Source organism: Lipophrys pholis (assembly GCF_963383615.2).
Source record: "Lipophrys pholis genome assembly, chromosome: 19".
NCBI lineage: Eukaryota > Metazoa > Chordata > Actinopteri > Blenniiformes > Blenniidae > Lipophrys > Lipophrys pholis.
Window position 1 is genome coordinate 25,822,972 of NC_137647.1, and position 144,179 is coordinate 25,967,150.

The 144,179-nt window shown below is 44.8% G+C and overlaps 4 protein-coding genes across 5 annotated transcripts in view; 2 read left to right on the forward strand and 2 right to left on the reverse strand.

Annotated features, from left to right (window-relative positions):
• Positions 1 to 2,336: 2,336 nt before the first annotated feature.
• Positions 2,337 to 7,246, reverse strand: rpl23 (ribosomal protein L23). The gene is made up of 5 exons (XM_080487124.1): positions 7,189 to 7,246; positions 6,035 to 6,118; positions 5,441 to 5,569; positions 3,521 to 3,634; positions 2,337 to 2,457 (listed from the first exon to the last, which is right to left on the reverse strand). Exons 1-5 carry the CDS (start codon positions 7,199 to 7,201, stop codon positions 2,375 to 2,377), a joined length of 423 nt encoding a protein of 140 aa, XP_080343250.1. The 5' UTR covers positions 7,202 to 7,246; the 3' UTR covers positions 2,337 to 2,374.
• Positions 7,247 to 24,952: 17,706 nt separating this feature from the next.
• On the forward strand, positions 24,953 to 65,121 carry cog1 (component of oligomeric golgi complex 1). The gene is made up of 15 exons (XM_080488177.1): positions 24,953 to 25,442; positions 27,053 to 27,300; positions 27,384 to 27,565; positions 31,700 to 31,876; positions 36,551 to 36,707; positions 39,543 to 39,753; positions 39,838 to 40,201; positions 44,080 to 44,504; positions 46,979 to 47,125; positions 47,212 to 47,373; positions 47,870 to 47,994; positions 51,305 to 51,413; positions 51,527 to 51,636; positions 55,448 to 55,529; positions 64,896 to 65,121. Exons 1-15 carry the CDS (start codon positions 25,125 to 25,127, stop codon positions 65,031 to 65,033), a joined length of 2,955 nt encoding a protein of 984 aa, XP_080344303.1. The 5' UTR covers positions 24,953 to 25,124; the 3' UTR covers positions 65,034 to 65,121.
• A 2,174-nt stretch (positions 65,122 to 67,295) lies between these two features.
• On the reverse strand, positions 67,296 to 105,685 carry rgs9a (regulator of G protein signaling 9a). 2 transcript variants are annotated; one of them, XM_080486907.1, is made up of 17 exons: positions 105,512 to 105,685; positions 98,977 to 99,073; positions 84,968 to 85,018; positions 84,781 to 84,887; positions 84,195 to 84,246; positions 82,614 to 82,672; positions 82,214 to 82,290; positions 76,776 to 76,857; positions 76,629 to 76,688; positions 76,140 to 76,169; positions 75,983 to 76,044; positions 74,130 to 74,243; positions 73,815 to 73,930; positions 73,529 to 73,616; positions 70,215 to 70,353; positions 69,939 to 70,021; positions 67,296 to 68,913 (listed from the first exon to the last, which is right to left on the reverse strand). In XM_080486907.1, the coding sequence occupies exons 1-17, from the start codon at positions 105,578 to 105,580 to the stop codon at positions 68,757 to 68,759; spliced, it is 1,443 nt and encodes a 480-aa protein (XP_080343033.1). In that variant the 5' UTR covers positions 105,581 to 105,685; the 3' UTR covers positions 67,296 to 68,756. The 2 variants fall into 2 exon arrangements, with proteins under 2 accessions (XP_080343033.1, XP_080343034.1); XM_080486908.1 differs by lacking the exon at positions 76,629 to 76,688 and having other exon boundaries at positions 67,467 to 68,913; positions 105,512 to 105,665.
• Positions 105,686 to 120,454: 14,769 nt separating this feature from the next.
• gna13b (guanine nucleotide binding protein (G protein), alpha 13b) overlaps positions 120,455 to 144,179 on the forward strand; it is a 39,756-nt gene continuing 16,031 nt past the window's right edge. The window contains exons 1-3 of the mRNA XM_080487653.1: positions 120,455 to 120,756; positions 139,235 to 139,464; positions 140,330 to 140,380. Of these exons, the coding sequence (XP_080343779.1) occupies positions 120,474 to 120,756; positions 139,235 to 139,464; positions 140,330 to 140,380 (564 nt within the window). The 5' untranslated portion in view covers positions 120,455 to 120,473. The remainder of the gene's footprint in view (positions 120,757 to 139,234; positions 139,465 to 140,329; positions 140,381 to 144,179) is intronic.

Below are 144,179 nucleotides of genomic sequence, written 5' to 3' on the forward strand. Positions count from 1 at the left end.
AGGTCCACCTGAACCCACCTCTCTATGCGAAGTACGCAGGATTATCATATGAGCCGAATTACTGACCTTACAGGCTGAACCGCTTTTCTGAAAACTCCAGCGAACACGGAGCCCCAGAGTGGTTATAGAGAAAAAAATTAAAAAATATGCGTGGGAATGATATAATAAATCGTTCCCTGAAGTTAATGAGGGAACGGGATTATTTAATCCGCGTTCGCGGAGCCGCGGCTCTGGATTCTGCAGAGCTCCACCTGTCAGTCAGCTACGTCGGATATAATTTAGAAGCAGTTTCCCATTGTGGTTTATTATTCACACTTTTCATGGTGACATTATTATAACTAATGCAGTGACGTGCAGTCAGGGGAGGCAAGTGAGGCAGTGCCTCACCTGCCATCATGGAAAGAAAAAAAATTTATTAAATTGTTATATGTATCCAGTGATTATACTATAAAGTTATTTTCCATTTAACTTCACCAGTTTTAGATTATTTTTATTCAAAATCACTGAATTTTCACATTTACCGTTCAAATACTGAGAAGAGACTTGCGGTGAGGCAGCAGCCAGCTGAGCCTCACCATGGATTGTGTAATGACTGGGCTAACTGCCGGCCTGCTGTGCAGTGAGACCGTATTGCTATCTCTCTGGATGTCGCTGTTAAAATGTTCAAACACTTTTGCTATATGAATTATATTATAAATTTCCATAGTTTAGTTAACTGAGGTATATAATGTACAGTGTGTTTTGTCAACAACTGTATGTGTGTAATGTGTTTCTTGTGCTGAGCGGCTGGGTGAGGCACGCAGTTCTCCTGCCTCATGGTAGAGGGCGCTAGTGATCCCAGGGATCCTTCTTGCGACTCCTCGGCTGCAGAATAAGTGACAACAAGCGACAGTTAGCAAGTCAAGTGCAGCGGCAGCGATCGTTTATTTTTTCCTCTCGCCTGGACTTCCTGTTAACATGGAGGATTACAGATCTAAAATAAACTGGATTTACTGTTAACATGGAGGATTACATAACTAAAATAAAACAGTTTTATAAACTTTTGTTCAGAAGGAGCGGCGCATGGACTTCATTTCTAAGTAAAGGTAAGACCATAACGGTTTTTTTATTTTTATTAAATGTGCTTTTTTGTGTGCTCCAGTTTGTATATGTAAAGAATGCTGGTATGAGCTTTTAAACAGAACCCGTTAACTGCTGCCAATCAAATGGTGAATAAGATCCTCTTTAGGGTTCATATGTTAGTAAATCTGACTGTGATGAAGTCAGTGCCTCACCAGCCATGAACCTCACCACACCGCACGTCACTGAACTAATGTCACGTCCAGGTCTTGTTTGGCGTTCTGACCGCAGACTGAGGTCCTCATGAGGCAGCAGGGGGCGCTCCGCTATGAGACGCTCTACAGAACTTCTTTCTAATGAAGCCAGACTTCTGGTTCCTCAGGAACTACTAAACAAACTACAAACTACTGGAAATGAAACTTGGAGTTTTTAGAGCTAAAATGAGCCTTTTAATGGCTTCATGTGAAAGAGAACTTTAATCAGAGTGGTTACCTAGGTTACCATGGAAACGGCTGTAGAGCAGTTCTATCATTCTACACCTCCATTCCTCCATGTTGAAGCTTTTGATTCAGACACGTCCAGAAATAAAGTGAAAGGAGCAGAAAGTCCCTATGGAATGTTGGAATGGTGGAAAATAAGAGCCAAACTCATTTGTTATTTGTCCCTCTATGTCCACTCTGGAGCTCTGGACTAAAACAAGACGGACATTAAAACCCAGCAATAGAGCGACGAGGAGGCTCAATGTTTTCATCCGAGGTTCAGGTCAGACTAGATGGAGCGATCCGGACCAAACCACTGGTACAGTCCGTCTCCTGGTTCCAGGATCCTGCCGGCGCTACATTGGTGGAACCAGTGACGTACCACGTTCTGGAGTGACTCTACTGGCTCCATGACGATGGAGCTGCTCATTAAGACACAACTAGAACCTGGTTCTTTTTGGTGGAAAAGCCCTCTGACCGGGAACAAGTGACATTTAAAGTGACCAATCAGAAAGGAGGGGGACAACAAGGCAACTATGCAAAGTGCCAAAACCCAACCTCACCCTGCAGAGATGACAGAATTCACTGTGAGCGTACGGTCCGAGACAGCGAGAGCAGAAAGTGGTCAAACTGCACCATTAGTTCTTAGGCACTAAAATGACACCATGTATCACAGCAGCATGAAGCCATGTTGAAGTGTGAAACTGCTGCTTGTGGATATTAAAGAGTATCTAGAAGCTGTGACTCACGTCTTTGGTTCCTCAGTTCCACCCTGCCAATGAAAACACACAGGCCTGCAACTGGATAAACAGTTTTATTGAAAACAAAGGTGGAGCTCAGGCGATGCTGCCGGCGTTGGAAGCAATCCTAGGCCACAGGTCAGCACACTCTTTAGCCACGGGTCCTGTGATGGCTGAGCCTGCACACACACACACACACAGAACAGTCAGGTTAGTTGAGAGGACACACTCGTCTCCAGTGTCTCATCCCTGATTGAGATCAGTCAGCCACGGTGTTCAGGCTGCCGTCTCACCCACAGAGATGAACTTTCTGTTCCCTTCGCTGACGGCTCACAGAGTCACTGAGTGGACACAGCGAGTGCTTTAGGAAGGGGGTGGAGCTAAACAGATAACACTTTAGAAAGGGGCGGGGCTAAACAGAGCGTGGGCGGCTTGATCTAGCAATATAAATACCTACATTATCGATAGCTATTAGTGAACTGAGGTCAATATCTAATTTTAGTTTCTCTGCTGCGCTGCATGCTGAGCCTGTCACTTCAAATGACAAGTGCATTGTGGGAAGTGTAGTCTTTGTTGTCCTGCTGTGCCATGGTGTCACACTGCAGGTGTGTGGAATGTCTGGTGAGTGTGAAGAGGAATAAACAGCCACAATTCTACAACCTCCTCCACCTCCCACCCTCCATATGAGAATGGACAGAGCTTTAGTCCCCAGCAGACAGGAGCCACCAGTGAGTGGAGCCACATGGTTCTGATGATCACCTGGATCGCCTGCTGCTCTATCTTGAACTCTACCTGAAATAATATTTTTAGATTTTGTTCTAGAGTGATTGTTTTGTACAATTTCTTTAAGAAAAGGAATCCAGACATGATAATGTATGGAAGAACATTTGTCTGAACATAATTATGATAAATATTTTCTGTTTACCAATAAACATTTCCCAAATTCTGTTCTAGGTTCAACTAATGGAAAAATTAAAACACTTAATGTCATGGAAATTCTTCCAGATTCAGCACTTTGATGCCTTATCCTCAAGTAATAAGAAGTATCAGTGACACTGGCTCTGCATCGACTTGGATAAATACCAAACATGGCACACCACCACACCCAGTGGTAGGAAGGAGGCGTGACTATAACACGTGGTTGGACTGAGGATGGCGGCGCGACTTCAGGATGGTGGTTTATAGAAACAATGAAAACATCTGGACGACCTCCAGACATCCTGCTTCCTAAAGCAGACCCACCTTTCATTTCTCCTTTGTTGTTGACGATGACGCCAGCGTTGTCTTCAAAGTAAAGAAATACGCCGTCTTTTCGCCGATACGACTTCCGCTGCCGTATCACCACCGCAGGATGAACTGCAGAGGACAGAGGGACACTGAATCACTCCGGCTTCTTTACACCACCACAGTTCAAGAGAAAACATGGTTTAAAAAATAATGGCCGTTCCCATGGAAACTGCAGAAACACTGAAAACCATGCAGTTCTCATGTTGAGCCACTAGTTGGTCTGTTTTTGGAATGAACACACGAACACACCAGAACAATGAGCTCTAAACATGAACACTGGGAGAACAGACGTAGTAGTAGACAGACCGCCAAGTTGGATCGGTATTACGGTGACTGTCAAAATAAAACTACCAAGTTGGATCATTATTACAGTGACTGTCAAAATAAAACTACCAAGTCTTTCAGTAGCAGACGGCTGCAGCCACCATCCAGAAGGAGCTACCAGGTCATTCATACCTTCTGCTGTGAGTTTGTTCAACAGCACAAACTGAACGTGTAAATCCCACCACCCCGGTACCTTATATAATTCTGACCCCATGATAAAGTGACCCCCGGGTCACTTTTCTATATAGAATTGTGAACGGCGGGTCACTGTTCAAGTTTGGAAAAAATTGTCCACCCCATAGAATTTTGACCCTGAATATACATTTTTACATTTTGCTCTTAACAATGTTCTAATGTAGATATTTAATATAAATATGAGAGGTACATTTTTATGCATTAAGGTGTTGAGACATAGGTCACGTTGTCCGTGACTTAATGGGAGTGGGTCACTTTATCGGACATCGGCACAGTTTAACACTGAATACTGTAAATATTGTATATATTACTGCTACTGCGTTTATTTTCCCATATTGATATTTACACAGTCTGTCTGTGTATCTACCCTGTGCAGTGAAACTGCTGCTGTGACGACCGGACTCCCCCATGTGGGATTATTAAAGTCTGCTCTAAAGTCCCAGGAGAATCTGGACTGGGAGTCATGGCATGATGGAGGAAACTTGGTTCTGATTGGCTTTACTGAGCATGTGTGGAACGACTAGTTACCAAAGACGTAGTGACGAAAGACTAGCGTTTCTCGTTTCCATGGAGACGGAGTGTTTTATAAGTTCCACCTTAGTAGCTGTTCCAGACAAGTTGTGTTTTCAGCATCTCCGAGCTTCCAGACAGACTTCACTTAAATACAGTAAAACAAACACGGAGGTGCTGTTGTGTCCTAGAGTTCTAATACAGATGGTTTTGATCATTATAGGGCCCCATCACATCTGGATGGTCCGGACTCAGTTCACTGACCAGAGAGGGAAACACGGCTCATTGATTGGCCGGGACTGAAAGAGGAAATCCTGCCGATGGTGGCTCGGTTAATCAGGCTAGAGGGTAGCCACAAACTACTATGATATATAGTCTTCAGACCACATATCAAAGAGTCTTCCTCACTAGTTCACGTCTGCCCACAAGATATTTTTAAACTTTTTCTTTCTGCGTCTGCTTTAGACGGCCAAAAGAAGCAGATTTTCCCAGAGAGTGCTGTAAGAGAATCTGGTCGGGATCAAACCAGGAAATGTGAACGTGACCCTAAAAGACATTGAGCTCGCTGGTTTTCCTTTACATTTGTAAAGTGAGTGTCAAGTTACTGACATCAGCCCAACTGTGAATTATGGAGACTATTACTAATACCCTTTAACCGTTTATAGCAACATGGCTAAAAAGGAAAACCAGGTTTCCCGTTTGCTCTGCGGCAGGAGCAGCTGTGACAGAACCTACTACAGTGATGGATTGAGGAATAAAACCTTGAAATGGCACCAATAGTGAAATTGAGCCTGCTCAGAGGAAACATTTCAGCCGAGACGTTTGGTTTTGTCCAGTTTCTCTCACCCTTCTTCCTGAGCTCCGGCTTGCCTTTCTTCACCGTGGCCATCACCATGTCACCCACTCCTGCAGCAGGCAGACGGTTCAGACGACCCTTGATGCCTTTCACAGAGATGATGTACAAATTCTTGGCACCTGGAGGAAAGCAGAGCGAACGGTCAGGGAGGAGAGGCGTACTTGATGGGTCTGTCTCATCCCTGATTGAGATCAGTCAGCCATGGTGTTCAGGCTGCCGTCTCACCCACAGAGATGAACTTTCTGTTCCCTTCGCTGACGGCTCACAGAGTCACTGAGTGGACACAGCGAGTGCTTTAGGAAGGGGGCGGGGCTACACGGAAAGTGCTTTAGGAAGAAGCAGGACAGAGGACACGGTTCACACAGCTCAGCTACATCTTTAGCTCCTTAAAGTTTCAGAAAACTTAAGTATGCAGACACCAACACTTCCACCACACATAGAAATAACATGCTCCTAGTCAATACTCTGCATGAGAAGAACACGAGCTGAAATGTCCCCCTGCAGCCACAGGACAGCGTAGTCTCAGTCCCTTCTGCCCTGGAAGTTGATTGGTTCATGATACTGGAGGCTGCGACGGCGTGTACCTGTGTTATCGGCACAGTTGATGACCGCTCCCACCGGGAGACCCAGCGAGATGCGGAACTTGGCTCCAGATGAACCACCACGTCCTGCCAGAAGAGACACACATCATCATGGTTCACAGATCACACCTTCAAATGTACAAACGTGCCCATTCATTTCACCACACATCCACTTCCTGAACGTTGTTCTAAGCCACTGCCTGTAAAATAAATTCCCTTACCCCGAGGGACTGCACATGGCTCTGATCAATAACTTTATATAGACAGATTCCATGTGTGCAGTAACTTCTGAATCCAAACTGTTTTTAACGATTCAACAAGCAGTTTTAGATCATGAGGCAGAGCAAACCCCTCTGCATCCACAGCCCCTTCAATATTCAAAACAGTTCTCAATAAAAGTAGATTGGTCGGTGCCGTTGATCAGATTCAGTCACAATTAAAGCCAAATCCGCCTTCAGTTGAAGCTCATTTCACCTTCAGACTCTACATTTTAGACACAAACCAAAACTGCAGGATCACTGAACTATGAGCTTCAATGAACTGGTTTCTTATTATCTCCTCTAAACGCGACTTTAGCTCACGATTGTTTGTGTGTTGCTGCCTTTTGTCCAGCAAGTCATTAGAATCCCTCTCAATCTACATACCTGGTGAACCATAATGTAAAAATGACTCGTGAACACGGACAAGGGATTAAGTGGAGTCGTGCGGCCGGCTACAGGACGACATGAAGACTTTAATGTCTTCAGCTCTTCCACGGTTCCTTCAGGCTTCACGCGCTTCCGTCCACACGTTAGCCCCGCGGCTAGCTCACCACGAACCGGCTCGGTTCACCGCTCCGCCTCGGAGTTCCAGCACCGCCTAGGTAAACGCGCATCCTCTAACACACCGGGATTCGGCTCTGGTCTCGGTACCGGCCTCCGAACTCGGCTCCGGCCTCCGAACCCGGCTCACTCCGTGGATGCAAACATGGCTAACAATTTAGCAACAACGAGCTCGCTACAACATTAACATCCCAAATCACCGTCATCCTTTCGTAAAACTTCAAACTCTTCCACACAACATGCGGATTAAGTCCGATTCTAACGCCCAGGCCGGGTCGTGGCCCGCAGAGAGCCGCTAAACGTGTGGATGGAGCAGGATTGTGGGAGAGTTCGTACCTCTCTTCGACATGGCTGCAGGAGGAAAGAGGACGTCGCACCGAGGGATGCTGGGATATCAGGGCCCTACGTCATCACGTGCTGCGTTCAAGAGCCGCCGGAAATGTCGGACATAATTTAGCTTAGTCCTTTACACTTTTTCTTGGTTGTTTACACACATTTCCTGAAAGAACGCCTCATAATCTCAGAGCTCTACAAACAATTCACAAACATACACACACAATAAGCAAGCAATGATAGGCTTCAACTGCGCTGTTCACTTTCCCACTACAGGCTGCACTAAAATTCCACTATAAGAGAGAGGATTGGATTATATGGAGGCCGGAATCGGAATCGTACCGCATTTGCAAACAAAAGTATGCGTCCCGTCCCGTGAGAATCAAAAATAGTCTGTAGACTGTCAATGGAATTTATGACCAGCAGGGCGCTTTATATCAAAACTTACGGGAAACTTATTCCACCGCCTCTCCTGCTCTGTTAACAATGAGCTGACAGCATACTCACACACGAGTACGTCAATACAGAATCCTGCTTATCCCAACGGTTGAGGTACAGTTGCTCGCGAACAAGATACCAGAAGACAACAGACGAGCCTACAAAGCAGCATGGTGACAGATTTGGATATTACACCTTCGACCAGCAATGCTCCTCCGGTCAAACATCAAAAAGGCTGCAGGAATACAGGCGGAATGAGAAGAAGTCAACATCTGGAGGAAAAAGTGCCTGATAACCCTTATATAGCCACAGCACTCGGTACCGGAGGACAGTGTTGCCAGATCAGATTGACAGTTTCCAGCCCAATCACATCTTAGAACCCGCCCATTCCAATAAGAACCAGCCCAAACCACGAAGTTGTCAGACACCCGTGCAAACCCGCAAAATCAAAACACATGCAAAAGAAAACACAGCCAGAGCTTCATATCTGCATCAAATAACCACATAGAAATGATAAAAAGGTTTTTCCAAATTGCAACCAACCAGAGTGCAGTAAATCAACCATAAGCTACACAAACTGCAAAATGAGCCTCTGGCATCTTCGCGCCCTGGTTAGTAATAAAAATGTGGACTTTTAATCCGTGGAGGCCTAATATATTTCATTATTTACATCCCAAATGACCGGTATGAGGACGACATGCAAAACAATTTAAAACTAAACTAAATTACACCCCCCCCCCCCCCCCCCCCTCCCTCCCTCCCGCCCTTCTCTTTAACCCCTTGCTGTTTTCCTGAGAGACGACCTGGCCGCACAGCAGCTGATGAGTTTTTAATTCAATGAGTAAATGCTGTAGAATAAGTGGACTCCAGTTACCAAAATCAATCCCAGCGCAAATAAGATAACGTGACCTAAAAATCATCAGAATCAGCGTCTTTCATTAACTTCAACAATGTTGAGAACTTGAACTATTTCCAGCCACTGGAAGCCAGAACAGCTGGATAAAACATGGAGGAATCAAACCTGGTCGAAAGTGACGGACGTCAGTCGGCTTCTGCTCAGGCCAGAGGGCACATCCAGGAGGCTGGAAAAGAGCCGTAATCCCAGGAGATTACTGGTGTCATCCTTCAGCAGGGCTTTTATTTAAGGCTAATTATTTATTAGAGAGAGGGAGAGAGAGAGAGAGAGAGAGAGAGAGAGAGAGAGAGAGAGAGAGAGAGAGAGAGAGAGAGAGAGAGAGAGAGAGAGAGAGAGAGAGACAGACAGACAGACAGACAGACAGACAGACAGACAGACAGACAGACAGACAGACAGACAGACAGACAGACCTTGACCTTTAAAACCACTTTTATCTACATTCCATATTCCGTCACTATGTTAACAGAAACATTGACACGTTGGATTTGAGGTGGACTAAAGACCAGTTCTATATTCTCACATGTTCTATTGGGTTCTACCAACAATCCGTCCTGCTGTTCAGCTCAGTCTGGTTCAGACCTCCATGCTGCTTCAGTACAGTGTCTTCCTCCAGTGGACACAGTCCAAAAGACCCTGACTCCACCGGGTCAGGACCAGTCCAGAACAGTCCTCCACCCGGGTCAGGACCAGTCCAGAACAGTCTTCCAGACCTTGGCAGATCATTAGAACCAGGAAAGAGTCCTCTGGATCTGGGGTTTCCTCCCCCACACTGCACCTACTCCACAGTTTGGTCCTCACACAGTCTCTCCATCCATTTCCCCAATAAAGACGTTCTGCGTGGTGGACGAGGTGGTCCAGGAGGATCAGGTGGTCCAGGAAGACCGGGAGGACCAGGAGGACCCCCCTCGGTCTGAGGAGATCAGCAGCAGCACCACAGTCTTTTAAAGCCCTCCAACTGTGTGGATCAGGATTCTTGATGTGAACCAGGGTCTCAGGTGTAACGGTACTGGTGGTGACCGTGTGAGGTGGAGTCCTGGTGTCAACAGTCTGGGAGGTCCAGACCCGCCCCCCCAACAGGAGGTCCAGACCCGCCCCCCAACAGGAGGTCCAGACCCGCCCCCCCAACAGGAGGTCCAGACCCGCCCCCCAACAGGAGGTTCCACCAGCAGCAGGATCAATAAAACCATTTAAAACATTGAATTTAAAAGAGTGTGATAAAACAGGACCAGGTCTTTCAGGTTAAGACGTTCCAATATGTCCATTTTAAAGACACAATCACAGTGGCTCCTTCTGGTCCCGGAGGTCTTGTTTGGCTTTCACCATAAACTGTTTCTGTCTGAAGACTTCCTGGTCAGTAAGCCCCGCCCCTCCTTTCACCTTCATGTTGACCGTGGCCATGTTGTACCTCACTGCAGTACCTCACTACAGTACCTCACTACAGTACCTCACTGCAGAACCTCACTACAGAACCTCACTACAGTACCTCACTACAGTACCTCACTGCAGAACCTCACTACAGTACCTCACTACAGTACCTCACTACAGTACCTCACTGCAGAACCTCACTGCAGAACCTCACTACAGTACCTCACTACAGTACCTCACTACAGAACCCTCACTGCAGAACCCTCACTGCAGAAGCTCACTACAGAAGCTCACTCCAGAACCTCACTACAGTACCTCAATGCAGTACCTCACTACAGAACATCACTACAGTACCTCACTGCAGTACCTCATTCCAGAACATCACTGCAGAACCTCACTACAGAACCTCATTCCAGAACCTCACTGCAGAACCTCACTACAGAACCTCACTACAGAACCCTCACTACAGTAGCTCACTGCAGTACATCACTAAAGTACCTCACTGTAGAACCTCACTACAGAACCTCACTACAAAACCTCCCTACAGTACCTCACTAAAGTACCTCACTGCAGAACCTCACTACAGTACCTCACTAGAGAACCTCACTACAGTACCTAACCTCACTACAATATCTCGCTGCAGAAGCTCACTACAGAAGCTCACTACAGAAGCTCACTACAGTATCTCACAACAGAACCTCACTACAGAACCTCACTACAGTCCCTAACCTCACTATAGTACCTCACTACAGAATCTCACTGCAGAACCTCACTACAGTACCTCACTGCAGAACCTCACTACAGTACCTCACTAGAGAACCTCACTACAGTACCTCATTGCAGAACCTCACTACAGAATCTCCCTGCAGAAGCTCACTACAGTACCTCACTTCAGTACCTCATTGCAGAACCTCCCTGCAGTAGCTCACTAAAGAACCTCAGGAGAAGGAAACATGGCAGTCCAAAGCCGCGGTTCCACTGCTCAATACGTGCAGGAGTGGGAGGTTACGGTACGGCAAAGTGCAGCCAGGTCCAACTCTGTCTCGCGGTCCCACCACAGAAAGTACGGATAAAATGTAGGCGGGGTTGTGAACGACTCAGGGACGCGTCGAGTGAAGAACACGGAAGCGGCCGGCAGCGGCCACAATTGTGCGGCTATCCGAGTTCTCTGTGTTCTATGTGGCACAGCACAAACTTATTGTGAACAGCAGCGTCCAGCTCCTGCTGAAGCTCCTCCTCCTGTTCCTGGGAGGAGGAGCTTCTGCTGAAGCTCCTCCTCCTCGTTAAAAGACGCTATGTTGTGTCGTTCCGATGTTTCAATGAACCAGTTAACAAATCAACCAGTGAGCACACAAAGCAGCGTATGGAAACAACAACGGAGGTTGAACATATAAATATTGTGGGGAAGTAGAGAGTAACCATCTTCACTACCAATCAGCAGACGGCTGCGTTGTCGCTCCTCCTCACAGACCCGTTCCTCGGTGCTAGGTACCTCAATGGAGGGGTAGCCGGCTGTTGCGGGTTCTTTCCGTACCATCCACAACTTTTTCAGTCAGACCACACGAGAACCCGTCCCGCCCCGCGACGCTCCGGCACAGAAAGTGTGATGGAACCGCGGCTCAAGAGAACAGCAGAGAGGTTCCAGTTCCTCCTCCATCCAGGCCCTCAGAGAGGATTCCTTCTTCCATGAAGAAGAAGTGGACTGATGTGAGGAACAAACGTTCTGCTGAACTAGTTAGAAATGAGCTTGTTGTCAGTCTAAATGATGAAATGTCTTGATCAGATTTACTCTGGAACACTGAAAGACAAACACGTCCTCACTGCAGTAATACCTCAACAGAAATACCAACGGAACAATATTCTGTCTTTCCATGATGGAGCGTTGAGCTTTAGAGTTCAGGAGTTTAATCTTTGTTTCTTTTTTACTTCATCTGCAGCCGGCTGTCGTTCACCTGGAGGAACAAATATTCTATGTTTAGAACTTTTCCACAGACTTTCTGTTGGAACTGTTCTTATTGACTAAATGTGCATTATTACAGGAATGTTCTGCTTTCTGTTGTTTTCTAGTCATTTATGCAATTTTAAGTACATTTTTATTTATTCTGTTGTCATTTAAGCCAGACAAAGTTCTGTGAAAGAAACATATATTTTTATTCTATGAAGGTTTCTATTTAAGAAAAATACAGATTTCATTCTGTTAATGTTGGTATTTTGCACTAAAAAGAAATTGCTAAATAATTTGCTTTCAATGTGTTCATATCACAAATAATATTCATCTACTAAAATTCAGGTTCAAGTCAGACAGTAAAAAAATAGTTTCACACAGAAAAAAAAGGAATATTCTCTGTGGCGTGATGACGTCTCACCCGTACCCGGGCCGCCCCGAGGTCATCTAGCTGCAAGAACGCAACCCAGTCAAAGCGTATAAAATTTAATACCTGACAGAATCACGATTAAGACTTTTTTAATACTTTTAAGGGCCTTAATTCTCCCACAATTGATTTATCAACTTTTAATACTTTATAAGACCCCGCGGACACCCTGAAAGAAGGTCTAGGAATGAGTGTAGGGTACAGTAAAGCAGAAATAAAGAGCATTGTAAAGATAGAAATGGAAAAGAAGTGGCAACAAGCTGAAAAACAACAATGGAGGTCCGTCCAAATTGTCCCTCTGATCCCCTGAACTATCGACTTCTCCTGAACCCCGGAAGGGTTCTGTGTGGCGGCCATGATGAGGACTGTCTGAATTCTCAATAAGCAAAGGAAAGAAGGCTTATTGCTTCCTTTAGAACCTCCTTTAGCCTAGGAACCACTGATGCTTCCTTTAGAACCTCCTTTAGCCTAGGAACCACTGATGCTTCCTTTAGAACCTCCTTTAGCCTAGGAACCACTGATGCGTCCTTTAGAACCTCCTTTAGCCTAGGAACCAGTGATGCTTCCTTTAGAACATCCTTTAGCCTAGGAACCACTGATGTGTCCTTTAGAACCTCCTTTAGCCTAGGAACCACTGATGCTTCCTTTAGAACCTCCTTTAGCCTAGGAACCACTGATACTTCCTTTAGAACCTCCTTTAGCCTAGGAACCACTGATACTTCTTTTAGAACCTCCTTTAGCCTAGGAACCACTGATGCATCCTTTAGAACCTCCTTTAGCCTAGGAACCACTGATGCTTCCTTTAGAACCTCCTTTAGCCTAGGAACCACTGATGCTTCCTTTAGAACCTCCTTTAGTCTAGGAACCACTGATGCTTCCTTTAGAACCTCCTTTAGCCTAGGAACCACTGATGCTTCCTTTAGAACCTCCTTTAGCCTAGGAACCACTGATGCTTCATTTAGAACCTCCTTTAGTCTAGGAACCACTGATGCTTCCTTTAGAACCTCCTTTAGCCTAGGAACCACTGATGCTTCCTTTAGAACCTCCTTTAGCCTAGGAACTACTGATGCGTCCTTTAGAACCTCCTTTAGCCTAGGAACCACTGATGGTTCCTTTACCAAAGGAGACCAGCTCATGTTCCCCCACAATTCCTTGCGGCGACAACATTTAAAGGAACCCGCTCATCGGAGCGTTCAGGGAAACTCAGGATGACTGAAAAAGGAGCAGATCATGTAAGTTACCAAAGCAATAATCTGCCTAGAACAACTTGAAATCATCTAGAACCCAGAGGAACTTTTTCTAGTCCATTTTCAGAAACTTGTAGTTCTTTCCCCACTGTGGCAGACGTCACTAACTAGAGCCGCCGTCGCATTATTATGACGTCACTAAGTGAAAGTCTGACTGCCTCACCACCGTGATCTCCTTTACTAACTCCTTTAGGAAGCCTCCTAACTCATTTCACTAACTCCTTTAGGAGGCCTCCTAACACCTTTACTAACTCCTTTAGGAAGCCTCCTGACACCTTTCCTTAATTCCTTTAGGAAGCCTCCTAACACCTTTACTAACTCCTTTAGGAGGCCTCCTAACACCTTTCCTTAACTCCTTTAGGAAGCCTCCTAACACCTTTACTAACTCCTTTAGGAGGCCTCCTAACACCTTTACTAACTCCTTTAGGAAGCCTCCTAACACCTTTCCTTAACTCCTTTAGGAAGCCTCCTAACACCTTTACTAACTCCTTTAGGAAGCCTCCTAACACCTTTCCTTAACTCCTTTAGGAAGCCTCCTAACACCTTTACTAACTCCTTTAGGAAGCCTCCTAACACCTTTCCTTAACTCCTTTAGGAAGCCTCCTAACACCTTTCCTTAATTCCTTTAGGAAGCCTCCTAACACCTTTACTAACTCCTTTAGGAAGCCTCCTAACACCTTTCCTTAATTCCTTTAGGAAGCCTCCTAACACCTTTACTAACTCCTTTAGGAAGCCTCCTAACACCTTTCCTTAACTCCTTTAGGAAGCCTCCTAACACCTTTCCTTATCTCCTATAGGAAGCCTCCCAACACCTTTCACTAACTCCTTTAGGAAGCCTCCTAACATCTTTCACTAACTCCTTCAGGAAGCTTCCTAACACCTTTCACTAACTCCTTTAGGAAGCCTCCTAAAACTTTCCTTAACTCCTTTAGGAAGCCTCCTAACACCTTTCACTAACTCCTTTAGGAAGCCTCCTAACACCTTTCCTTAACCCTGTGACGTCATCCAGGAGCCGGTTGTTCAAAACTCGGTTATCGTTTAACCAGATGTTAAATACATGTAACCGAGGCGTTATCTTGATGTTAAAGTTACCGCAAGTTATCTTTCTTTACTCGACAGTGTAAGCCATGTGTGTATTTATGTATTTACTCTTTAATTGATGCTATCTAGGGCACACCTTTGGTCACAATACTTTTTTGAGTGATTCCATTTATATCAAAAGAGTGATTCCATTTATATTCAAATTTAAAGAGAATCTTTTTTGTAATTGAAGTGGGAGGAGAAGGGATTCGTTGGGGGTTTTCTCTGTTAAAAGCACCCAGAAATGACTGTGTTGTATTTGGTACTATATAAATAAAGTTGAATTGAATTGAATTGAATTAATTAAGCCATTTCCTCTTTATGGCTTTATGATGTCATGTTTGGTGAACAAAGAATATGATGTCCCAATTGTATATCAAAGGCAACCTTTGATCTTTAGTTCCTTTAAATGCTCAGTTCACCTGCCAGCGGTTGTGAGACTCGTCTGACCCATCGAGAGAGAGAGCATTTGACCGAGAGAGAGAGCATTTGACCGAGAGACAGAGCATTTGACCGAGAGAGAGAGCATTCGACCGAGAGAGAGAGCATTTGACCGAGAGAGAGAGCATTTGACCGAGAGACAGATCTTTTCACAGAGACTGTATCCACCATCAGATTGCTTCCAGAGAACTTTATTTAGTCACATCAATACTGTGAGTAGAATGAAAAACAATACATTTGGTGAAATTACATGACTCATGAAAGGCAGTGCTTATTCATTTAGTTTTTTAAAGAAGATTAATCAATGTTTATTTTTTCAAATGTAGAGTTTGGTGTAATATTGAAGTTTACAAATACTAACATTTCCTTCTCAAGCAAAGTTTCCATTGAACTGCAGTTTAAGGTTGAACATTTTTCCTATAAATGTAGTATTTAGTTTCAAAGTGACAAACGTCCCGTTCAGAGCGTCTGGGAGAGGAACCTCATGGAGGTGTTTTGCTCTTTTCCACTTCTTTCATGAGCTTTTAGGACTTCACTATAACATCCCCAAACAGAGTTAGCAGATCCAACCACTTGGGCCTTTCAGTTAGAATCAGCCAGGTTCAGCTGTGACAGTCACATCTACATTTCCTCCTGGATGCAAACCTCTAGTTTGACTTTATTTCAGATTGACAGTCAGTTCACCTGCCAGCGGTGGTGAGAGACTCCATCCCCGCTGAGATTGTTCTCAAGGGATTACTCCCAAGCTCCATTGATTCACCTCAACAATGTGAGTAGAATGAAAAGAAAGTACATTTGGTCAACTTGATGACTCGTGAAAAGCATTTTTTTGGGGATAAAAAAAGATCATTATCAGTGCAGAATTACTATGAGTGTGTTGGTGATTTTCTGTGAAAGGTTGACAAAATATTATTAAAAATATTTGCTGCAGATTGTAGTGACCAAATGGAAAACCTGCCATTTCTTCCGTTACTTCCGGAAATGGACACTGACGAGGGTCAACTCCTCCATGACGTGCTCCAGATTCTGAATGTAAGTTGTTGTTAAATACATTCTATAAGTCAGAAGTACTTCCAGAAGAACCATGTCATTTTGGATGTGAAAGAAATGAGAGGGAGATTGAAGACCACAGTAACATTTACTAAGGTACTGTACAAATCAAACTGAGATTGTCTTTGCTTGGGTTTTACAGTATATTTGTGCTGCTCCAACATTGGACCGACAAATTGTGGCGACCCAAGTCATGGGAGTCGCCACCAAGACTTTGAATCATCTAAAGAACAACAAGGAGAAAATCACAGCTCTAGAAAAGGAGCTGAAAGCCTTAAATGAAGGAGAAGAAAATGTCAAACTCAACTCTTCTGACAAAAACATGGAGGTGGTGTGCACCTCTGATAAAGAGCAGGAGGAGGAGCAGCTGGAGGAGCAGCTTGAGGAGGAGCAGCTGGAGGAGCAGCTGGAGGAGCAGCTGGAGAAGCAGCTGGAGGAGCACCTTGAGGAGGAGCACCTGGAGGAGGAGCAGCTGGAGGAGGAGCAGCTTGAAGAGGAGCAGCTGGAGGAGCAGCTGGAGAGGGAGCTGGAGGAGCACCTTGAGGAGGAGCAGTTGGAGGAGCAGCTGGAGGAGCATCTTGAAGAGGAGGAGCTGGAGGAGGAGCTGGAGGAGCAGCTGGAGGAGCAGCTGGAGAAGCAGCTGGAGGAGGAGCTGGAGGAGGAGGAGCAGCTGGAGAAGCAGCTGGAGGAGGAGCAGCTGGAGAAGCAGCTGGAGGAGGAGCTGGTGGAGAAGCTGCTGGAGGAGCAGCTGGAGGAGACGCTGGAGGAGGAGCAGCTGGAGGAGGAGCTTTTGGCACAGCCGCAGGAGGAGCAGCTGGAGGAGCACCTGGAGGAGGAGCAGCTGCAGGAGAAGCAGCTGGAGGAGCAGCTGGAGGAGGAGCTGCAGGAGAAGGAGCAGCTGGAGGAGGAGCTGGTGGAGCAGCTGAAGGAGGAGCAGCTGGAGGAGGAGCAGCTGCAGGAGAAGCAGCTGGAGGAGGAGCAGCTCGACAAGAAGCAGCTGGAGGAGGAGCTGATGGAGCAGCTGAAGAAGGAGCAGCTGGAGGAAGAGCTGGAGGAGGAGCAACTGGAGGAGAAGCAGCTGGAGGAGGTGCAGCTGGAGAAAAAGCAGCTGGAGGAGGAGCTGATGGAGCAGCTGAAGAAGGAGCAGCTGGAGGAGGAGCTGGAGGAGGAGCAGCTGGAGAAAAAGCAGCTGGAGGAGCAGCTGGAGGAGAGGCAGCTGGAGGAGGAGCAGTTGGAGGAGAGGCAGCTGGAGGAGGAGCAGCTGGAGGAGAGGCAGCTGCAGGAGGAGCAGGAGAAGAGAGAGCAGAATGGAGGAGAAGCAGGAGATAGAGCAGTAAGGGGAGGAGCAGGAGAAGAGATAGCAGAAAGGAGAAGGAGCAGAGGAAGGAGCAGGAAGAGGAGGGGGAGGAGTGTGATAAGAGAGAGCAGAAAGGAGGAGGAGCAAGAGGAGAGAGAGATAGCAGGAAGGAGGGGAAGGAGGGGAAGGAGCAGCAGAAGAGAGAGTAGAAAGGAGGAGGAGCAGGAGGAGAGAGAGCAGAAAGAAGTAGCAGGAGAAGGAGATAGAGCAGGAAGAGAAGGAGCAGAGGGAGGAGCAGAAGAAGAGAGAGCTGAAAGGAGGAAGAGGGTGAGGAGAAGAAAAAAGAAGACAACAGAGAAAAGATCTTGTCAAGAACCTGAGACCACACCCCCAGCCCTCCCCCACCAGAGCAACGGAGTGTGTTGTTAAGAAAATAAAAGCTGTTAACAACAGTCAATACTGCTGCATGATGAGTCTTGTTAGAGTCCAGGATGGAACAAGCAGCCAACATGTGACAACCACCCCAATTCTTCTCAAATCTACTGTTAGAACAATTCAGCTGGTTTTTTCATTCTGGCTCCTCCTAACATATTGGGCTCTAATACGCCCGGCTGACACCCCCACTCACCCAAACCACCAAAATACAAATGAAATCAAAAACATGTCCACATCTAAAGACTGTGGCACTGCTTTTCTACATTATTCAATAGGAAAAACCTTCATTCTGTTCAACCAATTTCACAAGAAATGTAAACACATCTGAAGTCATTTCCAATGGAATGCTGTAAAAGTCCATTCTTTACAGAACTAAACTGAATTGTGCAAGCGGTTCACCTGTCAACACCTCATACACACTAGAAACACACCTTCACATTGAAATTCAGTGCTATCAACTTTGTAAGTATGTCTTTGGATGGGAGGAAAAAGCCACAATACACAGAATAAAGAAAGGTCACACAGAAACATCTGCTTGATTCAACAAGGAAGGTTACAGTGAGACAACAGTGCTGCCCAACACTCACAAACACATCCCAATGGGTAATATGCTAATATGAGATCATAGTGACATGTGAAGTTTCTCTATAGTTTGATGACCATGAGTAGTACTAGTAGGGTGTGTTTTATCTTACTAGTACTACTAGTGAGTGCCAAAATGTCCACTAGTAGTACTAGTAGGTTATGTTTCATCTTACTAGTACTACTAGTAACTAAAAGTGTGCCCACTAGCCCTACTAGTGAGGCCCAAAATGTCCACTAGTAGCACTAGTAAGGCATTTTTTAAAATCTCACTAGTACTACAAGTGAGTGCCAAAATGTCCATGAGTAGATCTAGTAGGGTGTGTTTTATCTTACTAGTACTACTAGTGAGTGCCAAAATGTCCATGAGTAGTACTAGTAGGGTGTGTTTTATCTCACTAGTACTACAAGTGAGTGCCAAAATGTCCATGAGTAGTACTAGTAGGGTGTGTTTTATCTTACTAGTAACTACAAGTGTGCCCACTAGCCCTACTAGTGAGGTGCAAAATGTCCACTAGTAGCACTAGTGAGGTCCGAAGCACCTTATTAGTGCTACTAGTGAGGCCCAAAATGTCTACTCGAGCTACTAGTGGATATTTTGTGCCTCACTAGTAGTACTAGTGCGCATCCTTGATGTTACTAGTAATACTAGTAAGATTAAACATACCCTACTAGTAGCAGTAGTGGAACATTTTTGCACACACTAGTAGTACTAGTGAGGGTAAAAGAGGGTAAAAATGCCTTACTACTACTACTAGTGGGCATTTTGGCCGTACTAGTAGTGCTAGTAAGGGTCCAAGTATTCACGAGTAGAACTACTGGAATTAAAAGCTAATGAGGAGGTGTGGACAGCATGTGCATGAAGGCTTCCTATTGGTTGTCCACAAATAATTCATCCCAGCCAAAATGTAACCCTATAAAGCTTTCATTGTTGTTTACATCAATAATCGTAAAACAAGTCAGATAGATGATAGATAGAATGGATGAATGATAGGATTGATTTCTGGAAACAGAATAAGAAATATACAAATAAGTAGCAGATAATAATCATCAATAAAGCAGGATCAAATCCTCTGGCGTCATACATATAGCAACACTGCTAACCAATTAGCATTAGCTTCATTTCCAACTGAACTGAATAAACACAGCAACAAAGGGAGGGCTGCTCACAAATCCCCCATGGTTCCTAACATATAAATAAATGTATGCAACACATATCCCCCTTTAGACACCGGCCAACATGCTTGGTGAACTATTCATATTTTACTTCTTTACTAAAGCATTCTCTGTGAAACAGCGGTCTATTATCGTCTATTACTAATGACAATAACTCAATCACACACAGATGTGTTACTAGGACCCCAAGGCTTCACTGGGCTGTTCAACAAAGATGCCTGACTGGAAATATGGTAAGCGCCATTTGAGCATTTATTTGATATCCTTAATATCAAAGTTAAAGTCCATGTACAAGTAAGCTCTTTGTCCTCACTAGTAAGACAATTAGTAGTCAAAGTGCCACAAGTGCTACTACTACTACTAGTACTGCTACTGCGACTCGTGCCACTAGTGTTACTAGTAGCAGTACTACTACTACTACCACTAGTAGCACTACTACCACTACTGCTACTTGTGCCACTAGTAGCACCAACGACTACTACAATGACAACATGACATGCTAATGAGGAGGTGTGGCCAGCATGTACATGAAGGCTTCCTATTGGTTGTCCACAAAGAAGTTTGATTTGCCGGAAAACCAGGAAGTCGACCCTCTTCTGGGAGATTAAACCATAAACATAATGAAGAGTAGTCGCTTCATGGACTGGGGAGCTACATGTCAAGAGCGCCGCCATCTTGGACCGGTGGTGGTGGAGGCAGGGGTGAATGAACATCGAAGATGGAAAGAGGTACTCCTCAATCTATAAGTAGAAATATAAGTGGAATTTTGAACCGATTTCCAAACTGTTTGATTTTTTTAAAAACGTCATACATGTATCTGCTTTGTTTACTGTGTTAATGTGCAGTATACACCTTGTTTACTGTGTTAATGTGCAGTATACACCTTGTTTACTGTGTTAATGTGCAGTATACACTTTGTTTAGTGTGTTAATGTGTTTTACTGGACAGTCATTCATGTGAAGTTGATTGACAGTCTTTCTAATTCCTGTGAAATGGGTACAATCAAATTCTGAATTTCTTCAGCGAAACAGATACCATAGCATATCGAGGAAGAAATTTCCAGCGTTATACCTAGCAGAATATCTCTTTCTCGTAATAAACAAACTTGTGAAAATTGCTTGAGAATTGTGTGATTCATGACAACTTTAATAGTGTAAGCACATCATTCCTCTATAGAAGTAATGCACTGCAGGATCGCCACCGGACTAAGATGGCCGCCCTGTAAAGACACCGCTCTGGTGGGCGGCAGCAATGGTGTCACGTTCTAATTCTTCCTCCTGCTGGGGCCGTTAGTGGTGTCACGTTCTAATACTTCCTCCTGCTGGGGCCGTTGGTGGTGTCACGTTCTAATACTTCCTCCTGCAGAGCCACCACACATCAATAAGCCCCATATATTACAGACTGGTTTTTAACCACAGGTAGATGCAGGGAAGATTCTACCTTGCTGACATGTTTCAGCTTCATCTGTAGTCTTCCTCAGAGCCTCATCTGGCCGGTCACCTGATAAAGACCGACATGTCATCACACACCAGATGAAGCTCTGAGGAAGACTACAGATGAAGCTGAAACATGTCAGCAAGGTAGAATCTTCCCTGCATCTACCTGTGGTTAAAAACCAGTCTGTAATATATGAGGTTTATTGATGTGTACATTGACAACTGGGGATCTGTGCAGGATGCTCTTGTCCTGCGCAGATCGTCCATGTACCAGCAAGTACTAGTACCAGCTGAGTACCTGCTTTATCTCAATAATCACAATCATGAACACTAAGGAAACAATAAATTCTGATTCATGATTACATCAAAATATAATAAATGTTTCCATGTGAATTTTAACTGACAGGCAGGATGAAACCCAACAGACTCCAGGACAAAACCAGGACAGAGACGGAGAGAGAGAGAGAGAGAGAGAGAGAGAGAGAGAGAGAGGGGGGGGGGGGGGGCAGAGAGAGAGAGAGAGAGAGAGAGAGAGGGAGAGAGAGAGAGAGAGGGGGGACAGAGAGAGAGACAGAGAGAGAGAGAGAGAGGGGGGGGGGACAGAGAGAGAGACAGAGAGAGAGAGAGAGAGAGAGAGAGAGGGGGGGGACAGAGAGAGAGACAGAGAGAGAGAGAGAGAGAGGGGGGGACAGAGAGAGAGACAGAGAGAGAGAGAGAGAGAGGGGGGGGACAGAGAGAGAGACAGAGAGAGAGAGAGAGAGCATCCAGATTGATTGTGGTGCTTCAATAAGGAGGACCGGTGGTCTTGGAGGACCAGGAGGAGGACCAGGAGGAGGACCTGGACCAGGAGGAGGACCAGGAGGAGGACCAGGAGGACGACCTGGAGGACGACCTGGACCAGGAGGAGGACCTGGACCAGGAGGTGTTCAGCAGACTGAAGGAGGAAGACCTTGGACCTCCAGTGTCCATCTGGTCCACACTGTCTTCCTCCATCCTGTCCCCTGTTCACGTCCTCCAGCAGGACTAGAGATCTCATGTTCTAACCAAAGTGACGGTGTGTCCTCCAGGTGTGCAGCGGCTGACGGAGGAGGAGATTCAGGCGGGGAAGGTGGATGTGAGCAGCGACGGCTCTCCTCCACCTCACGTCCTACAACATCGTCAACAACAAGCAGAGGCTCGTCCAGGTCCTCCGCAGAGCTCTCCAGGACAGAGACAAATAGCAGGACACGTCTTACGGCTTGTCCTGAGAGCCCCTGAAACGTCTCCAGTTCCTTCTCAACATGTCCTCTTGTCCGTCTCATGTAAACCTCATGGACACATCAGTAATGTCTGTCCGCAGACGTTACTGATAACACCTTTCACTAACTCCTTTAGGAAGCCTCCTAACACCTTTCACTAACTCCTTTAGGAAGCCTCCAAACACCTTTCACTAACTCCTTTAGGAAGCCTCCTAACACCTTTACTAACTCCTTTAAGAAGCCTCCTAACACCTTTCCTTAACTCCTTTAGGAAGCCTCCTAACACCTTTCACTAACTCCTTTAGGAAGCCTCCTAACTCCTTTCCTTACTCCTTTAGGAAGCCTCCTAACACCTTTCACTAACTCCTTTAGGAAGCCTCCTAACACCTTTACTAACTCCTTTAAGAAGCCTCCTAACACCTTTCCTTAACTCCTTTAGGAAGCCTCCTAACACCTTTCACTAACTCCTTTAGGAAGCCTCCTAACTCCTTTCCTTACTCCTTTAGGAAGCCTCCTAACACCTTTCACTAACTCCTTTAGGAAGCCTCCTAACATCTTTCCTTAACTCCTTTAGGAAGCCTCCTAACACCTTTCACTAACTCCTTTAGGAAGCCTCCTAACACCTTTACTAACTCCTTTAAGAAGCCTCCTAACACCTTTCCTTAACTCCTTTAGGAAGCCTCCTAACACCTTTCACTAACTCCTTTAGGAAGCCTCCTAACTCCTTTCCTTACTCCTTTAGGAAGCCTCCTAACACCTTTCACTAACTCCTTTAGGAAGTCCCTAACACCTTTACTAACTCCTTTAGGAAGCCTCCTAACACCTTCCACTAACTCCTTTAGGAAGCCTCCTAACACCTTTACTAACTCCTTTAAGAAGCCTCCTAACACCTTTCACTAACTCCTTTAGGAAGCCTCCTAACACCTTTCCTTAACTCCTTCAGGAAGCCTCCTAACACCTTTCCTTAACTCCTGTAGGAAGCCTCCTAACACCTTTCCAAACTCCTTTAAGAAGCCTCCTAACACCTTTCCTTAACTCCTTTAGGAAGCCTCCTAACACCTTTCACTAACTCCTTTGGGAAGCCTCCTAACACCTTCACTAACTCCTTTAGGAAGCCTCCTAACACCTTTACTAACTCCTTTAAGAAGCCTCCTAACACCTTTCCTTAACTCCTTTAGGAAGCCTCCTAACACCTTTCACTAACTCCTTTAGGAAGCCTCCTAACACCTTTCCTTAACTCCTTTAGGAAGCCTCCTAACACCTTTCACTAACTCCTTTAGGAAGCCATCTAACACCTTTCACTAACTCCTTTAGGAAGCCTCCTAACATCTTTCCTTAACTCCTTTAGGAAGCCTCCTAACACCTTTACTAACTCCTTTAAGAAGCCTCCTAACACCTTTCACTAACTCCTTTAGGAAGCCTCCTAACACCTTTCACCCACTCCTTTGGGAAGCCTCCTAACACCTTTACTAACTCCTTTAGGAAGCCTCCTAACACCTTCACTAACTCCTTTAGGAAGCCTCCTAACACCTTTACTAACTCCTTTAGGAAGCCTCCTAACACCTTTCACCAACTCCTTTGGGAAGCCTCCTAACACCTTTACTAACTCCTTTAAGAAGCCTCCTAACACCTTTCACTAACTCCTTTGGGAAGCCTCCTAACACCTTCACTAACTCCTTTAGGAAGCCTCCTAACACCTTTCCTTAACTCCTTTAGGAAGCCTCCTAACACCTTTCACTAACTCCTTTGGGAAGCCTCCTAACACCTTTCACTAACTCCTTTAGGAAGCCTCCTAACTCCTTTCCTTAACTCCTTTAGGAAGCCTCCTAACACCTTTCCTTAACTCCTTTAGGAAGCCTCCTAACACCTTTCCTTAACTCCTTTAGGAAGCCTCCTAACACCTTTCCTTAACTCCTTTAGGAAGCCTCCTAACACCTTTCCTTAACTCCTTTAGGAAGCCTCCTAACACCTTTCACTAACTCCTTTGGGAAGCCTCCTAACACCTTTCACTAACTCCTTTGGGAAGCCTCCTAACACCTTTCACTAACTCCTTTGGGAAGCCTCCTAACACCTTTCCTAACTCCTTTAGGAAGCTTCCTAACACCTTTCACTAACTCCTTTAGGAAGCCTCCTAACACCTTTCACTAACTCCTTTGGGAAGCCTCCTAACACCTTTACTAACTCCTTTAGGAAGCCTCCTAACACCTTCACTAACTCCTTTAGGAAGTCTCCTAACACCTTTCACTAACTCCTTTAGGAAGCCTCCTAACACCTTTCCTTAACTCCTTTAGGAAGCCTCCTAACACCTTTACTAACTCCTTTAGGAAGCCTCCTAACACCTTTCACTAACTCCTTTATGAAGCCTCCTAACACCTTTCCTTAACTCCTTTAGGAAGCCTCCTAACACCTTTACTAACTCCTTTAGGAAGCCTCCTAACACCTTTCCTTAACTCCTTTAGGAAGCCTCCTAACACCTTCACTAACTCCTTTAGGAAGTCTCCTAACACCTTTCACTAACTCCTTTGGGAAGCCTCCTAACACCTTTCCTTAACCCCGTGACGTCATCCACGGGGTTAAGGTAAAGTCGATAGTTAAGGAGTGAGCGAGGACAATTCGGGCGTACCTTTAGACTAAAAGACATTCTGCTCCACATTCAGTAGGTGGCGGTAATGCGCAAAACCTTGTATGCCAACTGCCATAAAACAACAGAAGAAGAAGCGAATGAAGACGAAGCTCTAGAAGAAGAAGAAGAAGAAGAAGAAGCAGAAGCGTTACGTGACGTTACGTTGTCGCTGACGTGGAAGTAGGAAGAGTCTTTCCCAGTCTCCCTGGTTTGACGTCGGAGGCAGTGTAGTTTGCAGGGAAGATGGGGGATGACCCGGCGCTGTCCCTCCGGGTGGCGGAGATCAGGGACCCGGTGGCTCTCTTCGAGCGCTACAATACCGAGGAGATCCGCCGCATCGAGCGCAGAGTCCGCGGGGAGATCGAGCAGAAGAAAGAGGAGTTACGGCAGATGGTGGGAGAGCGGTACCGGGACCTCATCGACGCCGCAGACACCATCGGAGAGATGAGACAGAGCTCGGAGAGTGTGGTCTGCTCCATCCAGGACATGCAGCAGTACTGTCAGCGGCTGAAGCAGGAGGGCCGGGCCGGGGGCGGCGGCGGCGGCGGCGGCAGGCCGGAGGTGAGTCTTCGAGCTCCACACTGACCGCTTCATCCAGCTGCACCAAATTCCACCTAAAGATCCAGTCATTTATCTCTAAACCAAATCAAAATACGAAGAATCCGCTGAGACCAATGGCTGCACAATTAAAGCTTTCAGTTTCGCTGAATGAAGCTGCAGCTCGAAGTCAACTGAAATCTTCTTTTCTGAGCTGTTCCACATGAAAAACACAACAAAACTAAAGAGTCACAGGATAGACTTACTGGGACACTTAAACCATTAAAACATTTATTTAACATGTATTGAACAGTCCTAAGATAGTATGGAAAAACAGTTCAAGTTCTAATTAAGAGTTAATTATTATTATTATTGTTATTATTGTTATTATTATTGTTGCTGTGCATTGTACAGTGAAATTGTGTAATAAACTCAATAAAAACACATAAATAGATATTTGCACACAGAATGCCCTGCTGAGCTTTACTCTCTGCAACTTTCACGTTTTTTTTCCACTTTCCATAAATTTAAATTGAAATACATTCACAAAACAATTTTAGAACCTGAAATATATTGTTTTACATCCCAAGACATTACCTTATGTTACATTTCTGAAGTTTGATGAGTCCAGTTCAGAATTATAGATATTTTATTGAAGAGTTTGGGAGGTAATGGAATTGTGGTTATTCATGATTTTTATTTATTTCATATAAACAAAGCACATTAAGATGTACATCAACACCTGTTTCAATTGTTAGTCAATTAGGTTCAAATCCCATAATCCTACATACATGCCTTACTCCCTATCCATAAAAATATTAATCATAAGTCAGAATCAAGCATAATATACACTGATACTTTAAACAGTCACTGAATTCTGACTTCTGTCACATCGTCTAATAGTAAAGATGGACGTAGTTACAAAACTAAAACAGGTGTTGGTGGAAAAAAATACATTCAAATAAACATTAGATTTTTTAAAAAGAAAGAAACGGGGTGGTGTTTATATCTATTGGTCTCCACCTTCTCTCACATGTCTGGAGTTCCAGTTGTAGTCTTGCTGTAGCTTTCTTCCATAATGAAAACCTTTTCCATTGGATTATGTTCGGGTGGATTCAGCAAGTTGATTGTGAGAGTCACAATTTTCAAAACATTTATTTTAACAACTGTTTAGAACCCCTTGGGGCATGTTTGGCCAAATGACCCATCGGTAGCAGCCACACAGGGCAGCACTCAGGGAGGAGCTGGGGAGGGCCAGGGGTCCTGCTCAGGGACCCACATGAATGTTTTTGGGACTGGGGGGGGGGTCTGCTCTGCCCGGGGCCAATATGGTCACACCCATGATTGCTGCCCTTTCCTTCTGAAGCACCACAGCGCCACCATGGTGAGGGGGTGACCATAGCAATGTGCCGTACTACCACAGAATGTGTTGTTGTATTGAAAAGATTGCATTGGTTTTCTCAGAGCTGTCTCCTTTGCTCCAGTCCACGACATGGTGTCTTCTTAATGAAAGCATCAATCTGTTCCATATTCACCCGGCTTATGAACCTTCAAACATTCAGGAATGTCACCCACTGCATGTGACAGCAGAATGCTGCTACCGTTTGTGTCATGGTCTGTGTGTTTTGTTGCAGACCTCCAGGCAGTGGCAGGAGAAGTTCTACGTCATGGCCTCTCAGATTAAACTTCTTCTGGACATCCCAGAGCGTATCTGGAGCGCCATGGAGGCATCGCAGTATCTCCAAGCCACGCAGCTCTACCTGCTCTGCTGCCACCTGCACAGCCTGCTCCAGCTGGAGGCAGCCACAGGGGGGCACTTCGGCCCTGTCCTCACCCGCTTCCCCATCCTAGTGCGGCAGGTCGCGACCACTGGACACTTTAAGTACAGGACGGTTTCTATCCTGGTTCCTGCTTTGATGGAGTGGTGAGGGGAAGATGAGTGATAAGCCGGTTTTCTGTCTGCAGGTCGGCCATCCTGCTGGACAGCAGGTTTCTGCTGCGAGGCCGAGCTGTGTCAGACCAGGCCATCGCTGAGGCTCTGGTGTCCACCATGCTGCTGGAGGACAGCTCGCCACGACAGGCCCTCGCTGATTTTCTGTTAGCTCGCAAATCCTCCATCCATCAGCTGCTGAACCAGCCGCAGCACGGTATGACGGCACATCAGAAGTCCAACCAGAACGTAATGGACGTCCTATACAAAATCAGATTGATCCTTTAAAATGTTCTCGTTTTAAGAGGAAATGTATGGGGGTATTATTGGAGCAACACCATTGGTCAAAGCGTATGGAGAGGGTGTGTCTGTCTTTCACTCCGTCTGTCCAAAGTCAGAGTTGTCAATGTGTTAAACAATTAGTCCAGATGAACCTGAATCTGCAGAAGTCGTCTTGTAGTTTGTCTGTAATTAGGTATTTAAGTGTGTAAAAGAATCTGCTCATCTGTATTAGAATTTGTACATGTAATAAGATTTGTCAATCTTACAAAGACATTTATAATAGAAAAGTCTGTTTCCAGCTTCAAATCCTGAAAATACAGACGACTCACCAGTTAGGAGTCCAGCAGTTTCTTGTTGGGTTTTTTGACACATGACTTTTGCCATGACAGGATTCAAAGCTGTAAAGCCTGGGTTTTGCTGCCCTGAGCTCAGGCTCACAGGATCCTTCATTCTGGCAGTGCTCCATCACTGATGGGGCTTTTCCACCTGAAAGAACCAGGAGTGGGTTCAGGGCCGGTGCTATTCTATACCAGTTCTTAAATGAGCACCGCCAAACAACCGGTTGTTTTTCCATTGTCAATGGAGCCAAGTGAGATCCACATCATTGCGTCACTCCAAAACGTGATACGTCTCTGATTTCACCAAGGCAGTGCTGGCAGCGGGCATACAGGTACAAGGAAACAGACTGTATACATCGGTTTAGTCTGGGTCACTTCATCTAGTTTGACCTGAACCTCGGATTGTTGTTTTTTAATGTCGTCCTTGCTTCAGTATGGAACCACGGAAATGGGAAAAAATAAGGTGTGAATGAGTTTGGCTCTTATTTTCAACATTTTGGCATTATATTGTCAATTTCTGCTCCTTTCACTTTATTTCTGGACGTGTCTGAATCAAAAGCTTCAACATGGAGGAATGGAGGTGTAGAATGATAGAACTGCTCTACAGCCGTTTCCATGGTAACCTAGGTAACCACTCTGATTAAAGTTCTCTTTCACATGAAGCCATTAAAAGGCTCATTTTAGCTCTAAAAACTCCCAAGTTTCATTTCCAGTAGTTTGTAGTTTGTTTAGTAGTTCCTGAGGAACCAGAAGTCTGGCTTCATTAGAAAGAAGTTCTGTGGAGCGTCTCCTAGCGGAGCGCCCCCTGCTGCCTCATGAGGACCTCAGCCTGCCGTCAGAACGCCAAACAAGACCTGGAGGGGAAGTTAGTTACGATGATGTGGTGAAAACAAATGGCGGAAAACGTCTAAATTATATATCCGACGTAGCTGACTTTGTGTGACAGCACAGGAGCACAACAGAGAGCCATGGCTCCGCGATCGTGGATTAAATCCTCTCGTTCCCTTGTATTATTCACTTCAGGGAGTGACTGATCTTGTTCCCACGTGTTCTTTATTTCTCTATAACCGCTCCATGTTCGCTGTAGATTTCAGAATGCTGGTTCAGAATCTCTTCCGCCTCGTAGATAGTGATAACTCTGCCCCCAGCTGATGATGTGTCAGGCCCCGCTCTGGCCCAGCAACCAAGTGGGGTCAGCTTAGCACCTGTTTAGCCCCTGGTAGGCCGGGGCTTTGGCAGTGGAAAGACAAAGAACTGGTGCTGAATCTGGCCCTGGCTCTGAATGGGCACCTGGTTCTTTCAGGTGGAAAAGCCTCTTGGGAAGGTTCCAATGAAAGTCACAGTATGCATACATTCATGGCAACGTACTTCAGCTATGAGGCGACAGCATTCCTATGATTGCAGCAAGGTAATAAAAATAAAAATCCAGTGGGCTGTAATACCAAGGGACAGGTTTACCCAAAGACCTGTTACCACTGCATTGGGGCGAGAATGATTATTTGTGAATGTGGTATCATTTTGAAGAGGACGTGTTACTTATCACTCATGACACACATTGACATACTGTCACTGGTTCTGTGTCAAACAAAGTTTATTTTAAGATATGTGCTGATTGTTTCTGTGGGCTCAGCTTGTCTACACCCTGCTCCACAATGTGGCGTCTGCTCAATAACTCTGAGGCGTTGCACCACCTGCCCTGTACCACCTCCCTGCACCTACTGAGGTACAGGGCAGCAGAGCGGTGTGCCGCCAGAGTGACGGAGCCTGTGAGCCTGAGCTCAGGGCAGCAAAACCCAGGCTTTACAGCTTTGAATCCTGTCATGGCAAAAGTCATGTGTCAAAAAACCCAACAAGAAACTGCTGGACTCCTAACTGGTGAGTCGTCTGTATTTTCAGGATTTGAAGCTGGAAACAGACGTTTCTATTATAAATGTCTTTGTAAGATTGACAAATCTTATTACATGTACAAACACAGATGAGCAGATTGTTTTACACACTTAAATACCTAATTACAGACAAACTACAAGACGACTTCTGCAGATTCAGGTTCATCTGGACTAATTGTTTAACACATTGACAACTCTGACTTTGGACAGACGGAGTGAAAGACAGACACACCCTCTCCATACGCTTTGACCAATGGTGTTGCTCCAATAATACCCCCATAGAAATGGTGATAAAATGTGATCTGCTCCCATCTATGTAGATAAACCGCTGTATTCAATGGTCTCCCCTTGTTAGATATGTAGAGATCTTTTGTGAGACCAGAATCACTCCTTTGTATAAAAAAAAAAGCTAAACAAGGTGAAGTTTTTCATTACTCTATCTGATTTCGTTGATTGAACTTTAAATTAGCCAGTCAATAAATTGATAAGCTCTTTTTCTCAGGATGTCTGCCTGATGGTCTCTCTGAGCTCGTTCCACAGCATTTCAGTGGGATTCAGGTCTGAACCCGGCTATTCTAAAATACCTGGATTTTCTGTGTTTAAAGTTCTTCAGTTGATTATTTCCATCCTATTTAGAGTCCTTGTGCCACACTGACATGATCTTGTCGGACACACTGGAACCCTGAGGCAGCAGAGGCTTCCTCCACTGTCCTCTGTGGAGAAGATGTTGCAGAGAATTTTGTATAAAACCGTCTTAAGTTGCATTTTTAACTAAAAGTAATTTGAGTCCAGCCCAGTTTCAGTGATTTGGACTTCAGGTCAGATGTCACTGAACTTCTTTTTCCAGCAATTCCTTCTATTGGCTGTGTTCAACAGAGACATACCAGGTTACAATCTATTGGCTGGATCAGGTATGTTTGTGTATAATTGTGACCAAGATGCAGATAAAGTCACATTTTAGGACCAATTCAGGCTGAGAAAGACATGGACTGACTTTTTTATTTTATCGTCACTGTATAAGTGATTTTGTTCAGACTCACATTACTTCTATAGAAACACTTCTTACAATGAGCAGTTAACAACCTAAACCATAGTGAAAGTATTTCTAAGAGCTGTGAATTAAAGAGAGAGACGTCTTTCCATCATTCTGTCGACAAACCAACCGTTTTCCCTTGACAACATGTCTGTTCTAGTGTTGTCATTCGATTAAAAGAATCAACTAATTAATTGCACAATTTTCTGTAATTAATTGTGATAATCACATTTTTTCTATATTAGATTGACGCTTGTAATGGATATTTATTTATTGAAAATCAAGTTATTAATGTAGACTCAACACAAGTATATTTAAATCAAACTGAGTGAACACTTTACTACATAGTTTAGCAAAAAGAAAAAGAAATATTTTTCTTAAATTCACTAACAGAGATACTATGACAAAATCCAGACTTGCATGTTGAAGTGCAGGTCCACTACTTTGAGAATACGTTGAATATTTCTAGAAACAAAGTTGTGAACGTATTTCAACAGCAAAGTTGGAATAATATACTGTAATACACACACAGTATTTTGCTGTGCAGAATTACTTCTGTGGTGTGTGTGCTGATGTCTTTGGCTTTCTCCAAAGCGCCGCCGGGCAACTTTTTATAGTGAAACGTTCCGTCTAATATTCCCTCCCCATCGTTTTGCTCTGCAGCCAGGGTGGCTCGGTGCGGCAGGACTAAAACAAACAGGAAGTAAACAAAACTGTGTTAAGTGCATTATTTTATAACAAGTTAGACGTTTTAAATTGATCGCCTAATGAACATGTTAATTTTGACAGCACTACTGTTTTCATGTTTGCAGGAGCAGGGATCAAGGCCCAGGTCTGCAGCTTAGTGGAGCTGCTGGTCACCACTCTGTTTCAGGCCTATGCCGTTTTCTACCTGCCCCCGGAGGGTGGCTCCAGGACCGGGGAAGGGGCTCTAAGCTGCGGCATGCTCTTCTCCATCCTGGAGAACGTCACCTCCACCGTGCCTGCAGGTAAACTGCTGCATTCTGCTGAAATCACTATTGTCATAGGTACCTGTGTGGTCCAGGTATATATAACAGTATCCTATTGTCTGTACTACACACACTTTGTAATACTATTATGTTATTAGGGTACGAGCGAACCTTATTGAAATGCAAGGAAGAATTATTGTTATTATTACTAGTGACCGAGCGCAAAAGTCCTGCTGGCCAGGGCCCTGTTGTATTCCGTCTTTCTTTGGATTGTTTTTCCTTTCACCCCTGAAGCCGCAGCTTTGATGCCAAATTTGACCCATTAAACATTAAACACGCAAAAATGTTGAATCAAATTTGGCTCATCAGGACTGGCCAAAGAATTAAGGAAATGTAAGGATTAACCCCAGAGTGCTAAAATGTCTCTCTAGCGCCACCTAGAAAAACCAAAACGGCGACCACAGCCCGTAGGAATGTCGTAGCGAGATCAAACCAAAACTCAATTGTTCGTCTCATTGAGACCTAAAAATCACATGCTGGTACCCCAGACCTAAATCAGACAGGAAGTCCACAGTTTGCCTTTCAAAGTACGATTTTCTACCAAAAAACAGCCCTCAACCTCTGAAGGAGAATACATTTGACCCCCTAAACATGCTAAAGGACTCATCAGATTTGACATGCTCATTAACACTGGATTACATCATAAGAAAATGTACAAATGAACACCCAGAGAGCCAAAATGTGCTCTCTAGCGCCACCTACAAACACTACATGCCCACCAAAAACACTTAAACGGCGACCACGGCCTGTAGGAATGTCGTAGTGAGATCAAACCAAAACTGAATTGTTGGTCTCATGGAGCCCTACAAACCACATGCTGGGACCCCTGACCTAAATCAGACAGGAAGTCCACAGTTTGCCTTTCAAAATAAGATTTGCAAACGCGAGCTACTCTGTGCGTGAATATCTATCGACTTCAGAAACCTATTAAATGACAGAGGAGACTCTCCTCCTCAATAATCCAGAATATCATTTTCAGTCGTAGAGCGGTTCTGTTTTTATTTGCCGTCAGAGTTTTGAACAGTGAATCCGCCTCCTCGCCCAGTTTAAAGCTCCTCTGAGGGCGAGGGTCGTATCGCCTCCAAAATACTACGACATGATGCTGCTCAATATTTGTTCTGACTTTCCAGCTTTTTTTTAAATTAACCATTAAAGTTCTGAACGCTGGATGGCGTCGTCTCCTCCATTCTGCACGCGCTCCTTCAAGGCTGATTTCTGCCTGACGCACGGCGTGACGTGCAGAATCACCATGAGAGAACGTGTGTGATATACGACACGCGGCTCCCGCGCTCAAACTGCAGGCTACTTTTCTCTCTGTTCAACACGCACGCACGCACGCACGCAGACATGTGTTGGAATACTGCCCTCTTGTGACGAGTTGGAAAACATGCAACTGTGACAAAGGAGAGAGGTGTGTTCATGGAAGAAACTTTAGTGTGTAGCTCTATGAAGTAGTTCTGTGTCTATAGCTCTATGTCTATAGTTCTGTGTGTTGTTTTAGCCACCCTGTCAGAGCTCGCCCGCTCAAAGTGATTCGTACCTCGCAATTGTAGTGCAATAGTGAAAATAATGCCGAGTTCAGCTTTGGAAGCTTCTGCCTTGTTGTCAAGTCCTTGGGCGTGTTAACCTGGACCACTCGAAGCAAGTTACCTGCTACGAGCGGAAGTCATTAGCTCGCTCCAGCTATGCTTCGAGGCTGGACAGCTGTAAAGGCAACACTTGTCTCGGACTCCTTGTTATTTGACTCAGACTTGTCTTAGACTGGCCATTGGACTTGCAACATATTCTAATTGTCTCGACCGAGTCCAAATCTGTTTTTAAACCTGGGTGAAAGCTTGAATCTTTTTTTAATAATATTTTAATTGACACAAATCCACCACCAGACGTCATTTGGACAGTCAATCTTCTAAAAAGACGGCTGAAAAAACAGCGCACAACTTGCTGAAAGCCGTCTAACTTATGTGTACAGTAGAACCTTGGACCAGAGACCCTGTAAGAGTAGATAAATAGTTGACCACAGAGGTTTTTAACCCTTAACGCACCCTGTTTCGGGCTTTTCCACCAACAAGAACTAGGAGCGAGTTCAGGGCCGGTTCTTAAATGAGCACCGCCAAAGAACCGGTTCTTTGTCCACCGTTAACGGAGCTAAGTGAGAGCCACGTCATTGTGTCACTCCAGAACGCAATACGTCACTGATTTCACCAATTTTGCACTGACAGCGCTCGTAGAAGAACGAGGACATGGACTATATTCATCGGGTTGGTCCGAGTCGCTCCATCTAGTCCGACCTGAACCTCAGATGCAGGCCAAAGAGCCAGAAAACATTGAGTCTCCTCGTATCTCTATTGTTGTTTTTTCACGTCCGTCTTGTTGTAGTCCGGAGCCTCGGAGTGGCCATAGAGAAAAATAATAATAATAACTAGAAAATTCCAGAGGAAATTTTGATCTACCTGCCTCCTGCCACTGACCGATAGCCCCTACTAATCCTAGAGTGTGGTCAAAAGTGGGCGGGACCCAGCTAATTAGCAAGTGACCCCTGACCCTAGTCCCCCCTTTAGGCCACCCCCCAAATATCAACTCAATTGAACAAACTTTGTTAGCATGCTATCTAGCATTGTAGGCTAATGCCTCTGATCTACCTGAAAATCACACAGGTTGCTCCCCAGGGGCCCCTGACCTGGAATCTGGTCTTATCTCACATGCTAATCTGCTAAGCTAACTAGCCTAGCAGGACCCGGCTAATTCGCTAGTGAGAAGCATTTATTTCCCAGAAAAAAGGGGCCCCTTGTTAGAAGCACGAGGCCTGTAGTTACGTTTTCATGTATAATATTATGAGAAAGAGGAAGAAATGTGGCCATGGCGACTTGAGAGAGACATTTTTTTTTGAGGGGAAAATCGACAGCTTCCTCCACTCTTAACTAAAATCTCCCCACTCTAGCTTTTCCAGAACACACCCATCCAAAAATGGCTGAAACTTTTATCAAACTTGAAGGCTCACAGATTAACATTGGGCGTAGATGTGAAAAATAAGTTTCCACTTCTGAATAGAAGACAAGAACGGCAACGTTTTAAAATTTAAATCAAGTCTCTTGCTGAAAATATGGCGACATAATCTGGTGTGGAAAAAGTACACATTTTGTTTTCGGTTCCCATCCGCTTTGAATGTAAAACTATCATGGCTTCATCTGGCTGCTTAACCCTTTGTGAAAAAGGACAAAAACACCAACACAGTAAACGTAGGACAACCTTTTTATTTCCTACCTGGTATGGGTGGAACTGAAAAAAGAATCAACTTTTTTTAAACCTGAGTTTTCGCTCATAAATGCCAAAAAATAGTGTAATATCCATGTACCGGTAAATACATGTAAAACAATAGTGCAAACGCAGTTAAATTTAAATTAGAATAACAAATAATCTAGATATGAGGCTTTCCTTGGCACTGAATACGTCACCATACATGGATCAGGAGTCAGAGCAGCAGCGACTGAGAGTCGGCAGAGAGGAAAACACACGGCGCTGCGTATCGGCCAGTTAATAGTTCGTACCCGCCGATACCGATACCAGCTTTTAGTGTGGTATCCCCCCCCCAATACTGGTATCGGTATCGGCACAACACTACTCATTACCAAGGGCGACAGAGCCTCTGCTGTAGAGGCGCCTCGGCTCTGGAACTCCCTACCAGAGGAGCTCAGACAGGCAAACTCACTGTCCTGAATAAAAAATAGAAACTTAAAACTTATTTTTATTGCTTGGCTTTTATAAACTGAAGTTCTTTTGTTGTTGTTGTTTTTCTGATCTCTCTATTTTATTATTGTAAAATTTATTGTGGTTTTTAATGTATAAGCTCTTTGTAACAAAGTTTACAAAAGTTCTATACAAGTAAAGTTATTCTCTTGTTGGAATTTGCTGTGGGCCAAATGAAAACCCCCGACCTCGACCTTAACGTCTTCGTGATGAATCATGAAGAAAATGGTGACTTGGAAAGTTTCTCCATTCCAACATGAAATTGTTTGTGTTTATATCTCAGCTGCACACGATCCAATCAATCCCAAAGTTCAACTACAGAACACCAGGCTACGTCTGAAGACAACCACACTCAGGAATGTTGAAGTAGTATTGGTAAGGGGAAGTTTTAGGAATTTTATTTTTATTTACCATGGCCACAAACTTTGATATCTTGCTTGAGATGAGTAGGGATATGAGGCACATGGGGACACCCAGAAATGTGACTGACACGTGCACTCTAAACACAACAGGAAGTCCGCCATTTGGCATCAACTATGAAATTCTCGTGTTGATCCCCTCAAATCGTTTAAGTCCACGAGATGTAAAATGTGGTCTTTCTGTACAACAGGGTCAAAGGGTGTGGCCATGGTAGTCATCTGAAAACACGACGGTTCACCGTGAAACAGGAAGTGATGTCGCTCTGCTCGACACGCTGCAATGGGCCTAAAACTTTCACATCTATTTCAGTTGCAATATTTTTCAGTGTATTAGAGGATCTTCCTTATAATGAAACAACTTGACCTACAAATAAAACAGGGATGGCACTTTGAGGCTGTGTAAACACTCTTTAAGTTGTGTGCAGTTCTCTGCATTCTGCATTTCAGACTGGGCTGTAAGATGTCCCCCACCAACCCTCTGTGTCCTCAGCTAAAGGCCGGAAGGTGTTGCAGGAGGTGTCGAGTCCGGGCAGCTGGTTTGAGTATCTTCCTCCATCCATCACAGAGTTCCAGCCTGCTCTTCGAACGCTGGCTCAGCCGATCCAGAGGAAGCAGCTTCGAGACACTCTGCAGCAGTGGATCGCCACGTAAGGACACTCGCTCATGCATTGACTCCACTGTCAGGAAGCAGTGCTTCATATAACAGAAAGTACTCAGGATGTCAGGAGGCAACAAAATTAGGCCGGCATGACATATCGCAGTCTCAACTCTCTCCACATTATATCAAACCTCGTGACGACAGGTCAGAAGAAAGTTAATCAAACTAATTCAATGAACTGCTCCACTTCTGAAACATTTCAGTGAAAAATAAAAAGAAACACGGTGCCGTTTCTTCTGCTTAAAACTTGGTCAAACAAGAGGGAGAGTGCTTTTATTTGGAAGTACAAATCCGAAAGCACAAAGACATCAACGTCATGTTAACCAGTGATGCGTTAATTAGTAACGCTTTACTCTGTTATGACCAGTAATCTAATGCGTTACTATTTCTAAACCAATATCAGATTAAAGTTACTTATCCAAATATTTCAAGTCACTGTGTGTTTCTATTGTAGCCTCCCGCAGGACGAGTTTCTCGTCTGCAAAGCTGCTTTCTTATTAAACAGAATCCAGCCGCTCCTCCAGACACAGTGCATGTCTGCAGTCTGCTCGTCACCTGACCCGCCCCCTTCTCCACTCTCAGCCAATCACAGGTTAGGTCACTAATGAAGATAAATCGATTGCTGTGATGATATCGGGGGGAGTCAAACGGAGCGGAGAAAAAAGGTGATTTTAAATGGACTGACAAAGGTTTTAGATACTTGGGGGTTGTTATTACACCTCAAAGTTATAGGATGAAAATTACAGCAAATTAATGAAAGAAATGAAAAGAGACTTGGATAGGTCTCCTATACTGTCTCCACCCTCCCACTTAACACTTAGTGGGAGGGTGGAGACAGTTAGGATGAACATCCTGCCAAGATGACTCTTCCTTTTTCAGTCACTTCCTGTTAACATCCCCAAATCCTCCGTTAGAATATGGGACAGAAATATATCAAGGTATTTATGGCAAAACAAAAAGTGAGAATTAAATATAAACACTAAAGAACAAGGGAGGATTAAATCTGCCAAATCTGAGGAATTATTTCTTGTCAGCATAACTTAGAGCGCTTATATAATGGCTAACTCAGGACAAAGATAGAGTATGGGTGGAAATGGAGCGAAGCTCCTGCCCAAGGATGGAGTGAGGAGCGCTGGCCCTCATGACAGGAGCAGAAGGACAAAAGCTCATGATTCAGATTGGAGGGATTAAAGAAACAATCAAAATATAGTCCGTCGTCCAAAAAGAATTGCACATATCAAATTCAGTGAGCAAAGCGACTAAGATTGCTAAAAGTCCAGATTTTGTAGCAGGGAGGATAGACCAGGGATTTCAACAACTCAAACGGGAATTCAACCCACCACACAGTGACTTTTACAAATATTTGCTATTGAGCCATTTTCTCCAGAAGCATAGAGAGTGGGAAACGATGTGTGAAGGACCAACCAAAGTAGCAGAACTATTCATGTGGTGTACAGAGGATACACGCAGACAGATCTATAAAGCTCTACAAAAAGAATGATCTGGAAACAATAATGATATCAAAGACAAATGGGAACTTGAAGCGAACATTCTAATAACGGACGAGGATTGGGAGGACGCTTTCGCTTCAGGACACAAACTAACAAATAGTCCATCATGGAGGGAATTCCATTGGAAGGTAAAATGGACTTTTTTCTTACTCCAGCTACCACTAATACTAATCTAATCTATGCTGGAGGAACTGTGGCGTGGTTGGGGACTTTCCTCATAGATTCTGGGATTGCCTCAAGGTAGTGGAGTTCTGGAGAAATAGAGAAACTGGTAGGTGTGGAACCTCCTCTTCCTTCCAGCTCTTTGTGTGTTAAATCCAACCAGAAACTCTGTTTGATAACGATTTCAGCTTCCTGCTGAGAGTGAGGCTCTTGGTAGGAAAACAGACTCTCTCTCAGCCCCCCCCCCCCCCCCCCCCCCCCCCCCACAGTGGAGACACACAATCTTAAAGTTGTGCATCAAGGAAAAGATCACAGCTCGGCTAAAAGTGAAGTTTGGAAAATTTGAGAAAATTCTGAACCTATTTGATCAAACTGAATGGGCCCTAGACTCCTCCTCTATTTAGATGTTTGTTGATTCTTTTTAGGTGTGATTTTATTTTATTTTATTTTATTTAATTATTATAATTTTTATCCCCCCCCCCCTTTTTTTTTCAATTAGTAGTATTTGATTACTCTGTATCTGTCCTTGGCTTCACATTTCACCGTTCTGTTCTGACTGAAAAAGGTTCTGAATAAATAAAAAGGAAAAAAAAACCTGAGTCAGAAATAAATGGAAGAAAGAAAGAAGGTCAAAGGTTAAATGTGACTCAGCAGGAGGCCAGGCAGTGACCAGAGCTGCTTCTTTCTATGTTGAGATCAGTGGGGCGTGTTGTCGGCAGCTGCTGAACGTAACTAAAACGTTACTTGTAATCTAAATTAGTTACTTTTAAAAACAGTTAATCAGTAAAGTAACTAAGTTACTTTTAAAAGCAGTAACTCGTAATCTGTAATTGGATTACTTTTTCAAGGTAACTGGCAGCACTGATGTTATCATAATGGTGTATTTTTATTGATTGAAGCGGTGAATCAGACGAATGTTTGTGTTCTGCTTTGTTCACGTTGTTCTACAGTTTGTAATCGTACGGTTTTACCTTTGTGGTTAAAGTGTTTATTACATTGTAATTATTACTATTAACCTCTCATTTTAACCTTTTATCTGAGTGGGATTAACTCGATGAATAAAGACTAAAATAAAGAATAAGAACTAACGACTAAAACAATAATGACAATACTTCCTGACTGACCGGTAGTTCTTCTGTTTGCTCGCTCAGTTGTAAGGAGGATATCTGCCGGGGCGTCGGCAGCCTCCTGGTCTATGTGAAAAGCCTGAAGGGCCTGGCAGCCATCAGAGATGCTGTGTGGGACCTTCTGTCCACTGACTCCATCAGTCAGCACTGGAGCACTGTGTGTCAGCATCTGCTAGAGCGCCCCCTGGCTGTCTGGGATGACTTCCTGCAGCAGCTCTTCCTCCAGCGTTTGCAGGTTCGTGCTCCCTGAGACCTTGAAAGCAGTTTCCAGGTGGTTTTCTCGCATATATTTAAAACATTCCTCCTCCAATGTGTCCAGACCATCACCAAAGAGGAGACGGAAGCCGTCTCTGCCAGCTCTGTTCAGCTGCTGTTCTCAGCATTAAGAGATCTGGAGGGACAGACGAGCTCCCCCTCTGCAGGTACCGGCTCCGGCCACCTGGTGCAGTACGAGGTGAACGTGGCCTCCTTCGTGTGGTCGGAGTCTCCAGGGGACCTGCTCAGTGACGCAGCCTGGGTCAGCGTGGGCCAGAGGCAGCAGCAGCAGCAGCAGCAGAGGAGTGGTCTGGCCATGAAGACCCAGGCTCTGACACCCTGTGTCCAGAACTTCTGTTCTTCCATGGATGCAAAGCTGAAGGCCAGTCTGGATGATCTGCAGCACTACCTCCCCTCACAGGACACAGGTAGGTCCCCTCTAGGGCACCCGTAGGTCCCCTCTAGGGCACCCGTAGGTCCCCGGGAAGAGCCGACCATAGACATAATATACGTAGATGCCCTATTACGTGCTGGAGAGTAATCCAGCATCGCCGCCATATTGGTTGGGGCAGCTCATGCTAAACTGGCACAAGAAGCAACCAGAGTCAAAACAGAGCGAGTAATTCTGTCTGTATTTTGTGTACAAAAACCTAAAGGACAGCTGAAGAGAGCCCGCAAGGAGACCTTTCTCAGCATTTCTGTCAGTAACGAGTAATCCAGCGCATTACTATTTCCAAGTCCGTAATCAGATTAAAGTTACTCATCCAAATCACTGTGAGTTATTATGTTAGTGTCCCACAGGACAAGTTTCTCATCTATAAAGCCACGGTGTCACGGAACTGAACAGACGTAGATTAACTGGGCTGCTCCTCCATTCCTTTTCCTCCAACCGGGCGCACGCACGCACAAAGGTAGTGTCCTTAGCTCGCACACCTGACCCGCCCCCCTTCTCAACTCCTGACCCCCCCCCCCCAACTCCTGACCCCCCCCCCCCCCCCCCAACTCCTGAACCCCCCCCCCTCAATCAACACCTGACCCGCCCCCCTTCTCACTCCTGACCCCCCCCCCCCCCCCCCCCCCCCCTCAACACCTGACCCACCCCCCTTCTCCCACCTGACCCACCCCCCTTCTCCCACCTGACCCGCCCCCCTTCTCCCACCTGACCCGCCCCCCTTCTCCCACCTGACCCACCCCCCTTCTCCCACCTGACCCGCCCCCCTTCTCCCACCTGACCCGCCCCCCTTCTCCCCCTTCGCCAATCACAGGCCAATTCGCTCTCACATAAAAGAATGGGAACCAACAGTACAACATCATTGAATCACTGCAACAATAAGACAACGGCAGAGATGTTACACTTTTATGTAATATACTTTATTAAAAAGATATATTGGCACCACCACCACCACCACCACCACCCAAACAAAAATAGCTGGACTGTGGTACAAAACCAGTAAATTGTGTAGAGTTGGAAGAGTTTTGACATAACTGGGTTTTTTTTCCCTCATTTTCATTTTATTTGTAAAAACAAGACATCACAACTTTCATTGATTCGCTCTTCTTTTTTTTCAAGTCACTCATTTATGAACACAGAAGAACAAGCAAACAACAGGAGCTTAACATTTGTGATTCTAGCTACATTACAGAATACAGATAAAGGGACTCGACGACATGTAATTACAGATGGTATCAATTAAAGTCTGACCGTTCGGGTTTCACATACTCGGTCCATTTCGTCCAAATCCAATAAAACTTTTCCTTTTTCACCCTGAGTGAGAAAGACAATTCTCCATAATGTACACCTCGTATGTTCCTCAATGCTGGGTGGTTCTACTTTCAACCATTTCCTCCTGATTATATCGCCCAAATAAATGGTTTCACACTGAAGAGCAATGTTTGCACCAGATACATTATTAATATGGTGATGGACCTGTGTACCCGATACTTTCTGATGACCTGCAGAATACATGAACGTGGTTCGCTTCATTATTCCCACAGTCTCCAACAACCATCACTGTAACCTTGATTACAACGTTTGTTCTGAGTTGGTGTCAAGAAATGATATAATATAATAACTATAAATATAATATATAACTCTATTTTTCCAACAGGACTCTCAACATGAGTTAGACCCGGTTAAGGTCCATTGTAATTGACATCTTCCCCCAACTCATCGGAAATCACCACATTTACCTCTTTTTCAGATTTTCTCTTTATATAATCTGTGTTGTCTTGTTTAGACTGATGGATGCTGTTATACAGACTACATATTATTTTGTTGCACCTCCCATTCTTCAGTAAAGATAAAAAATACCTGCAGAAATCCTGACTCCCATTTTCCCAAAGCTTCTTTTAGGTTTTGGTTGAAATAATGTCTGACCTGCAGGTATTTATAGAGATCTTAGGTGCCCAAGCCATGTTTAGTTTTTAAGCTTTTAAAACTCTGGAATGTCCCCTCGTGTACAAATTAATAATAATAGTCTGAATAGTTTGAATCTATTGTCGTGAATATTTGGTGTAAAATATGACTCATAGGCACACCACCTCAGTATCTGTAGTCCATCTCCAGTCCAGAAATTCTAACGATTTGCTGCCAGGATGTCAGGAGGAACTCTAACATGAAGTCGTGTGAAACCCTCAATTCACCCTGTCATTGCCTGTTTGTAGGGCGGTGAACAAAGACAATAGAGGCTTAATCTGCTCATTGAGCCGCAGCAGAGGGACGGAAGAGCCACGGGTTGCCAACCCCTGGACGAGGCCATTAAAGAAAAATCTTAATCCCTCGCTTTTATACCCGTAGAGCTCCCCTCTCAAAATTCTGATAAAATCTTTTACCATATTATGTTGCGTTCTGAGGAAGTTTGGATGAGGATGCTCCAAATGCTTGGATTATCTCATTGTAAGCAGTCATGTTCGTCTTTGTGGCAAATTCCTGCAATGTGTGTTGGTGAAACGCCAGTCTACTGGAAGAGTTGGCTCAACCATGGGATGTGTACTCTGGATAACTTCTAGTTTGGTGAAGTGTTTATGTCTTACAATGATGTGAGTGAGTCGCCATCACAGAGCCTCAATATTCTACAGAAGCATGAACTTGGCACTCAGTACTACTCCAAACAGTTTGAAGGTTTAATGAGAAAAGGACTTTAGGGTTGTTTTTGAGACGGAGTACTGAAAGAAAATCATTTCAAAATGGGGAAAATTTCTCAGGGAATTTAAAGGTAAATTTACACAATATAAGATTGTACACAGATATTAGCCTCCTGTCAAACTGAACAGATTAGGCTTTATGAATTACCCACTGTGTTGGAAATGTCAAAATGACAACGGTACTCTGATACACTGTCGGTGGGAATGTTCGATTATTAAAAGCTTCTGGATGGTTCTACTAAGTGATTGTTAGAAAGAACTGTGCCACTGTCCTGAACATTCTCTGTTATCATGCTTGGGGTCTCAGTGGCTGCTAGGATTATTCTTAAACACCCCAAAACCGCCCAGTAGAAAGAATGGGTAAATACTGGGAAAGACTGCGTCATATAAATGTATACTTTCTAAGTGAACTAATAGGGATGGTACCACCGCACCAGAATGGAAACTGTTTGTCTTGCATTACTATTACTGCCCGTCAGCAGGATGAGAGTTGATTTCTTTCCCTTTGGTATTTTATTTAGTTTATAGAACTTATTTACGACTGTAAGAACTTCCACACCTTGTAATATTATTGATACTTTTCATTTATGTATAAAAGCCCAGCTTTTTGTATAAATGAAAAATTTAAAACGAGAAGAATAGAATTGAATACAATAGAAGAAGTAAAAACATCAATAAAAACTTTTCCATGAAGTTAAAACTTTTTATTAAAATATCAGTCTGGTATTAAAATGATAATTTTAATCAGACAGATTTTATTTGTTTCGTACTGAACATTTAGGAAAACATCTCAAAGTTTTTATTGGGACAATAAAATAGACAAGAGTTGTTCAAAACCAAAGAATATGGAAGGCTGGACATTACTACTTTAATGACTAAGAGATAAGTAATAATAAAAGCTTCCAGGTGGATCAGGGGCTGAATTAGACTGTCTTGCAGTAGTTTTAAATTTGGTAAATTGCACACAGTTGTTCTGAAGGGGTCCTAAAAGAAAATCAACCTTTACTCATTGACTTCTCCGTGTTGGATCCATTGAAGCAGCCGCTCACCCTAACCTTTGACCTCTGGCTATGCTGCTCGCAGGTGCAGCTTTAAATTTGCTGTGAATGTTTTGTCTCCAGTGAACACTGAGGACTGTTGAGTGATACTGTGTCCTCTGCAGGGTCATCCACAGCCCCCTCCTCCTCCACCTCCTTTAACCGCTTCATGGATACCCCTGCGGTGGAGGAGGCTTTACGAGCCGGCTGTGTGGACTGCGTTCGCCACATCCTGAGCTGTGTGCGCTCGAAGCTGGCTGCAGTGGCACTGGACCCTGGCTCCGCCCCCCTTGGCTCCGTCCTGTTCATGGCCAGGTTATGTCAGTCCATCAGCGAGCTCTGCCCCAACCTGAAGCTCTGCATCCTGGGTAAACAGAACGGGGTGGAGGCCGTGGCCAAAGGGACCCCCAGACCGGCCAAGAAGCTGGGCAGGGCCCATGGGGTGGCCGCAGAGGTAAGCCCCGCCCAGGCCATGTGGGCGGAGCTAAAGGAGGATTTGCTCACCTGCAGCATGGAAGCCTACCGCATCTGGAGCTCAGCCCGCTCGAAGGTAGGTTGGTGTGTGTGTGTGTGTGTGTGTGTGTGTGTGTGTGTGTGTGTGTGTGTGTGTGTGTGTGTGTGTGTGTGTGTGTGTGTGTGTGTGTGTGTGTGTGTGTGTGTGTGTGTGTGTGTGTGTGTGTGTGTGTGTGTGTGTGTGTGTGTGTGTGTGTGTGTGTGTGTGTGTGTGTGTGTGTGTGTGTGTGTGTGTGTGTGTTGATTCGGATCAGTTTTTATTTGAGCTGCACATTGTTAATGTATCAACATAAATATCACAAGAAACTGACTGACCTGCAATAAATTATATTTTCAAGCAATGAGAATTTGTTGTGCAAATTTAAAATGACATATTTTTTAATATGGAAGAACATGACCATTAATCGTTGTTAAATAACTGCAAATAGCTTTTAATCAATTAACATTGTTTATTTCATACATGGTGATCTAACCGTGAATCTTAGCTGGTCAGCGATTGGACGCATGTCCTCCAGGTGTTGCTGTGACTAACAGTGTATTTGGCCTGTGGATGTGATGAGATCTGACTGTGATCATACATGTAAAGTTTCAGGCTGACTGGATCAGGCTCGTTATGCAGCACTTCCTGTCTGTGCACCAGGTGGCCCTTTCACTGGGACTGCACGATTGTTTGTGGAATTTTGCCCCCCAGGTGGCGCTGCGACTGAAGTTTCAGGCATATTGCAGCATGCAGAGCAGTGACGCATCACTTCCTGTTTCGTGCCGAACCAACAGATTCCCGGCAGGCTGCTATGGCCCCACCCCTTGACGTTTTCATCAGAAAGGCTTGTTGTATTTACAGGAAAGATTTGAGGTCTCTTGGACTTACAGTGTAGGAGGAGTTCAACACAAGAATTTTACAGTTATCGTCAAATGGTGGACTTTCTGTTGGGTTTAGAGCAGGGGTGTCCAAGCTCGGTCCCTGAGGGCCACCGTCCGGCTTGTTTTAGGTTTCTCCATTTCCAGCACAACTGATAGCGATGAGGGGCTCGCTATCTGACTTTTTCACAAGCTTGATGATGACATCAATATTAGATTCAGGTATGCTGAAGCAGGGAGGAACTAAAACATGCAGGACGGGGCCATTGAGGACGGGAATTGGACACCTCTGGTTTAGAGTATAGGTGCTGGTGACATTTCTGGGTGTCCCCGTGAGCTTCATATTCCAACCAATTGCAAGGATGATATCTCAAAGGCTCGGGCCATGGTATGTGAAAATGTAATTCCGCAAACTTCCTTTTACCATTAGAAGACCTTATTACAGTTTCAAAATGTATAAGTGCAGATGCCTGGTGTCGAGCATTTGAAGTTTGGGGTTAATTGGATCATGTGCAGCTGAGATAGAAGCACATCAGTTTCCATCCTGAAGTACCGAAAAACCATATTTCTTGGACGTAGGTGGAATGTGTTGAACGTATTGCTCGTAGTAGATATTACAAATGTGAAAACAATGAAAGGGGCGCTATCACATAAAATCACCATTAAATATGACATTTATCACCACTTCTGACACACGTGCAAATTTTCAAAAGCATTTCAGCCAATTTAGGCCGTCAATAATGCAGCAGTGCAGTCAAAGAAGTCATAGGTTTAGGATGCTGTGGGACTGGTCTTACTGGGTTAGTCTGTTCAAAGCCTTTACGTTTTGTCTCATAATGCTGCTTTACATTGACATTTTTAATAAGAGCAAATGAGACTCACAGGTTTAGTGCTGCCAGTGGGAAGAATGAACAGAAATGACTCTATTCTGGATTAAATGCGCGATTTTCACTGTCAACACTTCTTTCTTTGGAGGGTGCCATCTGGGCTCGGTTTTTCCTAAACTTTCTCTGTCTCATCCATTTTTTCTCTCTTTTATTCTGTCTTTTTATCTCACTTTGTCCTTTGTTAATTTTCTCCTTCTGTCAAAGTTTTGCCCCTAAAATACACATATTTGATTGGCTGTGTGGTTTCACGTGTGAAAGCTTAACTCGCATGCAATCGGTCTGTTTCCTCATCTGCGAAGCTATTACCGTAAACACTGTAAAAGCTGCACTGATTCAAATAGAAGAACCCCTTCCGGTTTCCTATTACCGTAAAGACTACAATAGCTGCGCCAGTTAAAAAAAGAAGCGCCCTGTCGCTAAACTTCTGTTTGGATGTTGGTCCGGGTCCGGATGAGACATCGTCTGGGTCCAGACCCGGACCGCAGTCTGCCATTTGGTGATTCCTGACAAAGAATTTAGCCATAGTGTCTTAGTACTGGTTGTTTTGAAGAGCCGTGGTGAATCTGGTGTGTGTGTGTGTGTGTGTGTGTGTGTGTGTGTGTGTGTGTGTGTGTGTGTGTGTGTGTGTGTGTGTGTGTGTGTGTGTGTGTGTGTGTGTGTGTGTGTGTGTGTGTGTGTGTGTGTGTGTGTGTGTGTGTGTGTGTGTGTGTGTGTGTGTGTGTGTGTGTGTGTGTGTGTGTGTGTGTGTGTGTGTGCGCTATGATAGGAGCTGCTGAAAGCGTTCAGGTCAACGCTGCATGCAGACTCCATGGGGGCCGTCCTCACCACTGCAACCAACTGGGAGGATTTAGAAATCCAGGAGGAGTCCGAGTCCGGGACTGCTGTCATGTCCAAGATTCGCATCCCGGTGCAGGTAGTCTGCTCAGATCCTCACACCACAGTGGCTCTTGATCTCTTCCTTTCCTTCATTGTGTGTGTGCGTGTGTGTGTGTCCTGTAGCCATCCTGGTTTGTGCAGTCGCTGCTGTTTCAGCTATGTGTGGAGGTGAACAGAGTCGGGGGCCATGCCCTGCCCCAGTCCACCCTGCAGGAGCTACTCCACACCTGCCTGGATCAGGCCCTGCAGCACTACCACAGCCTGACACAGCAGAACCACAATAGGGTAAACCCCACACACACTCACTGATTTCCTCCACCAGGACAATGAAACATTAATAATGAATCAATAATTGAAAATTGAGAATCGACCTGAGTAGTTTTGCTGTGAGCATCACTAATCCTTCACAGAGCAGTCTCTAGTTCAGGCGTCTCACTCTGACAACTACTTGAACCAGACCCCGAGCTCGACCTAGACCCTCCTGGAGAGGTTTTATCTATTATGTGGTCTGGGGCACTTTGAGGTCCCCCAGTAGATTTGGATGAAGTTGTGGGGGAGAGGGGTGAAGTATTGACAAATTAAACATACCAGAAAGTGAGAAATGTTAATCACTACTGTTGATCATGATTTGGTTTCTCTATATTCTTCATGATGACTTACCTGGAAAACTCTTCAGACTAACGTCATGATGGAAGCTCCAATCTCATATGAAATCTTGGTATTTGAAGCAGCAATCTTCAGCTCAGTTTGATGTTGGTTTCCTGTCTGTTTCTTGCTGCAGGACGGAGTTTTCCCCATGACTCAGAACCGAGCCCTGCAGATGCTCTTTGACCTTCGCTACCTCAACACCACACTGAGCAGCAAGCTGGAGGACACCAAGAGTTCCAGGCCCCAGCAGGATCCCAGGTATGAGCCCACGCATAAGTAGGAGGGTGCTTCACAAATGTTCACAACATAAGAAAAAAAATCCTTCATTCTTCTCTTGCATAAGTTCATATTACCGGGTTACCACGAAGTAACTCTAGGTTCAAAAAGTTTGAAACTCTACGCTCAGGATTGCATCCAAGATGATGCCAGGGATGGCCGCTGCAGTGTGCTGGTGAGCACTGTTTTGTCTTGTTTTTCACGTTAAATCAGTGTTTTGTCAGATTTCTGGGAGCTTTTACACCAGAGAAGAGCTGAGGAACAACCTCTGAGGCTTACTTCTCATATTCCTCGCTTCTTCTGTGGAGATACTGGACTTCTGGCCAAAGCCGCACTTGTTTTGGCTGCAGTGACGCGCCGACAGGGAAACACGCAGGTGCGCTTGTGCAACTCTGCAAACGTGGGTGCTGCACACTGTTACAACTCACAGAAAGAGTGAACATCTTCATGGACACGGGAGACAAGAGGATGATTTTTAAACATTCAATTTATTGTAAAATTTTATTTGGTTGTTTTCTTCTTATTATTATTATTATTATTAAATAAAAACCCAATCCTGTGTAAGAGAGAGTGAATTGGCCTGTGCGGCTGACCATGGGGTTAGGGTCTAACCCTAAATCTAACCCAGGGTTAGATTTAGGGTCTAACCCTAAATCTAACCCAGGGTTAGATTTAGAACATTACAACTTCCAGAAGAACAGGGGGGAATGGCACTTCCTAATTTTAAGGATTATTATTATGCAGCCCAGCCTAGAACCATTGCATTGTTAATTTATGCAACCCATCCTTCCCATCCAGTGAGGGTGTCATCTCTAAAAATTACAAAGGCCGGGTCTAAAAAGACCTACTGCACAGGATCTGTTCAGGAGAAATGGGAGAGGGAGGGTAATCTTTTAATATCTGAAGAGGATTGGCTTGACATTTGCCAATTCTAGTGGAAATGTACCAACTCTCATGTGTGTCCAGAGTTTGGGTGGAAGTGTGTTTCTTTATTACACCAAAACAAAAGGTTAATTCCTCTGGAGGGGAAGCGAGGTGCTGGAGACCGTACGGACATCGGGAAGCTTTTGGGAGTGTCCAGTGATGTGTTGTGATTTTTTTTTTTGAATTTATTGCTAGATATTATATGGGGCCTAACAATTAGTCTTGTACCACTTATACTTTAAAAAATCCCGGATGGACCTTTCTCTTCCAATTTGCTTTTTTGTAACTGACCATCTTCCCTGATATGTTCAAAGTTTGTTTGATTTGTATTTTGATTATATTGGTCAATAACAAATCAAATCCTGTCCCTCCTCTTCCTCCTCCTCCTCCTCCTCCTCCTCCTCTTCCTGCTCAGTCAACTTTTTTTCTGAACCATAAAAAGTTTTGAAACTTCAGGATGACGTCAGTCAAAATAATCACAAATATGTAGTTTTACCTTTCAAAAGCGTCACTTAATCCCTTGAAGTTGTTTTTATGTGTTGAAGTCGAGTGAGTTTTTAACACGTTCTGGAGACGATCTGAATGTTGACGGAAGTGAGAAATTCAAAATGGCGGAGGACAAGGAGTTTCCTGACTACGTCATTCGAGGGAATCCCGAGGAATTACGTGACGCAATTTTTCTTTTTCCTGGGAAGACGCTGCGCGTCATTGACCAGAATGCCTAACATGAATCGGGAAGAAATGGCGCCCGCAATCTTCACATACAGAGTTCTGGGTGCGCTTTGCCTTTCCGTTCTGCCCCGGCCTGGCCCGCCCCGGCCCGGCCCGCCCCGGCCCGCTCCAGGATGAACTGCAGTGGGACCGAGGCTCAAGGAGCCGCAGCAGAGGGACGAAAGAGCCACATGTGGCTCCGGAGCCGCGGGTTGCCGACCCTGGCTCAGACCTCTGTGGTCATGAAGTCATTTGAGCACCTCATGCTCTCATACATAAAAGACATCACTGACCCCCCCACCTGGACTGCCTGCTGTTCGTTTCTGTAGACGACGCGGTAAACGTGGTACTGCACTACATAATCCAACACCTGGACTCCCCAGGATCCTCGCCAGGATACTGTTTGTGGATTTCAGCTCTGCATTCACTTCACCCCCATCACCCTGGGTGGCTCACCAGTGGACACTGTGGAGTCCTTCCTGGGAACCACCGTCACTCGGGACCTCAAGTGGGAGCTAAACATCAGCTCCCTCATCAAAAAAGCCCAGCAGAAGATGTTCTTCCTGCCAGTGAAGATGATGGTGCATTTCTACACCTTCATCATCAAGTCTATTCTCACCTCCTCCATCACCGTCTGGTACGCTGCAGCTATGGACAAGGACAAGGACAGGCTGCCGTGCATCATCCGCTCGACTGAGAAGGTCCTCGGCTGCAATCTGCCTTCCCTTCAGGACCTGTACACCACCAGGACCTGTACACCTCCAGGACCTGTACACCACCAGGACCTGTACACCTCCAGGACCTGTACACCACCAGGACCTGTACACCTCCAGGACCTGTACACCACCAGGACCTGTACACCTCCAGGACCTGTACACCACCAGGACCTGTACACCTCCAGGACCTGTACACCACCAGGACTTGTACACCTCCAGGACCTGTACACCTCCAGGACTTGTACACCACCAGGACCTGTACACCACCAGGACCTGTACACCACCAGGACCTGTACACCTCCAGGACCTGTACACCTCCAGGACTTGTACACCACCAGGACCTGTACACCACCAGGACCTGTACACCTCCAGGACCTGTACACCTCCAGGACCTGTACACCTCCAGGACCTGTACACCTCCAGGACCTGTACACCACCAGGACCTGTACACCACCAGGACCTGTACACCTCCAGGACCTGTACACCTCCAGGACTTGTACACCACCAGGACCTGTACACCTCCAGGACCTGTACACCTCCAGGACCTGTACACCACCAGGACTTGTACACCACCGGGACCTGTACACCACCAGGACCTGTACACCTCCAGGACCTGTACACCTCCAGGACTGCGACGCGTGCAGCCACGATTGTGGCTGACTCCTCCCACCATAGACACTACCTCTTTCAACCCCTCACCTCTGGCAGGATTCTGTGGCCCATCAGGACCAGAACCTTAACTCACTATGGTTGCATTGTTTTTTTGCTTCTTGTTGTACTTTTTACCTTGTTTGTTCTACTGTGTTGCACCAATATCATCAAAACAAGTTCCTCGTATTTTATAAAAACTATAATTGGAAAAAAACCTGTTTCTAATTTCTGACTTCATGTGTGAGCCTCAGTCTTTCACATAGTTAACACTCAACATGAATGTTTTCTAGATTCCACGAGGTCTGTGATTGGCTGGAGAGCTTCATCGACCCCTTTGACCTGGACGTCTTCACTCCTCCTCTGAGCGTGAACCTGAATCGGATGTCCCAGAGGACATCGGTGCGTCCACCTGCTCTCAGCATGCCTCTGGGGAGTCTCCGGGAATCTATCGGTTCTACGTGGGGATCTGGCTGCTTACTGCTCAGGATAATTTGGTGCTGATTGTGTTTTAGGTGCTGCTGGGCCTGCTCACAGGATCAGAGAAGAACTTTGTCCTGCGAAGCAGCAGTGTGAACTCTCAGGAGCCGTACAACATCCTGCCACTGGCCAGCAGCCAGATCAGGTCAGAGCAGAAAACGATGCTGCATTTCTCCCCCTTCCACACAGACGACACTGAAACACAGATGGTGTGTGTTCCGACAGACCTCTGAGTCACGGAGATGAAAGTCTTTACAGGCTCGTGTGTGTTTTCAATCAGTCCAGAATCAGTCTGAGTCCTGATAGTTTTCTGGGGGATTTGTTGTTGAAATGAGATCTGAAAGTCAGTATAATACAAACACAATGCTTCTGACTTGATTCCACATGAACTTTTCTGTTTCTTAACTTTATTGAACACAGACACACAGACTTCACTTTCCCAGCAGTACTGAGCAGATTATGTGTTCGAGCCTCCTTTGCTAACAGTTCCTGTTATCATCCTGCATGCTTATCAGGAAATGCTAACTTCTGTCTCTCAGCTTTTCTTAACTTTTTCTTTTTTATGTACATATTCATGTGGGCATATTGGCCGAAGACTGTAGGTGACGCCGTGTGGCCTGGCTTGACTCACATATTTTACTGCACACGAAAATATATAACACCATGAACATTTGAACCAAGGGTGCTTTCACTTTCAGATTGTCTTCAAAAGAAGAGAGGGGAGAAGGAAAGAAACCACACAGAAAAAGGAGACAGAGGATGGTTTCATGAAACTTTGAAGGGGTCATACAACATCTCCGCTGGTTCAGGATATATATTCAATCTATTTATTCCATTTTCGGTCAAATTAGTTTTTTTGAATTCTTATATAATAGCAAAATATTTCCATTTTAAATATTTCCAAAATAATTCCATCCAATCTTCCAGTGTAGGTGGATTCAGGTTTAGCCACTTTCTGGGAATAGCTTTCTAACTCGCCGCCAAAATGCCCTGCAGCAGCTTTGTGTCCCTCTTCTGCTTTAAACAAGGAATATGGCCAAGTATAGGTTTTCAAAGTTCAGGGGTATTTGAGTCTCAAATACAGCAAAACCTCTGATGTAGGGACACCCTAAAATCCAAGGGCAAGTGTCCCCTGAAGGCAGGTGTCCTCTCTTCGGAAGGACTGGTCACGAGGACAAATTGTAGGACCAGTTGATCTTGAACGAACCAAACACCAACTATGTTTTGGTTATTTAAAAGCACATAACTGAATCAATACAAGACGTATGCAATATAAATACATATTTATGTGTATAAGATGTATACAAGATAATTATTAAATAAGATTTAATTTACTTCAGGGACCACATACAGTCCAGTTTCATCCTGAGTGGACCAGACTGGTAAATTATTACTATAATAACCTTTAAATTTACACTTCAAAGTTTTTCGTTGTTGTGGTCACAGTGGATGGAATTCTTGCAAGATCAAACAGTTAGCACTGAAAAAGATTCTAATCTCAACATAAAGTAAATTTTAATGAATCATTCTGGTGCGAAATACAATGAAATGTCAAAATAACCCTTGTATAAATCCTTTCAAACCTCCTGGCTTGGTGGGACCAGATTGGAGCCTCTTGGTGGGTTTTGGCCCCCGGGCCTTATTTTCTCTGCTGTTAACGGAGAGTGAAACTTAGTACGTGTGACGTCAAGATTGTCATCCACCCTGTGTGCTCGGCTCCGCTCCAACCCTCTGCGGGGATTTTCGGGATCGTTACGTTACGTTATGGAACGCGCAGGAAAGTGAACCCGGAGTGTAGCATGGAGGCAATCATGTTTCACCCGCGGCCTGAAAATTCCAATAATTGGGACCAGGCCAAATATTTTAACTGTCTTAGTGTCGCTCAGTTTGAAATTTGCCAGGAAAACCTGTCCGTTGTCCACATTTGGCAGGTTGTCCGCTCATCACGGTGTGTTAACAGTTAAATATGTGTCCGTGCACAGCGAAGTGTCCGCCCTGTACAGGTGGTCCACTCCTACCGGGTCCGCTCCTCGGAGGTTCTACTGTACTGTATTTATTGTTATCCTCATACCCCTCCAATAGCTATTCAGTTTAGGACAGTTCCAAAATGTGTGGAAGTGGTTCACCTCTGTTGCGCCACACTGTCTCCAACACCGATTGATAGGATTACTGTTGTGAAATAATCACGTAGTTGGAGGAATCTGAGGTCATGTTTGGCCTGCAGGGCCTGAAAACTTTGTAGATCACCTTTATTCATAAATGACAAGTAGGTTGCGAGTCCTTTCCCTATCCATGATACTAATCTCTTGTTTCCTCTGTTGGGAAGAAATTCTGTGTCAAAGGCGCACCATTGGAAAAAGGTTGAGCATTTCATGGATGTTACATGTCTTCACCTCCTTCTGCCATATTTTTAACGTGAGGTTAATCCAGGGATTTTTAACATTTTCCAGTTTTGTCGCTATACTCTATCTGCTATTGTTCGGGGGTATGGGCGTCGCATCCTGTGGCCCGGGGCTTGGGGTGGTGTCGGTCTGCAAGGCCCCGTCATGCCTGGAGCAGACTTCAGGACTCTTTTGGTGGCCCCACTGCATGGGTGAAAATGACCCCGACTTGACACGCAGATGGTCACTAAAAAAAAGACAGCTATGATGGTCACTGATTCTGAGAGAATTTGGCGGGATGGAAACGTGAAACTGAGGTGTCAAGGAAAAATAAATAGTCTTATCTGTGATTAGACATTATGTGCTGATGAGTTCTGTGTATAGTCACAACAGGTTGGATCTCTATCCCTCCACACATCCACAATTCCTAATTCACTCATCAAATTCCCAATTGTTTTACTAATATTTTTGTAATTGATTTTCCATTTGAGGAGTCCAACCTTGGATTTGATCGAATGTTTATCACCACATATTAATATCCCTTGAGTTTTTCTAGCTATTAATTAAAATATGTATTTATAAAAGGACCCGTCACTGCCAAGAGGAACATATGCAATAAGGAGGTTCATTTTATCTTTGGCTCCCTCCTCCCTGCAAGAACCCACAGAGGGAAACTATAAGTAATGAACAAATATAACATAACATTAGAAGAATGATTAACATTTTCTGACTCCCAAAGCAGGGGTTTGTCTACGTGACCCTGTTGAGCCGCTCTACAAAGAGACTGCTCTCTTTATATTCGGTGATGGCTGCACTATAAAAGAAGGTGAACCCAAAATCAAACATTTTACATTCTTGTAATTGTCTACCAACGCCTGAATATAAATTTGAAAAGTAAAAAAACTTGTACATATACAGGCCGCTTTCTTTAAGCCGCAGGTGCCCACGTTGTAACTGGGCATGAATTTCACTGTGGGATTGTTTTTTGTTTTTGAGGAAAAGGCGAGTTTAAAACAGTGGGGCGGCCCATGGAGCGCAGCAGAGCAGAGTTACGTGATGCACCTGCATGCATCCCTCTGGGCATGGGACATTTACACAGAAAGCACAGAATGACTAGTCAGTAGAATTTATGGCGAGTGCGTTTCATTTACCGGTAATTCAACCGAGCCAATGAGAACGGTTTCATTGGTGTGACGTGAAGCTCATCAAATAGCCACATCATGTTTAAGCCACAGGGTTCAAAGTGTGTGTAAAAAGTAATGGCCTGTCGTCAGGAAATTGCTGTAAAATTAAAGCTAAAAACACTAATGTTGCTTAAAAACAGATCATTACTTAGATATAGTTTTAAAACTTAGCAAAGTACGTAGAGCTAATTTAAAATGGAATCAACATTCGTTAAATCGGTACATGAAAAAAGGTGACTTGACTTGACTAGACATGACCGATGTCTTGACTTGACCAAGAAAGAATTACTTGACACTTAAAAATATAAGTTTAAGACTTGAGACCTAAGTGAGACTTGTGAGACTTTGTGACTTGGTCCCATGTTTGACTGTGTCTCCTCTCTCCCTCCAGGTTCGGTTTGCTGCCTCTCAGCATGTCCAGTGTGCGGAAGTCCAAGTCAGCCTGTAAGAGCTCGGATGTCCCCCTCCAGCGGGTGAGTGACAGTGACTCGTCTTTCTGAGGCCCTGTCCACATGAGCCAAAACTACATTTTTCTCCCCGTTATTCTAAAAACATTTCTGTCCACAAGTCACTGTGAACACAGCTCTAAACGATGTAGTACATATGCCAGGCCTTTAGCTGGTGCTGTAACTGCCACAGAAATACACCAAAACCATAGAAGAAGACACGGAGAGTACTCCAGAAATCCAACATATCGTCTTATTAAACCGACGACCATCAGTAGCTTCTGCAGCAGCTTGCTGTTGATAAGTGACCTTGTGGGGGGGTGATGTTCACGTTTTCTCACAAGTGTCCATCCACATGTCAAAGACAAGGCATCGTATAAAAAGTTTAACGGCACTAAAACTGTAAAACTCAGTTAACTTTTACCAGGTGTTATCTTGTTTAAAACTAGGTTATCGTTTACCAGGTGTTATCTTGTTGTTCCAAACTGGGTTAACTGTAACCAGGTGTTATCTTGTTGTTCCAAACTGGGTTAACTGTAACCAGGTGTTATCTTGTTGTTCCAAACTGGGTTAACTGTAACCAGGTGTTATCTTGTTGTTCCAAACTGGGTTAACTGTAACCAGGTGTTATCTTGTGTTTCCAAACTGGGTTAACTGTAACCAGGTGTTATCTTGTTGTTCCGAACTGGGTTAACTGTAACCAGGTGTTATCTTGTTGTTCCAAACTGGGTTAACTGTAACCAGGTGTTATCTTGTTGTTCCAAACTGGGTTAACTGTAACCAGGTGTTATCTTGTTGTTCCAAACTGGGTTAACTGTAACCAGGTGTTATCTTGTTGTTCCAAACTGGGTTAACTGTAACCAGGTGTTATCTTGTGTTTCCAAACTGGGTTAACTGTAACCAGGTGTTATCTTGTTGTTCCGAACTGGGTTAACTGTAACCAGGTGTTATCTTGTTGTTCCAAACTGGGTTAACTGTAACCAGGTGTTATCTTGACGTTAAAGTTAACCCACCTCCAGACCTCCACTAACTGTTTACCAGTGGTTAACTCTCACCATGGCGTTCACTGGCAGCGCTGCGTTCATGATACCAGTTGAACAAAGGAAGGACAGGGTGGAGCGAGGACTGAACTTTGATAGAGTCGATACTGGAATGAAGAGTTACGCCTCTATGGAGCCCCGGAGTGGACATAGGAAAGAAATATATATATATATATATATATATATATATATAACGTGTGGAAATGAGATAATAAGTAGTAATCTCAAATGAATAACTGGAGACAGAGAGTTACTATCTCCTTCCCTCGTTTTATATTTTTCACCAATGTCGCCTCCATCCCCTCATATTTGCTGCTCTGGAGCTTTAAGAGCCTCGTTTCCACGGAGCTCATTAGATCTTGGTGTTTTCTAACTAAACATGTGAAGTCCAGACGAGTTAAACTCTCCTTGGTCCAGAAAGAGAAGATCTCATTCTCATGTCTCCTCTTTAGCAGGAAGAAATGAGTTTGGCTCTTATTTTCCACCATTCCAACATTCCATAGTGACTTTCTGCTCCTTTCACTTTATTTCTGGACGTGTCTGAATCAAAAGCTTCAACATGGAGGAATGGAGGTGTAGAATGATAGAACTGCTCTACAGCCGTTTCCATGGTAACCTAGGTAACCACTCTGATTAAAGTTCTCTTTCACATGAAGACATTAAAAAGCTCATTTTAGCTCTAAAAACTCCAAGTTTCATTTTCAGTAGTTTGTAGTTTGTTTAGTAGTTCCTGAGGAACCAGAAGTCTGGCTTCATTAGAAAGAAGTTCTGTAGAGCGTCTCATAGCGGAGCGCCCCCTGCTGCCTCATGAGGACCTCAGCCTTCGTCAATCCAGAGATTAAATGATCTGGTTCCCTCGCTTTATTCATTTGAGGTAACGACTTTTTATCTGGTTCCCTGGTGTTCTTATTATTATTTTCTCTCTGGCCACTCAGTCCACTCTCTAGATGGTTCTCTCTCTAGATGGTTCTCTCTCTAGATGGTTCTCTCTAGATGGTTCTCTCTAGATGGTTCACTCTCTAGATGGTTCTCTCTCTAGATGGTTCTCTCTGGATGGTTCTCTCTGGATGGTTCTCTCTAGATGGTTCTCTCTAGATGGTTCTCTCTGGATGGTTCTCTCTCTAGATGGTTCTCTCTAGATGGTTCTCTCTGGATGGTTCTCTCTCTAGGTGGTTCTCTCTAGATGGTTCTCTCTAGATGGTTCTCTCTGGTCACTCAGTCCACTCTCTAGATGGTTCTCTCTAGATGGTTCTCTCTGGTCACTCAGTCCACTCTCTAGATGGTTCTCTCTAGATGGTTCTCTCTGGATGGTTCTCTCTCTGGATGGTTCTCTCTCTAGATGGTTCTCTCTAGATGGTTCTCTCTAGATGGTTCTCTCTGGTCACTCAGTCCACTCTCTAGATGGTTCTCTCTAGATGGTTCTCTCTGGATGGTTCTCTCTCTGGATCGTTCTCTCTCTAGATGGTTCTCTCTAGATGGTTCTCTCTGGATGGTTCTCTCTAGGTGGTTCTCTCTAGATGGTTCTCTCTAGATGGTTCTCTTTGGGTGGTTCTCTCTAGGTGGTTCTCTCTAGGTGGTTCTCTCTAGATGTTTCTCTCTGGGTGGTTCTCTCTAGATGGTTCTCTCTAGATGGTTCTCTCTGGTCACTCAGTCCACTCTCTAGATGGTTCTCTCTAGATGGTTCTCTCTGGATGGTTCTCTCTCTGGATCGTTCTCTCTCTAGATGGTTCTCTCTAGATGGTTCTCTCTGGATGGTTCTCTCTCTAGGTGGTTCTCTCTAGATGGTTCTCTCTGGTCACTCAGTCCACTCTCTAGATGGTTCTCTCTAGATGGTTCTCTCTAGATGGTTCTCTCTGGTCACTCAGTCCACTCTCTAGATGGTTCTCTCTGGATGGTTCTCTCCCTAGGTGGTTCTCTCTAGGTGGTTCTCTCTAGATGGTTCTCTCTGGTCACTCAGTCCACTCTCTAGATGGTTCTCTCTAGATGGTTCTCTCTGGTCACTCAGTCCACTCTCTAGATGGTTCTCTCTAGATGGTTCTCTCTAGGTGGTTCTCTCTAGATGGTTCTCTCTAGATGGTTCTCTTTGGGTGGTTCTCTCTCTAGGTGGTTCTCTCTAGGTGGTTCTCTCTAGATGTTTCTCTCTGGGTGGTTCTCTCTGGGTGGTTCTCTCTAGGTGGTTCTCTCTAGATGGTTCTCTCTGGGTGGTTCTCTCTAGGTGGTTCTCTCTCTGGATGGTTCTCTTTAGATGGTTCTCTCTGGATGGTTCTCTCTAGATGGTTCTCTCTAGATGGTTCTCTCTCTGGATGGTTCTCTTTCGATGGTTCTCTCTGGATGGTTCTCTCTAGGTGGTTCTCTCTGGGTGGTTCTCTCTAGGTGGTTCTCTCTAGGTGGTTCTCTCTAGATGGTTCTCTCTAGATGGTTCTCTCTAGGTGGTTCTCTCTAGATGGTTCTCTCTGGGTGGTTCTCTCTAGATGGTTCTCTCTCTAGATGGTTCTCTCTAGGTGGTTCTCTCTAGATGGTTCTCTCTAGATGGTTCTCTCTAGATGGTTCTCTCTCTGGATGGTTCTCTCTAGATGGTTCTCTCTAGATGGTTCTCTCTAGATGGTTCTCTCTAGATGGTTCTCTCTCTGGATGGTTCTCTTTCGATGGTTCTCTCTGGATGGTTCTCTCTAGGTGGTTCTCTCTGGATGGTTCTCTCTCTAGATGGTTCTCTCTAGATGGTTCTCTCTAGATGGTTCTCTCTAGATGGTTCTCTCTGGTCAAATTAAAAAAGAAGAGGCACCATGAAGCCTCTGATCATCCAGCTCAGTTCTCATCTTCTACTTTAACATCCTGGTAGCAGCGTAGTTTGTCATGTTTTATGGTAGTTTAATAGAGCAGATAAAAACACTGAGTACCTCCACCACTACGTTTAAGACTGAACACAGAAGCATGGAGGCTTGAAAGTGGGCGGAGCCTTGGGTGGAGCCTTGGGCGGAGCCTTGGGTGGAGCCTTGGGCGGAGCCTTGGGTGGAGCGGCGTCAGGGACGCTAACCACTGTTGTTAACCTCACAGTTAACTTTGACAGCACCGTTAACTAACGGGATGACTAACCATGTTTTAAACAACACATATTTAACGGTCGGTTAGCTAACGGCGGGTTAAGGATTTAACCGGCGGTTAGGGCTTAACCAGTGGTTAAAGTAACCCAGTTTAGAAGAACTGGGCCCTGGTGTTTGTTCTCCTTTGTGCTTTGTCTTAAGATCTTTAAATTCTTTATTAAGATCTATCAATTTTATTTGTTTTGTTTCTTTTCATGAGCACAGAATTATTATTATTGTCATTATTATTATTATTATTATTATTGTTATTGTTATTATTATTATTATTGTCATTATTATTGTTATTATTATTGTTATCATTATTATTATTGTTGTTGTTATTATTATTATTATTATTGTTATTATTATTATTATTGTCATTATTATTGTTATTATTATTATTATTGTCATTATTATTGTTATTATTATTGTTATTATTATTGTTATTATTATTGTTATCATTATTATTATTATTGTTGTTGTTGTTGTTATTATTATCTTCCCTCGGAAAACAGCTTTAAAGTGTCCCATACTGTAGCAGAGACAACCTCTCCATTATTGTTTTCCTCTACAAACCTTTTCATTCCCTCTCACATTTGGGTTATGAATCTTAGGTTATTCAGGACATTTGTGTTCAACCTCCACAAAGTTCTATCCATGTCATTGTTCATATCAACCGTGCAGGAGATGGGAGATGGTCAGACAGATCAATACTTCCAATATCACAACCAGTTATTCTATGACGGTCTCTCTTTAATACAAAAAGAATCTATTGTTGAGTAGACATCATGTGGATGTAAATAAAAGTATAGTCACGGCCTGTTGGGTAGAAATCCCTCCCTAGATCTAGTATTCCCAGCTCTATCATTAAAGCATTGATTTTCTAGTCGTCTAGTAGTAACTGGGTTTTTAGACGAGTCCTGTTTTGGATTAAGGCAGATATTCAAATCCCCACCACATATGTCAACCCCTGTGCCTCCAATCATCAAATCAAATATGTTTCTATAAAAAGCGAAATCACTTCCAGAGGGAGCATAAACATAACAAACCGTTATATTAACATATATAATATTTTATAATATTTTCCCTGAGACTACTACATGTCTCCCTTCTTTATCAGTCGTCTGGGAAACCAGTTGAAATGGTATTTGTTGTGATATCAACATTGCTACGCCTCTCCTATGACCTGATTTAGAAGAGAAATCTTTGAAAAGCCCATTCTGAAAAGTGTTTCATGCTCGTGTGGGGTGAGGTGTGTCTCCTGCAAAAGCTCAATCTGCATTTTCCCTTTTCATTTTAGTTAATATCTGCCTCCTCTTCTCTGGATTATAAATCCCATTCCTATTGAAAGAAGTCACTTTAAGAATTTGCCTATTCATTGTCTACTGTTGTTATTTACATTTATTGTCACACATCCAGGAACCTCTCCTGTTGTCCCTGAAAACTTGTAAACTACACCCATCCTTCCTGAGGAACACCAACCAAACCAATATAACACGCTGTGGAACAGAACATCACCGGAGCACTTCAGAACTCTTGCATCCGATGTTGAGGCTCGTTTCAAAAGAGCATTGTGGGACTTTGTACAGTCACCGCCCCACGTCGCGGTGCTGGGGCCCTGAGATGTGGCCGCATCACAGCCAAAGTCCAAAGGAAAAAGAAATAAAGTAAATAAATGGAGGGGATCCGCCCAACAAGCCCCATTTCATTTTAAAGATAAGAATAATAATAGAAGTGTAATCCATGGTCTAATGTGACTCTAGTTTTTAGGGAAAACTGTTTGCATATTAATCTGCATATTTCACTAAACCAAACGGAATGTCGGCTACATATTTCACAATAAAATCACATAGAACTTACTGCAGTGAACGATAAAGGGATCCATCAGTGACTGATCTGTGTCTTGTGGGGGCTGTCTCCCGAACTCCTTGAGTTTGTCCTGAAAGTCAGAATGTTGGTGTTTCCATTGTGCGCCGCTGTACACGTCCTCCTGGTTCCTGACCCGGTCCCCCCTGCTCCCCGCCACCTGCCAGGTGGACAGGAGCTGGACCTCCTCCTGGTCCGGTGTGGCAGCGCTCTTCACCACAGTAACTGGAAACCCCAGCGCAGACATGTCCCTCGTAGCCTCCCCAGCGTCCTGGAATAGCCGGGTGTCATCGTCATAAAAGATGCGCATCTTTGCAGGATATGGCGTCTGAAACTTTGTTTTTCTTTCGGTACTTTTTGGGCTTCCATGTATTCACGGCGTTTCTTTAATACTTCAGGAGGAAGGTCATTGTCAACATAGAACCGCATATTGTCGTAGAACACCTTCTTTGTCTGCCACGCTCTTCTTTGGTCCGCCAGCTGCCGACCCGGGCCACTATGGAGCGCGGTTTAGCGTGCGCCGGTGGGCTTCGTACCAAATCTATTTTTGTTGTTGTTTGGCCGTCATTACATCTTATATTGAGAACGGTGCCATTACGTCTGGACATAGAAGTAAGTGTTCTTATACACCAGTGAGACTTCTATTTATGTTTTCCTCTTCATGATGACTGAGGTGATGACTGAGGACAGACAATGCGGTAAATCTTTGACCCAGTTGTTTTTCTTCAGTGTAATATTGTAGGCTGATGTTTTCTCTATTTTTCACTCCACAGTGAAGTTACCATTTCCTTTTTAAGTTCAGAAGGAGAGAAATCGTGTACTCTAAAATTGAAAGAAAACAAACTAGTGTGTATTTCATCTAAAGAAGCTGAGTTGATACAAGCAGCCTGTTAATGAAGGTTTTCTGAGCACTGTCATAACTTCCATTGTTACTAGAGCAAAACAGGGAATACTTCTCCTTTTATATCAACATTCATTACAATGTTTGGAATGATTTGACCCCCTGGTGTATTTTCACATTAACTGTTTACCCCTTCAGAGAACATCAACATTTCATTTTATTGTGGAAGTTTAGTTCAAGTGACTTGAATCCTTCATTTCTGCAGCACTTTTTCAGCTTGTTTGTCTCTGATTAATATGAAATAAAAGTATGTGGAGAAACTCTGTTCTCACTAATCTCTCATCCTGCTTGGCCTTGTAAAGCAGATTACTCTGAGGATCCATCCATCCATCCATCCATCCATCCATCCATCCATCCATCCATCCATCCATCCATCCATCCATCCATCCATCCATCCATCCATCCATCCATCTCCTCCCTCTTATCCGTTCCCAGGTGGTGGTGGTGTCAGTCTGAGCACCGTCACCCAGATCACATAGCACCATTAAGAACCTTCCTGCAGGTGGAGAGCCCACAGGAAGGTGGAGAGTCCACAGGACGGTGAAGAGCCCACAGGAAGGTGGAGAGCCCACAGGAAGGTGGAGAGCCCACAGGAAGGTGGAGAGCTCACAGGAAGGTGGAGAGCCCACAGGAAGGTGGAGAGCCCACAGGAAGGTGGAGAGCCCACAGGATCTGAGGATCCTCACTCTGTTATAGGAATGTTTGTTAAGCGACACGTCTTTGTCATTTTAGCTCAATTTTAGGATAAAATGGGAAAAAAGTTCAGCTTCCACTGTTTGTAAAAAGATATTTGAAGAAATACATGTAAACCCAAAACTTCGATTCCAGTTCCTTTAGTGGTCCCAAATCCTGCTGAGTTCCATCAAGACTTTAAGTCATAAGTACTTCATTTCTTAAGTATTGTAAGTGTTGGCTGATGATGATCCAGAGAAACAGTCTTGTGTTTGATTAGAGATCTTCAGTCTGAGTTTCTCTCACACAACTATTGGATTTAGTTCAGGTTTTTTTGTTGAGTGTCAACACACTCATAGAAGACCCGGTCTAGCTCAGCTGGTAGAGCATGAGACTCTCAGTCTCAAGGTAGAGGGTTCATGTCCCACGCCGGGCGCCACCTTCCTGTGGGCTCTCCACCTTCCTGAGGGCTCTCCACCTTCCTGTGGGCTCTCCACCTTCCTGTGGGCTCTCCACCTGCAGGAAGGTTCTTAGTGGTGCTCAGACTGACACCCCCACCACCCGGGAACGGAGAAGAGGGAGAAGATGGAGGGATGGATGGATGGATGGATGGAACACACACACACACATCGTGGACTCCTCGGCAGTCAATCTACCGGCTTCTCATAAGGACACTCTTTTTCAAATGTCTTTCAGACGACGTGGCAGTCAATAGGACTGATTATCTCATAAAAACACATTTGAAAGAGAGTGTCCTTATGAGAAGCCAGTGCATCCACAGCCACTTCTTTTGTAAGAGGCTGTGAACTGTGACAGTGGTTCTATTACTGTACATCTATGCTCTGTTTATTCAACATGACAGAATTATAAATAAATCAAAGAAAAGTAGAATTTTTCCAAAAAGAAATTAATAGGATTACTTCACAAAAAATGGGTGATTACTTTATGGATGAATAACAAAAATGTAATTTAAATTTAAAATATTCCATTTAATTTGAACTAAATGTTTTGGATATGCAGCTTTATTTCGTGGTGACATGCTAAAAGATGGAATCACTAAAATCAAGTGAGATAAACAAGTGAATGAAGTTCTGAAACACTGCAGATCTACATTTGATGGAAAAACACACAAGCAACAAAAAGAAACCAGGAAGAACGCTGCAGAACTGCTGGAGACTTTCTGAAGAACCAGGCTCAGAGGAGGAGTCTTTCAGAGGTTACAGGACATAAAGAGAGGACAGAGACAGACACTGCAAACTCACTTAGATCATGAGTTAATGCGGTTCTCCCAGCAGCCTAAACTTACTGCTACAAACTTAACTAGAAGATGGTCGGGGGGGGCTGAACCAGTCTTAACTGTAAGCTTTATTAAATACAAAGTCTTAAACCGAACCTTAGAAATTGAGACCGTGTCAGCCTCCCAAACTGAAACTGGGCGCTGGTTCCACAGGACGGCTTAAAGCTCTGCCTCCCATTCTACTTTTAAAAAACCTATAGAACCTCCAGGGGGCAGCACTCTGAGAACCCAGTGTTCTGCTGTGGTACTATCTCCCATAGTACCACAGTTCTATGGGAGGGACGGTTCTTTACCATATGATGGAGCCTGGGAGGTGAAGCCTCTGCCTGCTGTTCTCCAACCAAACTACAAAATAAAAGTCTAGAATCTCTCCAACGCTCCCAGCATCTTTACTTTCTTCTGTTCTTGTTCAGTGTTGAATTTTCTCACCACTTTAGCTGTAAACTGACTTTTCAACACCCCCTTCCACTTCTCCTCCTTTTTTCCTCTTCCTCCTCCTTTCCCCCCTCCTCCTCTTCCTCTCTCCTCTTCCTCCAGGCCCCTCCCTCCTCTTCAGTGAGCAGTGAGGATCATTTCCGGCCCGGCAGCCTCTTCAGACAGTTGGCTGATCAGGATGAAGACATGGCCGCTCCGTCTCTTTTCAAACTCAGCTGGTTGTCCAGCATGGCCAAGTAACATAACTGCACCACACTTTATATTTCTTGGTAGAAAGTTTGTAAAAACACTGTGTGCAGTAAATATCAGCTGATCTTTTGAAAACATCTTTCTGTGCTTCTTGTCTTCATTAATACATTACCAGACTGCATCCATATGCCTGGTGAGTTAGTGAATATTGACTCACAGTGTGGACATCAGATGACACACACACTATGAAACCAGACGTCTGGAAGCCCCTGAAAACTTCTCAGCAGATTTTCCGTTGCTATGGTTTCAGAATTCTCAAAGTTAACAAATACATAACCTGAGAGTTCAGTTTATGTTATGCAGTATACATATATTTCCTCCATTGTGGACAATCTTGAGCTCCGTTGTGAGCTGTTGGTCATTGCTGCAGCCATTAGCCGCTTGCTAGCAAACTGCTAACTCCGCTCCAGAGCTCGCAGCTAATATGTCATTTTGGCACGTATCCAGAAACCCCAATGTGAGCGCATTGACTTGAGTAATAATAACAACAATAATAATAATAATAATAATAGGTTTCATATAGCACTTTTCTGGACACTCAGATACGCTTTACATTACATTTTTCCTTCCCTCCATACTGGATGGTGGTAAATTACATATGTAGCCACAGCTGCTCTGGGGCAGACTGACGGAGGAGAGGCTGCTCATCTGCACCATCCGACCACCACCAACCACTCACTCTCACTGCATCCACCCAGGCTTCCTGAGTAGTGCTTTACCTGCGTTACCCCGCTCGGTGCTTCACACAGTAATGTTGCTATCTGACAGGCTAGCTAGCATCCATATGAACTAACATGCTAACAATGCTAACGTGATTCCGCTAACAAACGTGTCGTGGTCGAAGGTACGCTCTCTGAGCGCCCGTTCTGGTTTGCTCCTGTTTTGAGGTGAAGTAGTGAATAAATCAGTTTTATGAGATTAATAACAGTAACTGGACGCAGTAACACGGAGCTGCAGTATCTGAACGCTAAAGGTCTTTTGAATGAAATACTCAATCCACATACGGCCTTTTGTATTTTGCTGGCTTAATGAATTGAGAATCAAAGTGGCCTTGATGGCTCATATTTTCTAGTTTTCTCATTACGGCCGCCAAGGATGAAATAAGATCATGGGTGTAGATCTGGACGTCTGTTTCCAAGAGTCTCATCAAACTACTGCAAAGATTTTGTCGAACTTTTCACCACAGATAGATATTAGGCCACGAAAGATTCCGCTGAATTTTGGAGGTGATCCCGAAACTTTAATTTATTTATTTTCCCCTGAGTCCAGGTCAAGCTTTGGCAGGCGTCAGGAATCTCTGATTGCTCTTGTTTCTTTATGTTTTTAACTCGCAGTTTAAATACCTTAAAATTGAATAGTAGAGCTATCGTGCTTCAGTGAAACTCAATAAATTATGGTTATCACTGTTGGGGCTGAAGATTCCATGAACTCCTCTAGAGGCTTGCTCCCCCGAAGGAAAAACACCAGCAACAGTGAACAGGCCATAAAACAGCAGGGGAGCGAGCCAGACCCCGGAAGTGGCCAATTAGGATGATCGAATCCGACCCGAACACCACAGGGGTCCGAAATTCTGGCCTGGGTGAAACTTCTCCTACCAACACTCTCTGCTTCTCAACTGACCATCGAGGGAGACACAAGTCTCTGTCTCAGGATGGTAAAGAGAGCAAAAGAACAGAAGAAACACCAACACCAGCCCGCTGGACGAGCAGGACCCAGTTCGGACTACATCTTCTGTTTCCTCTATTTTTGCCATTTTGGGGGATTCTGGAGACCAGAGCCAGAGTCTCCTCTTCTCCTCTCCTCCTTCAACTGCCTTGCTGTCCACTGCTGCAGCTGAAGCCAGGCCTCTGAATTCAGGACGCTGAATTCAGACCCGGTAACAACCAGTTACCAGAACCAACAGCACCACGGATGGTGCTGTCCAGCACCAAAGCACTAAGGGTGAGAGCTTTTGTCTGGGCAGAGAATAGTTAGAGTGATGTTCTGTTAACATGCAATGTGTTCCATGTGCCGCTCAGAAGGCCGCAGTATCTCATATGTTTGTGTAGGCGCGTTCACGCGCACCAACCAAGTCCAGAACTCTGGTTTTCCACCTCAGAACCAGAGGTCCGAGTGAGCTCCAGGCCCACTGGGAGCTCTGTGTGGAGGAACCAGGGTTCAGAACCGAGCCGCGCAGAATTCTCTGTCTTTCTCTTGTTGTTAATGAGTAAATGACCGTTTACTTCCATTAATAATTAAAATTTTTCATAAATTACTTCCAGTGATTTATTACTTTCAGTAATCTATTACTTAGAGTAATTTAATGCTAATAACCGACCATAAATCCCAACATCACTAATAACCATTATTAAAAAGCCTTTAAATCAATAAATAGAAACTGTACAGATATTCTGATGTTAAAAGAAACACAAACAAGTCTGGTTTGTCTCGATCTTGTTTAGTACCATCAAACGAATACAGACTTTACATTAAGAAAATGTCTTTCTTCATTTCCAGTGCGACTCTTGTGCTCTTTACCTTTACTGTCATTTGTACTTTGTTTTTGTAAAGGAATGGATGAAAATCAAGGTTTAATCTTACAGATTAATGTATAAGCAGCTACAGTAACAAAAGCTGTGATATGTCCACGATGAGATGTCTTATTTCTCAGTTTCTTGACGCCTTTATGAGCGGCCTCTTAAGAAACTGTTCACCTTCTCTGACCTCTGATAAACAATCATAATAACATCATCGTGAAGACAAACGGCGCTGGACACGGCCCCCGTCAAGCCAACCTGGGGCCCCAGATTGGGAAGCACTGGTTTAGGATGTTAACTCATGTTTCAGATCACATGTGGCCAATGACTTAGTCATCAGTAATGTAAATCTGATTCAGACGGCTGAAACTGAAAAGCTCTACATATTAAAGTTAATTTACCAATACAATATGGGATCAATAAATATTGACGAGCCACAGATTGGGACAGGCGGCTGCAGTGATGTCGCCATGATACGCGGCTGCTGTGGTGAAGAAGAGCTGAGCCATAAGGCAAAATGCTCTGTTTACCGGTCGCTCTACATCCTCAACCAAACTCTATGGTCACGACGGACAGAATGAGGTGGAGGACACCAATCGAGCCACTTCTCCACATTGGGGGGGGCCGTTGAGGTGGTTTGGGCATCTGATCAGGACGCCCCCTGGCTGCCTCCCTTCAGAGGTTTACCAGGCAGGTCCGACTGGGAGGAGGCCCGAGGTCGGCCCAGGACTCTCTGGAGAGGTCTGGGAGGCTCGGGGTCCCCCCAGAAGAGCTGGAGGGAGTTCCATGGGACAGAGATGACGGGACGTCTTTGCTCTCCTGCCACCGTGTCCCACTATGGACTAAGTGGTTAAGAGGATGGATGAGGGATGGATGGATCAATAAATATTCCGTTTCTTGAAAAGTTTTCAGTCTCAGATATTTTACACTCATATCTACAGATACTAATACTGCACAGCATGCTATACACATGCATGAAAAGATTAAGTAGCTATGAAAGCTATACATGATATTCCTAACGTGGAAAAGCTGTGCAGGAACATGTTCAGGAGACGCGGCGCCCTTTAGAGGAGCGGCTTCAGCTGAACATTTCTACTGAAACACCGGCTTTAATACGCCAGCATCACTCTGAAGAATAAAGTCCATCCTTTTGTTATAGAGAGACGCACGCACAGTTGCGATGTATACAGACACTACACTACTTCTTCCGGTCGATCTTGTTCATCATGGCCTTGACATCGACGGGGGCGGCAGCAGCAGCAGCTTTGGCCTTTTCTTCCTCCTCCTGTTGCCACAGCACGATGGGGTGGAGGCCTGGACTGCGGTTCTTTGCATTTTGTTCCAGCTGGGCAGGACTAAGGACATGACGAGAGAGAACACATAGAACCATGATGGCAGGAAAGTCTTCCAGCTCTTTTCCTTCTTATCAGCCTGAAGCAACTCGGTCTGAAGGAAATATACACTGACTGTACCTGCATATAAGTCACAAGTACAGACAAACAGAATATATTATATATATACACTCCCATATACTTTCTCATGTGTTATGTATTTATTGAGCATAAACGTTAAATATTCAAAGTGCTGCTGTAGGTAGGAGGTGCTGTCTTGACTAATGCCTCCAAAAAGACTTGATTAGAATCAAACCCAAAGACAAATCAATGTCTGGTGATGTGGACATAGAGACAAAGACATCTGTAAGGACAATACATGAGTCCAGTTTGCTCTAGACCTGGAGGAGTGAGGATGTTCTGACTGTAAACAGCCGATGTGACGGGCAGGATTCAGGCTTCAGTTAGAGGAAGATGCTAAATAATCTGGATTTTAGTTGAATTTACATCAGTCAGTGGGAAGAAGAATCTCTGTAATCTGGAAATTAGTTGAAGTTACTTTAGTGGGCAGAAAATGCTCTATAATCTGGAAATTGGCGCTTTTTCAAAGAAACAATGTTGAAAAACAAAAACCAGTGGAAGCAGTGAAAGGCTGCGAATGCATCCCATTTCCACTGGACAATAATCCACTGGACAATAATCCACTGGACAATAATCCACTGGACAATAATCATAATAATAACATCTTTTTTAAACCACATCGAGATGCAGGGAAACGATTTTCTCCTGGCCAGGTAAAAAACGTTTTCCTGCATCTCCATGCCGTTTAAAAAAGAACTCCTACATGTAATGAGCATAATCCACCAGATAATAATAATACATTTGATTTGTAATGTACTTTTCATTTTGAAAGAATCTCTTATGTGCTACAAGCACACAGTAAAAAAGACACAGCACAAAGATTGTTTATCTGTACTTTGACTTGGAGGAGGATTTTGGAACGTTTTCTCATGACACAGCATAAATTTGAAATATGATGCGATACCAACCTAAAATTCTGAAGTTCGGGGTTGAGTGCCTTCTTTTGGATGTCTTTGTACACAGGTGACTTGAGATAACGGAAGAAGGTGTCCTGCAGGACAGAAGGTCATGGACACATTAATGACAGTATAAATACACCGCAGCTTTGATGTGTCGTCTCATGAGATGAATCCTGCTCATTCATCCTTTCACTCGGTCTGACATCTTCAAATGATGGATAAATGTCTTTGTTCTGCTGTTCAACAGTCCAAACAGGGACCTTATTGTGGAGTGAAAAGATGTACCTTCTTCATGAGCAGGAACACGTGGGTCTGAGCAGCTTCCAGCACGTAGCGATGAGGATGATCCAGACCTTTCACCGTCAGACCCATCGTCCTGCCATCAATGTTGATCCAGCGGGGGGCGCCGGGGGCCAGGAAAGTCCTGAAAAAGCCCTGCTCATTAATAAACCAATAAGATATCACACAGCTGAAAGCCATGAGAGGCCAGTGATAGCGTTCTCTTTATTATTGTGTCTGTTAGTTTCTTTGGTTCCATAGTGACTGACTGTGGTCACAAGCAGCTTTCTGCTGGCAGACACAGGCTGGGTCTGTCATCAAACCAACGTCCTACGGTTTCCTTTCTTCAGCCTTCTTTTGGTTCTTCTCAGTGGAAAGCACCTAGAAATGACTGTTGTATTTGAGGCTATATAAATAAAGTTGAATTAAATTGCTGAGGTGTTTCTCTCGTATTGCCCTCAGGTGTCATCACCTTATGGTTCCATGTGTTTCTGACCCCAATGGCGTCTTAATATTTATGACCTTGATCCAGGTTGGTGCTTTCAGTTCTACAGTATGTTGTGGCTGGTCCGATCATCATGTATTTTTAATATACCGTATTTTCACGACTATAAGGCGCACATAAAAGTCTTAGATTTTCTTCAAAATGTGCGGCACGCCCTATGGTGCAGTGCGCCCTATGGTGCAGTGCGCCCTATGGTGCAGTGCGCCCTATGGTGCAGTGCGCCCTATGGTGCAGTGCGCCCTATGGTGCAGTGCGCCCTATGGTGCAGTGCGCCCTATGGTGCAGTGCGCCCTATGTGTGTGTTGTTGTTGTAAAGCGGACGTAGTAGAGAACACCATGAGAACGTTAAAGGGGGAAGTGTGGGCGTGGATTGTATATAAATGAACGGGTATGTGCGTTCTGCAGAACATCGTTGTTTTAACAACCCTGAAAATGGCGAAGAGACACGCTTATGAAGCAGTTTAAACTGAAGGCCATCAGCTACGCGGAGGAACATGGAAATCGAGCAGCCGCGAGAGAATTTAAGATTAATGAATCGATGGTTCGCAAGTGGAGGAAGCTGGAAAACGAGCTCCGACAGGTGAAGAAGACGCAGCTGAGTTTCCGCGGACATCAGGCGAGGTGGCCCGAGTTGGAGGAAAGACTCGAGCAGTGGATCATCGCACAAAGAACGAGTGGGAGAAGCGTTTCCACGGTCACCATTCGACTAAAAGCAGTAACGCTAGCAGAAGAAATGAAAATTGAACATTTCCAAGGAGGTCCGTCTTGGTGCTTTCGTTTCATGAAACGGTGCCATTTTTCCATCCGGGCCAGAACTACGGTAGGGCAGCAACTTCCAGCGGATTATAATGAAAAGCTGGCCATCTTCCACTCCTACTGCAGCAAACACACCCAGCCCAGCCACATCACGAACATGGACCAGGTGCCGCTAACTTTCGACATCCCGGTGAGTCACACTGTGGAGAAGAAGGGGACCGGCACGGTAGCGAGACGCACAACGGGGCACGAAAAGTCTTCTTTTACTGTTGTGCTTAGCTGCCATGCTAATGGACAGAAACTGCCGCCTATGGTGATTTTTAAGAGAAAGACTTTGCCTAAAGAGAAGTTTCCATCAGGAGTCATCATTAAGGCAAATCAAAAGGGCTGGATGGATGAGGAAATGATGAAAGAGTGGCTGAGGGAGGTGTATGTAAGGAGAACAGGTGGTTTTTTCCACGCATCACCATCGCTGTTGATCTGTGACTCTATGCGTGCCCATCTCACAGCCGATGTGAAGAAACAAGTGAAGCAAATGAACTCTGAGCTTGCCGTCATTCCGGGAGGCCTGACAAAGGAACTCCAACCGCTGGACATCGGTGTGAACCGGCCGTTCAAAGTAAGGCTGCGAGCGGCGTGGGAGCGATGGATGACCGATGGAGACCACAGTTTCACTCAGAGTGGAAGGCAGCGCCGGGCGAGTTACGCCACAATTTGCAAATGGATTGTAGATGCTTGGGCGAGCGTGTCTGCTGGCTCTGTGGTTCCTGCTTCATTTCCAAGGAGCCGCACGGCCCAGAAGGTGACTCTGACAGTGGAGAACAGGAACCTGCTATGTTTGATGGAGATTCAGCGCAGCTGTTCAATTCAGAAACAGAGGACGAGGAGTTCGATGGGTTTGATTGATGACGATTACAGGTAAAAAAAATGTCAGTACTTTGTAATCAATACTTAAATAAAGCACAACCAAACTCAGTTTTGCTCCCGCTCTATTTTTAAATACGCACACTTGTATGCTTGTGTGCGTGTGTGTTGTTGTAATGCGGACACCATGAGAACGTTAAAGGGGGAAGTGTGGGCATGGAACCCGCGTCCTATGAGCAGGTGCGCCTTATGTGTGTGTTAAATGCAGTAATGGCACACATAACTGAGACTGCGCCTTTTAGTACGGTGCGCCTTTTGGTCGTGAAAATACGGTAATAGCCACGTATGTTTCCAGTCATAAGATGCTCTATAATCTGGATGTTAGAAGGGGAAGATGCTCTATAATCTGGATGTTAGAGGGGTGCTCTATAATCTGGATGTTAGAGCAGGAATATGCTCTATAATCTGGATGTTAGAAGGGGAATATGCTCTATAATCTGGATGTTAGAGGAGGAAGATGCGCTATAATCTGGATGTTAGAAGGGGAAGATGCTCTATAATCTGGATGTTAGAGGGGGTGCTCTATAATCTGGATGTTAGAGGGGTGCTCTATAATCTGGATGTTAGAGGGGGGATATGCTCTATAATCTGGATGTTAGAGGAGGAATATGCTCTATAATCTGGATGTTAGAAGGGGAAGTGTTTATTTAAAGATTCATGAACGAAGCAGAAACCAAACAATGCTTAATCCCACTGAGGGTTCTGGGACACTGGATCTGAGCCCAGATCAAGGTGTGAGCAAGCAGGTTCCACCAGTTGAGTGTTTGAACCCTGGTAGAATAGCAGAACACTCAGAAAGCCACACAGAGAACATACAAACTCCACACGATTTCCTGGCCTGGGCTCAAACTTGGGACATTGTCTCTCTGAGACAAGGGTGCTCCCCAGGACACCACTGGAACAGTGTGACACCAGCTGCTTCATCCATGATGGTGTCAGGACTGAACGGAGGATGATGATTTTCTTTATAACTTATGCAGATAAACCAGCTCTGATCAGTTCTGAATATTGTTTTTATTCTCAGGTCTGTTATGTCGGAGTTCCAGGTTCTGGAAACAGTTATTCCTGTGTGAACTGAAACCAATAGAAAAGAAAGAAATAAAAACAAATTGTCAAGTGGTCCACTTTTGCTTACTTGAAGATGGTCTCAGCTTTGGCTGACATGGAGGATGCAGTTCCCCACTTCAGTTCTTCAGCTGCTTCCCAAAAAGCCAAATTCTCACCTGGAGAAACACGAGAATTCAAGAGATCATTGCTTTGACTTACAATCTTTTCCTGTAGATTTGCTCTAAACTCAACTTTAGGTTCTTCTTGTACAAACATAACTATTTCCCCCCTGATCACTATGCAACAAAAAAACCTGAAGCAAAAAATAATCACAATTTAAATCATGAAATTTTCATTATATATATATATCGCACCGCTGAACTCCTTTTTGAGAAAGATCTTGAAGTCGTCTCGTCCTCTCAGGTCACTGAGCAGCTCAAACAGGCTGAAGGACCACCGCTCCACCCGCATCTTCGTGGGAAGGTCCACTCTGAGGGGGACAATCACCCATTGAGACTCTGCTGACATGATTGAAGCTTTAAGACAAACTGAGTGCTGCCGGCTTCATTCACTCATCTCACCCACAGGCTGTGAGGTTAAACATTTGCATTCCTTTATTCTCTATTCTTTATTCTTCTATGACCTTGACCTCCTCCTCATGAAGAGAACCCAGAAGGATTCCCTCTCACCTTCTCATGTTCAGAGTCCAGTAGGAATCTTCGTCCGTCTGCCAGGGGTTGCTGGGAGCACAGGGAGCCAGGAACGGATCGTGGTTTTTGTAGGTTGTGATGTACTTGACCAATCTGAAAAAACAAGTATTTTCAGAACATTTCCAGTACCTTAGACACAGCCGTGTCGGAAGCTGGTACTTTTGGTTCTTTTTAGTCCTGCAGGACAGCCTGCATGTTTTAATCCCAGTTTACTCCCACTCATGCCGCTTGGTGAGGTTTTCCATGAAGCTCAGGAATGGAGATTTGGGAAGTAGGTGGTCGGGTTGACAACTATCCTGGATCCATGTCCTCCACCGCAGGGCGCTGGAGACAATCCAAGCTGAACTGAATGTTTTACTCAGTGACATCAAACACAAACTAGAGAATTTAAATGAGGGTTTTTGTGCTTTGAGTTGTTAATGCAGGGATAACTTACCTCATAATGATCACTAGGTACCATGTCTGTAGTGCAGTCTGCACACGGGGCACCACATATGTTAGGTTGGCTATCGATAATGATTAATAATGATCAAAGATAGTTATTAATTATTTCATTGAAAATGTAATGTGATCTGTATCAGACACCTCGGAGCTCCACCTGTTTAACAGGACATGATAACCAGTTCAGTTCTATCAGCCTCATAAGATCTACCAAACTATTCATTTGGAATTTGAATTAATAGTAAAATTAATTACAATTATCAGAATTAACAGTAAAGCTCGAAGGATTTTGGAGTTCTTGACACAGAAGAGTCGACATTTCATTCACCTTTGTGCTCATTAATAAGACAGCAAGTATGATTCCAAAAATGATATTTATTTAGTTCCATGGGACTGCAGTGTCTGCAGGACCCCCTGCTGGGTGTGGAGCTCAGGCAGATTCCTGAATCACACTTCACATGTGGTCTTGTTAGATCCCAACATTTACATGAAGACAATCTGCTGGAAATGATGTCCTGTCCTGTCCTGTCCTGTCCTGTCCTGTCCTGTCCTGTCCTGTCCTGTCCTGTTTTGTCCTGTCCTGTCCTGTCCTGTCCTGTCCTGTCCTGTCCTGTCCTGTCTTGTCCTGTCCTGTCAGGTCATCTCTCAGCACAGTAACATATCTTTGCTAAAGGACCTGATTCACACCTGCTTCTAAACAGACGAAAATGTTTCACATTACAATTTGTGTTATTCTGTGGTGTTGTTGTGTTAGTTTGTGTTGTTGTGTGTTAGTTTGTGTTGTTGTGTGTCACTGTGTGTGTTAGTTTGTGTTGTTGTGTGTCACTGTGTGTGTTAGTGTGTGTTAGTTTGTGTTATTGTGTGTTAGTTTGTGTGGTTGTGTGTCACTGTGTGTGTTAGTTTGTGTTGTTGTGTGTCACTGTGTGTGTTAGTTTGTGTTGTTGTGTGTTAGTTTGTGTTGTTGTGTGTCACTGTGTGTGTTAGTTTGTGTTGTTGTGTGTCACTGTGTGTGTTAGTTTGTGTTGTTGTGTGTTAGTTTGTGTTGTTGTGTGTCACTGTGTGTGTTAGTTTGTGTTGTTGTGTGTTAATTTGTGTTGTTGTGTGTCACTGTGTGTGTTAGTGTGTGTTAGTTTGTGTTGTTGTGTGTCACTGTGTGTGTTAGTTTGTGTTGTTGTGTGTTAGTTTGTGTTGTTGTGTGTCACTGTGTGTGTTAGTTTGTGTTGTTGTGTGTTAGTTTGTGTTGTTGTGTGTCACTGTGTGTGTTAGTTTGTGTTGTTGTGTGTTAGTTTGTGTTGTTGTGTGTCACTGTGTGTGTTAGTTTGTGTTGTTGTGTGTCACTGTGTGTTATTATCGACATGACACAGAACTGATAACACAACAAATAAACTTACGCTCCAATTGACACACTTGATTTGACCTTTGACCTCATGATGGCTTGTTGATAAAACATGTTCTGGAAAACATAAAGTACACAGGATAATGAATACATTTCATGTTTCCTTTGCTTCAGTACAAAGTTCATATCAGTGAAAAAGGAAACGGACTCACTCTGCGTCTGAACTGGTCAAAAGAGATTTTCTGAGGAAAGAAGACGACAATGTGAACTTTAATCCACCAACTGGATGTGATGTGATGCTGAGCCACAGAAACACTTCATGAAGGAATGAATCTGCCTCATAAATAATTAAAGGAATAAAGAAATGGAGGATGTTTTGACTTTGGACTGCGGAAAATAAATCTGTCATCATTAAATATTCAGTGAGAATGAGTCCAAACCAGATTTTTAAGAATGCAGACCCTGGTTCTGTTTCTCCAGACTTCATCTTCAACTCAATGCTGGTTAATCTCCTTTATGTCTTAAATATACAAATATTGTGGATAATTCCTGATATTTAATGTCTGTTACGTCTGAAACAAGGATATTGGTTCGTTAAAGGGCAACAGCTGCGGGCAATGTGTCACGTATAGTTACATTTAGAGCCGTTATATCTTCATCACAGTGAGATGATCTGATGAGAATTATTATTAACGTGTTACCTCAGTGGTGGGATCAACAAGTCGATCTGGCCCAGAGTCCAGAGCAGTGTGAGTACGACGCTGAACACGGTCGAAAACACATGAAGTAGAAATGAACTTCAACCGTCAACAGTCACATTTTATTATATAAGAAGAACAGAGACTCACCGGAGGTCTGTTCACTATCCAGTAGGCTCTCTCCTGGCAGTCAAACACCACACGGTCTGGCTTCTTCCTCTCCTTCCTCACCCTGACACACACACACACACACACACACACACACACACACACACACACACACACACACACACACACACACACACACACACACACACACACACACACACACACACACACACACACACACACACACACACACACATACACACACACAGAGACGAGGCAGAGGAAAAGTAACTCAGACAGAGAGAGAGACGGCATGCATGGGCCAGCACACACTCATGCTCACACTCACAGTTCACCAGAGGACACCTTTCCTTGACCCCTGGATGAGGTCACGGGGTTAAGGAAAGGTGTCTGTCTCCAGTCTCTGGGGACGTCTGTTCTGGTCCAGCTGCTTTTATTAGGATTTACAGTTATAAGGTAGAAACATACTAAACTGTCTGAACACGGGAACAACTCCAGTGAGTCTCTGGGAAAGTCTGATGCAAAAAACTAACTGCAGTTGAGATGATTGACCAACGGTTACATGTAAAATACAGAAATTATAGATTTTATATGACTTATTTTGTTATTATTATACATATGTGATACGTGATACAGTTTAGTATATTTTTACGTTATGGCTGTAAATCCTGGTAAAAGCTGCTCGCGGTACGGTCATGCGCTCTGGACGCTCTGGAGCTGGAGACAGACGACCTCCTCCACCCTCCTCCTCCACCTCTAGTGACTGAAGATAAAACATAAAGTCATTTTACAGTCCCTGTTCCAATATGTAATTTATACATTTAATAAGCAGATAAAACTGAACTTTATCGTTCTGCTGTGTCTCCAACAAAATGTCTCCTTCCTCTCCGACACTCTGACACACGGTGGCGTCACGACCATGAGGCTGTTTTAGTGTTCAGTGGTGAGCTGGGGTGCTGCTCCCATGATGTCACTCTCCTCTATGAAGTCACTCTCTTCTGACCCCCATGATGTCACTCTCCTCTATGATGTCACTCTCTTCTGACCCCCATGATGTCACTCTGCTCCATGAGGTCACCCTCCTCTATGATGTCACTCTCCTCTATGATGTCACTCTCCTCCATGATGTCACTCTCCCCAATGATGTCACTCTCCTCCATGATGTCACTCTCCCCAATGATGTCACTCTCCTCCATGATGTCACTCTCCCCCATGATGTCACTCTCCTCTATGATGTCACTCTCCTCCATGATGTCACTCTCCCCAATGATGTCACTCTCCTCCATGATGTCACTCTCCCCAATGATGTCACTCTCCTCCATGATGTCACTCTCCCCCATGATGTCACTCTCCTCCATGATGTCACTCTCCCCAATGATGTCACTCTCCTCCATGATGTCACTCTCCCCCATGATGTCACTCTCCTCCATGATGTCACCCTCCTCCATGATGTCACTCTCCTCCATGATGTCACTCTCCCCCATGATGTCACTCTCCTCCATGATGTCACCCTCCTCTATGATGTCACTCTCCTCCATGATGCCACCCTCCTCTATGATGTCACCCTCCTCTATGATGTCACTCTCCTTCATGATGTCACTCTCCTCCACGATGTCACTCTCCTCTATGATGTCACTCTCCTCTGACCCCACGATGTCACTCTGCTCCATGATGTCACTCTCCCCCATGATGTCACTCTCCTTCATGATGTCACTCTCCCCATGATGTCACTCTCCTCTGACCTCCATAATGTCACTCTCCTCCATGATGTCACTCTCCCCCATGATGTCACTCTCCTTCATGATGTCACTCTCCCCATGATGTCACTCTCCTCTGACCTCCATAATGTCACTCTCCTCCATGATGTCACTCTCCTTCATGATGTCACTCTCCTCTGACCTCCATGATGTCACTCTCCCCATGATGTCACTCTCCTCCATGATGTCACTCTCCTTCATGATGTCACTCTCCTCCATGATGTCACTCTCCTCTGACCCCACGATGTCACTCTCCTCCATGATGTCACTCTCCTCTGACCTCCATGATGTCACTCTCCCCCATGATGTCACTCTCCCCCATGATGTCACTCTCCTCTGTCCTCCATGATGTCACTCTCCTCTGACCTCCACGATGTCACTCTCCTCCATGATGTCACTCTCCTCTGTCCTCCATGATGTCACTCTCCTCTGACCTCCATGATGTCACTCTCCTCCATGATGTCACTCTCCTCTGACCTCCATGATGTCACTCTCCTCCATGATGTCACTCTCCTTCATGATGTCACTCTCCTCCATGATGTCACTCTCCTCCAGTCACTCTCCCCATGATGTCACTCTCCCCATGATGTCACTCTCCTCTGTCCTCCACCTTCATATCAGACTCCTCTCCTCCACCTCTACAGTCACTGATCTCTCTCAGACTCTCACACTATTTCCAGTGACGATGAGCTGCTGATCACTTGTTTCTTTTATTAGTGATTCCACTAGTGTGACACCAGATAATATCTTCTCCTGACCTCCACCTCCTCCATCACTATTTCTCTCTCAGTAAAATTCCTTTACTTGGTCTTTTCTGAGGCTGATTGAGATGTAAAAATATTGACGAGGCCCTTTGCATTGAGCATTTGTGGTAGAAAGTGGGCGTGTTGAGGGCGGGGCCTGAACGGTCAACCTTCCAGGTGGACTGGATCTAGAAAAGGAAAGAGTGTGCAGATGTGCGTACACACTGTTTTATTGATTCAAATTATTTTTGCAGCACGCCATTTTCAGCTTTTGGGCGCACGTACATTTTTATTAGGAATCCTACGTAAGGTTTTATAAACGAGGCCCTGGGCAGTATACCGCGGCTTTCAGGGGTGCTCACCTCCAGGGGGTGGGGGGTCAAAACGCATTCATGATACAGGCCTACTTGTCTTCCCCACTGGCTTCATAGTGCAGCAGACAACCCAAACAATCGTGCATTTTGTGGTGCAAGCATGAAATTTGGTACGCTTATAGCCAAAAGCAGTTGAAAAACATTTGGATATGGAGCCATCATAAATTTCAAAATGGCTGCCAGCAACAACTGTTTTCTTATGACTGATATATATAATATGATGTCTCAGGCGTATTTACTATACAGAGTACTTGGTAAATGTCTTTAGGATAATAGAAAAAATTTCATTTAATTTTCAAGATGGCCACCATTTGTCAAGATGGCCGCCATCACTTCTGTGACAGTCTGATATGGGTGTCGAATCAGTCATTGTTTCTTGGAAAATGACTGATTGTGCAGAATTCAAATTTTGAACTTGGAAATTGGTCAGAAGCTTCCTTCTACAAAACAACTGATGACAACAGTTTTCGCAACTGTTGACCACTGGTGTCCTATGACCACTGTTTATTTCAAGATGGCCGCCATATGGCCGAAATCTAAATTATAACAGCCAAGAGTTAAATAACACAAGTGAAGAAATGTTGGACATAAATCTGACAACAGATGCAGCTCCAATGCAATGGTGACAGATAAGTCGTTAGTGGACACTGATATTCTATCACAAAAAGTGCAGTTTCAGATAGAATCAGGTCAAAGTGCAACACACTGACTCTGGACTGCTATCAGTCACTTGACCACACCGGTGAGCTGAAGACCTGGAAAAGAGTGATCAGAACCTACTCAAACCACAAAATAAAGCCCGTTGCAGCAGTTGACCTCCCACTGCACCACAGAGAGCGCAAGGCCAAGGCTGAGTTTGAAATAGTGGATATTGCGCAGGAGAATGTGCTCAGTGGCACAACAGCAGAGGCCTCAGGTCTGATTGTGAGACTGGACTCTATACAAGACAAAGATGATTATATTGCCACAAAGACAAGTGCACCTGCTGGTCTAGCAAACCTCCCGGAGCTGATGAGCCCCACAGAAGCACTGGCAGGTAAATACTCTATAAAGACTGACCCTGAAGCAAAACCTGTCGCTCATCTTGTGCACCGACAACCTCAACCGCACTCAAAGCCAAAATCATTGAAAAGCTCTTGCACTATTCTTCTCAGATTGTTTTTATGACTGAGAAAGGGGGATGTAATGTATACACGATTACCATATATGCTCAGAGCCATCTCCTCCATGTCTCCTCGTACCTACAACAAGTAGGTACATTACAGACCATCAGAATTAGAAAAGGTCCAGACCACCAGAGATCCCGTCCTCAGTACCATCATATCCAACACAGTGCTGAATATTAATACTACAGTTTATAGACATTACCTTCAGACAGAATCCTCCACAGACCTGGATCAGCTTCTGTTGCTGCTCCTCAGAGTCCCCCAACTTATCTTTATTAGGAAATCCCAAACGTATGAGGTTTCTCTGTTTGAAATTGAGCGGCTGTCTGATTTAAAGTGACGTTTAAGACGTCACCGGTGAGGACAAGAACTGCATGCAGGCCGGCAACTTTATGAAAGTAAAAGAGTGGAGATTCACCCTCGTGCACTAATAAAAATAAATTAAAATTGCCCAATTTTCAGGACGTACCTGAAAACAAACAAAAAAAGGAAAAAACAGGAAAAAACAGCATTTTACCAATATTTTAGAGACCCCCCCAAAATTTCACAAATCATGTTTTAAGGGGGGCTCCTGTCTCATTAAGGGGGGCTGAGCGCCCCCCCGTAGTTCGCACCCTGAATAAATCTGAAAGATACTTCAGATAATTCATTGGTTAAAATGGAAAGCAGTCAAGATGATGGTTGTAATCCAGATTGTCTGGCTGGCCAGCAGGATTTTCCTCCTTATGTCTTTACTCATCAGTTGAAAATGAACAGAAACTTCATTTAAATTTTTGTTATCAGTCATTTTCAAATTTCTGTTCTCGTCATAAATTAGTCACGGAAAAAAGGCTCGTCAAAGAAAAACTTTGGTTTAAATTTTAGTTGACAATATCAACACTGGTGTCATGACATTTCTGTGTCCTGATGTGCTTCAGATGCCAACATTAGCAGAGGGACGTGTTTGAGACAACACTGGAAGGACACATGTCAAGTCTGAGGAAAGACTGTTGGAGGAAGCAGGGATTAAATATTTTATATATTACAAAATTTATATATTTTAAAAAAATAATAATGTAAACTATTGTCACAAGAGTTCATGTTCACTAATGTAAAGCATTACTTTAAGCAGGAGTGTCAAACATATCGTTCACAGTGTCAGAACTGGACCACAAGACCGTGGTATCACAAAGACATAGAAATAACCAAACGTAACATATTGGCTTCATGTGGCCTCTGAAATAGAATCAGTGTGACATGGCTGACATAGAGGAAGGAAAGACTCCTGTACCTCTGGACAGAGTCAACTGTTAATCCCAGAGGAGATGTCAGCCACTCCCCTTTCTTTGCTTTAATAACAGTGAACTGTCCAACCAAGGACAGAAAGTTCTCTAAACTAATTTGAAATAATAACTCTCAGGTTATTATGGCTTCACCCACTTGTGTTGTTCACTGGCTTGTGTCACAATGAAGTCCCACTTGTGGTTGAGCCATTCATGGAGGTGGTTGTAGTGTGCCTGTCAGAAACACAGTGACAGTACAACTGTAAAACCTCACAGAACACCAGTACACAAAAACAAGAAGCCGCATGTTTGAAATGGAGGTTTTTCATAATTTGGCCCTAGAATGTGATCTGATCTCAGTCACAACAAACATGTTTCATCATTTAAAGTTCTGCTGGAAGTCAGAAGACCAAATTAAATATGGATAAGTAACCAATACTTTGCAGCTTTTGAAGGACTTCTTTGTATTTTGAGTTTTTTCAACATTACTTTTGCTTATATTTGAGTAGAAATTAAGAAATGGAACAGAAGTTTTATTTGAACGCTCGTCTTCGTACCTGTTCGTAGGCTTCCAGCATGCCTTTCTTACGGATGTTCCTCTTTGCCAGGTAGATCGCTAAAATGACACAATACTCAGTTACTAAAAACTACTAGAAACAACACAAGCATGGATACCAAGGAGCACTATTATTTTACTGAACAAATTATTTAACATTCACATATCTTTATGCAAAGGTTTATATTTTCTTCTTTTTTTGGGGGTGAAACATTATGTCATGTTCATTGGTGCAAAATATCCATCCCTCCATCCCTCCATCCCTCCATTCATCCATCCATCCATCCATCCATCCATCCCTCCATCCCTCCCTCCATCCATCCATCCCTCCATCCAGCCATCCCTCCCTCCATTCATCCCTCCATCCATCCCTCCATCCATCCATCCATCCCTCCATCCATCCCTCCATCCATCCTTCCATCCATCCCTCCATCCATCCATCCCTCCATCCCTCCATCCATCCATCCATCCCTCCATCCATCCCTCCCTCCATCCATCCCTCCATCCCTCCATCCATCCATCCATCCCTCCATCCATCCATCCATCCATCCATCCATCCCTCCATCCATCCCTCCATCCATCCTTCCATCCATCCCTCCATCCATCCATCCCTCCATCCCTCCATCCATCCATCCATCCATCCCTCCATCCATCCCTCCCTCCATCCATCCCTCCATCCCTCCATCCATCCATCCCTCCATCCATCCCTCCCTCCATCCATCCATCCATCCCTCCATCCAGCCATCCCTCCCTCCATTCATCCCTCCATCCATCCCTCCATCCATCCATCCATCCCTCCATCCATCCCTCCATCCATCCTTCCATCCATCCCTCCATCCATCCATCCATCCCTCCATCCATCCCTCCCTCCATCCATCCCTCCATCCCTCCATCCATCCATCCATCCCTCCATCCATCCATCCATCCATCCATCCATCCCTCCATCCATCCCTCCATCCATCCTTCCATCCATCCCTCCATCCATCCATCCCTCCATCCCTCCATCCATCCATCCATCCATCCCTCCATCCATCCCTCCCTCCATCCATCCCTCCATCCCTCCATCCATCCATCCATCCATCCATCCCTCCATCCATCCATCCATCCCTCCATCCATCCCTCCCTCCATCCATCCCTCCATCCCTCCATCCATCCATCACAGGACAAACACACTGAGATAAACAACCACACACACTCACATTCCCACCTAGGGGCAGTTTAGGGTCACCAATTTGTCTAACATGTTTTTGAACTGTAGGAGGAACCCGGAGTCCCTGGAAGAAACCCCCACACAAGGAGAACAACTTCACATGAAGAGGCCCGGCTGATATTTGAACCCAGACGCTCACTGTGAGGCAAAAGCGCCAACGACTGCACCACCGTGCCACCACCCTGTTGTTTTATGTCCAGTAATATTTTTAAAAAGAGGCAATCCACTAGAAGCAGTCACTACTTTTATTAACAAATGTATAAAAATTATATATTTTTGGTCAATTTCATGGTCGTATTGGACTTTTAGGGGCCTAGTTTTGGCCCCAGACCTGATGTTTAACACCCTGGTCTGCAGTCATACTATACCCACCATAATCTGAGTCCTCTGCAACCCATTTCTCTGTAGGCCAGAAATATGGAGTCTGAAAAAAGAGCAGCCATCTTTATTCAAACTGTAAACATGAAAAATTACTTTATTTGTATAAAATATGTTCAATAATAACAGATGTCAAAGGACTTTCAAAACAAACTGGGACAGTGTCAGTAGATTTGACTAATATTCCAACTTTATATAATTATACATTATAATTTCATACTGTCTTCTCTTTGATAGTCTTCTGACTTTAACGCTGGAAAACTATATGTTTGATTCCAATGATAATTGCTCTCTGTTTACCAGTCGGTCTCCATCTGGGATGGAGACCCTCCTCTATGGTCATGACCGAAAGAATGAGATCTCAGACACAAGCAGCCACAATAAGGTTTCTCTGTAGCGTGGAGGGCGACAGAGTTCAGCCACCTGGGAGAGACTCAAAGTGGAACCACTCCTCCTCAGTGAGCAGATTATCATCTTTAAAATTAGCAACAGTTCTATTTTTGGAGATCTGTTCCTTGGCTTCTGTCTCACTTCCATGATTAATTTGACTGTAATCCTAATCAGGTGGTTTTGGATTTACCTGGAAGCGGTACAGAGTGGTGTCATTGCACATGACCAGCTTCTTATGGTTCTCCAGAGGGTAGACGTATCCATAAGCCACCAACATGGTGCCAAAGGCTTCAGCCTCTGGACCGGACAGACAGAGAAGGAACCCGTTGAGACACTCAGAATTCTGCTACACCTTTTCAAGAGTTTGAAGAGTTTACCTTCTGCTGTAGTTTTCATCTTGTTGACGATCCAGGATATTATGTCTTTACCTGTGAAGGACATGGACATGGAGAGAGGTGGGACCAGAATTAGAAACACTGTGAAGACTTTGCATGCAAATTCATTAACTTGAGGTCTGGGACCCTCTTCAGGGGTGCTGTGGGTCAGTGTGGGGACGTCAGGATTTGTCAAGCACAAATTAGTTTTTCATTATTCAAACAAAACCAGAACAAGACACTTTTCGCACTTCAGAACAGACCTGAGAAACTCCTTTCTGCTTTTTCACATTATTGAGCGTTTAGGGAGTTTGGCTACCCTTTAAAGTTGAGCTTAGAGAGAGAGTCTGCAGCAGGGGTCTCAAACTCAGTTTGCCTTGGGGCCCCTGCAGGTATGGTCATGTCATGAGAGGGCCGTTCCACTTCAACATTCAAATATGACAAAAAAGTGCAACATATCAGGAATTCTACTTCTTTTTCAATCCCAAACAATCTAACATGCTGAAGTAAAAAAAAATACAATTAGGTCACTAATTGTTAAAAATTAATTTAACAGGGCAAAATGACTTTCCCTTACTTTGAAAAATTATCTTGCATTCTTTGCGATCAACCCAGAAATGCAACTTTTGAACACATCTGTAGGTTCAGTTTCTTGCCAGACATAGATGAGGCACATACAACATATCACACTGAACTGCAAAACACAATTATAGAACTTTTCTTTTATTAGAAGCAGTTTTACGGGTTAAAAAAATACCGTGTAATGCATAAGAAAGAAAACCACTTCTTTTTTGTTTTTTGTTTTTTTTACCCCAAATCCCTTCTTCCTTCCCTCCCACCCTCGTGTACCACCCACAGGAGAGCAATTATCAGTGCATAACGGTTAAGGACATATCAATGATACAAAGTACATTTAAATAATACACGAAATACAAAAAACAAGAAAAAAACCACACCAAAAAACAAACAAAGAAAGAAACCCCTGAAAAAAAAGGGGGGGGGGGGGGGTGAAGGTTGAGGGTGTTTCCAGCTCAGCAGAATAAGTCGCCCGAGGCTGTAAGGGGGTACCAAACAGGGCTAAGAGAGGATCAGGTGTATTAGTTGTGTTGAATGCTGCACCAAAGGACTTAGAAATGTCAGACCAAAATGTGGCAAGCCTGGGACAGAAAGAAAACATGTGGGAGTGGTCAGCTGGAGATCGCTTGCTTCTATTACCGGAGGCGGTTACATTGGGGTAAATCCGAGACAGCTTCAGGTTACTGTAATGGACTCTGTGTAACAACTTTACATTTCAAGAGGCCATGCCTCGTGCAGATTGAGGAGGAGTGAACCAACTTTAAGACACTTTGCAGTAATCCGTAGATAATGGGGTCTTGAGCTCCCGCTCCAAGACTCCCTTGGGCCCAAAACTGGGCTGTCACTGATAGAATTAATCAGACTGTAGATGCTGGAGATCTGCCGTTTCTTTTCAGGGTCCAGAGCCAGAAATGAGTCTACAACGCCTTCAGGGGGGCGACTGGGGAATTTCAGGTTCTGGTTACAAATAAAATACCTTATCTGAAAAAAACTAAATAGGTGGGATTTAGGTAAATCAAATTTTGTTTGAAGTTCAGTAAAGGACATAAACCCTTTGTCACACCAAGACTTAAAGGTTAAATCGGTGCTAGAAGGTAGAAAAGGATGGTTGTCCACAATGGGGGCGAGGTCTGAAGCTCTATGGAGCAAATGAGGAAAAGCCTGGGCTTTCCTCATTTGAATCCAAATTCTAATGGAGTTTGTGATCCCTGGGTTTGAGGTGAAGTTGGAAGCTGTTAAAGGGACTTGAGAGCAAAGCAAAGAGCGATCATTTCGAAGAGGTTAGTTCCATATTAACCCAAGTGGGGCAGCTCTCATCAGGTATGTTGTTAGACCAGTATAAGAGTTTATGGATATTACAAGACCAGTAATAATGCAAGAAATTAGGCAGAGCCAGGCCGCCAAGCGTTTTGGGGAGGTGTAATACTGATCTCCTGATGCGCAGACTTTTATTGCCCCATAGGAAAGAACTCATTAATTGATCGAGTGATCTAAAAAAAGACTTCTTAATAAAGACGGGGATATGCGAAAAAAGATATAAAAACTTGGGTAAAATGACCATTTGAACCAAATTAACTCTGCCCACTAAGGGTAATGGAAGGTTAGCCCATCTATCAAAATCAAGCTTACATCTTTCAAGGAGGAGAGAGAAATGTATTGAGAAAAGTTGATCAGTTGAATTAGTAATAACCCCCCCCCAAACATCTAAATCCAGACAAGGCATATTTAAAAGGGTAAAACGTCCGGGGTATAGGGTTAGGGTTAGGGTTAGGGTTAGGGTTAGGGTTAGGGTTAGGGTTAGGGTTCGGGTTCGGGTTAGGGTTAGGGTTAGGGTTAGGGTTAGGGTTAGCGTTAGGGTAAGGGTTAGCATTAGGGTTAGCATTAGGGTTAGCGTTAGGGTTAGCATTAGGGTTAGCATTAGGGTTAGGGTTAGGGTTAGGGTTAGGGGTATAGTTTTGGCTGCAGTATTGATCTGAAGAATTTCGTTCTGGTTGAGATTCATTTTTTAATCAGAATAGAACCCAAATTTGTCAAGGATATCGAGAACCATGGGCAGAGAAGTAGTCGCTTTGAGATGTCTTTTGATGTGATTTAGCGCTTTACAAATAAAATTGAATTGAATTGAATTGAATTGAATTGGATAGGTACAAGAGGAGATCATCGGCATATAACGATTGCTTGTGAACTTTTCCCACACAAGTTAAGCCCTCAAACCCATCTTCCTGACGTAGCCAGATAGCTAGAGGCTCAATGACTAGGGCAAACAAGAGGGGGGAACAAGGGCAGCCCTGCCTAGTTCCTCGGTAGAGGGAGAATTGGATATACTGGGAGCCATTTGTATGTACTGAGGTGACTGGGCTAGCATAAAGCAATTTAATCCAGGAAATAAACTCCAAATTTCTGCAAAATAAAATAAAGATATTTCCATTCCACCCTGTCGAAGGCCTTCTCCGCATCTAGTGAAATAATTATTTCAGGGAAACTCAAACTCTCTCGAGTTAATGATGTTTTAGAGCCTCGTTGTTTTATAGAATGAAGGTCTTCCCAGCATGAATCCTGTTTGATCAATTGAGATTATGTTGGATAGGACCTGCTGTGAACGTTGGGGGAGGGTCTTTGACAGGATGTTCAGGTCCACATTTAGAAGGGAGATTGGCCTATAACTGCCACAAAGAAGAGGGTCTTTGTCACTCTTATGGAGAAGAGAAATCGAGGCCTCCGACAGGGTGGGGGGCAGGCCACCCTCAGAAAATAACTCGTGATACATTCTCTGAAGGACTGGTGCTATGGAGGTGGAAAATAACTTAAAATATTCAACAGTAAACCCATCAGGGCCGGGTGTTTTTCCCATTCTGCAGTGAGACGATAGCTTCCTGCACCTCCTTGGCCTGCCCAATTCACTACTCAAGTCTCTATTCATTTAGGGGAAGACAATATTATCGAGGGGGTTAGCGAGAGATCCCATACATCTGTAGGGAGCTGTGAGGAGTAGAGACCTCAGTAAAATTGACAAATATGTTATTAATCTCCACAGGATCTGAGGAAACTTCACCGGTTGTGGATTTGATCTTCGGGATCAGTCTGGATGGCGTCGCCACGCGTGCCTGATGAGCTTCCTGCCTTAAATTGAACCTACATTGTCTGACTGGAGGCGACAAGGGAAATGAATGTGGACAGATACGGGGGCGTGGTCTGAGATGACAATACTATGATATTCACATGAATTTATGTGTGAGAAAAAATAATTATCTAAGAGAAAAAATCAATCGGAGAGTATGAGTGGTGAACGTGAGAAAAGAATGAAAAACGTTTGTCTGGTTGGGATTGAGCTCTCCACGTGTCGACCAGACCTAAACTGATTGTATATGAACCGAGAGCTTTAGCTGACGTAGATAGTGCCTGAGGGTTAGATCCTCATCTAACCCTCAGGCACTGAGGGTTAGATGAGGATCGAAATCGAAATCGAAATCGAAATCGAAATCGAAATCGAAATCGAAATCGAAATCGACGCCAATAATTAAATAGTGCTTGTCAACTTTAGGAAGAGAAGAAAAAAAGGTTGAAATGAATTTATCGTCATCCTATTAGGTGAATAACCGCTGGCCATTATCACAGGTAGGACACACTATCTACCAGAAATAATTACAAATCAGCCATTGTGGTCTTCTATAGAATCTGATCATTCAAACGGAACACTCTTATCTATGAGAATAGCTCCGCCTCTTGCCCTTGCTGAGAATTTAGAATGGAATACACCCCCCATCCATGGTCACCTGATCCTGGTCACCTCTGAGGAGCGGAGGTGAGTTTCATGAAGAAAGACAATCTCACCCCTGAGTTGCTTTAAGTGTGTCATTACCTTGTTAAGTTGAACAGACTGGTTGACACCCTTCAGATTCCAGGAGATAAAGCAAAGATTCCCTGTGTCATCATATGGAAAGACCGTGTACACAAGAAGCAGTACCTTCTCAGTTCTGACACGATTCCTGAGCCAAAGCAAAACGGGAGAAAACAGATAACAAAAACTATGGCCCTGTAAATATACAAAAGAAAGAAAAATACACCATGACAGCCTCTCCACATTCCTCCCACACCCCACCTTCTAATACCTACACAATTATATAACTTTTAACAGTTTTAACAGGTTTTTTAACTCAGCAAAAATGATTTTCAGTTACTTTGAATTATCTTGCATAGTTTAACCTCGCAATCAACAATCCAAGTAATGCAATCCTTGTCCTTGACAGATTTGTACCTCTGTTTTATTACTTGTAGTAAAGAAAAGTTTCTCACACAGATATGTGCTCCCAAAAAGACAGACTACCCTACCACACTTTGGACAGCTCTGGGAAGGATGGAGCGAATTCTCTCAGAAACTCTTCAGTCTTGCTGCTTTTCCATCTGCATCTCTGAATTTACTTTTCAGTTCGCTGTTACACTGCAAGTGGCTCATTCTCCACATCAGCTGAGAAGGGGTCTGCAAACACCTGGAAAGTGTCACAATGGACCTTAAAATCACCAAAATGCAGGTCAAATTCCTGCAGGAGGCTTTCAACAGCATCACCACTGAATGCTGCACCTCCTCCACAAGAGAACTTTGGTTTGTACCCTGGCGTAAGCTGCTGTGAGGAGCTGACCAGGACCCTGCAGCTTCAGGTTAAGGATGTTCAGCTCCCGTGTGGTGTCAACTAAGAATGCAAGGTCCATGACCCATTGTGGATCCTCTAATTCAGGGACAGTCCTTCTGCCATCCTCCATGAATCTCTTCACCTCAAATCTTAACTCAAATAATCTCTTGAGGACATTTTCTCTGCTCAGCCAGCGTACCTCAGTAAAATACAGCACATCACCATATGCTGATTCAATTTCCTCTAAATAAGTCAGAAATTGGCGAAGCTGTAAACTCCTGGACTTCTTGAACTTTTTTATAAATAAGGTTGTGAGCACTAGGGCTCTTATCAGCCCTCCCTCTGTAGGCATGTCTAACCATGTTTCTTGCTCAGCTTTATTCTGTCAGTTTGAGCCTGTCACACTCGCTAACTTGGAAAAGGTGGTCAGTCAAATGAAGCCCGCTGGTTCACCGTTTGATCCTATTTCCCCACGCCTGTTCAAAGATGTGTTTCCCACAATAGCACCCTTTGCTTTGCATTGCGTTAATGGTTGCTTGGCGAATGGGGCGGTGCCTGCAAGTTTCAAACACGCTGTTGTTCAGCCATTAACTAAAAAACCGGGCCTAAATTCTAACGACCCTTCTAATTTCCAAGCTCCCATTTTTGTCCAAAATTTTGGAGAAAATTGTTTTCATTCAGATGAAGTCATTCTTGGATGAACATGAGATCCCAGAGGTTTTTCAGTCTGGTTTTAAGAACCTCCACAGTACTGAGTCAGCTTTATTAAGGGTTTTTAATGACATTTTAATGTTGAATGATTCTGGCCATACTGTGGCTCTGGTGCTGTTGGACCTAACTGCTGCGTTCGATACAGTCGACCATGAAATCCTCCTGTATCGCTTTGAAAATCTGGTTGGCATTCGGGGATGTGCCTTAAAATGGTTCAGATCCTATTTAACAGGGAGGAGTTTCTGTGTTAAAGTTGGGGATTGTGTTTCCTCCACAGCCCCCCTGTCGTATGGAGTACCGCAAGGGTCCATCCTTGGTCCTCTCCTGTTTTCACTGTACCTGCTCCCGCTAGGATCTGTTCTCCGTAGATTTGGGGTGTCATTTCACTTGTATGCTGATGACAGCCAAATCTATGTGCCCCTGAAGCGTGAGAATGCTTTCAGTGCCACTCAACTTTTGGAGTGTATTGAAGCAATCAAATCCTGGATGTCTGCTAACTTTTTACATTTTAATGACAGAAAGACTGAAGTCCTCCTAGTGGGGCCGAGCGCTTCTGGTACTGCCGCCCCGGTGAACCGAGGATCGCTGACACAGTTTGTCAATTTGTTTCTAATCTGGGAGTAAAGATGGATCAACATTTTAAATTTGACAAACAGATCAGTGCTGTGGTGAAGGCCAGTTTTTTCCATCTGAGGCAACTCGCAAAGATAAAATCCTCACTTTCAAAACATCATTTTGAAATCCTGATTCATGCTTTTGTCACGACACGGCTGGACTATTGCAACGCCCTGTACACCGGCACCAGTCAGTCCTTACTGACACGCCTGCAGCTGGTCCAGAACGCTGCGGCTGGTTCAGAACCCTGCAGCTGGTTCAGAACGCTGCAGCTGGTTCAGAACCCTGCAGCTGGTTCAGAACGCTGCAGCGCCTTTTGACTGGCTCACGAAAGCATGATCATATTTCACCCGTCCTCTCTTCTCTGCACTGGCTCCCAGTACAATTTAGAATTGATTTTAAAATTCTGTTATTTGTTTTTAAATGTCTTAATGACCTTGCCCCTCGTTACCTGTCCGACCTGCTCGTGTCGTACTCCCCAGCACGTTCACTCAGGTCAGCTGACCAAGCGTTGCTTTCGGTCCCCCAGACGCATCGCAAACTAAGAGGAGACGGAGCGTTTTCTGTGGTTGGTCCCAAACTGTGGAATGAGCTTCCTCTGTTCATTAGACAGGCTGAACTATGGAATGAGCTTCCTCTGTTCATTAGACAGGCTGAACTGTGGAATGAGCTTCCTCTGTTCATTAGACAGGCTGAACTATGGAATGAGCTTCCTCTGTTCATTAGACAGGCTGACTCCCTTCATGTTTTTAAATCACATCTTAAAACACGCATGTTCTCTTTGGCTTTTAACCAGTGTTGAAGTTGACTTTTACTGCTCTAAGTGTATTCTGTGCTGCCACTGTATTGTTGTATTTATAATTGTATTTTTATATTGTTGTACAGCACTTTGGTCAACTGAGTTGTTTTTAATAGTGCTTTATAAATACATTGGATTGGATTGGATTGGATTGGACGTGATGTCATTTATACATTTCAGGACAACGGACATCACATGTTCATATTTGAGGCATTTGCTGCTCAGTGTTTGTTGGTGAATGATGCAGTCAGGTCTCTGTGGGAACGTCTCAATAGTCCCTCCTAACTCCTTACCTATCGACTTTACCTTAACCCCTGGATGACATCACGGGGTTAAGGAAAGGTGTTAGGAGGCTTCCTAAAGGAGTTAGTGAAGGTGTTAGGAGGCTTCCTAAAGGAGTTAAGGAAAGGTGTTAGGAGGCTTCCTAAAGGAGTTAGTGAAAGGTGTTAGGAGGCTTCCTAAAGGAGTTAGTGAAAGGTGTTAGGAGGCTTCCTAAAGGAGTTAGTGAAAGGTGTTAGGAAGCTTCCTAAAGGAGTTAGTGAAAGGTGTTAGGAGGCTTCCTAAAGGAGTTAGTGAAAGGTGTTAGGAGGCTTCCTAAAGGAGTTAGTGAAAGGTGTTAAGAGGCTTCCTAAAGGAGTTAAGGAAAGGTGTTAGGAGAAAACAGAAATCGGGTCGTTTCCCGTTTCCAGAAACGCGTTTCTTAAGCAAAACTCGGGAAATAAAATAGCTCCCGTTTTTTGTTTCCCAATATCAAATCGAAAAACGAAAATCAGATGGTTTCCGGATTTTTGTTTTCCAACATCAAAACAGGACCAGAAGGTACACGGACCCGTCCGGCCCTCATCACAGCCATACAACAATTATGACCATCAGCCATGGCGCCACCTGCTGAGAACAGGAAGTGCGTGGAAATACCAAGGAATGTTTGAAACTGACCTAATGCCAGACGGTAAATCCAATTTATCTGACAAAGGGTGAGGTAATAGAAAAAGGATTGATGAGTGAAAGTTATCAAAATCTCTAGCAAAAGTAAGGGGGCGTGGCCACAACCACCCCACAAAGTTGAAAGTGCAGTATAAACTGCTTTAACACTGTCAGATTGGCCTCAAAGTGGAAACAGTGCATCAGAGTTCCGTCCTCAACAGAACTACATGATGTCCCTCAGTCATAATGCCATTTGGGGGCGTGGCATGGGTCACACATGCCATGAAAGAGGAAGTGCAATGTAAATAGCCTGAACATGGTCAGGTGACCTCAAACGTGACACATTGCATCAGAGTCCGGCCCTCATCACAACCTTACCATGACTCTCAGTGGAAACGCCATCTGAGGGCATGGCCATGGCCAAGAACGCCATGGAAAAGGAAGTGCAACCCAGAGAACCTACACATGATTAGTTTGACCTCAAACGTGACACATTGCATCAGAGTCCGGCCCTCATCACAGCTCAACAACAATTATGACCATCAGCCATGGCGCCACCTGCTGAGAACAGGAAGTGGGATATACATGCTCAGATCGCGCTCTAACTTCACACGTCCACGTCTGATCACAGTCAAAAGACGGTCCCAACCATCAGGCATAATGCACTTGCATTAGCATAGATGGCAATTAGCATGTGCACTGACATTATCATACACTGTGAGGCTGAGAAAGATGAGACGGACAGAAGAGTCAGGTCACCAGCAGCATGACAGTTCACCTGTCAAACATTTCTTACCTGTGTCACTGCACGTCCTCTTTTAACACTTCCCCGTCACCAACACCCCCCACCCTCACCGACACCCCCCACCCTCACCAACACCCCCCCACCCTCACAGACACCCCCCACCCTCACCAACACGTCCAACCCTCAACAACACCCCCCACCCTCACCGACACCCCCCACCCTCACCAACACCCCCCCACCCTCACAAACACCCCCCACCCTCACCAACACCCCCCCACCCTCACAGACACCCCCCACCCTCACCAACACGTCCAACCCTCAACAACACCCCCCACCCACACCGACACCCCCCACCATCACCGACACCCCCAACCATCACCGACACCCCCAACCCTCACCAACACACCCCACCCTCACCGACACCCCCAACCATCACCGACACCCCCAACCCTCACAGACACCCCCCACCCTCACCAACACCCCCCACCCTCACCAACACCCCCCACCCTCACCGACACGTCCAACCCTCAACGACACCCCCCACCCACAACGGCACCCCCCACCCTCACTGACACCCCCCACCCTCACCAACACGTCCAACCCTCAACGACACCCCCCACCCACACCGACACCCCCCACCCTCACTGACACCCCCCACCCTCACCAACACGTCCAACCCTCAATGACACCCCCCACCCACACCGACACCCCCCACCCTCACTGACACCCCCCCACCCTCACCAACACGTCCAACCCTCAACGACACCCCCCACCCACACCGACACCCCCCACCATCACCGACACGTCCAACCCTCAACGACACCCCCCACCCTCACCAACACCCCCCACCCTCACCGACACGTCCAACCCTCAACGACACCCCCGACCCTCAACGACACCCCCCACCCACACCGACACCCCCCACCATCACCGACACGTCCAACCCTCAACGACACCCCCACCCTCACCGACACGTCCAACCCTCACCAACACGTCCAACCCTCAACGACACCCCCACCCTCACCGACACGTCCAACCCTCACCAACACGTCCAACCCTCAACGACACCCCCCACCCTCACCGACACGTCCAACCCTCACCAACACGTCCAACCCTCAACGACACCCCCCACCCTCACCAACACGTCCAACCCTCACCGACACGTCCAACCCTCACCGACACCCCCCCTCTATTCTAGTTGAGAGAGCTTCTCTCCAGGTCCACACCACAACCAGCAAATTAGCATGTTCATTTGCATAAACGCTGATTAACATACATGCTAGCATTAGCATCCATGCTGACTAGCATACGGGCTAATGTTAGCATCCACGTTCATTAGCGTTCATGCTCATTAGCATACAGGCCAACGTTACAACCACTGACACAACCTTTGGGCACTACGCCACCTGCTGGATACAGGAAGTGAGGTGTACGTGCTCCGTTATGCTGAAACGTTACAGATTGCATGAGACTCCACATCTGATCACAGCTATAAGATGTTTACATCGATCAGGCATAACGCCACCAACGACATGCGAGGGGGTGCGAGGAACACTGCTTGACGCTTTAATTACTTTTAATTCTCGCCACGGTCTCGCCCCAGGTCATATCATTGATCTGCTGACCCCATACGAGCCTACTTACAGAACATGTTTCCTCAGGTGGATCCTCTCTGGTCATTTCAAAGTCGAAGCTTAAATCTAAGACCCTGCCTGCCTGAAGAGAGGAGGCTTGGGAAATCAATGACTTCTTTTAAATCACTTCTAAAAACACACTTTTAAAGACTTGCTTTTACTTCAAATTTACCTTTTACTTGTTTTAATGTTTCATTGGTTTATTTTTATTCAGAATTATGCCCTGTTTATTTTATATGTCTCTCTGTTTAGCCACCTAGGCCTTTGGTGTGTTGTCATCGGTAATTAGTTTTAGTTTTTTACCGTTGATGCACTTTTAGGCTCTATTCCTAAAGGTGCTGTATAATTATTATCGTTATCATCATTAAACTTTACTCAATTCAGAATGCCTCTTTGTTAGTACTATGAAACTAAACTGTGGCTCGGTTGGTCAGTTGGTCTCCCAATTGGAAGGCTGCAGGTTCAATGCCACATCACCTGTCCACATGTCAAAGTGTCCTTGAGTCAGACGCTTAACCCCAAATGGATGGACCAGGTCCTTTGCATGGCAGCTGCCTCCATTGGAGTGTGAATGTGTGAGTGAATGGGTGAATGTGATTAACAATGTAAAACACTTTGGGACTGCTCAAGCAGTTTAAAAGCACTACATAAGTGAAATCCATTTAGTTATAATACAATTTGATCAGTTGATCATCATTTAACACATGATGTTCAAAGTGTGGACTCAAATATAATTGACATCCTGAACATCCATTTGTAAAAACACAGAGGACTGAAAGAGCTGCAGATTAATTACATGTACAAACACTCAGAGTTTGATGTGTTCACCAGGATCTGTTTCTCACATTAGTGGAGATTGGCCATCCTTCAGTCCATGGTGGGCTTGGCTGGTGTGACCTACTGCCCCCACCCCCACCCCCGGTCTTACACCAGATTAAAAGTCCACTTTGGATCTCAACAAAGTCTTTATTTCTCATCCAATTGTGGGCTGCCTGATTTAGCCACTGTCAGCAGCTTAGGCAGCCTGTCAGCATTTGTCTGAGCTTCACTTGAGGAGTTTAACTTGAGGAAAGTCTGCTGAGCTGTGGATTCAAACCCCGACTACCAAGGTCATCAGGAGAGCTGCTAGAATTCCTGAAAGAAACTGAAGCAACAGGGAACCTTTGTCTTCAGTCATCTAATGTTTTTAAGGACGTCTTTGCAATGTCTTTGATATCTGATGAGGAGGGTCCCGAGAAGGAGTGTTGGTGTGAGCTGGAGTGTGGAGAGCTGAGTGGAGAGAGACAATGGAGCTGAAGAACGTGCTGGGAGTCAGCGGCGACAACCTTCTTGTTTAGTTCCGGTGCGTTTACAGGAACCGTTCCTTTCCTTTAGTAAAGTGTTAGAAGACAAATGTTGCTCCAAAACCACCAGAGCATCCAGTAGCTGGACCAGTAGTTGGTCTGGTTTCAACTACAGGAGCTGACGGCTGTCTGCACAGAAAGGGGGCGGGGCCACAAGACCGTATCCGAGCTGGTGCACGGTGCGCCCCTGTTGAGCTTGCGCCCGGGGCAGCTGCCCACTTTGCCCAGAGTAAAATCTAATAGATAATTAGAATAGATGTGATGATGAAACTTTCAGTTCAAAAATGTGGGATGAAGTATGGATAAGAGCACGGCTGTGTGCAAAATATCAACAAAGAATTCCAGTCTTTGTATCAGCTCGACACCCAACATGTGGCCACCAGGGAACTATACTATAGTTATTAACATCGGACATTATCTGACATTTGAACTACAAGCAACTGTGAACATTACAAGTTTGTTGTATAAATGTATAATGTAGAAGTCTACTTAATACCAATTCTTAATATTCAGTTTAAAAAACTAATTTTTTGCTTTGTGATTAATTAATCGTAAATATCCAAATTACTTAGTTGGATTTTTTTTTTAATTAAGTCTCACGACTATTTTAAATATTCTTATTATATTGATGTTTGCAAGTCAGACGCTTTTTTTTGTTTTCCTTTGGGACGAGTTCGCTCTGAAAAATTTGTACATTTGAGGAAAAATTCACAGAAATTTGCCACTTTCCTCCAAATATCCGACTTCCTGATGAGTTTTCAGTTTTGCCATAAGAGAGTTTTTTGTTTGTCGTGGCCTGTTACACATCACGTCTGTCGATTTTCGTAGCTTTCGGTGAAACGGGATTCTCGGGCTACCTTTCTCCAATCTTGCAGGTGGCGCCATTGAGCCATTTCACAAGTCCCATGTGTAACTCCTTCAAATTATTGACATTTTCGCCGGGCCTGACAAGTTTGCAAAGGTTTGCAAAAAGTAATAATAATGATAATAATAATGTTCAGAAGCAGTAAGCAACCCTTAAGATAAGATAAGATAAGATAAGATATCCTTTATTTATCTGACATGTGGAGAAATGTGCAGTGGTACAACAGGATAGTAAAGAGAAAGAAACACACATAGCAGAAACTAAAAAAGCAGATAAAAAATACAATATAATAAAAATATACACACGGTGCCTATAAGTGTGGACATGTACAGAATATGGGGGTGGATGTATTTTACATAGTAAATACGTTTTTCTAATTTATTATTGTTATTGGACCACTTCTTGCACTTAATAGTCAGAATTATGTGATTTAATGTGATTATTTCAGCATCCATGGGCAAATGATGAGGGATGGACCGTGGGAGAAGGACGTCTCCAGTTTGTATCAAAAAATATATATAAAAATTGACTATGAATTTTAACAATTTATTTTCTGCATATAAAAAAAATCTCAACATTGAATTTCAGCTTTTTTCTGACTTTTTTCTCGAAGTGCATGATTTATAATTTTCTTTAACTGCCGAAAAAAAACTATTCTTGAGTGGCCCTCAGGTATTTCCTTGTTTTCTCTGATTTCTTTGTAAAGCACTGTGTTTGAAAGGTGCTCTATAAATACATTTGCCTTGTACTCTCTCATATTATAGCCTGTAACTGTCTCAGCTGTTACACAAACCGTATCTGATGATAACTTTCTCTATACAATTGAACTTTCCACTTTATTAAGTGAACTTTGGTTTTTAATGAAGTGAATATTTTTTTTATTCTCATGTAATAGTTGTTTTCTCTCATAAAGTGCAGGATTCACAAGTTACCAATCTATTGTGTATTTATTTAATGGTAACTCATGTCTTAATGTTTGTTTTATCTGAAAGTGCTGAACGATCTTTATCAGCCCCTTTGCAGTGATCAGAGATTTTTCATCTGAAATATTTACATAAATTTCACAAATCCTTCTAGCAGATGCTTCATCTCAGTGGTTTTTATGTGTTATATATAATGAAACAAGCTCATGCACAGAGAACAGACGTGTAAACTGTGTGTGGATGTCTGACCTGCGATGACATGGGGGATGGTGGTGACGTTCAGTTTCTGCTCCGATCCTTTAATCCCATTTTTGGGATCCTGCATCTCCACTACAAAGACCTCCACCTGGAAGGAGACCGACAGACATTGTCACTCATTTAAAGGACATTCATTTTCATTTTATTGCACTTTGTAATTATTAGAACATTTTGTAACAGGAAACACTGTGGAAGAGGTTGTTCTTCACCGCCGGTCCTGCCATGCAACAAAACACTTTAGAATACCTTTTTTCTACTTTGTTTCTGCTGAGTCTGAACAGAAGACATTCTGAATCCCATGCTGTGACACTAGTTATATTTGACTCTTCCTCTGTTTAACTCTCAATGCTTTCCCTCTGATCCATTTCCAAAAGATGTATGGGACATAAACCACATTATTTGTCTATTGGTGTGGATGGATTTGATACAAATCCAAAGAATAGTGGAAAATGTATGTGTACTGTTTATTTCAAATGAACAAGTACAGTACATCTCTACATGGAGTTTTTGCAATTGTCCAATTAGTTTGAAAAGCAGCTCATTCAACATTACTGTCAGTTTGTCGACCCTGTAGGTCTGAAGGATCCTGTCAGGATGTGAACCTCCACTGAGGCCCTGGTTACACGACAACGTTTCACGTGACAACACCTAATCTGCTAAAATAAGAGACAACCTCATACAAAAACATGCACCGAGGGTCCCTGAGCAAGACCCTCGGCCCCCCCGGCTCCCCCTGAAGGCTGCTCTGTGTGCCTGCGACCAATGGGTCAGTCGGTCAAATATTGCCCCAAGGGGAGCAATACAGTTGTTAAAAAAAACCAAAACAAAAAAACGTTCCATTTACAGTTAAAAATGTTGAATTGTTGATCCAGTAGAATCTGTCACGCTATCTGTCCCTTCAGCTGAGAAAGGTTGAGTTTCCAAAGTCTCCACTTGGTAAGATAACCAGGATTGAACTCGAAAAATGGGAATGAGAAGTAGAGCGCTGCTTCCAGTGGAGCTTCAGGATGAGCTCAGAACGTTCTGACGAGAGCTCTTAATGACAAACAGCTAACACAGATTTCAACAGAAATAAAACCACCAAAGAAAAGACAACAGATTCACAATAACCCCCTGGCAAAACAGCTCAAATGAATGAAACCACTAAAAGAATGAAATACTATGAAAATAGCAAAGAATAATAAAACTACTGAAACAAGCCAGAGTCAAACAGCTTATAAAGAAACATCTTAGAAATCCACTGTGAGGCTTCTAAACCCACTGAGATAGGGATTACATGTGCATGTTCTAATTGTGTGTAAGTTTAATAAACACAACATTAAATGATCAAAGTTTATGTAAATAGAGAAAAATCCAGATACAAATGAAAGCAGAGTCTCCATCATGTCGTAGTATTTTGGAGGCGATACGATCCTCGCCCTCAGAGGAGCTTTAAACTGGGCGAGGAGGCGGATTCACTGTTCAAAACTTTGACGGCAAATAAAAACAGAACCGCTCTACGACTGAAAATGATATTCTGGATTATTGAGGAGGAGAGTCTCCTCTGTCATTTAATAGGTTTCTGAAGTCGATAGATATTCGCGCTCAGAGTAGTTAGCGTTTGCAAATCTTATTTTGAAAGGCAAACTGTGGACTTCCTGTCTGATTTAGGTCAGGGGTCCCAGCATGTGGTTTGTAGGGCTCCATGAGACCAACAATTCAGTTTGGGTTTGATCTCACTACGACATTCCTACAGGCCGTGGTCGCCGTTTTGGTTTTTCTAGGTGGCGCTAGAGAGTCATTTTAGCACTCTGGGCTTAATCCTTACATTTCCTTAATTCTTTGGCCAGTCCTGATGAGCGTGCCAAATGTGGTGTGTTTATATGCAAGTTTGCTGCAAAAAACTAATATTAATAACAATAATAATAAGAAGAAACATGACAAATACAATAGGGTCCTGGCCTCCAGGCCTCCAGGTCCTGGCCTCCAGGCCTCTAGGTCCTGGCCTCCAGGTCCTGGCCTCCAGGTCCTGGCCTCCAGGCCTCCAGGTCCGGGCCTCCAGGTCCAGGCCTCCAGGTCCAGGCATCCAGGTCCAGGCCTCCAGGTCCAGGCCTCCAGGTCCTGGCCTCCAGGTCCAGGCCTCCAGGTCCAGGCCTTAAGGCCTCCAGGTCCTGGCCTCCAGGCCTCCAGGTCCTGGCCTCCAGGCCTCCAGGTCCGGGCCTCCAGGTCCAGGCCTCCAGGTCCTGGCCTCCAGGTCCTGGCCTCCAGGTCCAGGCCTCCAGGTCCAGGCCTTAAGGCCTCCAGGTCCTGGCCTCCAGGTCCTGGCCTCCAGGCCTCCAGGTCCAGGCCTCCAGGTCCTGGCCTCCAGGTCCAGGCCTCCAGGTCCAGGCCTCCAGGTCCTGGCCTCCAGGTCCAGGCCTCCAGGTCCAGGCCTCCAGGCCTCCTGAGGCTTGGGCCTTTCGGCTCGGTCTCTAATTATTTATGAATGTTTATGAGATGTTGAATCTTTGTTTTTATTCAGGAATGTATTTTGTGGCTCCAGATGAATTGTATTGGTACAAAATGATCAAATCCAGAGCTGTCGTCTTCAGGTGATAGTTTGAAGTGTACTATCTACAACATTTAGTGGTTACCAAGGTGACCATGACAAACAGTGATGGGTGAGGCACCAAAACTCCTCGAATGTGCAGTGAAACAATATGAATGCATCAGTTCATTGCTGTTTCTATATTTTATTGAACTGAATTCATCATCAATTAAGTGAAAATTACTTCAGGTTGAAGACAGAAGTCAAACACAAGCCTTTATTCCTGCAGGCATGATGACGGATTCACATGAGGATTAATCCTCATCTGGCAAAAAAAGCTTTTTGTTGAGGTTTTTTTTTATTGATTTTATTTCAACAAAAAGAAGAACAAACACAAAAAGCCATTTAACCCCCCAACCCAGGATTATACAGCAATAATAAAGAAAAGAAAAGGAGTAAATGAGTGAAAAGGAATAAAATACAAAAACACCGATAAATTTAAAAAAGCTAAATCAACACAAGATGAAATATAAAGCTAAATGTTCTGACCAAACAAATAAGAGCATATAACACGTTGTTTCCAGCTTATGAGCACAACGGATTGGAGCAACCAGTCATGAGTAATGGTGTCCTGGACGTCCCAGGATTGGGATTATAGGAAGGGTCGTCCCTTTAAAAGAAAGTTCCTTCCTCAAACCTTCTGTTAGATCCTCAAGGACATATAGTCACTATATACGTTCACTAACAACTCAGAGTTTCCCTTTAAAACAGCCTGGAGCCTTTCCTTCAATTTAGAATAAAATAAATGATCAATAATCTGTAGATCTAACAACGGTTCAGGCGTCTCACTCTGTTCAGCTCACACAATCTCACTCTCTGTATCAGGGGACAAAGCTGGAGCTTCCGTTAGCTCCAGCATTAGCATTATCTGGAGTGTCTGTTTCCAGTAAAGAGCATCCAGATGATAGAGCATCTGCCTCCCTGTAACATGCAGATTATAGAGCACCTTCCTCCCTGTAACACCCAGATATAGAGCATCTTGCTCCCTGTAACATCCAGATTATAGAGCATCTTCCTCCAAATGGATGAAACTTCAACTAACATCCAGATTATAGAGCATCTTCCTCCAAATGGATGAAACTTCAACTAACATCCAGATTATAGAGCACCGTCCGCCCTGTAACATCCAGATTAGAGAGCACCTCACTCCCGGTAACATCCAGATTATAGAGCATCTTCCGCCCTGTAACATCCAGATTATAGAGCAGCTTCCACCCTGTAACATCCAGATTATAGAGCAGCTTCCACCCTGTAACATCCAGATTATAGAGCATCTTCCGCCCTGTAACATCCAGATTATAGAGCAGCTTCCACCCTGTAACATCCAGATTATAAAGCATCTTCCTCCAAATGGATGAAACTTCAACTAACATCCAGATTATAGAGCATCTTTCTCCCTGTAACTTCCAGATTATAGAGCATATTCCTCCCTGTAACACCCATATTATAGAGCACCTTCTTCCCCATAACATCCAAATTATAGAGCACCGTCCTCCCGGTAACATCCAGATTATAGAGCATCTTCCGCCCTGTAACATCCAAATTATAGAGCATCTTCCTCAAAATTGATGAAACTTCAACTAACATCCAGATTATAGAGCATCTTCCTCCAAATGGATGAGACTTCAACTAACATCCTGTCATGCCCTCCACTTCCTCAACCTAATTTGGTCCGTTGGCACCATCTGGTGGCCTCCCTGCCTCATTGGCCTGACCTCACCTCCAATCACCTCAACTGCTTCCAGCTGTGACGGGGAGTGGCCTCCCCACCTGCACCTCTACATAAACACCGGCTGACCACTAACCGCTGCCAAACCATAAAACTACCTCGTTCTGACCCTCCTCGTCGCTGGATTCCCCTCTACCTCCTGCCCGTCTGGAACAACGATCCCCTCTACTCTTCCCACTCATCAGCCGATCCTCCCCACTCCTGTGCCAGACTCCTCCGTCCGTCCTCTTTGGCTGTGATTCGTTTTGCGTTGGTACTCTATGTTTTATGCTGTTAGTTTAGCCCCCCAGAGTCTGCTTAGTTGCTTTACTTTTCCTGTAACTTTTCCGTCAGTAGCTTCCTGATCGTTTTCTGTTTAAGTTTTAGTATTAGTTTTGCCTTAGTAGTTTGTTTGTTTTTCTCTCGACTCTTCTTTTGGTTCAAATAAATCAGTGAACTAAATTTTGTGTCTCCTGTTTTGCCGTCTGCGCCTGAGCCTCAGTTCCGTCTCATGACACATCCAGATTATAGAGCATCTTTCTCCCTGTAACATCCAGATTATAGAGCACCTTCCTCCCTGTAACATCCAGATTATAGAGCATCTTCCTCCTCTAATTGACGTACGGAGGAATCACTCTTGTTCACAAAGATCTGATGGTTCACTGTTTTCACATTGTTACTACACGATATTTCAAAGTAACTTCCCAACATTAGCAGGTACTTTTTTTGCATTTTCTTGTAAAATAATTCTCCACCGGAATTCAAAAAGAACTTAAGCCCTGTAATAAAGTATATTGAACAAACACTTTTTTTGTCTCTTCCATAGTACACATTAAAAGTAATATTCTCTACAAGTTACTGGAAAATACAAAACATTTTATTTTAGAAATAATCAAAAAAAGACCTTAAACAAACTCATCAAACATTCTTTACTAATTTGCTCATCTTGTGAACTCTTGTTTGTTGCTGTCTCATACCCAGACAGTACGTATAAAGTTTAGTGTTTACTGGATAGAGCAGCACCTGACATGCTGCAGAATAGCGGGTCTGTTTGCTTCAAGGTCGTTAATCTGGGTTCAGTTCAGTAAGAGCTGTTAAACACACAGTGAACAAGAGCAATCACAGCTTTCTGAAGGTTGATCTGTACTTCCAGATCGCCTCACAAATATACAGCCTGAAATCTATCGGTGCCAGCAGACAGACAGGCAGACAGACAGACAGGCAGACAGACAGACAGGCAGACAGACAGACAGACAGACAGACAGACAGACAAGCAGACAGGCAGACAGACAGACAGACAGACAGGCAGACAGGCAGACAGACAGACAGACAGACAGACAGACAGACAGACAGGCAGACAGACAGACAGACAGACAGACAGACAGGCAGACAGACAGACAGACAGACAGGCAGACAGACAGACAGACAGACAGACAGACAGACAGACAAGCAGACAGGCAGACAGACAGACAGACAGACAGACAGACAGGCAGACAGGCAGACAGGCAGGCAGGCAGGCAGACAGACAGACAGGCAGACAGACAGGCAGGAAGACAGACAGACAGACAGACAGACAGACAGGCAGACAGACAGACAGACAGACAGGCGCCAATGATTGGTGGGAACAAGCGATTGTCACACAGGAACAGTTGTAACACACTGACCGTTTACATCTGGCCTATGAAGGAAATATTTTCTTCAGGGATTAAGTGCAAACGAGCAACACTGAGATGTAAGAGGACCTTTTCTTTTAAAGAGCAGGAGGAGCTGAAGGACAACCAGGGTGGAGACATGGCACCATGAATGCTTTTTCCCTGTTTTTATGTCCAACATATATTTATGTGTATCACTTATGACTTCAATGGTACAAGGAGTGATATTTGCTCCTCCTAACAGAGCCAGAGAATTAAAAGTGAATCTCTGCCAGCGTGAGGTCAGCTCACACAGCGGAACACTTCGGACCACAGTGACGCTGAAAGCTAATTGGCTTTAAAGTAGAATTAGAGATTATCTCTACAGAGCTCCAGCTCTTCTGCTGGCAGACACATCATGTTAGGATCTCATACCAAGACACATGTCAACAGTGAACACGTCACACTTTTTATCCTCTATAACAGAAATGAGTGAAACTAAATGCAGAAATTAACTCATGCTCAGAATTTAAAACTTATTTGAACTGTTTTTCTTCAAACTTTCAGATTGGAGATGTAATGAGGCCACAAGGCCGTGAGACGGTGAAGTGGCGCTCTCACCTTCTTGAGGCAGTGGATCCGGGGTCTGACATGTTGGGTCCGGTCTGGACGGGCGCTTCTGATGGTCATCTCTGCTGCAGGACCAGGACTAGGACCAGGACCAGGACCAAATTACTGTGTGAAGGAGTGGGTGCTGATGTGGTTTGTCCCGTCTGGCAGGTGGAGCTGAATGACAGACCTGGATGGACATGAGGGGAGGGACCGAGTCGTCCACCAATCAGCTGCAGGACATTTTCCCACAGTGAAAACCTCCACAGGGGAATTCACACAATAGAAGAGAAGAGGAGAGGAGAGGAGAGGAGTGAAGAGGAGAGGAGAGAGGTTTTGGTTTTAAAAGTCCCTTTATTAAAACATTTACTGAACAACCGTCACCAACAGACTCATCAAAAGAGTTTCCTTAATCAAAAACTAATATTTAAATCCTCGTCCCCCCACCGAACACAAAACCCCCCCACAGCCCAAATCTCCTGAAAGGCTTCACATTGTCCCTCATCCTGTAATAAGTGTGTTCTACCCTCAGTCTGGCTTTCAGCAGACCCTGCAGAACCAGGACCACCCTCAGTCTGGCTTTCAGCAGACCCTGCAGAACCAGGACCACCCTCAGTCTGGCTTTCAGCAGACCCTGCAGAACCGGGACCACCTCCACACTGCCCACACCTTGAGTCTTGTTCTTGCGGGTCAACCAAATGGCCGCCTGAGCAGTGGCAGACAGGAAGTTAATCATCGTTTGAACACTTTTCTTCTTTATTCAGTTTTTGGGACCAAATATAAATAAAATGAGAGAAAACGCCTCTCCAAACCCCTGAAACCACTTTTATACAAGATCAACCAGTGCTGACAGTCGTGGACATTGTGAAAACAAATGAAATAAAGTTTCTGTCTCAGTGCAAAAAAGACGCTCCTCCCCCACCCCTGGATCCAGGTGTGCACCGTACCTGGATCCAGGTGTGCACCGTACCTGGATCCAGGGGTGCACCGTACCTGGATCCAGGGGTGCACCGTACCTGGATCCAGGGGTGCACCGTACCTGGTGGCTGCTATCGCACCATGTACGACTCTCCACTGGAGGTCTGCTGTCCTTTTTTCAACCGGCAGCTTGTACAGGGACCTCCAGCTGGTACAGGGAACTCTAGCTGGTACAGAGACCTCCAGCTGGTACAGGGACCTCCAGCTGATACAGAGACCTCTAGCTGATACAGAGACCTCTAGCTGGTACAGAGACCTCCAGCTGGTACAGGGACCTCCAGCTGGTACAGGGACCTCTAGCTGGTACAGAGACCTCCAGCTGGTACAGAGACCTCCAGCTGGTACAGGGACCTCTAGCTGGTACAGGGACCTCCAGCTGGTACAGGGACCTCCAGCTGATACAGAGACCTCTAGCTGGTACAGGGACCTCCAGCTGGTACAGGGACCTCCAGCTGGTACAGGGACCTCCAGCTGCCTTTCTGGGAAGCGTCCGTGCCAAGAAGCTCAGACCACCTCGACTCCTTCACCCCTGCCAGAGACTTTAGGTTGAGAACCTTCACACAGAGGTGGGACAAGGGTTTCTCCCTGCATCCCTGAAAGTGTCCAGATGAGGGGCTGTAAAAGACCTCCTGCCCCTCCCCCAATGCTGGGGTGATGTAGCTCCTCCCTCCTGCCCCTCCCCCACTGCTGGGGTGATGTAGCTCCTCCCTCCTGCCCCTCCCCCACTGCTGGGGTGATGAGCAGAGAAGGGAAGCTGGAATCACCTCCTTCATCCCATTGATCGTACAGACTGCTGCTCTTTGCAAACAATCTGAGGGGATGTGGTAGAGCAGTGTAGACTTCTTCCACCACTCTGCTGAGGAGCCTGGTAGAGGTGATGTTGCTCTTCCTTCTCAGGTCTTCCACCACTCTGCAGAGGAGCCTGGTAGAGGTGATGTTGCTCCTCCTTCTCAGGTCTTCCACCACTCTCCAGAGGAGCCTGGTAGAGGTGATGTTGCTCCTCGTTCTCAGGTCTTCCACCACTCTGCTGAGGAGCCTGGTAGAGGTGATGTTGCTCCTCGTTCTCAGGTCTTCCACCACTCTGCTGAGGAGCCTGGTAGAGGTGATGTTGCTCCTCGTTCTCAGGTCTTCCACCACTCTGCTGAGGAGCCTGGTAGAGGTGATGTTGCTCCTCGTTCTCAGGTCTTCCACCGCTCTGCTGAGGAGCCTGGTAGAGGTGATGTTGCTCCTCCTTCTCAGGTCTTCCACCGCTCTGCTGAGGAGCCTGGTAGAGGTGATGTTGCTCCTCCTTCTCAGGTCTTCCACCACTCTGCTGAGGAGCCTGGTAGAGGGGATGTTGCTCCTCGTTCTCAGAGTGTCCATGGACGTTGCAGTCATCTTCATCAGGTGACCCAGCTTGGTGCAGCCAGCTTCTCTGAGGTTTGTTTGCAGGCTGGCAGATTGCAACGTCTGAGTCTTCAGAAAGTCATTGAAGAACAAGGGTTCCTCAAACACCCACATACCAGGACGTTCCACTGAAGTACGCTCTCTCTTTAAAGTCCACCACGCCTGCAGCACGGAGCTGTAGAACGGAGTCAAACCCCTAAGGTCTGCCCCATCGTCCTGCAGGAGGAAGAGCTGTTTGTCGTAACCCAGGCGTCCAGCTCTCCTCAGCAGTAGTCGCGCTGTATCGGTCCAACCTGGACCAGGTGTGTATAGTAGTCTATGTGCAGCCTGCAGCCTGAAAGAGGCAATTTTGGACCGGATGTCAATCAGCCCCTGTCCCCCTTCAGCCACCAGCAAATAGAGCGCAGCAGCACGAATCCAGTGTTTTCCAGACCAGAAGAAATCCCCCATGTCCCTCTGAATGTCCTCTACCAGAGTCCTTGGTGGTGTCAGGACACTGAACTTGTGCCAAAGAGCCGAGGCGACCAAGTTATTGGCAACCAGGACTCTCCCCCTATAGGACAACTGGGGTAGCAGCCATTTCCATTTGGACAGCCGTGCACACACCTTCTCCTTAACACCCTCCCAGTTCTTAGCCTGAAAGCCCTCCGAACCCAAAAACACTCCAAGCATTTTCAAGCCCCCCCTCCCCCACTGATGCCCCTCAGGCAGAGTGGGGACTGCTTGATCCCTCCACCGTCCCAGCAACAAGCCTTCGCTTTTCCCCCAATTCACCCGTGCAGAAGAAGCTTTTTCATATAAAGACAGGGCGTCCTGCAAGCAATGTACATCCTCCTGATTTTTAATGAAGATGGTGACATCATCTGCATACGCAGAAACAGTTAGATGAAGGTCAAGGTTCGAGGACCCAGGTAAAGAGAGGCCACCGAGTCGTTCCCTTAACCTGCACAGTAAGGGCTCAATAGCCAAACTGTAAAGTTGTCCTGAAATAGGACAGCCTTGCCTTATCCCCCGTTGCACAGGGACCGGCCGACTCAGACCCACCCCTGTTTTCACCAATACTTGTGCACCACTATACAATAAGGTGATCCATGACAGAAAACCATCACCAAAACCAAAAGCCCTGAGTGTAGAAAACAAATATGAGTGATCCACCCTGTCGAAGGCCTTCTCCTGATCCAAACACACAATCCCAACATTAACATTGTTATCAGACAAACAAACATCAAAAACATCTCGCAGGAGGAAAAGATTGTCCAGAATAGTTCTGTCAGGTACACAGTATGTTTGGTCCATATGCACAATCATCTCCAGAATGTTCTTAAGTCTATTAGAAAGAGCTCTGGAGAGCACTTTGTAGTCCGTACAGAGCAGGACCACCGGCCTCCAGTTCTTTAGTAAGGCCAGGTCTCCCTTCTTGGGCAGGAGGGAAAGTACAGCCTGTCGACAGGAAACAGGAAGAGAGCCTGCTCTGCAACACTCCATCAGGACAGCATGGACATCAGGACAGCATGGACATCAGGACAGCATGGACATCAGGACCAAGAATGTTCCAGAAGTGCTTCAGAAGGTCAGCAGAGAGTCCATTGATCCCAGGAGCCCGGCCTGATGACAACTGGCTGAGGACAACTGTCAGCTCCTCCAGAGTCAGCTCACTGTCCATGGCAGCCTTCTCCTCCAGGCTGAGTTGAGGAAGCCCCTCTAGAAGGTGCCCCCGACACTCCATGCTGCACTGCTCAGCCCTGAAGAGGTCAGTGTAGAAGTCCACTGCATGGCTCCTCATCTCTACCGGACTCGTGGTGACCCTGCCTCCTGGAAGCTTCAGGACTCGTGGTGACCCCGCCTCCTGGAAGCTTCAGGACTCGTGGTGACCCTGCCTCCAGGAAGCTTCAGGACTCGTGGTGACCCCGCCTCCTGGAAGCTTCAGGACTCGTGGTGACCCTGCCTCCAGGAAGCTTCAGGACTCGTGGTGACCCTGCCTCCTGGAAGCTTCAGGACTCATGGTGAACCTGCCTCCTGGAAGCTTCAGGACTCGTGGTGACCCTGCCTCCTGGAAGCTTCAGGACTCATGGTGAACCTGCCTCCTGGAAGCTTCAGGACTCGTGGTGACCCCGCCTCCTGGAAGCTTCAGGACTCGTGGAGACCCTGCCTCCTGGAAGCTTCAGGACTCGTGGTGACCCTGCCTCCTGGAAGCTTCAGGACTCGTGGTGACCCCGCCTCCTGGAAGCTTCAGGACTTGTGGTGACCCCGCCTCCTGGAAGCTTCAGGACTCGTGGTGACCCCGCCTCCTGGAAGCTTCAGGACTCGTGGTGACCCCGCCTCCTGGAAGCTTCAGGACTCGTGGTGACCCCGCCTCCTGGAAGCTTCAGGACTCGTGGTGATCCTGCCTCCTGGAAGCTTCAGGACTCGTGGTGACCCCGCCTCCTGGAAGCTTCAGGCAGGTCATCTGCTTCCTCTGTGCCACAGATCTCTCCAGATTACAAAAGAAGGAAGTAGGAGCATGCATCTCTCTCAACTGGAGAAAAGGTGACCTGACCAGAGCTCCCTTCACTCTTTCCTGCAGGAAGGAGCTCAACTCTGACTTCTTCTCCTGCAGCAGGTTCCTCATAGCAGGTCAGAGTTCCTATTTAATCCTGCCTCAATGTTTTTAATCCTGCCTTCAAGCTCCTGAACTGCTGTCTTGATTTCAGCAGTGGAATGGGAGGTGTGTTGCTGTTTGTGCTTTCCCAACCTCCCACCACTGCATTAGGGAACTAAAATCTCCCTTCTTTCCTTTCCATTGCTCCCAGAAGAAACCAAAGTTCTGGCAGAAAGTTCTGTCCTGTAGTCATTTGTTGTTAAAGAACCAGTGAGATTTGACCCTCTTGCCTGGTGAGCAGACTAAGTCTATTGTGATGAAGTGGTGATCAGTGAAGCTGCTGGACTGATGTTACTGTGAATCAGTCTGGAGCTGAGACTCTGGGAGGAATACACCCTATCTAGTCTGGCTGCCCTCACCCAGGTGTTTCCTGCCCTCACCCTGTTGTTACCTGCCCTCACCCAGGTGTTACCTGCCCTCACCCTGGTGTTACCTAACCTCACCCTGTTGTTACCTGCCCTCACCCTGTTGTTACCTGCCCTCACCCCGGTGTTACCTGCCCTCACCCTGTTGTTACCTGCCCTCACCCTGGTGTTACCTGCCCTCACCCTGGTGTTACCTGCCCTCACCCTGTTGTTACCTGCCCTCACCCTGGTGTTACCTGCCCTCACCCTGTTGTTACCTGCCCTCACCCAGGTGTTACCTGCCCTCACCCAGGTGTTACCTGCCCTCACCCAGGTGTTACCTGCCCTCACCCTGTTGTTACCTGCCCTCACCCAGGTGTTACCTGCCCTCACCCAGGTGTACTGTCTGGACTGTGGATGCTTGACCCTCCATGTGTCTATCAGATCCAGGTGTGTAGTGATATCTTTAAGGGTTAGAGAAGACTGTGGTGAGGCTCCTCACCTGTCCTGTCCATGGTAAAATCCAGTTGCAGTTAAAATCTCCACCAATGATTCTTTGCTCATGACGACAGTGAACCAGTTCGTTTTTCAGTAGATTAAAGAAGTTTCTCTTTCTGGACCTTGATTAGGGGCGGAGACATTAACAGAACCAAACACAGAGCTCTGTAGTTCCACCCTGACCACTAGAAGCCCTCCCTTCACCACTTCAGTGGAAGATAACACTGTCGCCTGCGCAGAAGGTCCAAACAGAACAGTGCCCCCTGCAGTGAAGGTGGTGCCATGGCTGAGAGAGTATGATCCTCCCCACCATAGACCCCAATCTGCCTCGTCTGATGGAACCGTGTGTGTCTCCTGGAAGAAGAGCACATCTACCCTTTTCTGAGTAGTGACTTCAGATATTAAATGTCTTTTCTGTCTGTCCCTTCCACCACTGATGTTTAAAGATCCTACTTTTAGGTTCTGCATGGAGAGATGAGAACCGAGGATCAGACAGCAGGACAAGAGAACAGTAAAGAGGAAAACACCAAGTGAAACAGGATCATTTTATTCTCTTGACTTTTCTGGCAGGTCTGTCATTTTTAATCTTTCTTAGTGTCGTGATGTGTTTTTGGAGCCTAAACCGCTTTTTTTCATCCAGCAGGTCGGGTCCTACCGGGTCCTACCGGGTCCTACCGGGTCCTACCGGGTCCTATCGGGTCCTACCGGGTCCTACCGGGTCCTACCGGGTCCTACCGGGTCCTACCGGGTCCTACCGGGTCCTATCGGGTCCTATCGGGTCCTACCGGGTCTTACCATCTTCTCAGGATGTCTACAGATTTGATGAATTTGTCTGTGTCACTAAAGTATTCGCTGAGTTTGATGGACTTTTTGTAAGTTATATCTAGGAAGTTGTTCATATCTTCTAGGGAATAGAGATCATCTGTATTCCTGTTACTTTCACACACAGACACCATGTCTGATCCAGAGTCGTACTCCAGTTCACCCTCACATGAAGCCTGGGTGTTGATCATTTCACCAATAGAGACATTCTCCCAGCCTGCAGAGCTTGTTGAGGCTTCAGCCTCTGCAGCCGGAGGCTGGATGTCAGTGAGAGCAGACTGAGAGCTGCTCAGGTTCTCTGGATCCCCCTGGTGGTGAGCTGCAGGGATGCAGCTTCGGAGGTGGGGGCCCCCTGGTGGGCGTCACGTGACCAATGGCGAATTTTTCCAGTAACCACTAACCACTAACCCTTTTCTGTGAAGGTTTGCATCAGACATCAGGACCAGACTTTTCTTTCTCGGACTTCTTTCCCCCTGAAGGAATCCAGACTCTTTCTCTATTTAGTGGTGTCCAACCATGTGTTGGACAGTGTCTTCATTCCTCTGTCCTGAGTCTCCGTCCCTGCTTCCTCCCGTCATTGTCCAACCATGTGTTGGACAGTGTCTTCATTCCTCTGTCCTGAGGCTCCGTCCCTGCTTCCTCCCGTCACTGTCCAACCATGTGTTGGACAGTGTCTTCATTCCTCTGTCCTGAGTCTCCGTCCCTGCTTCCTCCCGTCACTGTCCAACCATGTGTTGGACAGTGTCTTCATTCCTCTGTCCTGAGGCTCCGTCCCTGCTTCCTCCCGTCACCTTCACATATGTGCACAAGGTGTTTTACACTTTCTACACACTTTCCTATGAAAGACTCTGAGGCTTTTTTTTCTCTCCCGCCATCATTTTGAACCAATGTTAAGCTTCTTTTTTCAAAGGAACTAAGTGTCTTTATGTGTAAAAATACTTTACTATTCATCCTCGGTCACTAACATGTGACTAATAATAAACTTATTATAATAAGACATCTAAATAGGAGTGTAGATTTGGGATGAAACCATTTTTATCAGTGCATTCACATGAGAAAACTATTAATGCTTATGAGAGAAATTTAAAATCAAATGTATAAAATGCTGCAATGAATCATTTAGATGTTCGTCAGTAAAGTTCAATGTTCATGTCCGTCTGTTCAAACAGGAACACCTGGTTAGTGAGACTAGCTGGTAACAGGTAACAGGAACACCTGGTTAGTGAGACTAGTTGTCAACAGGTAAGAGGAACACCTGGTCAGTGGTACTAGCTGTCAACAGGTAAGAGGAACACCTGGTCAGTGAAACTAGCTGTCAACAGGTAAGAGGAACACCTGGTCAGTGAAACTAGCTGTCAACAGGTAACAGGAACAGCTGGTCAGTGAGACTAGCTGGTAACAGGTAACAGGAACACCTGGTCAGTGAGACTAGCTGGTAACAGGAACACCTGGTCAGTGGTACTAGCTGGTAACAGGTAACAGGAACACCTGGTCAGTGAGACTAGCTGTCAACAGGTAGCAGGAACACCTGGTCAATGAGACTAGCTGTCAACAGGTAAGAGGAACACCTGGTTAGTGAGACTAGCTGTCAACAGGTAACGGGAACAGCTGGTCAGTGAGACTAGCTGGTAACAGGTAACAGGAACACCTGGTCAGTGGTACTAGCTGGTAACAGCTAACAGGAACACCTGGTCAGTGGTACTAGCTGGTAACAGGTAACTGGAACACCTGGTCAGTGAGACTAGCTGGTAACAGGAACACCTGGTCAGTGGTACTAGCTGGTAACAGGTAACTGGAACACCTGGTCAGTGAGACTAGCTGGTAACAGGAACACCTGGTCAGTGGTACTAGCTGGTAACAGGTAACAGGAACACCTGGTCAGTGAGACTAGCTGGTAACAGGAACACCTGGTCAGTGGTACTAGCTGTCAACAGGTAAGAGGAACACCTGGTCAGTGAAACAAGCTGTCAACAGGTAACATGAACTGCTGGTCAGTGAGACTAGCTGTCAACAGGTAAGAGGAACACCTGGTCAGTGAAACTAGCTGTCAACAGGTAAGAGGAACACCTGGTCAGTGAGACTAGCTGTCAACAGGTAAGAGGAACACCTGGTCAGTGAAACAAGCTGTCAACAGGTAACATGAACTGCTGGTCAGTGAGACTAGCTGGTAACAGGTAACAGGAACACCTGGTCAGTGGTACTAGCTGGTAACAGCTAACAGGAACACCTGGTCAGTGGTACTAGCTGGTAACAGGTAACTGGAACACCTGGTCAGTGAGACTAGCTGGTAACAGGAACACCTGGTCAGTGGTACTAGCTGGTAACAGGTAACTGGAACACCTGGTCAGTGAGACTAGCTGGTAACAGGAACACCTGGTCAGTGGTACTAGCTGTCAACAGGTAAGAGGAACACCTGGTCAGTGAAACAAGCTGTCAACAGGTAACATGAACTGCTGGTCAGTGAAACTAGCTGTCAACAGGTAACAGGAACACCTGGTCAGTGAGACTAGCTGGTAACAGGTAACTGGAACACCTGGTCAGTGAGACTAGCTGGTAACAGGTAACAGGAACACCTGGTCAGTGAGACTAGCTGTCAACAGGTAAAAGGAACAGCTGGTCAGTGAGACTAGCTGTCAACAGGTAACAGGAACACCTGGTCAGTGAGACTAGCTGGTAACAGGTAACAGGAACACCTGGTCAGTGAGACTAGCTGGTAACAGGAACACCTGGTCAGTGAAACTAGTTGTCAACAGGTAAGAGGAACACCTGGTCAGTGAGACTAGCTGGTAACAGGTAACAGGTAACAGGAGCATCTGGTCAGTGAAACTAGTTGTCAACAGGTAAGAGGAACACCTGGTCAGTGAGACTAGCTGGTAACAGGTAACAGGAACACCTGGTCAGTGAGACTAGCTGGTAACAGGTAACAGGAACACCTGGTCAGTGGTACTAGCTGGTAACAGGTAACAGGAACACCTGGTCAGTGGTACTAGCTGGTAACAGGTAACAGGAACACCTGACTGTATTCTCCAGAGAGCAGATCAAGGTGAGTGAAACAAACTGTGCTGTTAGTGGTTCTATTCTCTAGTGGAGAACATATGTTCTCTCTTTGCTCTTTGTCTTCAGAGCTCACATGATGATCTGATGGAGTGGAGGGTCTGTTCAGACAGAATGAACCTCTGGAAGATGTCGTCAGCATCACTTTCCCTCAAGCAGCAGCTCAAAGTGAGGAGGCTGCTTTCAGTGAGCAGCAGGTAAGAAAACACCTCATCAGTCAGTGTGACAGTTGTTGGGCTCAGGATTCCATGGAACTCCACCAGCACTTTCTCCCCCCAGAGGGAGAGACACCAGAGGAGAAACACCAGGAACAATAAAACAGGCCGTAAAACCACAAGGAGCAAGGCAACGACCCCAGGAGGGCCGCACACCTCATGTTTGAACCCAATAGGAACTCAGCAGCGAATGCAGTGCCCCAGCTTCCAGCCTCTCATTGGTCGAATTCAAACTTGGTGAAACTCCCTCCCAACCAACTGCTCCTCACTTCTTATCTCCGACTGCCGAGAGGGACACTCTGCCGCCTCGGGACGGAAAAGAGAGCACAAAGTGGACCCACAGAACCAAACCGAGGTTCAGCCCGCTGGACGAGCAGGACACAGTTTGGACTTCTTCTCTTTTCCTTTTTCTGTTTTTTGGACTGGTGGGACGCGAGCCTGCGCTCCCCCCCACCAAACTGCTATCTGGTGCCGCTAAACCACATCCGCACGATCACCAGAGTTCTGGCTGCAGGTTCGGACATCCAGTTAGAATCCTGTGCCCATTAACTGTCTGCAGGCAGAAATCAAGAACCGAAAGAGATTGAATTCTCAGACTCATGCGCAGTGAGTGATTCCAGTGTGACATCATCGAGGTCAATCCAAGATGGCGGCTCCCAGCTTATAAAACAAACTTTTCCGTCCAACGGGAAGAAAAACAAAACAAAACACAGAAACAAAAGGGAAATGAAGCTCACCCACAACTCTGGAAGAAGAACCAATCGAAGATCTTCAAACCTACTTGGACCAGTGCTACGACCGTCTCGTAAAGCCCCAAGACTCCGCAGACCTCGACTTCCAAAAGAAGCCGTCCTGAATCATCACCACCCATGAGTTCCTCGCCGTCCAAACAGTTCGAGGACATCCTGGACAGCATCAACACCAAGCTGTCCAGCTTCGATGTCCGGCTCGCTCTGGTCCAGCTGCTCCACCACGAGTTCCAGGCTCTCCGGGACTCGCTGGAGTTCAGCCAGCAGCAAGTGGTGGAACTGACCGCTGAGAACCAGGGACTTCGGGACGAGGTGAGGTCACTCGGGCCCCGGGGTGTCACTACAGGTCCCCCCACAACAGTGGACAAACCACACACACACACACACACACACACACACACACACACACACACACACACACACACACACACACACACACACACACACACACACACACACACACACACACACACACACACACACACACACACACACACACACACACACACACACACAGTATATAGGGAGAAGTATTTCACCTGCCCTGTGGTTCTCAATAGAACATTTACATTCATGAAGCTGATAGCCTGGTGATGACACACCTGTTCTTTAGAGGTGAAGAGGAAGAGGAAGATGGAGGACGAACTCATCCAGTTTAAAATGTTCCCTGCAAACCACAGAGAACTCACTCAGTGACCCCTTCCTCCTCTAAGCCCCCTCCCTCTTCTTCCTCAGATCTTTGTCTTTGGGAAACTTTAAAAAAGATTTGAGAGTCAAAACCAAAAGCTTTTAAAAAGGAGATCAAGCTTATTTCCTTCCTTCAAGTTTCTTACAACCTTTCTTCAACAAAACTCCTATTTTGATGCATATATGTTGATAAATCAATAAACAAATCCTGCTGAAACTTTGAGTGACCTTGTTTGCAAACTATTCTCCAGTCAGCTGTCGTCAGTGTTTCTCAGTCAGTGAGGAGGAGACATGAGAGGAATCTGACTTCTCTTAATGTGAAAGAATTACAAGTGAATAATACATCCTGTGTCGCCCTGATGAAATGGGCTGGTCAATAGTAATATTTGGTTTATTTCTACAACAGCATTCTTGGGTCAGTTGTAATCTAAGTCTGTATTATGGAACATGTAATTTATAAAGTCTCAGTTGGACTAATAGCAGGAGAACAAGCTGTAAATGAAGTCTTGCTCATGGCAGCTGCTATGAGTTCACTGGTGGACTGAAATACACAACGATAAATTTATATATTCGCAAAATTCAAACAATAGTAATGTTCCATTTTACCTCTGAAAAGTACCCCCCCAGTCCTGCTTCCTACAGTCCTCCGATTTGTCCAGAAATACTCCACATGGTGCTCTGGTGTCTGATGCTGCAGTTTGTGTTTACGGACTTGAAGACCGGACCAGGATTTCCTGCTCCGCGGCAGCTTATCGGCGTCTACTCTTTAATATACCTATGGTTGGCCACGGCTAAGAGCGCGCGTCTATATTGAGACTGTTGATCACTTGTTCTTTGAAGGTATATTTGTGAGTACTTTCTGGGAAAACTTTCATTTCTGGTGTTCATCTATATTTGCATCCCCGTCTCATCTGGACAAAGATAATATTTTATTTGGAATAGTTATAGCCGACAGCCTACGAGACCTAACTTTTAATGTTTTACTGATGATGGGGAAGTTTTTCATTCACAAAAACAAATATAAGAAGACCAAGCCAAATGCCAACATTATTCACAAAGAGCTTTGTCTGTACTTTAAATCTCTTTGTTTTATGAAGAAGAAAAATAGTATAAGATTGTTGGGGTTTATGGTTGTTATTAGCATATAATTACTGTAAGTAATAGATTACTAAAAGTAATAAATCACTGGAAGTAATTTATGAAAAATTGAAATTATTAGTGGAAGTAAACGGTCATTTACTCATTAACAACTCCTAAAGTAATTGAATAATTACTTTAAAACCAAAAAAAATGAAAAATTATCGGAAATAATTTTTAATAAAAAAAATTATTAATTTGCTGGCACCACCAGATAAACTGGAAATAGCTAATACCAAGATATCAGTCTCGTTTGTAAAAAGTGTATTTAAGTTAGTTAATATTTTTGCATAAAATATAACAATCTTTAATAAAAGGGAAGGTGTGAGATCCGAGCTCAGACTGTTACAAACCAGTGAATTGTCAACAACAAATACACAATAATTACCAAGAAGCGTACAATTCAGCTAACAGGCGTTTATTAATAAAAATGTATTAATTCATAAATAATTCTGGAATCATCTCATAAATCAACACATTCAAATAGCAAACGACATCGAACACGGAGATCTAATCTATTAAACAGCAACACTATGTACAAAGAGTGTGTGTGTGTGTGTGTGTGTGTGTGTGTGTGTGTGTGTGTGTGTGTGTGTGTGTGTGTGTGTGTGTGTGTGTGTGTGTGTGCGTGCGTGACGAGGGGGTGTGATGACCCACGCGACCACTAGAGGCGTTTGACTCGCTTTTTCTGGGGACGCGGCGGTTGCTTAGCGGCCAGATAAACAAGACGTCCGTCGAGCGCGCGTGCGCGAGGGCGGTCTCGGAGCGAGTTAGTCTACCGAGGGCGTAACGAACGGGCGGTTCCGTTGGCCCGGTTCTGATCACCAGAGTCCTAAGTGGAGGTCGGGTCCTGCAGTTAGAACTCCTGTGATCAAAACAGATCTGCTCTGCAGCAGCTGACATGCAGTAGTGTGTGACCTTATCTCGATCTGATAAGGGGGGGGCTGCGGGTTAGTGAAAGAGGGGGAGAGATGAGAGAGGATGAAGACAAGAGAAAGACAGAGAATTCTGTGAGGCTCGGTTCTGAACCCTGGTTCCTCCACACAGAGCTCCCAGTGGGCATGGAGCTCACTCGGACCTCTGGTTCTGAGGTGGAAAACCAGAGTTCTGGACTTGGTTGGTGCGCGTGAACGCTCCTACACAAACATATGAGATACTGCGGCCTTCTGAGCGACACAGGGAAACACATTGCATGTTAACAGAACATCATTCTAACTATTCTCTGCCCAGACAAAAGCTCTCACCCTGATAGTTCTTTGGTTCTGGACAGCACCGTCCGTGGTGCTGTTGGTTCTGGGAGGCGGTGGTAACTGGTTGTTACCGGGTCTTAATTTCAGCGTCCTGAAATTCAGAGGCCTGGCTCCAGCTGCAGGAGTGCAACTGAGAGGATGATCTTGGGAGGAGACGATGGCTCTGGTCTCCAGAATCTCCCAACAACAGGAAAAATAGAGGAAAACAGAAGATGTAGTCCAAACTGGGTCCTGCTCGTCCAGCGGGCTGGCGTTGGCTCTGTCTCTTTGTTTCTGCTTGGTGCTCTCTTTACCATCCTGAGGGAAGCAGAGACATGTGTCTCCGCCGATGGTCAGTTGAGAATAGCTGAAAGCTTTGATAGAACGTGAGTCCCACCAACTTGGGTCTGGACCCCTGCTGTGTTCGGGTCGGATTCAAGCATCCTCATTGGCCACTTCCGGGGTCTGGCTCGCTCCCCTGCTGTTTTATGGCCTCTCCATTGTTGTGGTGTTTTTCTTCGGGGGAAAAACCTCTGGAGGAGTTCATGGAATCTACAGCCCCCAACAAGATTATATAATTTTGTAAAAGAATGTAAACTCAATGAAAACCCCTACGTTGTGTTCTTTTTTTTATTATTTCTATTTGTTTTTCTGTTTGTGTTCAGTTGATCTTGTGGTTGTTTAGTTGATGTGTGTATGTCTTTTATGTTGGATTGTATTATCAAAGTTATTATCATTGCCTGGAATATTTGTTAAAGTTTAATAAAAAAATAAAAAGAGCACGCATCTTCCTGTTGCAGTTGTCACGTGACCAACAGAGCGTACCATGATTGGATGTTAGGTGAATGAGCCAGGGATCGATTGCATCTCCCTGATGGTACAGATATACTGCCTGTATTGCAGCTGAATTTTTTGCAGCCAAATTTTTAGACACGTTTTTAGATGTTGGGAAAAAAATCTGAAGCAAAAACAATTCTGTGCTTGAAATTCGACCGTTTTTAAAACTCAAAGTCTGATTTCGATGGTAAAAAAAAGTGCAGAGTTAGAAATTCAAATTCAGACTCTGATGGTACTTCTATATTCCGAGCACCCCTAATTGCGCTCAATATTGGATGTTGCAGATTCCGAGCCCCCCTGAACGCATTCAGAAATTGATTATGTGGATTCCGAGCCGCCCTGAACCTCACAGCGCCAAATGTGGCCCCGCCCCTTGTGCATCCATGAAGCTGTTACAAACATGGCGGATTTCCTGCCGTCCCGTTCCGTTTTATCTGTTTGTTTCCCAAACTGTCTCCTCACGAGCGGCGAGGCAGAGCAGCTGAGGAAGTCAAAGGAGATCGATAAGTGTATTAACCGGGACAAGACGTATGTGAAGAGGCTCGTGAAGATCTTACTGCTCGGAGCGGGGGAGAGCGGAAAGTCGACTTTCCTGAAGCAGATGCGGATTATTCACGGAGAAGACTTCGACCAGAAGGCCAGAGAAGAGTTCAGAGCCACGATCTTTAGTAACGTTATTAAAGGTGAGTGTGTGGGGGGTTGCCAGGGCGTGGGGGTGATCCGGTTCAGCTTGAGGGTGGGAGGCTGGGAGTCTGGTTCGCTGCAGCCAGCAGGCTCTGAGAGCGAGTCTGGCTGAGCTGCTGAAGAAACGCCCATGCTGCTCATGTGAGTGAGGGTCACTAACGAACTCTGGGGGCCATTACTCTCCGGTTCCGATTGATTTCTGCTCATCTTCAGTCCCCACTCTCACTGGACAAAGGTTTGACAATGACGTCATGGCTGCTGTTCGCTCTGAATGAGAAAATAAGCATAAGATCTTCTGAAGACTGGCTCTTTGCTGGACATCACTGAGATTATCATCCACCTGAAGTCCATCACTGAGATTATCATCCACCTGAAGTCCATCACTGAGATTATCATCCACCTGAAGTCCATCACTGAGATTATCATCCACCTGAAGTCCATCACTGAGATTATCATGCTCCTGAAGTCCATCACTGAGATTATCATGCTCCTGAAGTCCATCACTGAGATTATCATCCACTTGAAGTCCATCACTGAGATTATCATCCACTTGAAGTCCATCACTGAGATTATCATGCTCCTGAAGTCCATCACTGAGATTATCATCCACTTGAAGTCCATCACTGAGATTATCATCCACTTGAAGTCCATCACTGAGATTATCATGCTCCTGAAGTCCATCACTGAGATTATCATGCTCCTGAAGTCCATCGCTGAGGTTGTCATGCTCCTGAAGTCCATCACTGAGATTATCATCCACTTGAAGTCCATCACTGAGATTATCATGCTCCTGAAGTCCATCACTGAGATTATCATGCTCCTGAAGTGGGGTCAGATGAAGGTGTTGAGAGTCAGACCAGGTTACTGTCACTATACTGTGGTCTGGAGTTCTGCTCCTTACTGCACTCAGCTGGGTTAAACCTGAAACATGCAGGACAGAGGCTCAGTGGGAGGTGGAGCCTGGTGGAGCCTGGTGGAGCGAGGTGGAGCCTGGTGGAGCTGTAGGCAGGTGTCCTCTCACCTGGAGCTCATTTTATAAAGTAAGAAGGACTCACACATTCATGAAAAACCAAGTGGCACATGTGCAGTGTCATCACATTGAGTGATTCATTCAACTTAGTTTTTCATGCAGTCCTCTTATTCTGCTGGATTTTAATCCAACATGCTATTAGATTGTACTTTATTCATCCAATAATCGGGAAATTCACATTGTTACAGCAGCAAAAGAGTAAAAGAGACAAAATATACAATATACTTAAAGACGCAAAAATTACCTTTACCATTAACAATATAACAAGTAAAGTGTGGTATATGACAGACTGGGGTAGTTCGGTATATCGGTACTGTATTGGTATTGTGGTACTGATGCCTTTAAAACGATAGAAAGAAATGAGAGAAACGAGAGAAATGGCTGCTGATACATCCACAAGGCTGTAACCTGTAGAAAAAACAGGTACTAGAAGTACTATATGAAGTACTTTGGCTTCAAAACCAAAGAGCACGGTGTCTCCATCACCACTGAAGCTCCACTGTGTAAACAGTGTTAGAGAACACGTCTGGTCCAGAGTGGAAACACTACTAACCTGCTAACCTGCTACACTACTAACCTGCTACACTATTAACCTGCTAACCTGCTACACAACTAACCTGCTACACTGCTAACCTGCTACACTACTAACCTGCTAACCTGCTACACTGCTAACCTGCTACACCACTAAACCTACTAACCTGCTACACTGCTAACCTGCTACACTACTAAACCTACTAACCTGCTATACTGCTACACTGCTAACCTGCTACACTATTAACCTACTAACCTGCTACACTACTAACCTGCTACACTATTAATCTACTAACCTGCTACACTGCTAACCTGCTACACTACTAAACCTACTAACCTGCTACACTGCTAACCTGCTACACTACTAAACCTACTAACCTGCTACACCGCTAACCTGCTACACTGCTAACCTGCTACACTACTAAACCTACTAACCTGCTACACTGCTAACCTGCTACACTATTAACCTGCTACACCACTAAACCTACTAACCTGCTACACTGCTAACCTGCTACACTATTAACCTGCTACACTGCTAACCTGCTACACTATGAATCTACTAACCTGCTACACTGCTAACCTGCTACACTATTAACCTACTAACCTGCTACACTGCTAACCTGCTACACTATGAATCTACTAACCTGCTACACTACTAACCTGCTACACTATTAATCTACTAACCTGCTACACTGCTAACCTGCTACACTACTAAACCTACTAACCTGCTACACTGCTAACCTGCTACACTGCTAACCTGCTACACTACTAAACCTACTAACCTGCTACACTGCTAACCTGCTACACTACTAAACCTACTAACCTGCTACACTGCTAACCTGCTACACTACTAAACCTACTAACCTGCTACACTGCTAACCTGCTACACTGCTAACCTGCTACACTACTAACCTGCTACACCACTAAACCTACTAACCTGCTACACTGCTAACCTGCTACACTATTAACCTGCTACACTGCTAACCTGCTACACTATTAACCTACTAACCTGCTACACTACTAACCTGCCACACTACTAACCTGCTACACTACTAATTTGCTACACTACTAACCTGCTAACCTCCTGAAGGACAAACACCCAGACCTGCAGAAGGAGTTCAAAGAACCACAGCTAGTAACTTATATACCATGAAAATATAGCTCTGGAAAAAAATGTAAGCTATTATAAATATTAGTATTATAAATATAATATAAATAATATAAAAGAATATATGAAAATATTTTATTTTAGCCATTTAATGTTATAAAGATTACTGCATAGTAACAAACCATTTAAAGACACTGGTCCTACTTAAGACAGACTGGATCTAATGACTTTTTTTGTGTTTTGTTTTTATTTGGAAAAGTACTGAACTCCTTGGTGGTATCGGTATCGGGACCAAAATGTTGGTATCGGTATCGGTACCAAAATGTTGGTATCGGTACCAAAATGTTGGTATCGGTATCGGTACCAAAATGTCGGTATCGGTACCAAAATGTCGGTATCGGTATCGGTACCAAAATGTTGGTATGGTGACAACACTGCTATGGACAGTGCAGTGGGGCGACAGGAAGGGACTAAAACTCCTTCAGGTGGTGGTGGTGGTGGTGGTGTTTGGTCTGATGGCTGGTATGATGGACGACCCGGGGGGACGCTTCTTAAATTGTGGGCGTATCAGTCTGCTGGTCCCTCGCTGAGAGGTGTTGTCCATGATCCTCCTGTATGGAGTCCAGTGGACAGTCCGGGACAGATCTTGCTCTTTTGCTGAGCTTGTTGAGTCTCTTCCTGTCCCTGTCTGTTTTATATGGAGCATTGTGACTAATGTATGATGTCTTTGAGTTTTTAGATGTGTTCTTCCAAATAACAGTGCTCTTTCTCTTCTTGGACCAAATCTTACCCAAACTGCACCATGGTTGTGTTTTTAATTACTTGTCTGTCTCTACTTTTCACCAGCAGTGTTGGACAAGTGAAGCAGTTGGTTGACTTTATTGTTGTGATTCTTCTGGTCTGCACTATATTATATATCGTTGTGCTCCAGTTACAGTTGTGTAATCCTTTACAACATTGCAAAATCTTTAAAAGTGTGCTGTGTTGTTTTGATTTTGCTCTGCAAGCTGTGATCTTATTTGCTTCACATTGTGATTGACACTAGTGATGTCTCTTCTTTTCACTCTGCAACAGAACAATATCCCTTATGTCAGCATTAAAGGTTTTCTATTTCCATCAGCGGTGAAGCTGCTTTAACCTCAACCACACAGGGTGACTTCAGAGTCTTCATGTATTCAGGTTTTATAATAATGTAGATTATACTTTGATATTGTACTTTAATCGCTCTAAAACACAGAACAAAGTGTAACTGGTGATTTCTGAGTTATTATGTTTTCTAACTGCCCCAGCCTCCTCTTCAGTTTGTTCTGTATGTTCTGTTCATTGAACTGAAAGGAGTTGGACCCACCGGATGTTGGCGGCAGTAGTTTTCTGTGTTGCATCAGGAGTCAATACGCTGTCCCAATGACACATTAGTGAGGACTGCAGGACTGCTGCAGCATCGATATGACATGAAACCACCTGCATGGGGTCCTTCAGGGATGATGTCATCTCAGATTGAACGTGTGTTGATGTGCTGGGGGTGTCTGTCTCCTAGTTAACCTGCAAAGTGTCTGTCTCCTGTCTGCAGGTAACTAGTTAACCTGCAAAGTGTCTGTCTCCTGTCTGTAGGTAACTAGTTAACCTGCAAAGTGTCTGTCTCCTGTCTGTAGGTAACTAGTTAACCTGCAAAGTGTCTGTCTCCTGTCTGTAGGTAACTAGTTAACCTGCAAAGTGTCTGTCTCCTGTCTGTAGGTAACTAGTTAACCTGCAAAGTGTCTGTCTCCTGTCTGTAGGTAACTAGTTAACCTGCAAAGTGTCTGTCTCCTGTTTTTCTGTTAGATTTCTCTGTTGAACTGAATGTGGGTGGTGTAATGGGGCAGATGGAGCTGCACTGAACTTTAGACAGGGATTCAAATGAAGCCAGTGGTTGGGCAGTGACGATAACCTAGTCAATTTTAATGAAACTTTCTGCTGCAAAATATGGTGAAATGTAAAATAACAACCTCCTATAAATCCTTCTTAAGCACCTTGCTCGGTGGATCCTGGGGCGGATTGGAGCCTCATGTTTGCCTGAAGTGAACTTCACAGCAGCACCGAGCTGCAGAAGGCCTGAGCAGTTAAATCCTCCGTGCTCCACTGTTTGCCTTGTCTTACCGGGTCACTTGTCCGAGGATCTACTCTACACATATTTCAGACAGCTTTGAGCAAGGTGTGTGCTATTGTCTTGGTCGTCTTTTTCGAAGATTGACCGTCCAAATGACGGCCGGAGGCTTGCCTCCTTCAACTGCGCAGTGAAATGGACCTACCGCTACTTAAACTAGCTTTAGCAGCAAAAATACTGCCTGTGTTCAGTCGGGTCCATTGAGTACCCCGCCCTCCCCAGATACTCGTTCAGGGCCGGCGCTATGGCCACTTCTTAAATGCGCACTTTTGAAGAACCGGTTGTTCTTCCATAGTCGTGAGAGCCGCGTTGTCTGTCCCTGCTTACGTAGCCCCAAGCGTTAACAAGAGTGCCGTTGTTGTTTTCATGTCCGTCTCGCTTTGGCGATGTTCGCTGTATATGTCACGCCGCTCTGGCCTCGCTATGGCCCCGCTCCGGCACCGCTCTGGCCTCACTATGGCACCGCTCTGGCCTCTCTCTGGCCTCGCTATGGCCCCGCTCCGGCACCGCTCTGGCCTCACTATGGCACCGCTCTGGCCTCTCTCTGGCCTCGCTATGGCCCCGCTCCGGCACCGCTCTGGCCTCGCTATGGCCCCGCTCTGGCGCCGCTCTGGCCTCTCTCTGGCCTCGCTATGGCCCCGTTCTGGCGCCGCTCTGGCCCAGCAACGATTTGTGGCCAGCTCAGCACCCGTTTAGACCCTGATAGGCCGGGGCTTTGGAAACACAAAGAATTGGTGCTAAATCTGGCCGTGACCCTGAACTAGCACCTTTTGGTGGGAAAGCCTCCAGAGATACCAGGGCTGCTTTGCTCTCTGTTCTGTACTGCCACCGCCATCCCATACGGACGAGGTGCTTAAGAAGATGGATGAAGTTCTGTTGAATACACTTTTTTCCAGCTGTACTGAAGAACGATATGAAGTATTTTTTGCAGTAGTTTTAATGAGTCTTTGTGAGCCTCCTACGATCCAGACTGATGGTACAGTGGAAGGACATTTTTTAGGACATCTGAGGTAGGGGCGAAATGACTCCTCGAGTAATTCGATTACTAAAATGCATCATGCCAAAGTTCTCTGCAGACTGTTTGGGTTCGCCTGCGGAGCTCAGGGCTGCGTGTCCTTTATCGGCTGCCCCGGAACGCATCGTGGAGCGGCATAGCTAGAATATATATAACAACTGTGCATTTTCTGATAAAAGCACCAAATTTGGTACAGATATAAAGGATAGCGGGCCATCTCAGTCAGCTGTGGCAGCCATTTTTAAGTATGGGGTAGTTCATTAAAGTGTTTAACGATTCTGGCAACATTAGACAGTTTCACATATTTAGAAAAAGTCATAGAAAAACTACTAGTAGGGCTATGAACACAAACTGAGGGCAATCATATTACAATAAAAAAATAAGTAGAAAAATACTCATCAAACAAAAGTTATTCAAAAATGAGTTTTGAAAGTGGCAATGGGTGAGAACTATTACACAAGGTTTGAAAATTCACAGAAAATGTAAAAGTAAAGATGGGAACCTCATTTATAAACCAGGTACCTTATGGTTGACATGAGCCAGAAACACCAGGTATATGTCATTCACCCCCTTTAAGCACAGAATTAAAGCATTGTAATAACAATGGTGTGAGGGAGTCCCTAAAACTCTTGTCCCAGTCTGCCAGCAGTCCAGCAGTCCAGCTCCACCCGGTACTTTACTTGTTTTCAGTTTAGAAATGGTTTTATCTACCTCTGTGCTCATTCATTTGTTTTGTTCTTTGCCTATCAATGGGAGATGTAGAGCATTCCGGTCCTCGGGGGCCCCTGTCCTGCATGTTTTAGCCCCCCCCCCCCCCCCACCCCCCCCCCCCCCCCACCGAGAACCGGAGTTGTCGACCCCTGATCCAGAGAGTCTAGGAAATGCTTTATGGCAGATCTTTCAGGTTGTTGTTTCCTAACTCTTCTTTCTTTTGCTCAAGGTCCATTCCTAGAATGTTGTTTGATATACTCCAGTTTGAGTTCTACTTTGTCATCAAGTGTTTTATTTAGTTCTGATTTTATGACAGATTTTTCCAATATGGCAGGATCATTTATCAGATCACGGAGTTGCTTCAGTTTTTCTTTTTTCTTCTGTGATGACCACATTATAATTTCTCCTGATCTGATTTTCCCAGATGTGTTTCCTACCAGAAGATTATCTCTTGGTGTTCTCTCTTCATCTTGGCTTCAACTTTTTTATTGTGATTACGTAAGCCATTAACATTGAGTGTTGTGATTCTAGATCGTTGCTGCTGCATGAATCTTTAAAAGCAATCTTTCCCCCCCACCATATATAACCGTCACATGACCTTAACATTTGAACTTGTGTAAGAACAGTAACAACAAACTCTTAACTTGGATGCACACAAATAAGGAAAAGAAAAGAAAAACTTGCTTCCATAACAAAATGTGTCATTAAGGAGTCCTGATTGGAGAAGGAATCCTCTAGTAGGGGAGGGGGGGGAGGGGGGAGGGAGAGAGAGAGGGAGGGGGGGGGGGGGGAGAGAGGGAGGGGGGGGGGGGGGGGAGGGGAGAGAGGGAGGGAGAGAGAGAGAGAGAGAGAGAGGATACTGGAAAATTTAAATGATCAACCCAATGTTGTTGTTTAAATCCATTCAATACTTAAACTTTTATACGTTTTACAAGGCAGCTCACAGCGTTATTCTGTATGACATAGATTAACTTCACATATCTATCTCATTATTTAGGATTTCAAGAAGCCTTTAAATGGGCTAACATTCTATAAATGTTATGACTTCCTGTTACATCATTTACATCTTTGACGATTACTGTAATAATAATAATAATAACTTTTCACTGTATTTTGCACCCGAATGTTTCATTAAAATTGACTATGTTAAGATTGCAGTCACCTTCAGCACTAACGGTTTAATCCTACAAAAATAGATGATTTCATCACGGGCACTGTGACCACAACAAAGAAAAACTTTGAAGGTTATTATAGCAATACTCCACCAGTCTGGTCCACTCAAGACGGAACTGGACCAAATGTGGTCCCCGGAGTAAATTAAATCTTATTTGATAATTATTTTATATATATCTTATATACGTGTGTGTATGTATATGTGTGGAGATATATATATATATATATATTAGGGATGTCCCGATCACACTTTTTTGCCCCCAATACCGATCCGATTTTTCAGAATTGAGTATCGGCCGATACCGATACTTTCCCGATCCGATACTCACATTGCTATTGTAAATATACTCAACAGTGTATTTTTGGAGCAACTAAGACGTCTGGAGTTAAAAGCACTATTGGCAGAAGCTTTGTTTACCTAGAACTTATTGTAAAACTCACTTATTGAATCAAAATACTTCTCAGAACGACTTAAGAACTTATTTAAACTTTATTCAGTCAGAAGAACAAAAACCCAGTTACACTCTGCAGTCTTGTTTCTCTTATTTATCTTAACTTAAACTACTTCACCTGCATTTTGTGGCAAATAAAACATTTTTTTAAAAATGAGGTATAAAAAACTACAACATAAACGGTATTCAGTAAAACCAATCAGAAGAACCCAATTGCCTTTAGGGGCGCTGTGACTCACCAAACACAATAAAAACGCAGAAGGAGACAGACCACATAGAAATGTAGTAGTAGACTTCTGCACCTAAACCACTATATATAGCTCTAGTTTTATAGGTCTATGGCCCCGCTCCACCTGCTTCTAGCTTCTGCAGCTCCACCGGAGCTTCTAGTCCCTGATTGTTCTGGTTATTAGGGGACGTAGTGGACCATGGTGGAGGGAGGAGGGGGGCCATTACGTCATATTTTTTCCACGGATGATGGTCTTTGCCAACTTTGCTGAGCGTACTCCACCGCATGTTTACTTTTTAGATGTCTTATCAGATTAGTTGTGTTAAACGAAGCTCTGGTGCTCCACCTCTCGGGACTGTGGTGAAGCTCTGGTGCTCCACCTCTCGGGACTGTGGTGAAGCTCTGGTGCTCCACCTCTCAGGACTGTGGTGAAGCTCTGGTGCTCCACCTCTCGGGACTGTGGTGAAGCTCTGGTGCTCCACCTCTCAGGACTGTGGTGAAGCTCTGGTGCTCCACCTCTCAGGACTGTGGTGAAGCTCTGGTGCTCCACCTCTCAGGACTGGTTTGGTTATCCACCTTAAACTCCCTCCAGACTGCTGGTTGATCCTCTCAGTGGCTTCAGGCTGCTCACCTCGCTTTACGGCAGGTGGCACACGGGGCTCACTTTACGGCAGGTGGCACACGGGGCTCGCTTTACGGCAGGTGGCACACGGGGCTCGCTTTACGGCAGGTCGCACACGGGGCTCGCTTTACGGCAGGTGGCACACGGGGCTCGCTTTACGGCAGGTCGCACACGGGGCTCGCTTTACGGCAGGTCGCACACGGGGCTCGCTTTACGGCAGGTCGTACACGGGGCTCGCTTTACGGCAGCTGACGGGGAAAAGTTTTTCTTTTCTTTTCTTTTTTTAAAAGATCGGCAGGGTGATCGACTGGATTTGCCGATTCCCGATCACTCACAAATCACCGATATCGGCCCCGATCCGATATCTACTGATCGGATCGGGACATCCCTAATATATACGTTTTTGTATTGGTTCAGTAATGTGCTTTTAAATAACCAGAACATATTTGGTGTTTGGTTCCTTCAATATCAACTGGTCCTACAATTTGAGGTGTTTTTTTTATTTATCCGATTCATCGATGAATCGAAAAAAATAATAGATTATCAAAATAATCGTTAATTGCAGCCCTAACTCGGATGGTTATAATTCAAGGTCCAAAGTAGCAGAATTTGTGGTATTTTGATAAGTTTGAGTCATTTGAGTGAACGCACTGTTTACACACTGCAATTTCTTCATACTGTCACATGTTGTGGAGGTGAGTACAGCAGGATGACTCAGAGGAAAAATATCAATGTCTGTAACCACGACGTTCATTGCAGGTACTTCAGAACCCCTGCTGCCGAAATCACACCCACATTAGCAACAGTTGCAGATGGGGAAGTGATGACACTGGAAAGGTTCAGTCAGCAGAGGAAGTGGCTAGTGTTTGACGAGGTTCAGCGAAAATGAAATCGTTGACATCCGTCTGACTCAAAGGTGAGGGAGTGAGACGAGGGACAGGCGAGACTGGTTTGGTTTGTGTATGAAATGCTGTGTGTCGGTTGTGACGTGGCACAGTCACTGCTGCTTGCCTCGTTTCAGCTCCATGGGGGGGGGGTCATTTCCCAACACCCCATGTGCTAACAGTGCACACTGCTCAGTGCAGGATGTCTGCTCTTTTCGGGTGACTCTCCTCTCCTGTCCTCTCCTGTTCATGTCAAATAATCTTTTCTTATGTATTGTGATTTTGACACTAACAGGAAACAAACCAATATTTACTATTGCATTTACTTTATTTGACGCCAAAACTAGGGGTTTCAGGCTTCGAAGCTTCAGGGAATGTAGTACATATGCCAGGCCTTTAGGGGCGCTGTGACTCACCAAATACACCAAAAAGACAGAAGAAGACACGGAGAACATAGACATTTCTAAGTAGACTCAGCTCATAGACTTCTGTGTAACTCAGCTATATAGGTCTATGGTCCTTCTCCTCCTCCGGCTAGCTTCAGTAGCTTCTGTAGCTCGACCGGAGCATGTAGTCCCTGATTGTTGTGGTAAGTAGCAGTTCAGCCACCAAACCAAAGCAGCAATCAATCGTGCAATTTGTTTATTTTGGGTCTCGCATACTTGCAAAAACACTCCAGACTGTAAACTAGTTCCTGTGTTATTTTATATTTTTCTACCTTTGTTATACTGTCAAGTAATTTAAAAAAAATACATATATTTTTCTATGTTCATGTTATTTAATTTGCTTTATTTACTTCGTATGTTAATAGAATGTTGGCGTAATCTCTAGTTTCTTTAGTTTTCAGTACAGATGGCAGTTTGAAAACAAATAAAAAATCAAGATAATAATCGATCGGACGATATGAAAAAATAAATCGGGATCATTTTTTTTCTCGCCATATCGCCCAGCCCGAGTGCTCCCCTGTTTACTGGTCATCTGTGCAGGTTTTCTGTTCGCCCACTAAGTGGAGCTGGGGCAAGGTGGAGGTTATAAAGCCTCCAGGTAACTGATGCCAGGTGTGCAGGACGTGGTGAGCAGTCACTTTCTAGATTGTGTCAGGGTGAGTGGCAGTCTGAGGAAAAGTTTATTTTGTTTATAGGAACTCAGTAGTGGGCTGAGTAATTGATAAGAGGCATCACTGTTGGACTGTGGATATCAATAAATGGTTGTCATACCTGAAGACAAAACTCCTCCTTGGACCCTGATAATTGTTGCCTCTGAACACGTTGAAACAGTTACCTGTCCTCACCGGAGCGGCACCTTAAATAGGTTAAAGTGCCGGTTACACACCGGTTACCTAGCACTGAGGAAGGGGTCTCATAAGGAGGAGCTACAACACAGCCGTCTGCTGATTGGTAGTGACGTTCGTCACTCTTAACTTGCCCGCAATATTTAAATATTTCATCGGCAGTAAACCCTCCTGTTGTTGTTTCTATACGTCGCTTTGTGTACACCGGTTGTTTTGTTAACTGGGTTGATTGAAATGTCAGTGCGTGACACATCTTTAGCGGCGGTTTCATCGCGCAGTACGTGCAGCTCCTCCTCACAGACCGGTTGCTCGGTGCGAGGTACCTCAACGGAGGGGTAGCGGAAAATCGTAGCTGGTGGTTGCGTTTATTTCCGGACTATCCACAATGTTTTCATTGGGACCATGCAAAAACCTGCCTGGCCCGGCCCGGCCCGGCCCGGCACAAAAAGTGTGGTGGGACCACGGCTCAAAGTCAAAAGGTGTGGACAGTTTCATGAGCAGAGATCAGGTTTGATTTTTTTTTTTTTAACACCATCAGATGAAGTTCAAGTCTTAAGTGTTTTTCCAATCATTCATTTACATTTGAGTAAATGAAGAGAAACAATACTGATTATACAAAGTAGAAGACATCAATTTTTTATGTATATGTGAACTCTAAAGTTCTATCAAGCAGACCCTCATGTGACTCGCCACACTTGGAAAAGGTCTCGGATTTAGAGAGATGGGTATGGGGGTATTGTAGCAAAACTATTTGTCTATGCGTATGGAGGGTTGTCTGTCTGTCTGTACCTCAGTTTGTCTGTACTTCAATCTGTCTGTCTGTACCTCAGACTGAAGTACAGACAGACTGAGGTACAGACAGACTGTCTGTACTCCAGTCTGTCTGTCTGAAGTCAGAGTTGTCAATGTGTAAAACAATTTGTCAACGTGAAGCAGAATCTGAAAAGTCTACGCATTCGAATACAAGAGCTGAAAATACAGACAAGTCACCAGTTACGAGTCGCTCAGTTTCACAAGTGGCTGTTTTTTTTACACGTGACTCTTGCACTTTTTGCTTGTGCATCACGTAAGTGCGCCTGCAACATGTTAACGAGCTGTGGGGCTCATACAGTAGTGATGTTGCATTAAAATGACGTCATTTTGTTTGGCAGGACTCCGGAGTGCTGACCTTTCTTCTTGTTCTTATGGAGTATTACACAACTTTTATTTAAGTTAAGACGTGTAGCAACACGCTGCCCAACCCACCCCAATGTTGGCTCCGCCCACGTTGGGTCACATTGCGCTCATCAACGCTGCAGTGAGGCTTCTGGGTCATATGATATCGCTTGGTGTTTGGTCCCCTCCTGTTCATCCTCTACATCAGGGGTCGGGAACCTTTTTGACTCAGAGAGCCATGAAAGCAAAATATTTGGAAATTTATTTTAGTGAGAGCCATATAATATATTTTAAGACTGAATTCAACTAAATGTGAGTATAAGAAGCCTTTGAATTTATTCTTTTAAATATTATTGTCATCATACTCACCATTAATGCGACTTCTGGTGCTGCATGGATTTGCTGAAGGCTTTGTATTCTGGTTGGTCCTTGGTGAGGTTAAGCTTCATGCAGGCGTTGAGGCTTTCATCCGTTAAACGTGATGGTAGGTTGGACTTGATGTTTTTAAGATGTGAAAATGACTGCTCACATGAATACGTAGATCCAAACATGGTCAATACAGCAATACTCACACGCTTCAGTGTGTCGTATGTGACAGGAAGCGCGTTCCAAGTTTTGATAATCAGCTGGTCTTCGGGTTGAAGTTTTTTCATTTCTGTCCACATGTGCTTGCTGGCCAACTCTGCTTTCTGTCGTGCGATTCTTTCCAAATCTTCATTCAGTGACTTGAACTTATTCACCCACATGTCTGAGGCCTTCAGGTCAGCCACTTCTGCTTCAAAATCTCTGAGGGAGGCATCAGGAATGTAACTCAGGTCGGCTGTGTTCAGTGAACACTCGGTTGGATGGGTGATGAACTTAAAAAGACCAGTGTGCTCACGAAATTCTCCAAAGCGTGCTTTGAACGACTGCAGGAGACCGGATGTGAAGCCAGCTAGCTGGCGGAGATCAGAGTGTTGAGTGGGCTCTCTTGCTGTGCATGCGTCTTTAAATGGTCTCAGTTTTTCAAAATGTAGTAAACGACCTGTTTCCAGATCCTTGATGAAGATCTCCAGCTTGTTTTAGAAAGCAAACACAGGGGAGAACAGGGGAGAACACTGTATTTCCAATGCCTTGCATTTTCACGTTGAGCTGGTTTAGATGTTCAGTCATATCCACCAGATAGTAAAACTTGAGGAGCCGCTCAGTTTGGGCGAGCTCAGGATGCTCCAGGCCTTTCATTTCAAGGAAAGTCCGGATTTCGTTCAGGCAAGCCGCTGAGCACCTTCCCTCTTGACAACCAACACACATTGCTGTGCCAAAGCAGAGGATGATAGTTATTTCCAACTTCATCCAGCAGCGTTTTAAACTGGTGATCATTTAAGGCTCGAGCAACAATAAAGTTGATCACACGAATGACAAGCGACATCACTTCGCCAAGCTGCCCGTCACACATCTGAGCTCAAAGTGCCTCCTGGTGTAGAATGCAATGGAAACTTAGGATGGGGCTGTTTTCATGTTCACGGAGAAGCACCACAAATCCTTTGTTTTTCCCTCCATACACGGAGCACCATCAGTACACACGGAGCACCATACACGGAGCACCATCAGTACACACGGAGCACCATCAGTACACACGGAGCACCATACACGGAGCACCATACACGGAGCACCATCAGTACACACGGAGCACCATACACGGAGCACCATCAGTACACACGGAGCACCATACACGGAGCACCATCAGTACACACGGAGCACCATACACGGAGCACCATACACGGAGCACCATCAGTACACACGGAGCACCATACACGGAGCACCATCAGTACACACGGAGCACCATACACGGAGCACCATACACGGAGCACCATCAGTACACACGGAGCACCATACACGGAGCACCATACACGGAGCACCATCAGTACACACGGAGCACCATACACGGAGCACCATACACGGAGCACCATACACGGAGCACCATCAGTACACACGGAGCACCATACACGGAGCACCATCAGTACACACGGAGATAAGTTTATCCATAGGCAGATTTTTTTCATGAACGAACTTCATGAAAGACTTGAATAAATCTTCACCTCTTCTGGACCTTTTATTGGCAAAACAGCCAGACTTTCTTCACGCAGTGCGTCACCAGCAGCAGATCCTGTAATCACACTGAACTGCCACAGATGACTTACGTCTGCTGACTCCTCCAACGCCAGGGAAAAGAACGGCGCTGAATTTATGTCCTTCACTTGCGTTTCCTCCACTTGGTTTGCCATCATGGTGGTACCACCATGGTGGTACCACCATGGTGGTACCATCATGATGGTACCATCATGGTGGTACCACCATGATGGTACCACCATGAACAGTTCTTGCCGACAGAGGCATGTCTTGTATCCGTTTGATTATCTTGTCTTTGTTCGGAAGATCATCAAAAAGTTCATTGGCTCCATCCAGCATGAACGTTTTAGCGTACTCGCCATCTGTGAATGGTTTTCCATTCTTCACTGTTGCTAACGATCCAGCGAAACTAGCGGGGTTATAGTCCCCTTGCCGGGTCCATACGCGGAGTTGCTGCTGGCTCGTTTGCTCGCTGCTCAGTAGCTCTTGGCACGCCGTCTTCCCGCTGTCCCCCGCAGGGTATTTTGATGCAAAGGTAGCATGACGCGTGTCGAAGTGCCGCTTTACATTCGACCGCTTCATCGATGCAATTTTGTCATTGCAAATTCGGCCCAGCGCAGCACCTGCTCTCTCCACAAAGGAGAGTTCTTCAGTCCATTGGTCCTGAAATGTACGATACTCCTCATCTTGTTTTCTTTTCGCCGTCTCCTTTGTCGAAGGGTTAGCTTTGAGCTAATAACCTAGTGGACTCGTTCAAAATGGTGCGTTTACCTGTTTACCCAGCAACGGCCAACGTAAGCAATTATCATCCAATTAAAATAAAGGACAATTGCTCCTGCAGCCAACTGCATCCCTGAACAGGACCTGAGCAGTGGAACATCGATAGATGGATTAAAACGAGTGATATTTTATGTTTTCTCTGAAAAGCCGAAATCTGCGAGCGAGCCAGATGCAATCATCAAAAGAGCCACACCTGGCTCGCGAGCCATAGGTTCCCGACCCCTGCTCTACATCCTGCCTCTTAGCAATATCAAATGGAAACATGGTCTCCATTCCAGTGCGACGCCGACAACATAAATTTCAACCAAATCCCAACTGCCTGCTTCACCGAGACCAACTGTGAAATAAAAACATGGGTGCAACATATCTTTCTACAAAAAAGCTAAAACAAATCAGACATAACAATAATAATCGGCCCCAAATCCCTCACAAAAAACATCAACAACTCCACCCTGATCATTGACAACTCCACTCTGTCCCCATCACCTCACATCCATAATCTGAGAATTCTTCTTGACAGCAACCTCACCTCAAAAGCGTTGCCTCACTCTCCTCGTTTACCGTTCAAACCCTCATCCACACATTCATCACATCCCGAATCGACGACCACGACACCATCCTTTACAGCTCATCTAAAGTCCTCAATAGGCCTGTCACGATAACACATTTTGCCGGACGATAAATTGTCCCAGAAATTATTGCGATAAACGATAATATTGGCGTTTTGATACCATTTTTCCACTAATATATTAATAATGGTATAATAATGCAAGTATACCCTTTTAAAGATAAATAAACTTTTATTTCTTAAGAATATTTAAAATTGTAATTATTAGGGATGTCCCGATCAGATCGGTAGATATCGGATCGGGGCCGATATTGGTGATTTGTGAGTGATCGGGAATCGGCAAATCCAGCCGATCAAAAAAACGAGCTGCAGAAGCTAGAAGCAGGCGGAGCGGGGCCATAGACCTATAAAACTAGAGTTATATATAGTGGTTTTTGTGTTTCTGTGCAGAAGTCTACTTCTACATTTCTATGTGGTCTGTCTTCTTCTGTTTTTTTGTTGTTTGGTGAGTCACAGCGCCCCTAAAGGCCTGGCATGTGTACTACATGCCCTGAAGCCTCGTGTAGAGTCGTGTTCATAGTGAGGTGTGGACGGTTTGTTGGGAGAAGGACAGGGAGGACAAAGATCATATTCTGAATAAGTTTTTGAGAGTACTATGTTCAGAGTACTTTTGTCAAACAGGTTGAAGTGTTTATAATTCACATTGAAATGTAAATGTTTAGTGACATTCAGGTCAATCCTCTCATACTGCTTTAAGGTAAACTGGAATTTAATACACAAAGAAGTTAGATTGGAGCCTCAGAGTATTTATGTTTAAGATTTATTTATTTATTTGTATTATTATATTTGCACTTTTTTAGGACTTTCACCCCAACCAGCCAAAGACACTTTGAAGTGGAACTGGGTTCTTCTGATTGGTTTTACTGAATACTGTTTATGTTGTAGTTTTTTATACTTTATATGTTAGTCAAACTGATTCACTGGGTTTCATTTAAAAAATATATTTATTCGCCACAAAATGCAGGTGAAGTAGTTTAAGTTAAGATAAATAAGAGAAACAAGACTGCAGAGTGTAACTGGGTTTTTGTTCTTCTGACTGAATAAAGTTTAAATAAGTTCTTAAGTCATTCTGAGAAGTATTTTGATTCAATAAGTGAGTTTTACAATAAGTTCTAGGTAAACAAAGCTTCTGCCAATAGTACTTTTAACTCCAGACGTCTTAGTTGCTCCAAAAATACACTATTGAGTATCTTTGCAATAGTAATGTGAGTATCGGATCGGGAAAGTATCGGTATCGGGGGCAAAAAGTATGATCGGGACGTCACTAGTAATTGTATTATGAAAAAAGAGATTGTAAATATCCAAAATAAATAATCAAAACCACCTCATCTGTCCCTCTCCTCCTCTCGGGGTCTCATGCTGCTCTCAATCGTGCAATTAATTGATTTATTGATTATCATGACAGGCCTAGTCCTCAATAAACTGAAGTACATCCAGAACTTTGCTGCCCACCTTCTTATATTTACTTCAATATTTCAATATTGCATCAACAACAGGCCAGAGGTCAGAAGAACAAAAAGAAAAGAAAAACATTACTGAAAACAAAAAGGTGATTAAAATAGAGTCTAAAAAGAGAAAGCACACTGTTATTTAGGAATACTAATCCCACAACACAAAAACATGTCTGGCCATTGTTCAGTCCTATGCATACAGTGACAGGTTATGTACATGTTACTCTTCTTTTTAGAGTTTTGATAAATGCTTTAGAAAGTATGTTCCCATTTATTACTTTGTGGGTTTTTTCTGATATTCCCTGAATTTATTCATTCCCTGTAGGAGGGTCTGTGTTGGAATCAAACTCATTTACACGTGAGGACAGGATGGATTGTGATCCTGGAGCAGTTTGTTTAACTTAAAATTCATTTGACTTTCACTTAAACAGTTTATTTGTTCCGGTCACTGTCATCTGGTCTGAGCTCAATCCCTCACTTTCATCACTGCTTGGCAGATATTCTTCATGACAGTTATGCATCAAGGTGTGGCAGGTTTAGCTTCCTAATAGAGAAGACTTGACACAAAAATAACTCCTATTATTTGGGTGCAAAAAAGCAAATTAATTACTGTTACTGGCCAAATGATGTGAAAACAGGTTTATGTTCTAAAATCAGGCGAGCAGAAACACTAACTTCCATCGCTCGAAAAAACTCAAATAATTTTTAATACAGTGACATTTTAATCCAAGGTTGTGTCATTAGAGCTGATTTTACTTTTTAGTGAAGAAAATATCAAGAAGCTTTAACGTTAATCTGCTTTTGGTTGTGATTTTCAGTCTGCACGTCAGTGATTTAGGTTTCCCAGCAGCTCTACACGTGTGGGGCAGAACAGAACAGTGTTAGTGTGATGTGGCTCTTGTGTTTTGTGCCTTTGAGGAGAAGCTTTCAGCATCACTGGTTGAAAGCAGGAAGGTTTAACCTGGACATTGACCTGACCTGACATGGATCACTCGCGTTCTAACTAACGACACATAACTAACAAACTATGTCAACTGATTGGTGAGCATATTTATTTCTTTATAAAAGAGAAAAGTTCACCTGAGTGATCAAACTGTTGAAAGGTGTCCCTTTGACCATTGTGTGGACTCCAACACAACACTGATGTCTTTTCTTTCTTCTTCAGGCGTTCGTGTGTTGGTGGACGCTCGAGAGAAGCTGCACATCCCGTGGGGCAACCCGTCCAACCAGCGGCACGGAGACACCATGATGGCGTTTGACACCCGCTCAGCCATGGCTCACGGCCACGGCATGGTGGAGGCCAAAGTATTCCGGCACTACCTGCTGTCCATTCGGGAGCTGTGGGCTGACCAGGGCATCCAGAATGCCTACGACCGACGTCGGGAGTTTCAGCTGGTGAGTTGGCCTCCCAGCACGCTCCTGATGGGTGCAGACAGACTGGTTCAGAGGTCTGCCACCTTCACCGACCAGAGAGACGCTCAATTCCTCTACTGATCTTAAGCAACTTTTCTGGAGCTTCAAAATTTATATAAACCTTCATATTTAAGTGTCCTATGTAAGATGAAATGCAGTTGTGCTCGGTGCTTTCAAACATGACCTGACAGAATGTACTCACACCTTCACAATAAGGTACACCCTCACAAATCGAAACAGCCACCCTCTCTGCTGCTGTGATGCACTGGAGAGCTGTACCTTCTACATATCAGAAAAGACTAAACTGAAATAAAATCATGTTTCCATGCACTGTGAATTCTGTCTCTGCATGTCAACATATTAGTCCACTCGGATGCAGTCCTGCTGCAACCAATTGTTCTGCACAGACGTCCGAGAAATCCAGGAAACGTGATTGATAACAACAAAATTAACAGACAACTGCTGATGCACATGTGATTTATAACAAGAAGATGTGGCGTCCTGCTAAAACTGGACCATAGAATAAAGACCCTGGGGTTTTCCTCCTAGGCCTTCTGTCTGGAGACATACATCTCTCCACATCACACTAGAAGCTGTTTGAAAAACTACTTGTAGTTCCTCGAAAGCGTGTACTGCAATACTTGGTCAAAACGCTCCCACCCAGTGTCACTATCTGGTGAAAGATGACTAAGAAGAAGAAGAATCCAGCATCTGGCCCTGCCGATGATCTCGTGTTTCACTGAGGTGCAGCAGCCTCACAGCTGGACGGTGGTAAAGATGAAGCTGTGACTGTGTGGAGTCTTACATTGGTTTGAGGTTGACTTCACGTCTCTGCTCATTCTCTCAGGGGGAGTCGGTCAAGTATTTCCTGGACAATTTGGAAAGGCTTGGACAGTCGGTAAGTCCCGCCCACCCGCAGGCTGAGTGACGGAGCAGATGGGCGCGATGGCGCAGAGCAGCCAGTCTGCTGAATAAAGAGAAGTGAAACTGCCTCCTGATATTGTTGAGGAACGTTCCTCGAACTGTCACCCAGACGGGCTGGGAAGTCACAACTCTGGTTTTACAAACTAAAAGCCAAAAGTCCCAGAGACAAATGACCAGAACTCTGCTGTGATCACAAAACAACAAAGTGAATGATTTCAATTGTAAAGACGTGACAGTTCCACAGAAGCTGAACTCACCCGCTCACATTAACCCGTCGCTCACTGTTCTGACCAGAAGACAAGTGTTGCCATCAGAACAAGCATGTGTTCGGTTCTGACATCACCTAGATTCAACTGTAAATCCTGGACCCGTCAGCCCAACTTACCCCAGTGCTTCTCAAGGCGGGGGCACCAGAACGCCTCAGCGTTTTCCTATTATTTCCTCAGAAGAAATCCTTCTAAAGATAAATAATGTGAAGCTTAAACTGAATAATATAAATTAGATCAGACATTTTTATGACTGAATTTGTTGGAGGTGAATTAAAATATGAAATATGCTTCAAAATGCAACAGCAGCAGATTATATTTACAGACGGTCCTCATTAACTCACCGGGCCCTTTAAATAGTCTGGGGGGAGCTTTTTACTGCTTATGGACTTCAACTGCAGTTAACAGGTTCTTAGCAACCAGAACAATGTTCAGATGATCTGGAGCCTCATCTATAAAGGTTCCTTAGGCACACAGCAGGTCCTGGACCAGGGTCCTCATCTATAAAGGTTCCTTAGGCACACAGCAGGTCCTGGACCAGGGTCCTCATCTATAAAGGTTCCTTAGGCACACAGCAGGTCCTGGACCAGGGTCCTCATCTATAAAGGTTCCTTAGGCACACAGCAGGTCCTGGACCAGGGTCCTCATCTATAAAGGTTCCTTAGGCACACAGCAGGTCCTGGACCAGGGTCCTCATCTATAAAGGTTCCTTAGGCACACAGCAGGTCCTGAAAGATGCGTACGCCAGTTTTGATGTAAACAAATAAACTTTGATGGAGAATGTTGGTCCCGGTACGTCAACTTAGAACCTTGAGCAGCACATTGTGGAGACGGAGAACCTGGTGGTGCTGATGGTGAGGTGGAGAACTGAACCAGATTGAACCAGATTGAACCAGATATCAGACTTATTGATCCACGTGATCATAAACAACCGAGCTGCAGAGTTCTAGATGTTTCTTTAGTGGAACGTTCCTACTGAATCAGTAGAACCATGTTCATATGTTAAACTTTCATCTTCAAACTATACAGAGGATAGAACTGATTGATTATTAATGATACAGAGCGGTGGATAGAACCGATTGATTATTAATGATACAGAGCGGTGGATAGAACTGATTGATTATTAATAATACAGAGCGGTGGATAGAACCGATTGATTATTAATGATACAGAGCGGAGGATAGAACTGATTGATTATTAATGATACAGAGCGGTGGATAGAACTGATTGATTATTAATGATACAGAGCGGTGGATAGAACTGATTGATTATTAATGATACAGAGCGGTGGATAGAACTGATTGATTATTAATGATACAGAGCGGTGGATAGAACCGATTGATTATTAATGATACAGAGCGGTGGATAGAACTGATTGATTATTAATGATACAGAGCGGTGGATAGAACTGATTGATTATTAATTGTGACAAAGTGACAAAGTAACAATCAGTCTAATTCCAGAGTAAACACATAAATAGTGAGGTGACAGCCACAGTGAGTAAAGCTGCAGTGTGGCTGCTCTACACAGTCATGCGCTCTGGACGCTCTGGAGCTGGAGACAGACGACCTCCTCCACCCTCCTCCTCCACCTCTAGTGACTGAAGATAAAACATAAAGTCATTTTACAGTCCCTGTTCCAATATGTAATTTATACATTTAATAAGCAGATAAAACTGAACTTTATCGTTCTGCTGTGTCTCCAACAAAATGTCTCCTTCCTCTCCGACACTCTGACACACGGTGGCGTCACGACCATGAGGCTGTTTTAGTGTTCAGTGGTGAGCTGGGGTGCTGCTCCCATGATGTCACTCTCCTCTATGAAGTCACTCTCTTCTGACCCCCATGATGTCACTCTCCTCTATGATGTCACTCTCTTCTGACCCCCATGATGTCACTCTCCTCTGACCGCCATGATGTCACTCTCTTCTGACCCCCATGATGTCACTCTCCTCTATGATGTCACTCTCTTCTGACCCCCATGATGTCACTCTCCTCTATGATGTCACTCTCCTCTATGATGTCACTCTCCTCCATGATGTCACTCTCCTCCATGATGTCACTCTCTTCTGACCCCCATGATGTCACTCTCCTCTGACCGCCATGATGTCACTCTCCTCTATGATGTCACTCTCTTCTGACCCCCATGATGTCACTCTCCTCTGACCGCCATGATGTCACTCTCTTCTGACCCCCATGATGTCACTCTCCTCCACCTTCATATCAGACTCCTCTCCTCCACCTCTACAGTCACTGATCTCTCTCAGACTCTCACACTATTTCCTTCAGTGACGATGAGCTGCTGATCGATTTATTTATTTATTTTTTTCAGGAGTGATTCCACTACTGTGACACCAAATAATATCATCTCCTGACCTCCCCCTCCCCCTTTTAAAGCCTCAGCATCATGCACTGACCCAAGTCAACACTTCAGTCTGACCTCACTGTAATGTTTCAGTGGATATAAAAAGCCAATAAAGGCATATTCAGTTTAAGCTTTAGGTACATCATTTTACTGTTTAGTCTCGTATCAATACAGAGGCCACAGAGGTCCTTTTCCCGCACTAACGGACATCTGACAGACGTCTCAGAGATGACCTGTGACACCACATAAATATGATCTGAGGAACCCAGAAAACCACATTTCACTTCCTCACTGCAGGATTTCTTCTTCATGTTTGTATAGCTTGTGCAGTTCACATCCTCAGGGAGAGATTGACAGAAAATTGTACTTCTTTGGGAAAATATCCATCTTGTTTGTGCACACGTCTTTCCAGCTTGGTTGGGAACAAATAGTTTTAAAATGAAATGGCACTGTTTAGGACTTTTCAGTGGCTCGGTGTGACCCCTTATGGACGTTATTTAAAGATCTCAACCTGCTTTTAAACTATATGGTTGAGGTTTTTATAGCTTTATAGTTTTTATATTAAGATATATACTTAGAAATAAAGTGTGTTTTTCGTTGCTAGCGGAGCTATAGATTAATCATCATGCTGAGCTTGTTGACCTTGGAAGTCCTTGTGGTTTTACCAGAATCTTGTTCTGTTTTCATCAGCCACCAAGGACTGGTTTCTCTTTAATCAGGGTGGATAAAGAGGTATAGAAGATAGAGCAGCCACTGGCTGGAAACCATATTTCTTCTCGTGTGGAACAGAACAGTATCCTGTTTAATGTTCTGTGTTCTCAAAAATATGAGAAGGCAAATAATTAAATAACAGTGTTGGGCATTTTTATTCAAGAGGACTTAAAGGGCTTCAGGAAAGTATTCACACTGCTTCCCTTTTCCAGATTTTGGTATGTTACATGATTGTTCCAGAATAGATTCCTTTTCCCTCTACACAAATCCAGAATAACTGTGAAAAGCTTTTTTTAAATGTTTGCAAAAAACTGATATATCATATCTATATAAGTGTTCCCAGCCTTTGTCATGAAGCTACAATTGAGCTTCATCCTGTTTCCACAGATCTTCCCTGAAACAGAAATGAGTTCAATTAAAAGTTAAATAACT

What these genes read in the sequence shown, in the direction of transcription:
- cog1 (XM_080488177.1), top strand. Translation starts at nt 25,125, where the DNA reads ATGGGGGATGACCCGGCGCTGTCCCTCCGGGTGGCGGAGATCAGGGAC. An exon ending in GGATGTCCCAGAGGACATCG is followed by an intron (nt 51,414 to 51,526) that starts GTGCGTCCACCT and finishes ATTGTGTTTTAG; the next exon opens with GTGCTGCTGGGCCTGCTCAC. An exon ending in CTGGCCAGCAGCCAGATCAG is followed by an intron (nt 51,637 to 55,447) that starts GTCAGAGCAGAA and finishes CTCTCCCTCCAG; the next exon opens with GTTCGGTTTGCTGCCTCTCA.
- rgs9a (XM_080486907.1), bottom strand. Translation starts at nt 105,580, where the DNA reads ATGACCATCAGAAGCGCCCGTCCAGACCGGACCCAACATGTCAGACCC. An exon ending in TGCAGAGGACTCAGATTATG is followed by an intron (nt 82,673 to 84,194) that starts GTGGGTATAGTA and finishes GTGTCATTTTAG; the next exon opens with CGATCTACCTGGCAAAGAGG. An exon ending in TGTTCCTGCTCATGAAGAAG is followed by an intron (nt 70,022 to 70,214) that starts GTACATCTTTTC and finishes TCTGTCCTGCAG; the next exon opens with GACACCTTCTTCCGTTATCT.
- rpl23 (XM_080487124.1), bottom strand. An exon ending in GCCGGAGCTCAGGAAGAAGG is followed by an intron (nt 3,635 to 5,440) that starts GTGAGAGAAACT and finishes TGTCCTCTGCAG; the next exon opens with TTCATCCTGCGGTGGTGATA. An exon ending in CAACAAAGGAGAAATGAAAG is followed by an intron (nt 2,458 to 3,520) that starts GTGGGTCTGCTT and finishes GTGTGTGTGCAG; the next exon opens with GCTCAGCCATCACAGGACCC.